We start from the raw sequence: 142584 nt of genomic DNA, 5'->3' as shown, positions 1-142584 counted from the left end.
GTCCCTTCTGGCTTGCAGAGTTTCTGTTGAAAGATCAGCTGTTAACCTTATGAGGATTCCCTTGTGTGTTATTTGTTGTTTTTCCTTGCTGCTTTAATATGTTTTCTTTGTATTTAATTTTTGATAGTTTGATTAATATGTGTCTTGGCATGTTTCTCCTTGGATTTATCCTGTATGGGACTCTCTGTGCCTCCTGGACTTGATTAACTATTTCCTTTCCCATATTAGGGAAGTTTTCAACTATAATCTCTTCAAATATTTTCTCAGTCCCTTTCTTTTTCTCTTCTTCTTCTGGAACCCCTATAATTCGAATGTTGGTGCATTTAATGTTGTTCCAGAAGTCTCTGAGACTGTCCTCAGTTCTTTTCATTCTTTTTTCTTTATTCTGCTCTGCAGTAGTTATTTCCACTATTTTATCTTCCAGGTCACTTATCCATTCTTCTGCCTCAGTTATTCTGCTATTGATCCCTTCTAGAGTATTTTTAAGTTCATTTATTGTGTTGTTCATCATTGCTTGTTTCCTCTTTAGTTCTTCTAGGTCCTTGTTAAATGTTTCTTGCATTTTCTCTATTCTATTTCCAAGATTTTGGATCATCTTTACTATCATTATTCTGAATTCTTTTTCAGGTAGACTGCCTATTTCCTCTTCATTTTTTAGGTCTGGTGTTTTTTACCTTGCTCCTTCATCTGCTGTGTGTTTCTCTGTCTTCTCATTTTGCTTATCTTACTGTGTTTGTGGTCTCCTTTTTGCAGGCTGAATGTTCTTAGTTCACATTGTTTTTGGTGTTTGCCCCCTGTGGCTAAGGTTGGTTCAGTGGGTTGTGTAGGCTTCCTGGTGGAGGGGACTAGTGCCTGTGTTCTGGTGGATGAGGCTGGATCTTGTCTTTCTGGTGGGCAGGTCCACGTCTGGTGGTGTGTTTTGGGGTGTCTGTGACCTTATTATGATTTTAGGCAGCCTCTCTGCTAATGGGTGGGGTTGTGTTCCTGTCTTGCTAGTTGTGTGGCATAGGGTGTCCAGCACTGTAGCTTGCTGGACGTTGAGTGAAGCTGGGTGTTGGTGTTGAGATGTAGATCTCTGGGAGATTTTCGCCATTTGATATTACGTGGAGCTGGGAGGTCTCTTGTGGCCCAGTGTCCTGAAGTTGGCTGTCCCTCATCAGAGGCACAGCACTGACTCCTGGCTGCAGCACCAAGAGCCTTTCCTCCACACGGTGGACCACTGGTTGATTATAAAAGGATGTAAGTCAGGAGCAGGCAGATGGAAGAGATGCAGAGAGCAGGTATGGGGAGAGGGTGTGGACCTTCCATGCCCTCTGCAGGAGCTACTCTCCTAGAACCTCCACGTGTTCACCAACTTGGAACTGAAAGGTTTTGACAAATGTATGCAATCATGTTATCACCTCCCCAGTCAAGATATATGACATTTCTATCACCCCAGAAAGCTCCCCCGTGCCCCTTCCAGTCAATCCTCCCTCTAAAGGCAACCATTGTTCTGATTCCTATCGCCATAGATTAGTTTTGCCCGTTCTTGAGCTTCATATAAATGGAATCCTACAGCAACACTATGTGTTTTACTTATCTTGTTCATTGTCTGTCTCTCTGACTAGAACTGTAGGAGTGGATTTTTGTTTGTCTTGTTCATGGCTGAATTCCCAGCTTCTAGAATAGTGCCTGGCACATACTTGGAACATATTTGTTGAATAAACGAATAAATGTATAAATAAAGCTATAGAGTTGCCCTTTCACTCACCCATTTACTCATTTTTTCTCGAATAAGAGTCAGAATGAAGTTAAGCAAGAGGGCCCCAGAGACAGCCTGCACCCTGGCTCCAGCACCTATCTGCTCTCTGAACTGAACAGAGAGAAGTTGCCTCAGCTTGTTCATTTGTGAAATGGGGATACGAATGTTCTTACCTCATAGGATAAGAATCTTACCCATAGGGTAGGGCCGTAGGAGTTGATATATATAAAATGATTTAGTAAGCTTTCATTAAATGTTAATGATTGTAATTAATTGATTAATCAACTGTTTGTTAACATACACGTAGAGATCATCCAAGTCATTCATTCATTATTTGTTCAACAAATATTTATCGATGACTTGACTGGTGACACACACTGGTATTATAACAGTGAATAAGTCTAAGTCCCTTCTTCATGGGGGCTGACATTTTGGTGAGAGAGTGTTTTAGTATTACGTATTAGTATAAGCTACTAGAAAAAATAAACCCAACAATACAGTTTCTTAAACAACTTAGAGGTTTTTTTTTTTTTTTCCACCTTGAGTAATACTCCAGAAATAAGTGGTTCAGCCCTGCTAGGGCAACTCTGCCATCCTTAGCATATGGCTTCTACCTCTGGGTCCATATGGCTGCTGCAGCTCCTACTATCTCATCTGCAACCCAGAAAACAGGAAGTGGGAAAGGGCAAGAGAAGTGTCTATTGTTTCCTTTTAAGGCATGACCCAGAAGGGTCCTATGTCACTTTTATTCACATCCCACTGACCAGAACTTACTCATGTGACCACACCTCATCACAAGGAGGTCTGGGAAATAGAATGTCTAGCTGAAACTTCTAAGAGCTTGGGAATTAGTGGTTTGGAGCACTGACTTCATATCCCCAGTTGAGCCAGACCCCTTGTGGGGTAGTTTGGGATATCTCAAAGCTAGGACTGCCAGATTTAGCAAATAAAAATACAGGATAACCAGTCAACTTGAATTTCAGATAAACTATATTTGGGACATATTTATACTAAAAAGTTATTCATTGTTTATTTGAAATATTGTATTTTATCCATCAATCCTGTTCAAAGCTCTTCCTTGGGTAGGGCCCAAACCAGTCTTCTCTGGCTCTCCCAGTCTATCCTAGCTCTGCATCCGAAGCCTATGGGACAGTTAAGCCAAGACTTAACTGTGCACCTAAGGGGTGCTAAACTCTGCAGAAGGATGCAGAAAACACAGCTGATGAGACACCTTCTCCTTGGGGCATAGCCGTCAGGACAGGCAGCTGCATCTTTCCCATGAAGATGCATTAAACAGAAGTCCATGGTTTGTGCCGTGGGACAGCTGATCCAAGGTAGCCTAGAGGTGCCCATCCCAGGAGTCTCATCACAGTGGGCTGAGGTCTACCTGAGAAGGCTTCTTGGAGGAGCTGAGCTTTGAACTTGGGGTTTTCACTTGGTGCCAAGGCAAGGCCCAACTCCTAGAAGTACCCTAGCCCTGGTTCAAATCCCAGGTCTGCTCCTTCCTAGCTGTGTGAACTTGGGCAGGTCCCCTCACCTCTCCAAACCTGGGTTTTCTTTTCTTTTTTTTTGCGGTACGCAGGCCTCTCACTGTTGTGGCCTCTCTCGTTGCAGAGCACAGGCTCCAGACGCGCAGGCTCAGCGGCCATGGCTCACGGGCCCAGCCGCTCCGCGGCATGTGGGATCCTCCCGGACCGGTGCACGAGCCCATGTCCCCTGCATCGGCAGGCGGACTCTCAACCAATGCGCTACCAGGGAAGCCCTAAACCTGGGTTTTCTTATCTGCAAAGTGGGGATCAAAAGAGAACCCACCTCAGAGCATGGCGATGAGGTTCAGGTGAGACAGTGTCCATGAAATGCTCCCGGTACACCCTTATCTTGCAAAATAAGATCTGGACTAATGTTCCTCATCTGGTTCTTGTAACTATTTTTGTTGAGGCTTTGAGGGAACAAAGGATTGGGATGGTTATGCAGGGGGCAGCAGGATTCTCACAGCAGGATGGGGGTGGGAGGGAGTGCAAAGGCATATATGTAAAAGGGGTGGGGTCGTCTTCCCGGCCGCCCAAGGGGATTTGGTACCCCAGGGCCGGGCTTGGTGTCATGGGTGACCTGGTTGGGGATGGATCAGGGCCAGCAGAACCCCGAAGGCCGGCAGCACTATCCATCCTCTTGTCCCCAAGCCCCTGCCCCTCGGTAGCCCCTTACTCAGTTCAGTGCGCCTCTGGTTCCCACGGCCCGCTGCGTCCTAGCCCACCATAGCCACGGCCACGGCCACGCTGTGGAATTTCCAATTTTCAGCTAATGTGCAGGTCATGACAGAGGCTCAGAGGCCCTGGTCGGACATAATGGCAGAAGAATTTTAAATGTCGCCCCAGTGAATGGCAATGAGGAAGGGCGGGGAGGAGACATTTTCCACCGGCCACGCGCAGAGCCCGGGAATACATTTGCTCTCCGAGTGTGTCGCATTAGATTTCCAGAGGTGCTGGGGCTCCAGGTACGTGTCATTAGTAACAGTTTGGGTGATAATGAATCCTTTTATTTCTTTTCCTCACAGCTCATGAATACATAACGAGGCCCCGCTCAGGCGCATCTGGCCTGGGCCCTGAGCCTCTGCCACCTAATCTCGTCCTGCTCCAATATCCAAGCAGCCCAGCTGGGGCCTGCCTTAAAGGAGCCATGTGCCCTTTCCTGCCTGGGGAGGCCCAGCCAGGCCGGCCGAGGGGCTGAGCCCTAGCTGAGAGTTTAGCACCACCGAATCCCAGGATGCGGAGGAGGGTGGCAAAGCCGGGCAAAGAAGGGACCCCAGATCCTGACTCAGTTGTGAGCGTCACGCAGTGCATCCAGCAGGCACTCAGCAATGCTGCTTAGTGCACAGTGCCTGCCTGGCTAGGGGTGAACTGTCTGAAGACCTTCTAGAAACCCCCTTGTTGAGCCTGGCCAGCTGTTCTATCAGGTGGGTTTGTGAGGTTGTGACCCCATTTTATAGCTAAAGAAACTGAGGCTTAGAAGGGTGGAGGGCTTCATCTTGGGCTTAGCAAGGCAGGCCAAAGCAGAGCCCAGCCCCTCCCCAGCTGGCCATAATTTGGGGAGGTTCCCAGGGAAGGACATTTTATCAAGTGATTCTTGGTTTTATAAAATGTTCCCTACCAAGAATTTGGTTTCTGTATTCATTGTAAATCTGTGTAGTTTTATCACTTAACTGAGCAAATGCTTCAAGGAAGAACAAAGGGTTAGTTTTGTTTTGTTTTGTTTTGTTTTTTTGCGGTACGCGGGCCTCTCACTGTTGTGGCCTCTCCCGTTGCGGAGCACAGGCTCCGGATGCGCAGGCTCAGCGGCCATGGCTCATGGGCCTAGCCGCTCCACGGCATGTGGGATCTTCCCAGACCGGGGCACGAACCCGTGTCCCCTGCATCGGCAGGCGGACTCTCAACCACTGAGCCACCAGGGAAGCCAAGTGTTAGTTTTTTAAAATTGTTTTCTGAGATGTCTACAACCTTCTTTTCCAAAAATCTCCCTCCTCCCTCCTCCCTCCTCCCCTCTTTGGCCCACCCTATTTCCTTCACTGCACCCTGTCAAGTCCTCACATGGTCTCTTACATCTCACATTATATTTGTTTACTGTCCCATGGGGATGTGAGCCCTGTAAGAGCAGGGACTTTGTTCTCAACTGGATCTTCAGGACCAAGGACAGTGCCCACCACACAGTAGGTGATCAGCCTACAGACACAGAACAACTAAGCAGGTTGCATCCCAGTCATGGTCACCCCAAGGCTGGGCTCTGGACTCCATTGGCTTCAGGAGGAAAGATCTCCATGGTGGCAGGCCTCCAGGTGAGTGTGTGGCCTCGCACCTGAGGCTCTCTGGGACTTTCAGGTGTGGTCAGACCTGGGTGGCCTGGACACTGTGGAGGGTGGAGAGGGAGCAGGCAATCATGTGTCCTGGGTGCGAGGGTGTGGAGGGGAGGTTCAGACGCTGCGATGACAATGCTTTGTGATGGCCTGGGTCTCAGCTCTCTGATGGTCCCTCCTCAGGCAGGAGGCACCCGCCCCCAGAGCCACAGGGATCTGATAATGTGAAGGTCACTCTGATGCTGGGACCCAGGCCAGGACATCCATCTATTGAGGGCTTGTTTTCTACCAGGCAAAAGTACAAACACATTAGAAACATTAAAAAACACTTAACAACTTAACTCTTCTGAGAGGCAAGTAGGTATTATCATGCACCCCATTTCCTCGTGTAAGGAAACAGAGGAAATGGGGTGCATGAGAAACTTAGGCAACTTGCCCGAGGACACACAGCAGTAAACGGCAGAGGTAGGATCTGAACCCAAACTGTCTGGATTCTGCATGCAGGTTCTTAGCTACAAGACTATTCTGCTCTTCTGATATGACGTTATAAAAAGGCAGATAGCATTATGAGGACCCTCTCTGCAAAGCCAGCCAACTCGTCTTTCTGGATCCACTGAATGCTGAGAAACTCTCTACAATTCCACTCCTAAATCTGAGCTGTGTTGGTGTGAAGTCCCCAGTGCTCTGTGATCTTGAGCAAGCCACTTTGCCTCTCTGTGCCTCAGCTTCCTCATCTGTAAAATGGGGGTGATACAGCACCACCTCATAGGGATTCTGGGGGGATCAATGTGCCAATATATGTAACACTTTTAGAACAGTGCCCGTGATGCTCAAGGAGTGTTAGGTTTTTCTAGACGAAGCTTGAGGGGGTGCAGGGGAGGCACTCTGGTTAGGGCTCCACCATGGCCTCGTCATGGTGATCACCTATCATGACCTCTTACCTCACCTTTCTTCCATGTTCCCATCTCTGCCTTCTGCCCCTGAACTTCCGCCCCGGCTAAGAAGCCTTCCCAGATTGAAGGACAGAGGGAGAATAAATGCCACCCCCTTGCCATCATCTGTACGCACTTGCCCATGGTCTGAGGTTTGTCTTGCTCAGACTTTGTGCCATAACTCTCAGGGGCATGCCTTAGGGCTGAGTCTCTGGTGGGCAGGCTCGGCCCAGGGAGGCTCAGGAAGGCAGGAAACCGAGTGTCAGAGCCTTGGTATCCAGCCCTGCTTCTTATGGTGCTGGAGCCCTTGACCTAAACCTCACCACCCCGGCTTTGCCATCTCCACCATGCACTTGTGGGGAGGCAGTGTGATCTGGGGAAACTATACCCTGGGAGGAAGGAGAAGCCCTCGATCCTAGCCCCAGCTCGGCCACTTACTAGCTTTGTGACCTTCTGGCCAATGACCCCTCTGATACTCAGTTTCCTCATTTATAAAATAGGCGCAATAATGCTACTTCCTGTGTAAATACTGCCTGTGCTCAAAACAGTGGTCGGCACTTGGAAGTTCTCAGTAAATGTCAAGCTATAATTATAAGGATTATTTTATTTCCTTCTCTTGGGATGTCTCTGTCCTGTGGCCCATTCATTCAGGGCCCTGCCTACACAGCCTTTGCTTGCCTGCCTTGCTGTGTTCACTCTTTAACCCATTTTGTGAGAGTTGCCCTGACGAGTCTTCTGAAGACACCTCTCTGATCATGGCAATGCCATGCCCAGGAATCTTCAGTGGCTCCCTATTGCCTCCGAGACAAAGACCAAAGCACTTACTCTGGCCTTCACAGCCCTTCACACACAGTCCTCAGCCTCCCTCACAGGGCCCCAGGCACACCCTCTACTCCCACAGGCACCCACCCCCCAGGTGGCCGGTCCTGCCTTGTTCGTTGGCTTTCCTCCTGCTGTATCCTCCTCCTGGAAGGCACTCCCCCTTCCAGCTTGAGTTTCACCTCCTGCAGTAAGCGGTCCCTTCACCTGACCTCCCTGAGCCTCTGTTTTCTCATCCGTCAAGTGGATGTCCACCGTGCCCATTTTGGTGGAGTGCCCATGGAAACTCCACCGTGGAGTTTCCATGACAACCGAATGTTCTAAAAGCACAGTAAGGACTTTGAAAATTGTCACTATGGGACATCTTCTCATGATCCCCCCCGGCCCCCTCTCCCGATTCCCTGGTACACAGCAGGGTGTGCCGAAGAGCACCCTGAGCAGCAGTGATGCCCCTCGGATGCCCTCTGGTGAGGACTGCCACCCACGCCCTGTGCTACCTCTCCCGGCCTTGCTGTTGACTTTGGCACACAGCCCTCACCTGAGCTGCCGTGACCAGCCTGGAATTTCAAGCTGAGTTTGATTTGACCTGTTCCGCGGGTCTGGCCCTTAAACCAAACCATATTCCTGCTGAGGCCCCAGTGCCCAGTGTTCCCTAGGGAGCTGGGGATGGAGCCTGGCTGGGCTACCGCCTGGGGCCGCCTTCACCAACCCCTGCCCAGCGCTGCCTCCTGAACTAATTCCATAATCCTACCTCCTGCCTGGCCCCGGCGGCTCAGGAAGGCTTCTCTGGCAGGCTCTGATCCCACCTTCCTGCTCAGCCTGGACTTGCGGCCCCTCGGCCCCTCGCCAGCCCACACTAGGGCCCTGCTGGGGCTCTGAAACTCATTTAGGCCCTGTGCTCTGCTGCCTTAGCACCCCGCCCTGGACCCCCAGCCAGGCCTTGTAACAGGATCCAGATGTTCCTTCCCCTGTCCCCAGGGTCCCTGGGATAATCCGTGACAGTCGGGGGGCCAGTGGGGGCAGGCACAGCTGCTGGGATAGAGGACAGAAACCGGGTATGAGGCCCAGGGCCCAGGGTCAGTGGAGGGATAAACATACACCCCAACCCAGGCACCCTCGGTCTACACAGCTCTACCCTCCTCCAGAAGGCATCCTCATCTCCCCGGCTGAGGGTGGAAGTACTGTGTGACCTTGGGTGGCTGGTGGACCTCTCTGTGCCTCATCTGCCTCACTTGTTTGACCAGCTCTGACCTCACAGCATCGCTCTGCATAGGTGAAGGGCTGATTTGGTGCAGGAGCCTGGTACATAGTAGGTACTCACCAAACAGTCTTGGGGAAGTCACCTCATCACTTGGAACTTCTTTCCTTGCCTTTCAGAGTTTCAGGGAGAACTGGCACAGAGCAGGGGTTCAGCAAATGGCAGGTGCTCCCCTCTCGCCTTCCAGGGTCTCTGGCCAGCACACATGTGGCAGGAGGAGGGGCCAGCCATCTCCTGGAGTCTGCCTTAGAGGCCTAGACTAGCTCGGGGAGCCCCTCATCCAATAGGGAATCCAGGTCAGGAAGACCCGGGTTCCAGTGCGAGGTCCACCCCCAGGTGAGTCCCTTCCCCTGAAGGCTTCAGTTTTCCCATCTGAAACATAAGTCCTTTTCCAAACATCTTCGAAACACAGTTGATGCTCCACGAATATCTGTTGAATGATACTCAGGATGCCCTCCATCCTTTTCTCTCTTCCACATTTCTGTGCCCACTGCTGCCCCCCCACAAATGGCTGAGGCACCCCTGGGCCTGACCACATTTCCCAGACTCGTACAGCCACCCCCGCTCAGCAGAGGAAGGACTGAGGGCCAGGTGATGGGCCGGGAGGACAGGCCCCGGAGGGACCTCCTGGCCTTCCCAGGCTCCCTATGGAAGACGCCGGGGGGACCGAGTGGGAGACCAAGCTTTGGGTCGAGGTTGGGGTCTCAGCAAGTCATTCAGCCGTTTTGTGCCACAGATTCTTCCTTGGAAATATAATAAGAGTCATTACCATGACCTGAGGCATCACAGGGGTCAGGCACCGAATCAGGGCCTTTATGAGTCTGTTCTCCTCCACCCTTCTCTGGATCAGGGATGCTCAAAGTTGTTGGCAGCAGCTGGGAACTGGTTACAAATGCAAATTTTCCAGCTGCATCCTAGACCCGCTGAATCTCCAGCTCTGGAGGTAGGGCCCAGCAGCCTGTGTTTTAACAAGCTCTCCTGACGATGCTTGCTGGGAACTCAAGCAGGAGAACCACAGATCCACATCCTCCTCCTCCTCTTCCTCGCCCCAGGCCCTTCTTGTCCACAGTTCCTCTGAGGCAACATTTAACAAGCCCACTCCTTCCCCAACAGGCCACAGGGAACTTCCCCTACTTCTCAGGGTCTCCAGCGTTACGAGCTGTGCTCTTCTCTGGTCCGGAATCAGCGGCTTTTTGCCACACACCTGTGAGGTCCCTGCAGGCAGATGCCCTGCTCCTACCCCAGTGCATCCCCAGCTGCACAGGTACTCCGGTCTCTGAGGTGGGTCCGCTGCCAGCCTACCTCTTTGTACGTGGACAAATACCTGGCAGCCATCCACAGACGACTCACCCTGTCCCCCCGCCCCATCACTGGGACCTAGTGAAATGAAGTGATTTAAAGCACTCACAGCCTGGGTTTGAACCCTGTCTCCTTCACTTACTAGCAGTGTGTCCTCAAATTAGTTTCCTAACCTCTCTGTGTCTCATTTTCTCATATTTAAGCAGAGATAAGAATACCTATTTCTAGGATGGTTGCAAGAATTAAAGATGATAATATGGGTAAAGCTTAGGACAACACCTATAATGTAGCATGTACAACATACGTGCTAGAAATTATGGTTCACTGGGTCTTGTCCACACCCCCCACCCCCAGGCTTACCTGCTTCTCCTTCCCTCCATGTACCAGGTCCACCAGCCAGACTGGGCTACTGTGACTCCCTGAACCTGCCGTTCTCTTCCATGCCTCCCTTTGTATATGCTGTGATCTCTGTCTGGAGTGTTTCTTTCTCTTCACCTGGAATACTCCTGCTTGCCCACTCTTCCTGTTCCTGGGACTGATGCTTCTCCATTCACAGCCTGATTGGCTTAGCTGCCTGCCCCACACCACCCCGCACCTCGCCCCCATCAACATACACTCTGATCCTTCCCTCCAAGCCCTCAGTTCCCAGGTGCTTAAATGCCTAATTTGATGTTTGGCTTTTCTCCTACCATGTTAAGTTCCTTGAAAGCAGAGTCTGGGTCTTATTTATCTCCATATTCTGGCTGGCTTTTAGTGGGTGTTTAATAAATGTTTATGGAGTAAAAATTAGGAGTGAATTTACAACGATGAATTAGAGTTATGGGGACTGACAAAGAAAGATCTTCAAGATATAGCAAGTGAAACTGGCGGAAAAATAACGAACGATATGATCCCGTGTAATCACCCACCACAAACTGCATATCTGTGTATATATTGAATGCCTAGAAAGGAATCTGGAAGAGTGAACACCAAAGTGACAACAGACATGGATTTGGACAGGGAGACTAATTTCAATGGTGGGTGAAGGGGTCTCTGTCACCTTGTCTTATTTGAACTATTACAGAGAGAATAAATTGAAGTGTTATCTGTGTCTTAAAAACAAATTAAATAGTTCTCCTCCTCCTGTAAAAGGTTGACATGGAACCCTTGCCTCACTCTGCTCTAGAGTCAAACTGGACATGCCAAGCCTTTTCTGCCACAGGGCATTTGCACTCGCTGTTCCTTCTGCCCAGAATGCCCTTCCCTAGCTTCTGGGTGGTTGCCTTTTCTGGATCATTCAGGTGCCTGTAAATATAGCATCCTCAGAGGCATCTAATTCAGCCTGTCATCCTCTGCCCTTTCACCTTGCATAGTACACCTGCAATTATTATTTTCAATCTTTATTTGTTCAGTTGCTTACTATCTGTCTCCACTTACTAGAACATAAGCCCTCTGAGGTCAGGAACTGTGACCATGTTGTCCCTGCTACACCCCAGTGCCCAACACAGCTCTGGGATACAGTAAGAGCTCATGTAATATTTGTTGAATGAATAAAATCCTGTTTAATTGTCTTTTTTGGGGGGGTCCAGTGTTCTTGAGCTTTTGGGGGTGTGTGTGCGTGTCTCTCTCTTTTGTGTGTGTGATATGTGTCTCTTTTTTCTTAGCTTCTTTAGTTCAAACCTTGACCATCTAATACATTCCCTGCCCTTGGAATTCTGGGGCTCTCACTAACTTAGGGCCCCTTAAAGAACTGCCCAACTGGGCTTCCCTGGTGGCGCAGTGGTTAAGAGTTCACCTGCCAATGCAGGGGACACGGGTTCGTGCCCCGGTCCGGGAGGATCCCACGTGCCGTGGAGCGGCTGGGCCTGTGAGCCATGGCCGCTGAGCCTGCGAGTCCGGAGCCTGTGCTCCGCAATGGGAGAGGCCACAATAGTGAGAGGACTGCGTACCGCAAAAAAAAAAAAAAGAACTGCCCAATGGTCCAAATAAGATTTTCAAGCAATGACGCGAGGAAATGCAAGCCTAATCCTGTGAAACCCCAAAGCTTCTCAGAAGAGATGGTTCAGAGACTGTTCTGATGAACACGTGGTTGGTGATGACAGCATATCTGCGCTTTCAAGACCAATGTGTCCTTTGTTTTCCTTAAGTGTCAAAATGTTTAGCTATTGACTCATACATCCACATGATTCAAAATTCGAAAGGACAAAGGCATCTCTCCCTGTCCCCCTTTCTACACGACGTCCCATGTAACCAGCTTCTCATGTAGCTGCCAGAGTTTTTATATATGTTCAAGCAAGCACATGTATACATGTTCTATTTTTCCTCTTTCATACACATACAAATGGTGATATACTATACACACAGTTCGCATTTTTTTAACCTAACTGGATCTCTTGGAGACCTTTCCGTGATTAATAACTAAAGGCTATCCACATATTTCCTCTCTGTTCCAATTTTAGTACATGTGCTGCTGAAGCGAGCACCATATGTTTCCTTATGGCAGCAGAGAGAGACAAATGCTTTCTTACATGCAGTGGTCCAGCTGATGTTTACCAGGCTCCTGCCTAGTGAGCCGAGCCTGGTGGTAAAGGTCAAGAAACCAGGGTTTGCGTCCCAGCTCTGCCACTGGCCCTTGAGTGAGCAGCTTAAGTGGAACCTCCGTGCAGATCTGCAAAGGGGACAATCCCAGCACCTGCCTCCTGAGTGGTGGCCAGGATTAAGTAAGGTCATGCGTGTCGGGGGTCTTAGTTCTTACACATAAGGTGCTCAATAAATGGGGGCTGCTTTGACAAGTATTATTAATTATAAAATAAGTATTAGTGTTCAGTCCCAATTGCTCAGCCAGGGGGTGAGGACTGTGCATACTGTGACATGAGTGTCCTGTTGAAACTGGAAGCCTCTGTGTATTACTTTTTTTAAAAAAATTATTTATTTATTTATTTATTTATGGCTGTGTTGGGTCTTCGTTTCTGTGCGAGGGCTTTCTCTAGTTGCGGCAAGCGGGGTCCACTCTTCATCGCGGTGCACGGGCCTTTCACTATCGCGGCCTCTCTTGTTGCGGAGCACAGGCTCCAGACGCGCAGGCTCAGTAGTTGTGGCTCACGGGCCTAGTTGCTCCGCGGCATGTGGGATCCTCCCAGACCAGGGTTCGAACCCGTGTCCCCTGCATTGGCAGGCAGATTCTCAACCACTGCGCCACCAGCGAAGCCCTATTACTATTTTTTTAATTGAAGTGTAGTTGATTTACAATGTTCTGTTAGTTTCTGGTGTACAGCAAAGTGATTCAGTTATACACACACACACACGTATATATTCGTTTTTCATATTCTTTTCCATTGTGGTTTATTACAAGGTATCGAATATAGTTTGCTGCGCTATACAGTAGGACATTGTTGTTTATCTATTTAATTTTTTTTTTTTTTTTTGCGGCACGCGGGCCTCTCACTGCTGTGGCCTCTCCCGTCGCGGAGCACAGGCTCTGGACGCGCAGGCTCAGTGGCCATGGTTCACAGGCCCAGCCGCTCCATGGCACGTGGGATCTTCCCGGACCGGGGCACGAACCCGTGTCCCCTGCATCGGCAGGCGGACTCTCAACCACTGCGCCACCAGGGAAGCCCTCTATTTAATATTTTATATATACTTGTGTGTATCTGCTAACCCCAAACTTCTAATTTATCCCTCCTCCACCCCCTTGCCCCTTTGGTAACCATAAATTTGTTTTCTAGGTCTGTGAGTCTGTTTCTGTTTTGTAAATAAGTTCATTTGCGTCATATTTTAGATTCCAAGTATAAGTGATATCACATGGTATTTGTCCTTCTCTGTCTGACTTACTTCACTTAGTATGATAATCTCTAGGTCCATCCATGCTGCTGCAAATGGCATTATTTTGTTCTTTTTTTGCAGCTGAGTACTATGGACTCCTCTGTTTGGAAGAAGCCATGCTGATGGCTCATGGGAGGTGGCCTTGGTGCATCTGGGCAAGAAGGAACCTGGGAGGCCATCCACACTCCACCCCTTGCATGCGAGAATGGGACGAAGAGCAGAGGCCACCAGCCCAGGAGCCCTCCTTGTGTATCAGGAGACAAAGGGCTGAGAGCTTTCCTTTGCAGCCTCACAGCCTTTTTTTTTTCTTAGTCACTGGACACATTTAGGCTTGAAGCTTTTTGGATTTTGTTAAATTCCTTTGCTCCATTTTCCTTTCCCATGTAGAGGCAACTTCTGCTTTCCTTGGAGAGTAGTCATTAACAAGAGGTGATAACCAAGAAGAGGGCATTTTTTCCCCTCTTTCTCCCATTTACTCATTGTCTGTCTTTTGTTTTATGAATTTCTAGTTATCAGAGTAATAGAGCGTCTTTTGGAGAGTAAAAAGTGAATCCCCATAATCCTGTCCTCAATGGCAATTTCTATGAACACTTTGATACTGTCCCTTCCGGTCTACCTTCTACGCACTTCAACATACTCGAGATCATACCAGAAAGCCAGTTTTCTATTCTAAATTATTTGGATCATTGTTGGAGCCTCACCTTTCCCCGTGTGGTTAAGAATGTCCTAAGTGTCCATTGTAATGGCTACAGAATAGCTTATTGAGTGGAAATACCATATGTCCCATAACTATCTTCCTATTGTTGGACCTTTGGGTTGTTCTCATTTTATTTCAGTTTTCTGAGCATTCACTTAAAAGAGCTTTGCCCCTGTCACAGGTTTTTTTCTCTGAGGCTTGGATTCCCAGGGGTGGAATCCCTTGGCCAATGATTATGAAGGAGTTTAAGGAACTTGATTCTCCCTGCCCCCATTATCCCCAATCAGTTTTATTTTAATATGTGGCTTAGCAATTCCTGCTTCCATAACAGACAGGGCTCTGACCTGAGTGCCATAAATTTCACATTTGTTTCCCCGAAAGCATCTCCGAAGTCCCTGAATCCAAAACCATTAGAACCTGGTGCAAACGACTTTCCAAGGCATCCATGATGGCCCTGCTCAACTGTCCAAGCAGCTGAGTTAAGGACAGAAAATTATGCCACGGGCAGCAGACCTGTGTTCCAATCATTCCCACCTACCACCCCATCCCTGTCACTTTGTAGCTGTGTGATCTTGCAAAAAAGCTTAGCCACTCTGAGCATCTGTTATCTTTATAATAGAGTTAATCCTCCACTCATCTGAGTATTGATTGGTGATTTCCTAAGGTCGCTACCATTCTAAGAGGAGTGAACATTCACTCATTCATTTACTCAATACATATTTAATTAATGCTGTGTCAGGCTCTGGATGTGATTCCTCATTCCCCACAGTTCCATCTAGACTCATGGGGTCAACAGAGGCACGAGCTGAGGTCAGACAGTCATCGGTGTGGTACTTGGGCAAGTCATTAAACTTCTCTGAGTATCCATTTTCTTACCTGTGAACTGGGAACAATAGTGGTACCTGTAAGGTGGTGGTGAGGATTAAATGATGTACTTCATGGACTTAGTAAGCAGCCAGCGAATGTTAGCTATAATAACAATTGTTAACCTGCTATTACATTGCGTAAGAGGGTTTCAAACAACTTATGAGATAGTCATCTTGCTCCATATTCAGGACGACCAATTGCCTTAACTCTGTTCCACTTGTGTGGCGGAAGAGGGAGGGGAGAGGCTGATATTGCCTGGATACCTACCAGAAGGTTCTCCAGGGTGTGTTCATGGGGCTTGTTTGCACCCTCCCACCGAGGGTCTGGCTACCACCCTGTCCATGACAGAATCAGATACAGGTGAATTGAGGATTAGAGGGCTTCGGTGGAGACCAGACAGATTGAATATTTGAACGAGGCAGTGCCTGCATGTTAGAATAATGTTATAATCAAGGGTGACAGTGTCATAACGTTAGGATGTTAAAATGACTCAATGTGTGGATATTATAATAACTGATAGAACGTTATACTAGAAGAACTTTGGCCTTGGAAGGGCTTATTGAAGAGGATCTGGTCTTTTGCTGAATCTGTAGATAGGCAAAGCCATAGCAAAAAGGCAGTATAACTTTTCAGGGGGCTTGGTAGTAGTAATTATAGACAGAATTGTGAGGGGGGAAATTCAGAAGTGAACTGGCACCATCTTTATGTTACAGCATGCACATGGGAAAAGAATGCAAAATTAGAATGCATTTTTAAAATTAGTTACTTATTTGGTTTCACTGGGTCTTAGTTGAGGCTCACCAGCTCCTTAGTTGCGGCACTCGGGCTCCTTAGTAGTGGCATGCGAAATCTTAGCTGCAACATGCATGTGGGATCTAGTTCTCTGACCAGGGATTGAACCCAGGCCCCCTGCATTGGGAGTGTGGAGTCTTATCCACTGCGCCACCAGAGAGGTCCCTAGAATGCATTTTTAAAGATTAAAAAATGTGACCATTTAAGGGGCTTCCCTGGTGGCACAGTGGTTGGGAGTCTACCTGCCGAAATGGGGGACGTGGGTTCGTGCCCCGGTCTGGGAGGATCCTACATGCTGTGGAGCGGCTGGGCCTGTGGGCCATGGCCACTGGGCCTGCACGTTGCGGAGCCTGTGCTCCACAGCAAGAGAGGCCACAGCAGTGAGAGGCCCGCGTACTGCAAAAAAAAAAAAAAAAAAAAAAAAGTGACCATTTAAACAAATGTTGGTTTGGGATGGGCTGTTTGGGGTTATTCGCCTTCTCCAAATGCCGTGGGCACAGCACCCATGGTCCCTCTTCTGTACCTTGGGAGGCTTGTGGAAATATGGGCAGACCATTGATTTCAGGTCAGCCCTTCATGCTACAGATGAAGATGAAGAGGCCTAGAGATACCCAGCGATCTGGTCAAGCCACATGGGAGGTTGTGTAGAACCACAAGTGGAACCTGACCTCCTCCTAACTATGCATCCCCTATCCCCCCACACCTACTGCCTCAGCTGCTTCCTGGGTCATGGTCTGACCAGAGTGCTGCAGGGGTGCTTGGTAACACTGCCTCCTATACTTGGCATCAGTGAATTCTGTCTTGGAATAAAGCTAATTGTGCCCATGTCATTCTCAACCCACTAGCTGTTTACATGCCTTTGTTTCCTGGGACAACTACAATGTTCATTGCAGCTCTATTTACAATCGCCAGGACATGGAAGCAACCTATGTGTCCATCGACAGATGAATGGATAAAGAAGATGTGGCACCTATATACAATGGAATATTACTCAGCCATAAAAAGAAACGAAATTGAGTTATTTGTAATGAGGTGGATGGACCTAGAGTCTGTCATACAGAGTGAAGTAAATAAGAAAGAGAAAAACAAATACCGTATGCTAACACATATATATGGAATCTAAAAAAAAAAGGATATTTGGTCATATCTTTTTACTGACAAAAATAAATAGTTGGGAAAATACAGTCATCTGGTCTACCTAGAACACTTGAATATGGCAGTTTTTAAGAGCCAGGTCTCCAGTTCTGCCACTTCCTAGCTGTGTGATCTTGGGCAAGTAACAAACCTCTCTGTGACTCAGTTTTTCCATTTTGTTAAATGGGGCTAAAAGTAGCCTCATAATATTCTTGTGCAGATTAAATGAGAAAATGACCCTTGCGCAGTGTCTGTAACAGAGAGCAGATACTTAATAAACATTATTCTGTTTATAGCGATAATTTAAAATAATAATCTTTCCTTTCTGCTTCCCCTCAGCTCCTACCACCCCTCCCTGGACTTTCACACATTCATCTTTCAATACCCTGGTGTCTGCTTCACGCATAGTAACTTGACTCACTCCCAAATTCCAACATGTTTCTAAGTGATAAACATTATGGGGCTTGGGGTTTCTTGATGAACTGGAAAGATTTTCTTTTAATATCTCAAAATCCCTTAGCAAGCTGGGAGCCACTGTATGAGGGGAGGAAGTTCACACCTGCTGAAAGCCTGCCACACGCTCTCAAAGTTAGTTCTCACAGCCTCCATGTAGAAGTATCATTACCTCCATCTTCTAGGTGAGAAAACAGACGCACAGAAACCAATTTCTTTGGCCAAGGTCAGAGAGCAAGAAACAGATGGAGGTTAGATTCTGAAACTCTGAATGCTTGACCCTAAAACCCATTCTGTTTCCACTAGGACAGCCCATTTTGCTTTCTGAGCTGGAGTATGACCCAGTTTTCATCTGGCCCTGGGGTCAGAAGGTAGGTGAGTGGGTGGAGCATATGGTAGGATGGAGTCAGAGGAAGAGGATATGGTCCAAGTTCACAAAGTTCCATGAAGTATCTTCCAGACAGACAGCTGGGAGACATGGCAATGGGTATGGAATTGCTTTGGCAATTTCCTGCATGGGTCTAGAATACCTGGTTACTTCCTCGGTAACACACTCTGTGTGTTCCTTGTGGGTGAGGTCCTCCACGCAGGGCAGTTGCAAGATGGGATGGAGCTGAAGCAAGCAAAAGTGCTTGGAAAACAAAAGCAAACATGCTAAGAAAAAGCCAGGGGCTCTAAGCCCGGCATCTTATCATCTGTGTTTCTCCTCAGGCTCCTTTTACATCTCAAAGAGAAGGGAGAAAGCTGACCATGCTGAATGGAGGACACTGGGGCCAGGCTCTTGACTAGCCCAGGATGGACTGCTGCTGAGCCAGAATTACCATCAAGGAGGGAAAGGCAGGATGCAGCTGGCAGAGAGAGTGAAGTGAGAATACACAACTGATAGGAACCAAGTCTTGAGGGCAGCGGCGGGGGGTTTGGGGGTGCTGAGGCCCCCACAGCAGACGATGGGTCAGGGCAGGAGGCTCAGAACCAAGACTGAGAACCAGGTGAAAGGTTGGAGGTCTGCTCTTAGGTGATTTGGATGCAGACCTAATGGTCCAAGAGGTCCATCCACCCAAAGCTCAGACCAAAGGGATGGGTTGTTCAAGATGGTGGCCTTACAGACACAGGGAAAAGACGGATTAGCATAGGAATGATCTTCATCAAAGTTACCCAGCTTGGGCATTGAACAGAGAGCCCCACCCAGGAACCAAGACCCACTGGCCGCCTCCTTCCTCCACCCCTGCTGAACCCCACAGTTCTTTATCTAACCCATGGGGGCTGGAGCAAGCCACAGGCAGCGGCTGCTCATCCTTTCGTCTTCAGCCATAAAGAGACAACAGAATGGAAAAATAATTAAAAAATAAGACTGGAGGTTGCGGAGGGGGGTGCATTGGTAGGGGAGAGCGGGAGGCTGGGGAAGCGATTTCCAGAGAAGAGAGGGATGGAGGGTCGGAGTGGCTGGCGTTGAGATAACCAACAGATGCGATTCTTCAGATAAGCGTAGCAATTTAGATAAATCTCAGGCTTTGGAGCGGGTCGCCTGCGTCCCCTCTCCTCTGTCTGCCTTTTTTCAATTTTATCTCGGATCCAAGGCAGGGGGAGGGGGAGGGCAGGGAACTCTGAGGGGTGAGGAGATGGGAGCTAGGGGGGCAGCGAGGGGGGCCAACTTCATCTTCGGGGACTTTGGCTTTTCTTTTTAATGTGTTTTTCCCAGAAGGTGGGAAATGCCAACACACACTCGGAGACCTAGAAGGCGGCCTATGTTTTTTAAAAAGCGGCGGACAAAAATCAAAATATTTGAAAATGTATTTCATGGTAATTATGTCATATTTCATGGGCTGGTGCCACTACTGAAAGAGAGGCTGAATGCCTTAATTTGTATAGAAATTGTAATCATTTGTTCATTTCAAGGTGAAAATTGCATTTTTTAATTTAAATTGTATCCTGCATGATAGTCTATTATCTAGTAAAATTGTCTCCATGTCTGAATGCCTTATATGCAGCTGCAATACTTGTTACAAATCCACTTATATTCATAAAAGCAGGTGGACATCTCAGGAAATGGAAGCCGTTGTGTGTGCGTGCATGTGGATGTGTGTGCGTGCGTGTGGATGCGTGTGGATGCCGTAGCGCCTCTTGCCCGTCTCACTTCTGCCCCCTCCCACCCCACCCCCCAACCTACGACTCTCATGTCAGCATTTCCAGATCTGCTTAACAAAGGATAATTAGTTGGAATAAATGAGGGAGCTATACAATGTGGAGGAACAAGCCCGGGACTGAGTCAGGGGGCCGGGCAGGGCTCTCTCTCCACCTAACTTTGCACCTCTGAGCAGGTTGCAGCCTTGATCCCCACTCTGGGCCTCAGTTTCCCCATCTGTAAAATCGGAAGCTTGACTTCCCCCGAGTGAAGTTTCTGTGCTCACATGGCAGCAGGGTGGTTAAGAGTCTGGTTGCCTTTGCCTGATTGTCTTTGTCACTAGCAAGCTGTGTGATCTGACACAAATTCTTTAACCTCTCTGAAACTCAGTTTCCTTATCTTTAAAATGGGATAGAAACAAAATCTACTTCATCTGGTTGTTATCAACAAACGATGGCTGGTGGACCAAATCCATCCATCACTTGTCTACACAGCCTGCCGGCTTAGAATGGCTTCTGCATTTTTTAATGGTTGAAAAATAAATAAAAAACAGAACAATATATTGTGACATAAGATTATATAGATTCAAATTTTTGTCTATAAATAAAGTTTTACTGAAACACGGACACGCTCCTGGGTTTATATATGGCTGCTGTCACCTTTTATCAGATTGAGTAGTTGAGACAAAGCCCACATGGTCTGCAAAGGCTAAAATATTTACTGTTGGACCTTTATAGGAAAAGTTTGCCAACCCTTGAAATAGCATAGGTAAAGTGCTCAGCCCAGTGTCTGGGATGTCAGAAGAATCAATTCTTGGTAGCAGTTACTACAGGGTGAGAGATTTAAGGAAGTTTGGGTGTCAGGAAGAAAATCAATCAACCAGTATTTACACAATAGTTACCAACAGTTTACCATCTGACTTATAGAACACAGAATTTCTCTTTGGGGCCAAAACCAGAACTGGGGCTTTGTTTTTTCAGAGGAATTTTACCCAGAGTTACCAAAAAAAAAAAAAAATTCTATAGCATTTAAAATAAAAAATGGAAGTGCCAGAAGGGGCTCTGGACCAGAAGTTAGATGCTCTTTTCCATTCACCTACTCTGGGCCTTAATTTTCCAGGTAACATGGATCCCTTCTAGCAAAGGTACAACTTCAAGTGCCCCATGCCATATGTAAAGGGTTAGCATGTTCCTGGGCATATAGGAGCTGCCCAGATGGTTAATTTCTTGCTCTCCTTTCACTGGGACATATTCCTTGGTCATTGGAGGACCCTGTTTAGAAGCACCTACTCCCATCTTTTAGCCCAGCTCCTTCCCTCCCTCCCTCCTTCCCTCCCACTTTCCCTTTTTTCCTCCCTCCTTCCCTTCCTTCTTTCCTTCCTTCCATCCTTCATCCAACAATTTCCAAGCATCTCTATGTCCCAGGCACTGTCTTGGAGGAGACTATATGTGATTCCTCTTAATTCCAGGCTCCCTTTGGCAAAGGAGAAAGACACCTGCACTCAAACCCAAGCTGAGTGTCCTTTGGTGAGTGACTTTGTCTCTGAGCCTTGTTTCCCCAACCAGAAAATGGAACTAATAATTTCCCTCTCCCTCACAGGATTATGGGGGAGAATTCAAGGAGATGGTGTGTGTCAAAATGCCTTGTCAACTGTAAAGAGTCATGCAATTGCTATTTAAGGATTTCCCTTTTCTAGGACTCAGGTTGGGGATGACTTGCCCAAGGCCACACAGCTAAAAAGTAACCTAGATGGGCTTTTCATCAATGCTTCAGTTATGGACTGAACGTTTTTGTGTCCCCCCAAATTCATATGCTGGAGTCCTAACTCCCAATGTGAAGGTATTTGGAGATGGGGTCTTTGGATAATTAGGGTTAGATGAGGTCATGAGGGTGGGGCCCCATGATGGGATTAGTGCCCTTCTAAGTAGAGCAAGAGACCAGAGCTCCAAGTGCACAGGGGACAGGCCATGTCAACACACAGTGAGGAGGCAGCCGTCTGCGAGCCAGGAAGAGAGTCCTCACCAGAACCTGACCATGCTGGCACCCTGACCTCAGACTCCCAACTTTCGGAACTGCGTGCAAGTAAATGTCTATTGTTAAAGCCCCAGTCTATAGTAATTTGTTATAACAGTCTGAGCAAACGAAGCCACCACCCAACACACTTCCTCCTTGGACATTAATTTATGAAGGGAAGAGAATGCCATCCTTCTGTTTGTAGCCTGGGGGAATTTCAGGTAGGAGAGAATTAGGGTTAGAGTTCCAGGGTCTCAGTTTCCCCATTGATTGTCAATATTGGCTGTGTGACAGAATCAACTGGGGAGCAAAAAAAAGAAAATCATAATAATAGCAGCAGTAGTAGTAGAAGTAGTAATAATGATGCCTGAGCTTTATTCCCAGAGGTTCTGATTTAATGGGTCCAGGGGGGGCCTAGACATTGGTATGCTTTATCGCCCTGCCCCACTCACTCATCCCTCTGTGATCCATGCAGAATAGTTGTTGGGTGGAGGCCCTTCCCCAAGCAGCAGCCGTCTGAATATGTGATGATCCTCATACTCTCTCATTGGCCCAGGGGAAGTGAACGGGTGCTGGGGTGGTGGGACCTGTTCACATGGCAAGTCCATCCATGCCTCATACACATCCGGAATTCTTGTAGGGCTCCCAATGTGCCTCTCTCTCTGTGCCAACTCCTGATAGTCCGAGAATGTTGAAATGATTCAACCAGAGTGGATCCTGGGGCTGGAGGGCTGGGGCCTCAAGCCTGCCTGCCTGGCTGGGGAGCATCTGCATCGTTGAAGAGGGGCTAATAGTGGACTGATGGGCAGTGGCGAGGAGTTTGCAGATGGGGCGCATTCTTGGCAATCTTACAAGCATGTTTAAGCATTAATGATGGTATTTACCAATTACTGCTAGCCTAGAATCTTCTAGAGGCTTTGCTTACGTCATCTCACTGAGGACCTACTACGTGCCAGTGTGTTGTCTCATCCCCTCCCTCTCCTCTTGGCTTCCGGCACCATCCTCCCCTGCTTGTCCTCTTGTCCCCAGCTTCTCCTTCACTGATTCTTTCCCTGAATTCTTCTTCTTCTTCTTTTTTTTTTTTTTTTGAACTCTAAAGGCTGGAGTAACTGCAGCCCAGTCCTTGGCTCTCTTTTCTTTTCTTTTCTACCTCACTCACTCCCTAAGTGGTCTCAGTCAAACTTTAATACCAACCAAACTTCCAAAGTCACCCATGGAGCACCATCCTCTCCTCCAGATACAGGATTGTCAGGCGGTGTTTTCTCCACCTGGGAATTCTGGGCTCTAGCGTGGCTGAACAGGCCTGTTGAATCTCTACTCCCTAATTTATTAAAATAAAAACCAAACTTGTTGCCAGAGTCTACAAGGCCTCCCATTACCTGGCCCCAGCCCATTTCACCTGATTGGCGGACTGAACAAATGAATGAATGAACTTTTTGGGAAGGGCCTGGACTGAGATTTAAGACATGGACTCATGCTCTGGTTACTCTGGAACTTTGGACAACCACCCTTGTCCTCTTTGGGCCTTTACTTTTAATATTTGTTGGAATAAATTCTCCTATGGAGTAGGTATTGTTACATCCATTTTATAGATGGAAAAAATCATCTTGGAGGGGTTAAGTCCCATGTCAAGGTCACCCAGTGGTAACTGAGAGGGCTAGGATTTGAACACAGGTCCATCTGGTTCCAAAGCCCACGCACAATGTTCACCATGCTTCTGCTCTGATTGCACCTCCCATCACAGACCCCTACCCTGGTCTCCAGGTTGGGACCAGAGACACATACAGCTGCTAATGGAACTTCTCCTCTCCCTCCCTTCCGGCTGGGAGCTGGGGCCCCTCATTCTGCATCATCCTCCATCCTCCAGGACCTGGCCACTCCCAGACCAGCTGCACAAGCGTGGAGAAGATACTTAATAAACCACAGCATACCGACTGAAAACGGACACGTAGCCCCATCCATCTGCCTTCTGGAAAGAACCAGATCAACTGCTACTCTGTCTGGTAAAGATGGAAAAATTCCATTAATTTAGTGAGTCTGGACACAGTGTGGAATGACTGAAGTCTCAGTCTCCCAGCCTCTGTGTGATGGAGTTAACCCCCTCCTGATCTCCTCTAATCCTGAATTTCTCAACTTTGGCACTATTGACATTTGGGTTAGATAATTCTTTGCTGCAGGGGCTGTTCTGTGCATTGTAGGAGGTTTAGCAGCCTCCCCGGTCTGCACTCACTAGGTGCCAGTAGCAGGCCACTCATCCAACTGTGGCAACTAAAATGATCTCCAGGCTGCTAAACGCCTCCTGGGCAGACACAAATTGCCCCTGGTTGAGAATCACTAATCCTAAGCATAGCCTTATCTGTTCTATCTTACAAGATGATAACCATTATCCTAAATGGTTATTTTCCATGCATCAGGCTTCTAATGCTTAATAGCTCATGTTGAGCACCTACTAAGTGCTAGGCATAGACAAACTCAATCCTCACAGCAGCCCTTTGGAATGGGTATTATTATTATCCCATTTCACAGATGACGAGACAGGCACAGAGAAATTAGGTGAGCCATTTGACCTCTGTTCCTGCAGACCACCCGCTTCAACTAGGCTGTCTGCTGGGCATGTGCCCATATTCATGTTCTCATTCACGCCTTGCAACTTTGCAAGTCACGGTGTCATGATGCTCAGATTCCGAGGAAGAAACTGAAGCTCATGTGGTGTCCATGAGCTCACCAAGTGTCCCATAGCCATTGCGATGGACAGAGCCGGGTCTGAACCCAAACTTTATGGTAAAGCCCATTATCTTCCCACCTCTCCCAGCTGCCTTTTAGAGACTTGTAGATATATTTTCAGCTTGATGGGCCCTTAGATATCATTCACTTACTCAACAAATATTTATTGATGCCCATTCCATGCCAGGTCCTGTGGTTAAGAATGTGGGCTCTTCCTCATCTATTAGAGACACTTGTTGAAATATCTAAGGATAAGATGAGGTGGTATCTGGGATTTGCTCCAAAGTATGGATGTGAAGGGGAAGTGGGTGAGGGAACAGATGAAATGAGCTTGGTGGTGAGCTGGTAATTATTGAAGCCAGGTGATGGCTACATCTTTCCTCTTGTAGAATTTCCCATCATACAATGCGTTTAGAAGTGTGGATACTGATTCCTTGTCTGTGTTCAAATCCCAGCTTCACTACCTCTGGTATGATCTTGGGTAATTTTCTCTGCCTCTCTAGACCTCAGTTTCCTCATCTGCAAAGTGAAGGGATAATAATTTGTAGCTTGCAAGGTTGTTGTGAGGATTGAATGAGATAATACCGAGTATATGCGATAGTTCCTGAACAGAGCAAGGACCTGGCTGAGAGCAGGGCTCCTCGGGGGTCATAGCAGCTTGTCTTTCTTCACTGCAAGGACCTCAGTGTCTGCAAGGGGATGGGGAGACCCAGCTTCATCACATAACTCCTCCTAGCAGTATCCTTGGTCCACCTCCAGTCCTGGTCAAGAGCGAAGCTCTACACCCTATGGTGGCCCTGGAGGGACTCTAACCCCAAGTTGCCCACAGAGCTAGGTGAGGACAAAACTCCTAATCCCCATGAAGGACTATGAGTCCATTCAAGTCCCCTCTTGGCCTCAGCTGTGACAAAGCCTCATCTGGAATTCCTAATGGCCAAACTGCCAGCAAGATCCTTGCAGAAGCCACAGTTGAAAGGCCGCTCCTGCCCATTCAGCCCTCTCCCCTCACTCCCTCTGTTCTCCTGGGAGGACAGCCCCGTTCCTTCATCATCAGCTGTCTGTGCTGGTTGAATTATTTCGATGTTCTCAGCCTCTCAGGAGTTGGCACAGGGTGTTGGGAGCTCTCCAGGAATCCTGGCCGGTTACAGGGCATGGATGGACGGACTCCATGAGCACTGTTTCCCTATCAGTGTCCATCTACTTCCCCTGGGTTGATGGGAAAGGATGGGGATCATCTCTTGCTCAGAAGGCTGCCACCTGGGGAAGGGCCTCCACCTAACAAATATCCCACGGGTGACCCTACATCTCCCAGACTGCCTTACAGCAGTGAGTTGGAGCCATGTGGCCAGTTCCAGGAGAGGAGACGATGGGTAGCTTCTGGGCTGAGGCGATTAAGAGCCAGTGTGCCTCAGCCCCACTTCCCTCCTCAGCTACAGTGACCTGGGGGCCCATGCATTCTAAATGGTGTAGGAACACGAAGGAGAAAACAAACCTTTATTGTGTAGGGCCACCAACCTATGGGGATTGTCTGCCTCTGCACAGAGCCATGTCTCTCCTGGCAGATATAACAGGGGCCGACTAAAGGATCAGCCCCACCTCCAGTGTCTGGAGACTGCAGGTAAGCCACGTGGGCAGTCGGCCTCGGCTTCCCCCAAAAAACTCGGCACAGCAAGGCTTAGGTGAGCTTCCCTGGTTGGCAATAGCCTGTGTGCACAGGTATTGTCATACCTATTTTCCAGAAGGAAGTAACATGATCTGTGACTCCACAGGGCAAGAAGCTCTGTGTTTGGAGCCCTCCTGGATTCTGTCCGAGCATCTCTTTTCTAGGCTGTTTTTAATCTGCATCTTTGAGCTCTCCTAAACCCTAATCGTGGGTGGAACCACTTTCAATGAGTTCTGTGAGTCTTCCAGCAAATTATGGAACCTAAGCATGGTCTTGACCCCCAAAGTCTGAAAAGAGTGAGAGTCAAAAGCAAGGGTGACCTTGTGGACTTTACCCCTAACTTCACAGTGTCTGTTCTTCTGTCATGGAGGAACTATAGTTGGATGTGACACTGTGTGAATGGACTTGGTGTGCTCTGGAGATGGGATTCATGGGCCAACCTGTCCTCCTGGGACAAAATCACCAAGGTGGAAAATGACCATGAGATCCCCCTAGGACAGCCTTGGGCTATCCAGCCGTGCTTGATGGCCTCACAGTTCCACTGCTGGGTGCTAGGCCAGGTCTGCAAGCGGGCTGGTGCTGCGATGTTCATTTAGCACTGTCTGTGGAGTTGTGGGGTGTGTGGAGCTGGAGCCCACCCGGGCGTGCACCCCTCAGGGGTTGGAGGGGTAACATCTGATGGAATGCTACATAGCACACAGAGCTGATGCTCCAGCACAATCACGTGGGTGAAGTTCAGTGTCCCCTGAGGACGGAAGAAACAGAAGACAATCCACAGCACAAAGATATTTATGTAAATTCATAACGCACACAAAGCTATTTTTCAAAAATCTGTTTAAGGATGTACATTCAACATGGAGGACACTAATGGATGAAGAAAATGATAAAATAAGACAATGAAAAGTAACATCTGATTGGAGATGATAGAGCTATAAACCATAGTTTATAAAATTACTCCTGCAACTTTGTGGCTTATTTGTCTTGGCCTCTTTGGGAGTCTTTGCATTGCACTGTCTCCCTTTCTTTTTTTTTTTTTTTGCGGTACGCGGGCCTCTCACTGTTCTGGCCTCTCTCGTTGCAGAGCACAGGCTCTGGACGCGCAGGCTCAGCGGCCATGGCTCACGGGCCCAGCCGCTCCGCGGCATGTGGGATCCTCCCAGACCGGGGCACGAATCCATGTCCCCTGCATCGGCAGGCAGACTCTCAACCACTGCGCCACCAGGGAAACCCTGTCCCCCTTTCTTGACTTTCATTTCAAGCACACATGGCAGCCAGCATGGATTTCAATGAAGTTCCTATGTCTTATGTTTCCTTGGTTTCCCACCTGCCTTCAGCACCCCATGAGCCTAGATACACTCTTGGGTAGACCTCAGGCCTCCTCCCAGAGAGTCAGGGGGTCTCAGTCCTGATTGCAACTCAGAATCACTTGGGACACTTCGAAAATTACCCACACCACCCCACCACAATGTTGATGTAATTGGCTGGGGTGGGGTCTGGTATTGGCCCTTTAAATGGCCTCCAGGTTGCATCCAGGGATGGGAACCACTCATCCCCGGGCTTCCCTCGGTCAGAGACCCACTCATTGCCAGTGAAGTTTTCTATGTGTCTCTTCCCAACTTCCCAACTGTTTCTGAACCACCTTGAACAGGACCTGCCATAGACCAGCCTCTCAAGAAGATGTTTCTTTGAGATGAACTGTTTTTAAGTTGTTCAAACAGATGGGACACATATGTCCTATTCAGTTCAGCCTGGCACTGCAGTCATAATTTTTTTCAGCCACCCCAGATTCAGCTTCTAATTCCCACTTGGATCCTGGTCCTCTTTCTTACAGAGAAAGAAATGTCTTCTCTTTTGTTTTAAAAGTTTTAAACAGCTGGAATCCACTGCCTTGTCAGTCCAGTGCTTCACTGGGAGGCCATGGGTTTGAAGTGGTAAACCCAGTGGTTCAGGGCAGGCTCTGGGATCATTTGGGCCTGGGCTTCACTCTGCTCCACCACTCCCTAGGGGTGAGACCCAGAGCAGCACCCCAACCTCTCATCATAAAACGGGCTGCCTCGAGAATGAAGAGCGATAGTATATGCAGAATGCTTAGTGCAGTATCTAGCACATATGAATTTGTCATTAGCACAATCCATAAAAGTATTGAGTCACTATGTTGTACACCTGAAACTAATACAATATTTTGAATCAACTATACTTCAATTTTTAAAAAGCTATATGAGCCCCCAACCCCCCAAAAAGCATCATTAAAAAACCACTATTTTTAGCAGCTTCTTTTGGTGATGTTAGGTACTTCCAAGCATTAAAACTGCCTGCAGAATTTGGGGTCCAAGAAGGCACAGAAGCCTGGGGTCCATGGGCAGAAAGTTTATGGACCAGTGGCCACAGGGACCCCATTCACCTGCAGGTGGAAAGCTCTAAAACCTTGTCTTTCTGGCCATAGGACCAGGAAAAAATGTTCCTGTGAGCCACAGAGTATGAAAGAAATCTCTAATTTTTTTCTTATTGTTTTAAAAAACTATGCCCTGAGGCCAACCCTTGCAGAGGAGCTGCACCACCATGAGGGCAGTGGTGGCAAGTGGATGCCTAAGAGTAGGGAAAACCTACCCCTCTGGACAGAGAAACCAGGCAAAGGGGCCTCATGTTGTGAAGAGTGCGGAAAAATCCCAGGGTTGTATTATTTTAAAATCTTTTGTGCTGTCTCCCTGAAGGTGGGTGAAGTCACATGCAACTCTGTGACATCATGGGAGGCTAAAACACTGAGAGAACCCTGTTTTTCTGGTTGGAAGGACCAGAAAAGGGGACCCCTGGGAGTCAGAATATATGGCGGAAATCTCCAAGAGGAGAGAAATGGGGACGGGGAAAACCTAATTCTGCATGTGAACTGACACAAGCACCTGTTTAGGCTGCGTGTGCATGGAACATAGATGAAAACACAAAACAACATGAAAACACAAAACAACAAGGACGTACTGTATAGCACAAGGAACTATATTCAATATCTTGTAATAACTTATAATGGAAAAGAATCTGAAAAAGAATATACCTATATCTAGATAGATAGATAGATACTTATAGATATATCTGAATCACTTTTCTGTACACCTGAAACTAACACAACTTGTAAATTAACAATACTTCAATTAAAAAATGGTTAAAATAACCTACAAAAAGATATGCTTTTCAATTTGTTCAAATCTTATTCTGTCTTCCAGTAAGACTTCAGTTTTCTTCACATAACTTCTGTGGCTTTCTTTTAAAAGTTATTCCTAAATCATTTAATAATTTTTTCATTATTGTGAATGGAATATGTTTTCCTACTTCTGCTTTTAGGCAATCACTGCTTAGAATAAAGAAAATCTATTGTCTGTTGTATAGTTATCTTATATGTAGCCACCTTAGCAAATTTTTTAAGTCTAGTTGATTTTTTATTAGACTCTTTGACTTTTTAGATTTTTCTATCAGCAGCCAAAATACAGTTTTATGTTTAATTTTCTCATCTTTATAGTAAGTCTTTTCTTAGTGCTTTCATTAGCATTTACTTAATAATAAAACGATAGTTCTGACCTAAAAAAAACACAAAATATAGCAAAGACTTTGAAGACTGAGTATGATATAAATCACTATTCAAGATCCAGACCAACCCCTGAATGGCACGTGAATAGGGCAGACCCAAGCAACATAGCAAAGGCTTTGAGCACTGGAGTGAGGTTGAAACCACCATTCATAGAAGACAAGACAGACATTGAGAGCTGAATTTAAATGGGTTGATTGTCTGCTAAATTAAAACAGCAAAACAAACAAACAAACAAAAACCCCTGTTCTCCAAAGGATTTTTAACAGGATCCAGAGACTCAGAATGTAATATTCAAAAAGTTCAAAATTACTTGACATATCAAGAATCAGAAAACTCTAAACCAGTTCTCAAGGGAAAAGACAAGAGATGCTAACTTCTAGATGACCCAGATATTGGAATTATTGAAGACTTTATATTTATTATCAAACCTCAGGAGGTAAAGTAAACATTCTTGAAATAAAGGGAAAGGTACAATAGAAATTCTAAACAGAGAAATAGAAAATACAAAAAACAACCAAATGGAAATTTTATAAAATACAATATCAGAAAAAAATTTAAAAAGTCACTGAGTGAATTTAATAGCAGAATAAAGATAACAGAGAAAACAGTCATTGAAGTTGGGAACAGATCAATAGAAATTATCTTATCCAAAGAGCAGAGGAAAATATTTTAAAAAATTAACAGAGCCTCAAAGACCTGTGGGACTATAAGAAAAGATCTAATATCTATCATTGGAATCCCTGAATGTGAGGAGTAAGAGATAATAGGAAAAATATGAAATAAAATATAATGGCTGAAAATTTCCCAAACTTAAGTGAAAAACATTCATTTACAGGTTCAAGAGGTTAGTGAGTCCCAAAGAGGATAAGCCCAAAGAAAACCATGCCCAAATACAACCTAATCAAACTTCTGCAAATAAAGATAAAGAAAAGTCATTAAAGCAGTCATAGAAAAACTGCATGTTATGTAAAAGAGAACAGCATTTTAAGGAACTGTGAATGTTCCATCAGAAAGCATAGAAACCAGAAGACATTGAGACAACATCTTTACAGAAAGAAAATAACCATCAACCCAGGATTCTATATCTAGCAAAAATATCCTTCAGATATGAAAATGAATTGAAGATATTAGATGAAGGAAAACTAAGAGAATTCTTAACCAGCAGATATGAGCTAAAAGAAAGACTAAAGGAAGTCCTGGCTGAAGGAAACTGATATAAGAGGGAAACTTGGAACTTCAGAAATAAAGGAAGAGCAGCAGACATGGTAGATATCTGGGTAAATATAACAGACCATTTTTTTCCTCTTAAGTTCTTTAAAATATATGCTTGTTTTATTTTTATTTTTTTATTTTTTTTGCGGTACACGGGCCTCTCACTGTTGTGGCCTCTCCCATTGCGGAGCACAGGCTCCGGACGCGCAGGCTCAGCGGCCATGGCTCACGGGCCTAGCCGCTCTGCGGCATATGGGATCTTCCCGGACCGGGGCACAAACCCGTGTCCCCTGCATCGGCAGGCGGACTCTCAACCACTGCACCACCAGGGAAGCCCATATGCTTGTTTTAAAAAAGTATTACATTATTTGGGAAGGTTCAATGTATGTACTTGTAACACATACAACTATAATATCAAGGGTTGTAGGCGTCTATGTTTTATAAGAAGTTGTGAAATATTAATGCTAAGTAGACTGTGAAGAAGTTAGGTATGTATATTATAATCCCTAGACCATTCACTAAGAACAAATATAAAGAGATAGAGGGACTTCCCTGGTGGTCCAGTGGTTGGGACTCTGTGCTTCCAATGCTGGGGTGAGGGTTTGATCCTTGGTTAGGGAACTAGGATCCCACATGCTGCACAGCACAGCCAAAATGTTTTTTAAAAATAATAAAATAAAATGAACATTTTGAACAAACACTTCGATGTGTGGGGAAAGGCCATTAAAAAAAAGAGAGAGAGAGCCAAAAAGCCAAGAGGTAAACGAAAATGAAACACTAAAATATATTTTAAAAATCCAAAATAAGGCAGGAAGAAAAGAACAGAGAAATTAAAAATGAGGTTACAAGAGGAAAAATAATGAAATAGCAGACCTAAATCCAACTACATCAATCATTACATTAAATGCATTTCAGGAGTTTATTCTTGAGTTGTTATTTATTATATCACACTGTCCTATTTAGGAAGATACCAGGGAGAACCTTCCTTTAGCAAGTTTCTTAGTTCTCATTGACATTGATGCTTGGGTAACTTACCAGGTTTCCCATGTTCCACTGGCTGTTAGGAAGCTACAGGAACCTCCCCACAATGTTAATAAGCACTCCTACAATAAAAGATTCTGTGGTCACATAAGTCTGTGAAACACAGGGCTAAAGAAATTAAATGCATTTCTTTATTCTGTCTCATTTAATCTTCGTAACTACCTTGGGAGTTGATATCATCATTATGCCAGTTTTATAAATGACAAGAAACCTGAGTCTTCAGAGAAGTTGAGACTACTTGCCCAAGGTTAGCTGGTTGTAACATTAGGATGGGAACATAGGATGTCTGACTTCAGAGTCTGCCCTCTTAAAAATGTAGAAAAATTATGTATATAAAGTCCCTGGCACGTAGGAAATGCTTATCCTTATGGCATGGGTAGTTCAAGGGCTGGCCTCAAGCCTGACTTCACAAAAGGAGGAAGTTCTATAGGGTCAGACAGGTGTGACCCAGCCCAAAGAATCAAGGAATTCAGCCATCCCTACCCCACCACTTACCTAAGTCCTTCTGCTTGGGGATGCTCGTGCCAACACCAGTCTTATCCAAAGTGGCTCCTGATGACCCACAAACCTCATATTGATCCCCTAATCCTCACCCTAATTTCTCCTAGATCCTACTTTCCTCTCTTTGAGCCTTTCTTCAAGAGATAAATTTGCAGGGCTGGGGAAGGGGGCTTCACGGACTTCAAATACATGGAGGTAACTGCTTATTGGTCACCTGTGTACCCATGGAAGTAGAGGAGGTAGAACCAAGCAGACAATTTTTTCTTTTTTTGCTAAATTTCTTGTATAATGGTTCCCAGTTCTTAACTCCCCTGTGATAGAATTCGACATCCATACCCTTTCTGTGTTTCAAATTGTGTGGAATGGACCTCTCCCTCCAACCCTTGACTTTGGGCTTGCCCATGAAACTTGCCGTGGCCAATGTGTTGTTAGTAGATCTGATAAGAAAGAAGCTTGAAGTGGGGCTTGAAACGGGACCCCCCACACTCACAATGCCCTTAGAACTCTGGTGATCTGTAATCATGGCCCAGTATCTTCCTTCTTCATGGTCCTCTCACAACGGTTATTGTCAGACTTAGAGCCTGAAGCCCAGCTGCCCATCTGTATTATTTTTCTATTGTTCCATAAAAATTACTAAAAACTTAATGGCTTAAGGCAACTCATTTATTATCTCATAGTTTCTGTAGGTGAGAAATTTGGGCACAGCATAGCTGGGTTCTCTGCTTAGGATCTCACCAGGCTGAAGTTAAGGTGTTGACAGGGGCTGTGATCTCATCTGAAGGCTTGATGGGAAAGAATCTGTTTTCAAGCCCATTCAGGGTGTTGGCAGAATTCAGTTCCTTGTGTAGGACTGAAGTCCCCACTTTTTTTTTTTTTTTTTTTTTGCGGTTCGCGGGCCTCTCACTGTTGTGGCCTCTCCCGCTGCGGAGCACAGACTCCGGACGCACAGGCTCAGCGGCTATGGCTCACGGGCCCAGCCGCTCCGCGGCACGTGGGATCCTCCCAGACCAGGGCACGAACCCGTGTCCCCTGCATCTGCAGGCAGACTCCCAACCACTGCGCCACCAGGGAAGCCCCCCACTTTCTTTTTGGCTGTCAGTCAAGGGTCACTCTCAGCTCCTAGAGGGTGACCTCATATCCTAGCAATAGCTCTCTCATGACATAGCATCTCATTTCTTTAAAGGCAGTAGGAAAACCTCATTTCAGTCTGCTGTGATGGAGTCTTATGTAATGTAGTGTAACCACATGAGTGGCTATCCCATCACCTTTGCCAGATAACATAACCATGTCATGATAGTGACCATCTCATCATCTTCACAGATCCCACCCACGGAAGGGGACTATATAGGGCATGTACAACAAGGGGCAGGAGTCTTGGTGGAGAACAGAGAGTTATGCCTACCACACCATCCAAGCCAAAATTAGCCAGACCATGGTCAATCTACCCACAGGTGAAGGTGAGAATGAATGCTTGTTGTAAGCCACTGGATTTTGAGGCAGCTCATTATGCAGCATTATTGTGGCAATGGCTAGCTGATACAATTCTTTTCAAGGAGCATTGCCCTCCTAGGTCATATTTCCATTCTGGGGTGGCAGCTGGCTATGACGGGCAGGACACTGGACCAGAGAGGTCTGGGTTTGAATCTCTGCTCCTCCCCCTCCTGGTTGGGGGCTTTGAGACAGTTACTTCACTTCTGTGGATTCATTTCCTTACCTGAATAGTGGGACCCACAGTGCCTACCTTATCTGGATGCTGGGAGGGTTAACTAGAACAATAGATGAAGATCACCTGGCACAAAGTAGGCGCCATAAATGTTAGTGTCTTATCTCTCTAAAGCTCAGAGCCAACATGCCCCTATTTTCAGAGGATGAATATGATATGGATTCTGGGAGGGGCCACTGCACTGCTGATACCTGTGCGTTGCCTGGGTGTTGTCTCATCACCAGATGAGGGGCTAACCTGCAGGGCTCTTTGACCTTGAAAGAACTCTCCATTTGAGCCAGATCGTAGAAGGCAGCCCTCCCTGGTTTCTGTGGGCTAGAGACCCTCGGCATCCACCCTCAGACAAGACCCCAGCTCTTTCTCTCCTGCACTTTAATTTTAAATTATTTTGAAATGTGGCATGGAAGCCTTCTTTTGGAGAGCTCAGTTTCTTCCACTAACAAACAGTGTGAGTTTGGGCAAGTGATCTAAACTTTTTGACACTTGGTTTCTTCCCCAAACATTAAGGGTGAGATCCCCACCTCACAAGGTTTTTATGCTGATGATATGACAAAAATTGTGTGCCTGGGCGCATCACAGAAGCTTCGTAGGCTGTGTAGCCATTCCCACAGAGCAGAGACTGTCTATGTCTGTCCTTTTAGTGCTACTCCCTGCCCCTCCCTACTTCCAGGAGAAGAGCACAGAGCAGGTGCTTAAGGAAGTGTTTGCTTTCATTTTCTCATCTTTAGCCTCATTTGAACCTCGTGTAAACCCTCTGTGGCAGGTAGAGGTGGTGGTCCTGAGGGTTGCTTCCAATAGTTCCGCTTCCTACCTCCCAGGCACAGGGTGGACTATGCTTCCCTGCTCCCTTTCAAGTTCATGTGGCCATAGGACTTGCTTCATCAATGGAGGGTGAGCAGAAGTGTCCTGTGTCACTTGGGTGGAAGCTTTAGGAGGCAGAACATGATTCAATACCTCTCTCTTTCCTTCTGGTACCAGCGATAAGTAACACTCAAGATAATGCCCATTCTCTATCAGGCTGACTCATCAGAGTCTTGAACGTGAATATGAACAAGAAAAAAAGTAAACCTTTGGTATTTTAAGCCACCGAGATTTGGGGTCGTTGGTTACTGCCTTCCAACCTGATATAATGGGACAGACTTTATCTCTGTTCAAAGGATGATGGGAAGTGGCTTGCCTACAGTCACACAGAGGGCACCTGGGACCAAGGGCAGGGCTTTACCTGAGAAAGCACATTTGACTCATTCCAGGGGAGAGAGTGGAGGTGACTGGAGGCTTGAACACACTCTCGCTGGTGCCTCTGGGAAGTGACTCTCTGCTCCCTGCCACAGCTGTTTACATGATCAGAGTAAGTCAATGACAACCTGGGGAGTGGACAGGACAGAGTTCTGGAAGCTGTATTCTTGGGAGGACTAGACATTCTAGACTTAACTTTGTAACAGACAGGATTATACTCAGAAGCCCCAGTCTCTGTTCTGTTTCCCTCCCCATCTCAGTGGCTCCATTTATCTCCTGTCTCAGGAGACTCTTTCCTTCACTAGTAAATTTTCTCGAGGAAAGACAGTGAAACTCACGCACCATAAGGTGTGCCTGACAAATGAGACCAGGAACAGAGATGGCTATGTTATGTAGCATTGCTGTGGCGGTAGCTGACTGATACACTTATCTGATTAATATCCATTCTTCTCTTTTCTCTTAGGTACAGAAACCTGACTTTATTCTGGATAGTAGTGTGCCTGGGCAGAGGACTATGTTTCCCAGCTTTCCTTGGAGTTATAAACAAAGGCTGTTGAGTGGGATCCATAGGAAAGCTCCCTAAGAGGTGGTCAGAGAACTCTCTGGGGGTCCCCAAGGGCAGGTCTGTGTCTGGAGCAACTTGGCATCCTACACTCAGCACTCAGCACATTGTGTTGCTTCCCTAGCACCGGTGATGGACAGCTCCAAGCCACTCTCTGGGCTGCTTCAAGACCAGCCTTTGGCTCAGTTTATTGTCTTGGTAACCTGGAAGATCCTGAGATATCATCTAGCCTGCTTTGTAAAAAGTATACTGAAATAAGGGGAAAAAATTGTCTCAGGACCCACAGAGAGTCATATGCAGAGGCCAGATAGAACTTGACTAGTTCTTGACTCTCTCCCATCTCTTCCTGATTTACTGAATGACAATTGCTTGGTTGGGGTGGTAGGTAGGGAGACAGACCTGGGGTGAAACGTAGTTGGGAGCCTTGGTTCTGACATAAACTGCCTGGATTCCATAGGTGGCTGGTACAGAGCTCATCACACTGCAGGGATTCTATGTGGAGAAGGAGGCTTGGCAGCCTTCCGATCGGTCTGAACTTGGGAAGAGAACTTGGCTGGATTGGATGGACTCAGGTCCTTCCTTCCCATCCACCTTACCGATGTTGCATGTACACTTTCTCCCCAAAACTCCTCCACCTCGCTGCTGCCCCATTCAGATTACCCACTGGAATGACACAGGTGCCCTGGTGTAGAGCCAGGGGAACACATGTGGAGTAGATGGTGCTGGTCCTGCCCAGAGGCCCTTTTACTGGGCCAACGCACCTGTCCTCTAACTGATGTGAATGTTGTTGCTAAGGGCTCACTTCCACACCTTTCTCTGGAGAACTGCCCTCAGCCCATAGGAGCCACTTTAACCAGAGGTGCTTAGCCACATGAGCCCTTTACCCACCATCCACATCCCCAGGGACAGCCAGCAGCCAATGAATGACTGACTTGCGCAACAACAGTCCCTTGGTCTTAAGGTGAGACTAACTCCATGCTGCGATTCACACTCCAGCGCTCCCTGCGGTATCAGGTTGGGGCTAGACGCCAAGTAAGACCTCCTTTTTGCCAGCTCCTTCCCCTGCCCTATCTGGTTTCCTTTACTCCCTTATGGATTCCTCTTGAGGGCTTTCCCTCAATAATTCACCTGCCCAGAATCTCCACATCAGGCCCTGTTTCTAAGGCAACAGGTAAGCTTCTGAGCTCTCTCCCACCTTCTAAATTTTATATACTGGGACATGACCACAGAGGGTTCTAAGTTTAGTGGCAGGAAAATTTGTCCTGGTGAAGAGAACTGAGGTTTCCCCAGAGAGATACTTGAGAATGGCATCCATTAATCAAATACTGATGAGGCTTTCGCTACGTATCCAGCACCTGCTTAGCACTGGGGGACCTGGTGGGGCGCAAGAGAAATGCAGTTCTTACTCCTCCACACCCGCTAAACTAGGTCAAAGCTCTTGACCGCCCCCAGCCTCTTTTAAGGGCAGCCGCACCATGACGATCAATTGAGTACACGGAATCTTGGAGATGCTTTTAATTTCTCTTTAATGTATATGTAACAGTTACGCCTGAGTTACAGAGGAAGCGCTTACAAGCAGGTAGTTAAAGCGAATGCCAGTTTCTCTTTCTAGTCTACTACTTCATATAGCTGAATAAATTATGGTGCGATTAAACACACACCTTCGCGCCCACACACGTCCACGCGGACACGCCACTCACACTCTCATGCACACACACTCACTCCCACATGGAGGAAAATGGCTGTGAGTCAAACACGGAAGCAACCAGTTACTAGGAAGAAGGAATGATCTAGAGTGCTATGCAGATAGTTCCCAGGTAGGGGATTGGCCTTGTTAGAGCTGGCAGAGAAAGCATTCGATACACAGGTGTCTCTGAGCATTTCAAGATGGCAGCTGAAGGACCCCCATTTGGCCTTGGTTCGGTGCCTCTGCAGGAGGGGAGAAGATCTGTCGACCTCAAAAAGCATCCAATAGTGAAGGGTGCATTCGGGAGCTTGAGGAGAATATCAACCTGAGGCCCCAGAGCGTGTCTTTTTGGGGCCATCACGGAGTTTCCCAAGTCCCAGGATCCAAATCTCAGAATTCTTCACCCGTTCCATCTCAAACAGCATAGAATTTCGGTGGAGTGATCGAAGTCTGGGACCCACGATGTTCTCAAGCCATTGTCAGATTGGAAATCTGACCTTCTCGTTTTTCTTCTGGGCAAACCTCTCTCGATTCTTCTCTCCTTCTCTCTCATTCCTCTAGCTCTCTTCTCCTTCATGTTCCTCTGGCAAAAAAATGGCAAATGTAAATCAAGGAAAACGTAAGAGTATAAAAGCATAGCTTGGTTCTTACATATCACTTCTTTTTTTTTTTTTTCCAATAGCAAGAGAGAAATACCAAATGAAAAACAAAGCAATAAAAATGAAAGAACCCAAGAGAGCCCGGAATGTATAATTTGAAACACACGATATGCAGATATATCCCTACAGATGGTCCCTGGCGCTAGCACGACACGCACTGTGGGGGATTTCATTCCTTTTTTAGTGTGTGTGTATATATATATATATATATATATATATATAAAGTCAACTTCCTATAAACGAACAGCACATCACCACATTTCCAACTAATGTACAATGAGTTCAGAAGAGGGGCCCCCATAGGTAGGACCAACAGCTACTTGTGATAAGTTGGGGGAAATATCTTTTATTTTGCTATGGAATCTATTTACAGGGATGGATGGGGATTGTTTCCGGGCTGGCCTAGCCACTGGGATTCCGGCCTTCTTCCTCAGCCTGTGGTCAACCCTCAAGAGTTTGAGGCCTTGTAACTCTCATCCAATATCATCTTTCTGGTGAAGTTGCAAGCTGCCACACAAGACTGAATTTTATAGACTGAGTTGGATAGACACATTAATACACTGGGTTTTAGGAAAACCTGTCAGGGTCAGGGTCTCTTTCTGAGGAGCGTGGAGCCCCTGGGGGAATAAGACCCATTTTCTACCAAGATGGTGGCTTGGGAGAACTCCAGAGACAGTGGACGTAATGAGAAATCATTTGGTTTATTCCCATTTCGCCATGGGGGGCAGATACTTGTCATTGGTCCTAGCGCTGGAATGTCACTTCCTGGGGGTGGGGCCGGGTGGTTTTGATGTCACCTGCCTGAGATCCCTGCTCCTGGGTAACCTAAGGAGGCTCAAAGGATTTCTGAGACAGGCCTCCAGGGGGAAAGATTGACCATTTAAGGAATGTGGATGAAGATTGTGGTTGATCTTAAGGAAGAACCGCTTCCTGGCTGTGACAGCTACAAAAGCATGGACTGGGTCACCAAAACACAATACGCCCTTCCTTTTTGTCCAGAGCATGAAGAACCCAAAGTCTCCTGCCGTGGACGCTCCCACTGAAACCTTGGCTGAACTTGATGGGCCACACATGTCTGGGTGTCCACGGCCACCAAAGAGTCTGTTCGTCCCCAATTAATAATAGGTTCCTCAAAACCAGAGATACAAGCCACCTTGGTCATGGTCCAGGACAGGCTTGATATTACTGAGTCTGAAGATGAGAAGCAGGTGAGCATTTGTCACAGAGGTGATGTCCATGCAGGAAAGTGTCCTAGTATCTTGCCAACCCAGCTCCCCAGTAGGGAGGAACTCAGGTTGATTCTCAAAGCAGCAGCCCTTTCCTCTGGGAGTGTCTTGTTGGCTGAGGGCAAGAGGCATGGGTTGAGCAAAGAGGTGGCCTCGGGTGCCCAGGCAGGGCCAAGCAATTTGGTCCGGTCTTCATGGATTCAGTGCTGTGTCTCCCACCTCAAGTGCCTTTGACCCAGCAACACTTGATACAGGTGATCTAAGTGTAGATTATAATGATGGTGATGGAGAAGATGAATATAATTTTGCTCAACAGGTGAAGGTGGTGAAAAGTTCAAGGGAGGCCACAGTCAGGGGCTGGAACCATTCCCCAAAGGTCTCAACTTGTAAAGAGAGGGGAGCTTGGGAGAGCAACTGGAGTGGCCAAGGAAGGCAACTTTGCCCTCTTCTCCAGAACCTTTGGTGTCCCCCTCTGCCCAGGGGTGGTGGCTCAAAGATTGGCCACATCTCTGCACCCAGCTGTGCTGGATCAGAAGACAGAGGCATCTTGGCTGAGAATGTGTCAACACTGAAAGATGCACCTCTGGGTGGGATAGGGACATGCCTCCCCCCAATGCCAAGGAGAATCTGTGGTCTTGTCTGTGGGGCAGCCAGTCCCTGATGATCCAAGAACCCTCCTCCAGAGCTCCAAGGGAAGCTCTCTGCACCCCCAGCAGCTTAAAGGGATTCCCGGACCGATGGAGGCCCAATTCCTAGAGGGTAGGGCATGCAGGGGATAGGCCTGGGTCTCTGAGGGAGGCTCTGTGAGAAATCGAAGCTCCATGGGCTGTGGACTTGGAGGCACAGAGCCGAAGCCTATGGCAACAAAGGTTTGCCGCCCACAAGCAGAGGGACCCCAGTTACAGAAACCCCTTCTGAGCCTGCCTGTTCACTTATGTGTCCTCAAGACTTGATCCCCTCCCCCTGCCATCTGATTCGGTGAATGAGAAAACTGGAGGTTCTGTGGGCTTTCCAGGCCCTAAGTGGGGTGGGCAAAGTTGGAACTGGGGCTTCCGTCTAAGAACCCAAAGCTGCTTCCGGATGCCTGGCTTGGGTCCTGGTACCCTGGGCTGGCCCACTGCCGACAAGCCCCACCCACATGGCCCCGCCCCCTGGCTAAGCCTGTTCCTGGTGGTCCCAGTCCCCCTGCCTGGGCTAGATTCCACCCTCCACCCAGCAGAGGTGTGTGGAGAGGGTCCTGAAGTCCTCAGAATTCCTGGGTGATTCCCTGGGAATGCCCCAGGGCTAGGGTCCTCCCTTCTGCTAAAGTCCCAGTGTTCAGAGCAGGAATGGCTGCGGTTCTGGCCCTGAGCCGGAGACCCACCCGGGAGGGCCAGCTCCCAGCACTCCCAGCCAAGAGCGGCCCTGTGAGCTCCACCTCCTCCTCTGGCCAGGGGACCAACTGGAGTTGGGTCCAAAGGGCTCCAGGACGTCATCCCAGACACCATCTTCCTTTGGGTGCTCAAGGTACTCTATTCAGGGTGAGCTGTGATCTCTGTGTCTGAAATGGCACAGAGGCCACGACAGGATTTGGCTGGGGGAAGACTGCAGGCTGACCAGAGACCCTCCTGGGGGGACAGTGAGGGGGTGGACTCCAAGGGCGTCCCTCCAGGTCCCTAATCACAGGCAAATGGTGCATGGGCTGCTCGTCTCCAGAGCGCTGGCCATGAGTAGGGAATGGGCTCCTTTCCTGGCCTCCTGGGACCCCAGGGCGATGAAGGGACTGAGGCTGGGAGGCTCAGGGATCAGTAAGGGTTAGGCTGGGACTTGGGCTGGGGCAAGTCGCCCCGGGGGCCCTAGTAGGCCTGGCCAGTTTCCACAGGCAGGAGTCCCAGCACAGCCGAGTGCTCCCCGAGCTTCATGCGACGCTGTGTGGAGAGGCTCACGTTTTTGGCCAGGTAATCAACAGCAGCTGGAAAAAAAAAAAGATAAACTCCTAGAAATTGAGGTTCTTTTTGCCTATTATGCAATCTGCCCCACATCCATTCACCCATCCATCCATCCATCCATATATCCATCTATCCATCCATCTATCCATTTATTCATTCATTAAATTATCCATCCATCCTTCTGTCCATCTATCCATCTCTTCTTCCATCCATCCAATCATATATTTATCCATCTACGCATTGTCCATCCATTTATCCATTCATCAGTTTTTCCATCCACTCCTTGTCTATCCATCTGTTCATCCATACATCCACCCATCCACCCATCCATCCATCTATTTCTTCATGAAGCTCTTTCTCTCACTTCCTCTCCAATCATTCAGCACATATTTGCTTAACACATTATTTACCCAGCTCTTTCGTGGATTCTGTAGGGAAGTACAGAGGGTATCACATTGTTTAGTGTCTCCACCTATCCCTGCTCTGGGGGACATCCAGTGAGTCCCATGGCATCCAGGTAGTAATGAGGGCAAGGTCCTTCTGCCTTTTTTGGACCCTAAGCCCAGCTCATGGATGAGGCAAAGCAAGACCTCGTACTCAAAAATCAAAGGAGATTTTGCCGGGGAGCTGAGGGGTCCACGCAGGAGGAGGAGCTAGGAGCCTGTAATGCAGGGAGTTGAGACCTTCAGCCTTGTCATTTCTGGTCACCCAGAGGAGAGGGATGAGAGCCTGAGGGTGTGTACTTGCGTGTGGTGAAGCGTGGGAACAAGAATCTCCGGGATGTAGTAATGGGCACGAACAATACTTGTACATGTACGCGTGCACCGATGTGGGTGAGTGGTGTGCACCTGCATGTGTAAAAAACAGTGGGAACACCTGTGCATGTACAGGTAACTGCACAGGTGAGCTCTACCTAAGCCAGGTCCATGTGTCCAGGTGAGTGCGTGTGTGTGCAGGTATGCCTACGTGTGTTCTGTCTTGACTGTCCTAATTGTGCCTGCCGGGGGCTGCAGCAGAAATCATCCTTGACCAAATGACTTGACTGGCATGTGACCAAGGCCTCTTGAAAGGCACAGAGATGCCAGTTCCCAAACCAGACTCTGGCTGTGGTCAATCCAACCCCCTGGACCCCTCGGATCCAGAGGCGAGAGGAAGATGGAGAGGGGACTACGGTAGGAATCACGAGGCCTGGCCCAACACCCTCTCTGTCACTTGCCCCCTGAGGGGCCCTGTAACACTCTACATGTCTCCCCAAAGTTGGGGGCTCCTGCCTAGGATGGGCGGGTAGAGCCAGGAGGTGATGGGCATGGCTGGAGGGCAACAGGGGAGGTGAGATGGGCTGTATCAATAACTGAGCTCCAGTGGGACTGCCCTGGCGGTCCAGTGGTTAAGACTCCACGTTTCCACTGCAGGGGGCTCAGGTTCAATCCCTGGCTGGGGAACTAAGGCCCCGCATGCCACCCGGCATGGCCAAAAAAAAAAAAAAAAAATTCTAAAAAATAATTGAGCTCCAGGAGGCTGTATTGCCTAAGGGCTCAAATGACCTACATGCAAACTCCGCTCCTGTCAACTCTCAGTGTGTGATTTGCGGCGTACCAACTCACCTTTCCAAGCCTCAGTTTCCTTGGAAGATAATAATAGCACCTAGGCTGAAGGGTAACTGGGATTAAATGAGATAATGTATATAAGGTGGTTAGCTAGCACTGTGCCTGGCACATAGTGAGTTGGGTAGATGTGGGCTCCCGGGATTGGGGCTTAGTAAGCAGACATGCCCTTTGATGGTGGCTAGAAGGAAAGGAACAGTGAACGGGGCAATTCAGAGGCCCAGTTACCTCCTGCTCACGTGGCTTTGGGCCAATCACTTTGCCTCTCTAGCCCTGTTTCCTTGTCTGTAAAATGGGGAGAACAAATTCCAGCCTCCTCAAGGGCTGTTACGAGAATCAAATGAGATAATGGGCTTTAAGATGCCAGGCACCGAGGGCTCAGGGCATGGCCTCCTAGATTCCTAAAGGATGTGCAAGAGCCCTGGGGTCTTTCTGGAGTGTCAGGACCCTGTGCCCCTCAGCTTCCCAGGCTCTAGGGACTGAACTGGGCCCCTTGGGTGCTGCCCCTGAGGTCATTCAGCCTCCAGGCTCCCAGCAGGTAGGACAGAGTAGTGGTGGCCTGCCTTGGATCTGGCCCTTACTCTGGGTGAGGGTGGAAAAATCTCCCATCTCTGGCCTCAGGGGGACCCGGCAGCTGTGGCCACACCATCTCAGCTCCTTGGAGCCAGTTTCATCTGGGCTCCAGGTCCTGCCCACGAGGAGGCCTCACTGTCAGGGTGATGATAGGAAGGGGAAGGGGGGAAGCTAACGTTTCCCCAGAGCTGGCTCTCTGCCAGTCCTGTTTTAAGCACTTTATGTGCATCGTCTCATTTAAAATTCTCACAACAACTCTGTGAGGCTGGTATTATTATTATCATCCCCATTTTGCATATGACAAAACTGAGGCCCTGCCCTGAGAGACTGCATAACTTGAAAGATCCCAGGGCTCCTAAATTATGGAATCATAATTCAAATGCAGGCAGTCTGATGCCAGCTGCTAATCAGCCCCCACCAACCCCACCCAGCAGCCTCCTACAGCATCACCCTGGCTCGTGTACAGCACTTCAGAGTGTATGGAACACTCTATACCCCAGAGCCTGCAATGGCCCCATTTTCTACTTCAGGAAATGCAAGTGACTTGTCTAAGGGCACCGCTCTTCCTGCAGGTGGGGCAGAAAGGTCTGGCTTTGAATAACAATGATGGATGGGAACCACTAGGTACTAGGCGGACAAAATCTCATCTGATTCTTTCAACAGTCCCATGCTTTAGATACGGTTGTTCCCATTTTACAAACATGGAAACCAAGGCTCAGAAAGATGGTTGGCCCGGAGGCACGCGCACGCACGTGAGCTGGAGGAGCCTGAACGTGTCCCGCCTGTGCCTCTGGCCACTCTGTCTCTTCCTCTTTAGCCTCTCCCTGTCACCAGCCACGGCCCTGCGCACAGTAGGTGCTTGTTGGCAAGATGAGCAAGGAAACACCAAGCCAAAATTAACTACGACCCAGCCTACTTCGAGGGCACCCGTCTTCCCGCAGAGTCTGCCTCTCCCTGGGGTCAGGCTGGGGTCCGGCGAGGGGCAGGGCTGTGACATTTCTCATTATGGCCTCTGTCAATGGCCCTTCCTGTCCTTCTGTCTCTCTGCGTCTCCCCTCCTTTGCCTCGCGCCTGAGCCTGGGCTCTAAATGTCTCAAATTAGATTAATCGGGAGTTGGCAGCAGAGGGGGCAGCGATGCCAACCGGTAAACAAATCTCAGCCGTCAGCGTCTCGTCAGCCCGCGGCCCCAAAGGAGGGCCCTTCTAGACACAAATTCTTATTAGACTTGTCAGACCTATTAAAATTCTTTTCACACTTCTGCGTTCTATCAGCCCCATCATTAGTACGGCCCTGGCCTCTGGGAACACCAGGGCCGTATTAATCTGCCATGTGCCCTGTCCCTGCCCCCCTGCCCCCACCCCCTTTAGGGACGGGGAGAGACGGATGGATGGACGATGGCAGGGAGCAGGAAAGGAAGGCGTGAAGGTGTCCCTGGGAAGATGAGAGGCCCGGGAAGAGGAGGTGGACTTTGCTGCTTAAGAGTTTGGCTCACGTGACTCCAGGCACACCTGAAAGTGATGCTTTCCGTGGCTAAAGGTGTGGCCGTGTGCACGTCGATACGTACCACCGGGTGATCTCAGGCAGCCAATCTCTCTGGGATCCCATTTCCTCATCTGCCCAATGGGAATAATCCTGCACCCTGCACAGGGTGGCCGTCAGGATGGAATGCCAGACCCATAGTAGATGCTCAAGAAACCATCATTTCTCCTTTCTTTATACACATATATCTTGTATAGTTCTACCCTGAAGTTATGTATAGACACACATTAGTGAATACCCACAGAGAAATAAATCTCTGTCCATGCATAGGTGCATGTGAAGTTGTGCACATGAATCACACCCAGGTGGGTCAAGGTGTGCATCATTACTCAGGATCTTATACAGGTTTGTGGTTTGGCCCAAAGAGAACTAGGTTTGATGTTAGATGACCTGGAGTCGTTCATTCACTTTCTGTGTGACCTTGGGGAAAGTTCCTAGTCTCTCTGAGCCATAGCTTTTGCATCTGTAACCTGAGGGCAAATAACCTGGGATTTTTGAGGATTACACGAAATGAGGAACATGCATTTCGCCCAGTGCCCAGTGGGCTAACCTCATGCATGGGACGGATGTGAGAAGATGACAGGTGGCCCTGGGCATACACAGCATGGATTGGAACATGAGGCTCTCGCACATGGGCTGTGGGAGCCCAGTCATAGGTGGGTTCGGCCACCCATGAACATGGGGCAGTGGTCAGTGGGAACACCGTGTGTCCCTGGGCTGTACCAGGATGTCAAAGGTGAGGGGGATGGTACCAGGGGAAAACATCAAGACAATGGAGTCTAATCCCTGGGCCCCCATTTCACAGATGGCAAAACTGAGGCTCAGAGAGGCAGGTGACTTGCCCACACCGTGGTGGTGGAGGGGCAGACTCTCCCTCAGGCTCCTCCCAGCCTGCCCCTGGAGCCTCTGTGGGGTGGGTGGAGGGGTATGGGGTCTGAGTTGGGAGGGCAGGAGAAGGTGGCCCAGGAGGCGCTCTGAGCTACCCTGGAGGAGCCAGGGGAGCAAGGGTGGAGCTAGAGGGGGAGTGAGTGGGAGGAGGGGGAGCCGGAGGGAGGAGGGATGAGGGAGGATGGGGGGGTGAGTGGGGACAGGGGAGGAAATCACTGGCCAGCTTTTCCCCAGCAAAGGGGAACAAAACTCCTTTCTCGCCTCCTGGGCCCTTTTCCTTTTGATCCCCCCTCCTTCGCGGCCCCCGTGCTGACTTTGGGGTTAATTTTATTTCCGAGTTGGGCAGGCGCCCCTGGAGTGGGGCACAGGGCTCCGGGTGTGACTAACGCCTGCCCCAGGCCAGGGCTGCCGCCGCCGCCGCCACTGGAGCTGCTCTAAACTCTTTATCAAGAGCATGTGTGTCCTGCTCCGTGCCCGGGAACACGGACTGGGGCAGGGGGTCACCCTGGCCCCTCTGGAAACACTCCCGTGCACATGTAGGCACCCTGCTCTCAGATATACAGGCACACGTGTGTTCTATGACCCCATGCACACACATTCACACAGACACAGTTATACACACAGACAGCATCATGTGTTCACACCCAGATGCACAACTGGACACCAGTACACACAGCCACACCTATGCACACACTCAAGCAGACCCACACCCGTATGTACACTCTGCACACACACATACTCCCCAATACACACACTTACACACTCCAGCGTATGTACATGCTGAACACACATGTACATACTGAACACACATGTAGGTACTGCCACACATATTCATATACTTACACACACTGCTACACACATATTTGTTATACATTCCACATAGTGATGTAGGTCAAACACAGGCACCTACATAGACACTGAGCCACATGTACACACTTCAACACACGTGCATATGTGTTGTAGCCACATATACTCACATGACCAAATGTGTGCAGGAGCGTTCACATACAAACCCACATGCAACCACATGCACACGATATGCTCATTTATACTTACACACGTGTGTCATACACACATATACCCACATGTGCTATTCATGTATATACATATAAACATACTCACCTATAGGCAAGATGTGTGCACTTACACGTGCATGCTGAAACACCCACCCACACACACCCCCCCACACACACAAACTGTAAGGTATCCATGACATATGTATTCGCACTCGCCCAGATACATGTATGTGAACATGCACATATACAGGGAAGGGGCTGCGAACACGGCTGGGAGGCGGAGGCCGGCACAGCTGGCCCTCATTTAGCCATGGAGGCCAAGGCTGCGTGAGGAGGGGTGGGTGGGTGTGGGTTTAGGAAGCAGAGGTCAGTGGGGCCGGGTCAGGGCTACACTGAGGGCAGAGAAGCCCAGAGAAGCCCTGGGGCTGGAAGGTCACACCCTCTTGTCACATGCCCTTCTGATTGGTTTGACACCAGCAGGTGATGCCTTTGCCGGGGGCGGGGCAGCCTGTGACCTCAGCTCCTGGGCTGCCTTGACCGGCCCTGCTGCTGCCCCGTCCTTCCGTCCATCCCCGTCCAGCTGGAGGCTGTGGCCCAGCCTGCCTTTTGCAGCCTTTGGTCTGAGGGTCTGCCGTCTCTGCCTCCAGGCCAGGTGCCAAGGGTGTGGCAGCTGGGATGGGCACCTGAGACCAGCTCACGGTTTGGGGAAACCAAGGCTGAGGATGGGGGCAGGGGAGAGAACTCAAAGATACTGCTTTGCCCTATAGCGGGGGTGGGGCGGGGAGAAAGGGGCAGGATCCCTCACTCCGCTTGTCTGACACGCCGCCACCAGCACACGTGGCTCTCGGAGCACTTGAAACGTGCCTGGGGCAACCGGAGAACTGAATGTTACCTTTTGATTTCATTTCATCCAACTTAAATTTAAAAACTGAAATTCACTTTAATTTAGTGGTTGGGAAACTTTTCAGTATATTTGGAACAACTTGGGTGTGTCAATCTACTTCCTCAGTTGTAAATTTGATACCACTTAAATGCAGATCAAGTATTTCCAATGCAAACAGCATCTGAATGAAAATAGGCTGGATTTCAAAGACAGTGTATGAAAAAAGGCATGTAAAAAAAACCTTATGACTAATTTTGTATGGATTACACATCAAAATGATCACCTCCTGGATATACTGGGTTACATAAAAAACGTTAGTAAAGATCATTCCACTTGTAAACTGTGGCTCCCGGGGAATTTTAATGACACTGGTGTTTCGCATTATGTTCCTATGGGGCAGCGCGGCTCTAAGGCGGTCGTAGTGTCGCATCTTAGGACAGCCGTGCCGCCTTCTTGGAGCTCCATTTCCTCACCTATGAAATGGGCACCAGCACCCCAGCACCACCTTGCTGTTCTCTACAAATAAGCGGGAGGTCCTTGGAGGCGGGCAGGGCAGGGAGAGGGAGGGGGACGCCCAGGGCGCCAGGCACTCACTCTGGCCATACTGGCCGTACTGGTAGCCAGCCACGGGGTCCACGCTGTAGCCGGGGGTGCTGTAGGTGGGCGGGCAGTAGGACTGGGAGGTGGGCAGGCTGTCTCCCGGCTTGATGGAGTCAGCCCGCTGGCTGCAGCTGGCCGCGATGGAGGTGGCAGAGTCCAGGCCGCCGTGCAGCGGAGAGATGGAGAAGTCGGCCTGGGGCTGCGGTGGTACCGCACTGGGGTTGCTCAGAATGCTCATCACCTGCGGGGGAGAGACCGTCAGTGCTGGCGCCACGGCAGGCGTGGGGGGCTCGGAGGAAGGACCTGGCAGACGCACGTGTGAGCAGGGGAGATGCCAGGCTGGCCTTGGACAGGCCTTTGCTGGAGTTGCTCCCTTGAGGTCCCTGCAGCCTTGAGATCCTCCATGTACCTGGCTTGCTTGCCTTTGTGGGTAAGATGGTTAGCGGTTTCTCTGGTCAGGTCCTGGCCCATGGAGCCTCCCTCCACTGAGAGCTTTTGGGGGCAGGGCCGGCGTAGTTCCCCTCGCTATTCCTGGGCCTGGCTCTGAGGGGCACCTTATTTCTGTCTGCTGAATGAATGAATGCATACGTGCATAAACGAATGACTGACTGAATGAATGAACCAGCTAATGATGTCTCTCCCATCAGACTGGGATGCCGCCATCTTCCAACACAAAGGTTAAAGACTCTGGATCTGTCCAGCTTTACTCCCCCATCCTGCGCTAGGCCTACTATGCGCTTGACTTTTGAGCTTCGGCCCCTACATGGCCAACGCTTTCAAAGAGCACTGATTCTGGAAGCTCCCGGATGTGTGACCATCACCCCCTTCCTGCTTGGCCTGGTTTAGCAAACAGGAACTCACCATCAGGGCTGGCAACCCCAGCTGACAGGGTGAGGCTTGTCTCTAGAAACTCAGCTTAAAAACCTGGTGTCGGTTCATTGGTGTGTTCACTTATTCATTCAACAAACATGCACTGAGGATGACTATGGCTCTAGGCCTCAGGCCGGGCCCTGGGACTTCAGAGGATGAAGAGCCATGGTCCCTGACCTGGACCGGAGGAGTCTCTGGGTCTGGTGGGGGTGGCAATTAGCAACAGATCATCAGGATACGGAGTGATGAGGGGCATCGTAGAGGCAGCAGAGGGGGCTGTGGAAGCCCAGAGGAGGGCACCCAGGCATCCTGGTGGCCCAGCTACTGGAGAGAGAGTGGGAAAGGCGGAGCAGGCAGCAGGTGCAGGCGGGGTGAGGTGCAGGTGGGGTGTCCTGGTCAATCCAGGAGAGATGAGGGGGAGGGGGATAGAGAGGCAGCCCTTGTGGACCTAACCTGCAGGGCCCGGGACCCTGATGACCTCCTGGTAATGCCACCCTTTATGGGGAGGGAGGCCCCAGGGCCGGGGTGGTCAGTCTTGCTGATAATCTGCTCAGCACGGAGCTGAAGGGCCACGCTGCAATCCATGCTGGGCACACGGTGTGCTCCCTGATGTCCCCCACCACCCACCCCCCTGGGGAGAAAGCAGGCTTTGGGCATTGGAGCAATGATCTTTTTGCCAACTAGACACCTTGTGAAAATTTTCACCTTCCCATTTTTGACCCATCCCCGCCACAGGCATGAGGCATGGGCGGGGTGGAGGGCATGGATGTGGAATCCTCAGGCCAGGGGCAGACACTTAGCTCCTCCACTTACTGGCTGTGCAGCCGCCAGGGGTCCCTTAACCCCTGTGACCGCCCCCATCCTTAGAGTGTGGCCGGGAGGTTGAGACAGGCTCTGTGTGTGGAAAGTGCTCAGGTATCAGCAGTCCCAGATCCTCTAATCCTCCTCTTCCCCTTCTCCTTACCTTTCCCTCCTCTTAGCAACAGACTCGTGTGACTCTCCCGGTGCAGAGGCCTGCAGAGATGTGTGGGGTGGAGCCATAAGGCCCATTTCTCGGATGGAGAAACTGAGGCCTGCGAAGGGCTGTGGTTTCCCCAGATCTCACAGCAGGTCTGCCAGGGAGCAGTCCAGGCCTGGCCCCACTCCCCTGATAATGGCAAGTCTGACTGTCCAAGATGGGTTTTAACCACGGTAGGGGCTCTCACTCCAGATGTTTGTTCCCTGGCAGCTGTTGGTGGGGGTGTGCAGTGGGGTCCCTCACCCCTGAGGGGCCTGGTTCCTCCGGAATGCCATGAGCACAGCCTCCCCCTGACTCTTCCCACAATGTACCCAGAACGTTCCCCTCAGCCCTGGGGGTCACCCCTCCTCTGGCCTTTCTTTCTCCACCCTCTCCCAGAGCCAAAGTCAAGGGCACCAGGCCTGCTGGGGCTGGACTTTGTCTCCACTGCAGCTGGTGGGGTTTAGGTGGGACTTCATGGGGTGTCAACCCAGTGAGATGGCAAAGACACACGGGGGTGGGTCTGGGAGAAGGAGACACCTGGGCTAGTTTGGGTGTTTTTAGGGAGCTGAATTCTCCCAAACTCACTCTTTGTTGAACATACTTCTGAGGCCTCTCTCATGGCAGGGTCTACCCAGGGGTGCTGGGGTGCTGGTGAGAGGGACCCGGTGAAGGGGGTGGTGTGTGAGGACGTCTGACACCGCTGAGCTGGGTTTGTTGCTCTCTGACTGTTGAGATGGGGTCCTGGGTCTGAGGAATTTGCTGGTGTGTGTGTTTGGTGGGCCTGGCGGGGGCGGGGTGGGTGGGTGGGCGCGGTACTCAGGAATCTCACACTGCCCTGGGGTTAGGAGACCCGATTTTTTTCCAGGTTGCCTGTCAGGTTCCCAATCTAGAACTCACCTTCCATCTAAATTAAGAAAATCACCATCATCTCATTCCCTACCCCGTATAAACACTAACCATGGTCTTCCTTTCAAGGAGGCCTGGGCCCGAGGAATAAACTTAGAGGCTCAGGGAAAACACACAGGCCCCCATGTCTCTTCCTTCAAAACAATTGTGGGGCTGGGGAGACTCTTGTGAGCGTTTGTCAGCTCTGGTGAGACCCCAGTTTAATCCTTATCTCCTGCACAGCACCCAGATGCCACGCCCAGGAAGGATGGGATGGAGGGGACAAAGCGGGCGTGGTTAGGGAGAGGAGATGGGTGCTTTGGGGGATGGGCTGGGAGCTGTGCATAGACCCAGTACTCATCCTGCAAGGCAGAGCCCCATAGACAATCGCCACCAAATCTGACGATATGGCTTGAATTATCCGTGGCTCCTCATACCTCCCAGATAAACAGGGCAAAGGCTTCTTGTGACTGGACCTCTACCTGCCTGTCCCAACTCCTCCCACCCATTCCTACCTTGCACTTTATGGCCCAGCTATCCCAAACCATATAGTGTTTCCTGAAGACATTCTTCATTCATTCACTTAGTCATTGATCAAACGTTTCACAGACTGCTACTATGTGCCAGGCTAGAGATAGGGCTGGACTCTGATCTCTTTGAGGGCAGGATGGAACTGTGTTTCATCCATCATCGCAGCCTCAGTGCCTACATTGTACCTGCTACATACTATAAGCTCAGAAAATCCTATTGAATTCATGCATATTCACTTAGCAAATATTTATTGAGCACCTAATATGTGCCAGACACTAAGCCAGGCACTGAGATACAGTAATGAACAGTAGCAGCTCCACGACCTCCTGGAACTGCCAGTCGAGTTAAGGAGGCTGACAACAAATAAATGAACAAATAATATAATTTATGATACTGATAAAGGCTATGGAAGAAAAATAGAGTATGTGGAGTAGTCAGGCAAGACCTCCCCAGAGAGGTGAGATTCAGCAAGACCAAAAAGAACCAGCCAAGGGAAGACAGAGCAGAGAGTTTTCCAGGCAGAAGAGTCAGCAAGTGCAAAGGCCCTGAGGTTGGAACACGTCTAGCAGGTTTGAAACATAGCAAGAAGGTCAACGATAAGACTGAAGATCCTCGGAGCTGCAAGACTTCCTGGAATGCTTTGTCAGAAGGAGCTCATGTGGTGCCCAGTGGATTGGGGGGCTTGGACCCTGGGTCATTAACAGATAGCTCAGAATCAACTCAGGCCCAGGGAGCTCTCTCTGTAATGGGATTTGTTCAATGGGATTTGCCCTGGAACATCAAATCAAATCCACATCTGGGATAGGTGTGAATGGGGGACGTGCAGCATCTGCCTGCTCTCTTCCAGAGTGCCTGGAGGCCTGGGGATCAAAGGGCTTCCCTTGCATCCAACCCCTGTCCCAGGGCATGACCACTTCCAAGCCGATGGGATTGGACCCATCTAAAGAGAGGTGGGAGAGGGGAGCACTGAATGACTTCTCCAGCAAATGGGCTATATTACCCCCATTCTGCAGATGGGGAAATCGAAGCACAGGAACGTGAAAAGGAGTGCCTGAGATCACACCGCCAGTAAGTGGCAGAGCTGGGATTTGAACCCGTGTCTCCTTGACCCCTAGCTGTGTTCCTTCCCCACAGCAAGCTGTGCTGGAGAGCACGAGAGAGAGAGGCCCTTGGCAACCCCACTGCACAGAGCCCCGCAGGCCTACGTGGCCCTCACCGGCCTGTGGCTGGCCCAAGGGCCCCCGGGAGTCCCTCTTTGCCCGCAGAAGCAGGAAGCGTTTGCCCAGAGTTAGGGGCCCAGCCGAGGTCTGGGGCCTGCAAACTTTTGAACTTGAGGAAGTCCTGGTCTGATGCGGTAATCCACCCCCCTCAAGTATGCTAAGGCCTCTTCCCCGGTGGGTTTTACTTTTTTCCCCGGTGACCTTGCTTTCACTAATGTATTACTTCTTGGTACGTTACCGTTACTAACTCAAAATCAATACCGACCTCCACATCTGTAAGGTTTTATCTGAAGGCAAATCTCTGGGCTGTCTGTCAGGCTGAGTGACAGCCATCCCTTCCTCTCCCCCTCTACCCACCATGCCCCCCCACCCAAGCCCCTTCCTCTCCCTCTGCTCTAAATCAGTCCCAGCCTCCACCAGACTAAATCAATAAGGGGCCGGCCTCACCCCGCCACCTTCTGCCGCCGGAGGAGAGGCTTCTAGGTTTTGGGGGGTGGGGGCTGTGGGAGCCAAGCACCAGCCCCCCTTCCACATCCTCTGCTCACCGCCCCCTCCCCCGGGACGTGCCGGCGCTCCCCTACTTTAAAAGAAGGGGATGGGAAAAATGTAATTAATTCCCTCCGTTCCTGAGCTGGCCCCGAGGGCCTGGGACAGAGGAGGCTGAGCTGTGCGATCTGCACTCTCTGTGATAACCGAACGTGGCTTTGGGAGCAAGGCTGCAATTAGAAGGGGTGACCACCGTCATCGGGGCTCCATGGCCAGGTTCAGGGTGGGTGAGTGGGCCCATGGCAGGATGCAGAGGGGGGAGGGAGGGGCAGGGGCCGAGACTGGTGAGGTCAGGACGGTGGACCTGGAGATGAGACTGGGGTTAGAATGAGGCCAAGGACCACGGGACCAGCGACCAGGCAGCAGGTGGGGAGCCCCGCCTCTGCAATGCCAGAAGGGGACCCTGAGGCCTCAGAGGGACAGCGGTTTCACCAAAGACACTCGGCCAGTGAGTGCTCTGAGGGGCTTCCCTGCAGCACTGGGGGCCAGGATATCTGCATGAGCATCCATGCTCTGCTGCTGACTAGCTGTGACCCTGGGCAATTTCTTTAACCTTCTGGACCTCAGTTTTCTCATCTGTATAATGGGAATGAGAGTAATTGTAGCTACCTATAGGGTTATTGGAAGGATTAAATGAGTAAGTGCTCATAGGATGCTTACGCAGTGCTGGGCATGTTATTTGTTCTCGGTAAATGTAAACTCTCCCCCTCCCCTTCCTCTCCCCCCACCTTCCACCTGGATTAGATGGGACATGGCTTGAGACAAGGCAGACCCAGGGACCTCCTCCCTGTCAGGGACCTCCTCCCTGTCAGGGACCCTGTCTTTTCTATCTCTTCTCCCCCGTGGGGCCTGGCACACAGTGGGTGCTTTCTGAAGGGAGCATCGCTCTGCCTGCACTCTGGAAAGGGAGCAAGGCGTGTGTCATGTGGACACGTCATACCCCTCCGGGAGATGGTCTGGGGAGGCCCAGTTCATGGCTTGCCTTGGTCCCCAGGGCCCCTGAATGCGCTTATTGGTAGAGAGTGGCGAATCTATGAAGTCTCCAGCTGAGAACTAGCGAGGCCCAGAATTCACACCCCTGCACAACACACACACCGCACAGAGCAGCCCACACTGCACCTCCACAGGGACACACACCTGCATCCCAGAAGGTGAGACAACTCAAAACACCTCTTCTCCGGATCACCACATGGCTTTTCATCAAAACTCCAATAAACTGTCATGATAAACTTCACGCACGCCCACCTACCCTTCTTAAACTCATCAACGCGCTTTTGTGCACACACCTGCACGTAGGCACATCTAAATACACACATGAAAGCTGGGAGGCACCTTGGATGTTGGCACATCTTCAGAGATGGGGAAACGGAGGCTCAAAAAGGGGCAATGGTTTGCACTCGGGCAGAGTTGTCCCCCCAAACTAGCAGCAGTGTAGCCAGTTCTGGGGCTCACGATGGCTACCCCTCCTGCCGGCAGGCTCCGGTTTGGCCCCAAAATGACCGGCTGGCTTGGCACACTAAGCGCTTTGATCTCCAAGCCTCAGGTCTGATTGCAGCCCTGCCTGGTCCACCCGCTTACTAACTCATCCCCCTGACTTCCACAAGAGCTGAGAGGGGCATGTCTGGGGGGCAGCCTGTCCCCATTGTCAGGGAGAGAAGGTAAGGGCACAGCTTGCCAGGAATGGAACACAATTTCCGTCTGCATTACATGAAATATGTCTCTTTGGACCACAGACTGTCCCAGGCTGAGGATGAGCCGGGGAAGCCCAGCTCATGACTTGCCCTGGTCTCTCAGGGTCTGGGGTCCGAAGTCCATCTCTGTGTCCAGATAAACCCCATAAGGGCAGGCTAAGAGCTGGGGAGAAGGCACAGGGTGGCTCCCTAGGGTTTGTCTGCTCGGAGACTGCTTCTCCATGTTGGTTGCCCAGTTCAATCACCTGGAGAGTCTTTTAAAATGTTGATGCCAGGACCCCACCCCTTAGAGCTGCTGATTAGTTGGTCTGAGGGTCTGGGAATCGAGATTTTTTAAAGCTCATTCCTCCAGTGATTCTAGTATGCTGCCAACTATGAGAACCACTTCTCTCAGATCATCACTATTATTGCTACACACACAATATGACTACACCTCCATACCCATGTGGGTGAAATCACGGGCATGCACACAGAATACACACAGACACTCATACCGGGATAAGCACAGCATATACAGACAAGCCAACATGGACACACAAAGAATGAGACACGTGAACAACTGTCCGCCCCTACGCCATCCACACACTTCACAGATGCACACGGGCAAACAGACCTACACACACCGCACACCGCAGACACACATCACACAAACGCACACCTGCCCATCCCGCCGCCTGTTCCTAGCTCCATGCTGGGATCAGTGCAAGCGAGAAATCACCCACCCAGATATCCGCCCACCACCGCTGCTCCCCCTCTCTCTCGCTCAATTCTCCGCTAAGAGGATCTGGGCCCCCTCCCCTCTCCCTGCCTCCTGTGGACAGCGGTAATGGGCTTCGGGTGCGGACTTTGAGCATCCAAACAAGATTTCCCTCAGGTCTCCCTGTCGCCGCCTCCCACTTCGCCTTCCATCTTTCTGCTTGTGGCCCTTGCCTGCCACACCCTCCACCAGCCACATCTCACACAGCAGCCCCCCCGTCAACCAGGAGAGCTGGTGCCCAAGCAAGCATCCCTCCCCTGCCCGACCCCAACCCCAGCCCCCTGACTCCTGTTCCCCTCACGCTTGTCCCCACCCAGTCTTCCAGGAAGATCATTCTCTTGCATGAGCACAGCACCTTACAGTTTCCAAAGCCATCTCCCTTTAAGCCTCAGATGAAGCGCTGTTACCCCATTTCTCAGATGAAGAAACTGAGGCTTAGGAGGGGCTCACCCAGAATCACCTTGGGGATGAGTGGCAGCACTGGGGCAAGAACCCTTGACCCCTGACTTTTAGTCCAGTACTCTTGCCCTGCACTGGCTGTGGTCTTCACTTACCATATGTGGCTCTGGGTCATTCTTAACTCTGTGTATGTGTGTGTTGTGTGTGTGTGTGTGTGTGTATTATACGGGAGCATATGGGGGATATTGCATGTGTGAGACTAGTGTGGGTGTGTACTCATGCAGGTGCACATGAAAGCATTGTGTGTATGTATATTTGAATTTTGTATGTGTGTTTGTGAGTCTGTGTGTGCCTGTGTGTCTTGTACGTGCACACATGTACACGAGAGTACGTGTGCAGGTGTGAGTTCTGTATGTGTGCTCCTGAGTTCGCGTGAGAGTATTGTGTGTGCATGTGTGTGAGTATCATTAGTGATTCTCATGTGTGAGTGTTGTTAATGGGTACAGCACGTATGTCTGGGCACATGTCCAGTCTGCCCCTCTAGCTGATCTCACCAAGGGCACACACTGGGGCCTGGGGACCTCAGAAGCTCAGAGGGCACTCGGGAACCAGCTGGTCACTGACTGTCATCTCTGGCCAGGAGGGCCCGCCCCACCCCCAGAGTCCACCAGCTTCTCTCCTCCCTCCACGTGGGAGTTCCACAGACCGGACCCCAAAAGACTCAGGAGTCAGGCTCTGTTTGATTGGAGAGGAAAGCAGGGAGGATAATTTCTGCAGAGGAAGGATTCAGCCAAGACTGTGGTAAGAACCTCCTGGTGTGTGAAAGGAGACACTCTGAGAGACGAAGCCAAAAAAGGGCATCACTGAGAGAAAACTTTCAGCCCTGCCGTGGTCCCCCTTTCTGCCCTGGGCACAGACTGACCTTGACCTTGGATTTGACCAAGAGCTGCTAGAGGCACATGTGCTGTCCCTGTGCCCATCACACAGCAGATGTCTAACAAATATTTATTGAGTGAGTGAATCCGTGAATGAATGAATTTACTTATCTTTTATCCCCAGCACAGGGCCTGGTACAGAGTTGGGTGGATGAAAATAAACGGAAGGTCCCTCCTCTCCCCTCAACTCAGTGGGTTTCAGAGCCCCCTCCTCACCCCAGGGGTCCTTGCCGGCTTAGCTAAAGGCTGTTTCGAAAATGGGGGGATGCACAGAATGACTTCCCACTCATTGTCCAAGAAGCTAAGATTCTCTCTCTCTCACACACACACACACACACACACACACAAATTTCCAGTGTTTGGTCTACAAGATGTCAACCTCCAAATATGTGGAAACATCTAGAAGCATCTAGAAACACTGGTGGGGCGGGGGCTGACTTTGGCTTCCCCCTCCCTAGGCGGATCCTGGGTTGGCCCAAGTCTGAAGGGGTCTGTGCCAGGATGGGTCCAAGGGCTCCTGGTCCCTGGCGGGTGCTGGAGCTGATGGGGTGCGGTGGGATTCAGAGACCATTTCTGATGGCGTGATAATGGCGGATGGGGATTAGCGCAACTCCGCTCTCAGAGCGGCGGTGGGGTTGGAGAAGGAAGGGGCCGATCGCCGGGAAAGATATGACTATTTAAAGATAATGATTGCATAAATTTAATTAGCACACTTTCACGCGGCAAATGGCCGTTTTGTAATTAATGTATCTGGCCTTACTAAGCATGAAAGATCCCATCTCCTCCCCCTCCCCTCCAGCTCCCCCTCCTCTGCGGCCCTAATGAAAGACAGAGAGCAAGTGACAGAAACAGTTTGTCAGTGGCTCCAGGTGTCAGGGGCCTAATTGGCTGAGCTGAAGGGAGGAGGGGGAGCCGGGAGGGCTGAGAGGGGGAGGGGGGCCTCCTTGACTTTGGCCGGGCCCAGGTTGGGAGAGGAGGAGGGGGACAGGGTGGCCTGGGCTCTCGGGCCCCCTGGCGTGGTGGGAGTGCTCCCCCTCGGTAATTACCAGAGACGAGGACGCAGATTGGCCATGGCAGGGAGTGAGTGGTGGCAGGGAGGCCTCGTTAGTACCTGGGCAGACAAGCTGGCACGTATCACAACGCGTTAGGGACTCACGGCCATGATGGCTCAGGCCCTGCTGGTCCTCTCCAAGGAGCAAAGTCCCTTAAGTGAAAAGAACGAGTGAAAAAAGGAACAAACCTCAGTGTCCTCTTGTATAAAAGAGCCCCTGGTTATCAAGAGGCTCACAAGGAAACCTGATCATAGCCTTCCATAATTAAGCACCTACTACGTGCCAAGCACCTACTATGGGCGGGTGGCACTGCCATTCACTCCTCACCACAGCTGTCAGAACAATGTGGATTTTCATCTTTCTAGAATTGGAATGCATTTCACCATCCATAGCACCTTGCAATGACACGAGCTGTGTGCAAAGGTTTTGTTGAGGTCTTCTGAGAAGATCAAGAAAGGGCCAGCATCAGATCATCTTAGGTTCAGTGAAATATGGGTATTGGCTGTTCCATGTTACAGATCAGGAAACTGAGGCTCAGGGGAGCTAGAAAAACTCACCCAAGTCTGTACAGTCAGGAAGTGGTGGACTGGGGTTTGAACTCAGAAGGTGTAACTCCAAAGTCGATTCTCTTTCCAGCATCTATCTCCGGGATCCCACTGCAGGGCCAGCCCGGCACCTTTCCTACACGCATAGTACCACCCCCTGCAGGCTGCCTAAGGTGCTTACCGGGCCCCAGAGGGAAGTCTCTTTGTTAGGTGGGTATAGCAGGCAATTGCAATAACGGCCCCCAAAGTTAGAGCTGCCTGGTTTTCTTGTAGGGTGAGCTGGTAATGGGCTTGAGAGGGTCCCAGCCGCCATGCCTGACCCTTATGCCGTGGCCGCCTTGGTGGCTGTGTCCTCTCCCACCTCTCTGACAATGACCCTCCACCAGCTTCACCAGCTGCCCTCTGCCAGCCTCGGCCGCCAGCCCCTGCCCCAGCCAGCCCAGCCCCTGACCAGTTTTCTTGGAGGAAGGTAGGGCAGGGAGGCCTTGAGCCAGCCTCGGCCGGGTGGAGCAGGGCCCAGCCAGCCCTTTCCCAGACCAAATTCAATTTCGAAGTTTAATGAGTTTGCAGAGGAGCCCGGTGAGCTCACTGACGCCACTCCTTGCCGGCTGGGTGGTTCCGGCCCGGCCACCGAGCGAGCAGCGGCCCGGGCTGGGAGAGCCCTGGGCTCCATCGAGAGTGGCGGGGGCACTGAGTGAGTGAAAAATGTCAGAGCAAATTGCTCTTGACAGCGTTAATATCTGCACCTCATAGCAATAATTACATGTAAATAAATAGCAAAATCACACTCAGCTGGAGGCAGCTTGGCGCAGACAGACGCTGCTAAGGACCAGCTGGGGACCTGGGATGCTCCGCTCCATCCTTTTCTTTCCTTCTTAGGGTCTCTGCTCCCCCCTCACCCTCAACCAGATTCTTGCTGCAGCACAGAGCAGGGACCTCAAGATCCCGGCCACCCGTAGTAGAAATGGAGGGGGAAAAGAAAACATGTGGGTCCCCCCTCCGTGTTCTCATCCAGCCTAGAGGAACAGCTGGACCAAGCATCCTCCCAGCCACTTTCTCTCCTCTTCCCCTGAGCATATTATTCCGTCTCCGGGTCTCTATAGATGGAGGCCTCTGAAATCCACATCTCTGCCCTGAGCTCTCTCCTGGGCAGCCCCCTGGCCTTGACCTCCATACATCTACCCTGATCCAATCCTCCTCCTGCACTCCCTGTATCTGTCTACGATTACATCAGCCTCTTGGTCACCCAAACTCCACACGTCCAGTCATCTTTGCCTCTCCCTCAGTCTCAACATCCATGATGTTGCACGGCGTCATGTACCAAGTCACAAGAGAACACGCCACAACTTCCTGGAGTGTCGACTTGCCCTGATGCTAATTAATTTTATTGTGATTGTCAACAAATATAGCTCCACAGGGGCAAAGCATGCAGAATGAGCCTGCATTTTAAAGCTAATACATAAAAATCTGTTACAACCCACCTCCAGGGCCTTGGGGGAACACACTTTGGACTTTGGAGAGAACTTTGAGAAGCCCAGTGTGCAACCAGAGTTGCCTCTCGCTGCCATGTTTGGAGGCTTCTGGGTTTGGTTTTGTTCTTTTGTCTGTAAAAGCAAGGACCACGTCTCATCCGTGTCTGGGTTCACAATACTTAGCAAAAAGCCTTCGGAGGTATTTGAGGGAGGAAAGAAAAGAAACAGAAGAGAAGCAAAAGTCTAGGAGGAAGGGGCGCAGGGAAGACAAAGGCATCAGAAGGTAGGAGATAGGGAGGAAGCTGTCGCCCAGGGAGTTGACACTCTCCAAATGAGCCCAGGGATGACAGGTAGCTGGATTGAACTTGGGGTTCCACTCTCTCCTCCCCAGAGGGACCCTGTTCTCTGGGGACCCAGCCTCCCTCCCACATCCTGCTTGCCCCTGTAGGGAGTTCCCAAGAGTTAGGGCTCCCCTGCCTGGGGAAAAGGAGCTCAGAGGGCCGGCCCTCCAGCTACTTCACCGCCCTGCCTGCCTCGCCTGCACAGGGAAGGCAACGCAGGCTCCATTCTTTGCGAAACAAATATCTTCTCCGGAGCAGCCCCTGCATCCCACACCATCTTGTTTAGCTCACCGACTAATCCACTTATCGAGGATAAAGCGCCTGTGAATCCCCATTTGATAAAGGCAGCCACAAAATTAGCAGAAACGTGCCCACGGCTCCGATGTACCAAACAACAAGAGTCTGGGGACGGTCATGGAGAGATGCTGTCTTCTTTGCAGGCCCCAGGCTGGGAGAGATGCGGGAGGGGACAGCAGCTTTCTGCTGGTGCTGCGGGCTGGGAAGGCGACGCCCTGGGTTACTTGAGAAGGGGGTTGGGCAAGGTGGGGTAGGAACCAGAATGGAGTGCCCACCCCATCCTCTACCGCATGCACCCCAATGCAGCCGGTTTCCCAGCTCCCAATACAAGCCAACTCCATGACCCTGTGCCGACTGCACTTCCAAAGGTAACCATCTGTAACCCCAGCTAACAGGCTTCGGTGCTCGCTCCGTGCCAAGCAGGGTCCTAAGCATTTCCCGTGTTAACCTATTTTCTCCTCACAACGACCCTGTGAAACAGGGACTGCTGTCATCCACATTTTATAGATGAAGACACTGAGGCCCAGAGAGGTCAAGTCATTTGCTCAAGATCACACAGCTGGTAACCACCCATCCCAACTGGAGAGTTATTATCTAAAGCTCTCCCATTCGACCATGACCAATTTGTACTCAACCTGCATCTCCAACTGTGGTCCCCAGCTCCGACAGAAGTCCCCAGGACCACCTGGCAGTACCCCCAACGACCCATGGTCCCCTCCCCTGCCACTATGTATAAGAGCCTTCAAATAGCTGAAGACTGTGTGCCCCCTACATGGTTTGATGACTGTCTAATTCACCTCCCGGGGTCACTGTCAGAGCCAAAGTTGTTCTTCTATGCCCTATGTCCACCTTTAGTGCTTCGGTTATCAGGGCTGTAGGGTCCTCCCAGCAGGCTCCCAGAGGTCTCTCTGCTTTGCCCCAAGGGGTTCCGGGCCCTTTGCTGACATAGCCTCCTAACCATGGCTGTAGGATTATGAATATCACACAGATGAGAAAACAGGGACTTGGATGAAAACCCAGCTCATCTGAGTTTATCTGGCTCCTCTGAGGGTGGCTTTGAGGAAGGGTCAAGGAAGAGGGAAAAGCAGGAGGGGATTCTGGAAGGTTCGGTCCCTAGGCTGCCCACACACCCACCGGCTCTGGCTTGGGGAAGAGGGGCAGGTCCCAGGCCTTGGGGGTGGGGACATTAATCACAGGGGAGCCCCTGTCAGGGTGGCATCTGGAACTAAAGGGAAACACTCATCAAAAGGCCAAGACTTTTCACCCTGGGCTCTGGGGGCTTGGAGACCAACCACTGCCACACCAGGAGGCCAGGGCTGGGAGGAGGGCATCTGGGGTTCAGGCCTGGGCTTGAGAAAAGGTCCCTGCCATGGACACCTGGACCGTAGGGGAGAGAAGGAGCATGGAGAGGAGCTGGGCTCTGGCAGGTTCCCATGTCCCACTGGTCCTTGGCAGGAACCCAAGGTAAAGTTCCTCCCCTCCCCAAGGCCACACAGCTAGGAGGAGGTGGGGCTGGCATTCAAACCTGAGTCTGACTGCAGAGCTGGGTATGTGTCTCCCTCACGCCTGCTGCACCTCCCCTCCTCCAGCTTTGGGGTCCTCCCTCCTGTCTCGGCTCCCTGTCCCCCTCCCATTTCTGTGAGTTCATCTCCCTCCAACTGTGCCTCTGACTCTCCATCGCTGCCGTCACCCCGGCCTCTCCGTTTCTGCCTTTTGCTTCCTGTCCCAGTCCCTGTCTGCACACTCTCTCTGGGTTGCTCCGTCTCCTTTTCTTTCTGTGTCTTTCTCCCCATTTCTGGCTCTTGGCCTCTGGGTGTCTCTCTGTCTCTTCTCTCGTCCTGCCTCTTTCTCTCTGCCTCCACCGCTCCTCCATCCCTCCCTCTCCCTGACCATTCTGCATATCTGTCTGGACTGACCTCCCTTCTCTCCACCAGCGTCTCACACGCTGATTCTCTCTATGGGTCTGTGGGTCTGTCTGTCCACTTTCATGCCCCTCTGCCCTCCACTCCTACATACCTCCAACAGGGCGTGCCTTCCAAATCAGCCCTGGAGCCTAGTGTGCCAGAATCGAGGCCACTCGGCCGGGAGGCCAGGCCAGCACCCTGGTCCAGCTGGTTGTCAGCCCAGCACTGGACTGCAGGCTGGAGGAACCCTCAGCTGACCTCCTTTGCTCCACTGCTTCTTCCTCTGAGGGCTTTCGGCGGCTTCCCTCCAAGGCCCCTTCCTTTCCCCTTCCTCCGCTGCCCAGGGTGGTCCACTCTGAGTCACTCAAGGAGCTTATGGGGCACCTGAGAGCTGGGACGGCATACCGAGGTCATTTTAGCCAGTGCTTCTCAAGCTTTCCTCAACATGGGAATCCCCTGGGAGCTTGTTCAAGTGCAGACCAGACCCGGAGAGGCAAGGGCTCTGTTCTGGCAGCCCGGGACAGAGGACAGAATTTAATCTCTGGCATTGGGCAGACCTGGGTTTTGGATTCCAACATTGTCCCTTGCTGCTGACCTTGAGCTTTGCCCCTCTGACAATTCCAGGCCCTCAGGGCTCAGTGAGGACCAAATAGCTAATGGGAGCAAAAGCACATCGTGGACTCCTCTGGTTCTGAACAAATCGGGGATTTGTTGTAATTATTATGAACAGTAAAGGTGCTAGAGAAGTAACTCCATTTCTTTGGGAGCCAAAGCAGGGTGGGACCCCAGTTGGGACAGCCGCTTCCTCCAGAGGCCTAGAGAGGGAGATTGGAGTTGGCTGGGGTGGGAGTCAGCATCCAGGGGGCTCAGGGAAGGATGCCTGGGCAGTTAGGAGTGGTGGTGGGGCATCATCTGTGATAGGGAAGGGAAGGCAGCCCCTGGGGGAGGCTCAGGAACATCAGCCCCCAGGCATCATGTCTCAATTTCAGCCTGGACCGTTCCCTTTGTGCAAGGGCTTGCCAGGGCTCTCGTGGGACCTTAATCTTCCGATGCCGCAGATCACACCCCGGTCTGGCAAGAGGGTCTCCCGCATGCTGAGCCTCCATGCTCTCTGCTGGCCCCCAACAAATGAGCAGGATGGAGGGATAGGAGCCAGGCAGGGATGGGTCTCCCTCTCCTTGCCTGGTGCTCCATCCTTGGAAAGGTTGCCCAGGGCTTGGTGTCGAAGCAGGGATTGCCCGTGCCACTTGGAGCAGAGGCAGAGATGACGGTAAATGCTGTCCACCGACCCTCTGGACGGATCCAGCCATTGCCACACCCACCGTGCCCGCGGAAAAGCCCGGCTAATCCCTGAGTCTTTCTAGGCAGTGAGAAGTGTGGAGGGCTACCGCAGGTGTCTCTATTATAAAAGGAGGCAGTGAGGGAACTACTTCAAGGGAGCCTTCCAGCCCGGAGGTTGCTGGAGAGGGGTCTCAGTTCAATTCAAACAGCCCTGCCCCGGAGTCACTTCCTAAAGAAAGGGGGTTGAGGGCCAAGGTGCTGATGCGATGTTGACAAGGTGAAGGCTCGCTAATCTGGTGCTTTGGATGTGCCAGACCTCACACCAGCGGCCTCGGATGGTGCCTTCTTTAAAATATAGATTCCCTCTCTCCCACAGCAGAGCTACTGTACTGACCTATCAGGGTGGAGCCTGGGTATTTCGATTTTTAACAGGCCTTCCAGATCATTCTGATGCACAGCTTTGGGAACCACTGACTCTAACTGAATCCCCTACCATTCTAAGAACCCACTCTGCAATAGTCTTGACAAAACCAGATCCTGCCTGCACCCCCAGAGATGGGGATTCTGCCTCCCCATGACCTCTGGTCCCTGCCGTCACCCGGATCATGCTGGCCCTCTCTCTGTCCCAAACAGATAGCGCCCTGGGGCTTTAGGCTGGGGTTGGGAAGGTTCCCTTTTGCTCTCTCTTTACATAATCTGACCTCTTGTCATCTCCTGAACCTCCAAGGTAGACCCCAGCTTGCCAAGCAAGGTGGTGGGGAAGCCAAGGTGGACCTCCAGCTGCTCAGTCCAGTCCAGCCTAGCCTGGCATCCCCGAGAAACATATTTCTCTTGTCAGGTGGGTGCGGGGGCCACAGATACTTCCCTACCTCCCCACACCCTCTTGTCTGGGGCATCCCCTCCTCTCTGGAGGCTTCTGGCGCCTGGTTTCCTTGCTTTCTTTTGCCAAACTAACCGGAAGGTCTTTGAAGGCAGGGACCTTGGGGCTGGGCATACGATGGAGGCTGCGTCCAATGCCGGCCCACCGCTGTTTATCAGACCCCTGCTATGAGCCAGGCTTTGTGCTGGGGCCACGCGCCCCCAGAAAAGCCTGGTTCTTGCTTTAGGGGGAGAGAGCAGTATCCAGAAAGTTAGAATTCAGAGGCCAAACTGCTACCCTGGGAAGGAGTGCGGCCACCCAGACTGGAGGACGGGAAGCTTCTCAGAGGAAGTGAAGAGGGCTTGGCTAAGGGATGAGAAGGGAGGGTGAGAACATCCCAGCAAGTGCATCCTTGGCTAAGAGGAGCGACTGAATGGAGGATGGGAATAAGGGAGGAAGCCCTCACTGGAGGCGCTACCAAGCAAGGAAGTGCCTGTCTGCGGAGCGCACTCGCTCCCCTGGCCCTCGGCCACCGGCCACCAGCCACCGTGCGCGCGTCCGGCCAGCGGAGGCAGAACCCGCAACCGCAAGCCCCGCGCGCCGGGCCCCGCGTTCCGGGCGGCGGCCAGGCTCGCTGCTGCTCCCCGGTCTCAGGCCCGGGCCGCAGGAATTAAGCAGGCCGCCGAGCCCGAGCGCGTCCTTATCTCGGGGAGACAGTTGTTGGGAATCACTCTGACTGAGTGGTTTTGTCTCCCCGCATTTTCCACTGTCAGGCGGCCTCGGGCCATGGATCAAAGGCGCGCGGCGGCGGCGGTGGAGGCGGCGGAGCGCGGGGAGGGGCGGCCGCGCGGATCCGGCCCGATCCCCCCACCTCGACACCCCCGCCCCGACTCGGCTCGGCCGGGCCCGGAACCGCGCCCAGTCCCTGCCTGGAGCCCACCATCAGCGGGCTGGAGAGGAGAGAAGGGGAGAAGCGGGAAGACAGAACGGGAGGGGCTGGCTGGAGGGGGCAGAGGGTGAGGGGGCGGGAGGGGCTGGACAGGGAGAAAGAAGAGGTGTTTGCGGGAGAAGCCGGGAGAAGAATGAGAGAGATTAGGGGGAAGAGAGTGGGGGAGGGGACTGGATTTGAGAGACGGAAGGATGGAGCAAAAGAGGGTCGGATGCAGATGGGGCTAAAAGGGGAAAAGGAGCAGGAGAGCTGGGGATTGGGGGGAGGAAATGCGAAAAGGAGAGAACAAGGAAGCGGAAGAAAATCAGTGCAGAAAAGACAGCAGCGGTTAATTTCCCATCAGCTAGGCCCAAGAGAAAGTTCTGGGCTGAGGGAGGGCACATGGAGAGGAGACTGGCTGGAGGAGGACAGGGGAGGGCGGTCTGGCCGCGCAGGGCTTGGGGTGGAGACTGTCCTCCCTCCAAAGAAAAGGAAAGGGAAGCAGAGAGTGGTGGTGACTGGACGGAATTACCCCACAGGAGCTGGGGTGGCACTCAGGCCTGACCTTCCAAAGGTCGCTCGCGATGCCTGGGGGACACTAGCCCAAGTCTCGGATACTCCCAGAAGCCCCAGGAGAGGAGCCTCCTCTGCCTGTTTCCTCCGCATCAGCTCCAACCCCACAGCAGAACTCCCAGGGGCAGCTCGAGAAATACCTGTCCCAAGCCCTTGAAGGTGTTGGAGAAATGTTCCCAGCTGGGGCGAGGGCCAGCAGAGAGAAGGGACTGGTGGGAGGGTCCGGAGAGAGGGGGGAGCCCTGGGGCTGAGGCTGGGGCAGGGCAGGAGGGTAGACAGGGAGGCAGGAAGGAGCAGGGGAACTCAAAGGTGCTGAGAAGAATTAGTTGGGGGCCTGGCCCTGCACCAGCTCACTGTGTGGCCTCGGGGGCCCCCATCTGCAAACAGCTACCCGGCATTGCGCCAGATGCCAACCTGCTCTGCAGCTATCAGCACGCTTACTCCTCAGACTGGTTCTATGAGGTGGGAACTATTTATTAGCCCCACCTTACGGAGGGGGAAACTGAGGCAGAGAAGAACCTGTTTGGAAGCACCCAGCTAGGAAGTGACAGTCCTGGGGATTGGGCACAGGCCCAGGGATTCCAGAGCTGGTATCCTGATGCCTCTCCTCTCCTGCCTCTTCGGGCACTGGGAATAGCTGAGATCAAAGAGTTTGGGGCCCTCAAAGATCTCACCAGCGAGTGGGAAACAGACCATTTTTGTGACATGTACTGGCTAAGAGCATGGTCACTGGGGCCAGGCAGTCTGAGTTCAAGTCCAGGCCCTGACACTTGTTAGTTCCTGACCTTGGACAAATTGTTTAAACTGCATGGTGCCACTGTCCACCACCTCATTTGTAAGACAGAAATAATTCCAGGCCCTCCCCTTCCAAAGGAGATGTTATGAAGATTAAATGGAATAGTCCTTATAACGGGCTGAGCACAGCACCTGGCCTGTGGTATAAGGGCTCAAAAAATTGAACCATTATTATTATTACTTAATATTTGTCTAGCAATACAGGTGCTTTTAATATACTGATAAAATGTGATAAATGCACAGGGAAAGCACAACTAACCCAGCATAAGGGGGTGCAGGAAGGCTTCCTGGAAGGGACCAGGTCTTTAAAAGTAAGTAAGAGTGAGTCTGAGATGATGACAGGATGGTGGAGGAGACCCAGGCCGAGGGAGCAGCAGGTGCCAAGGCTTGGAGGCAGGGGACAGTATGGCCCTCTGGGGACCCTCAAAGTCACCCCTGCCTCTCTTATCCGGGTACGTGCCTGGCCTCCCAGGTCCGGCTGCCGTGCCATCCCAGAGGCCTCCCTCCTGCTGGGGACCCCAGGGACGGGCCTCAGCAGTTCTGAGTCTGCCTGCTGTATTAAATGCTAATCTCTCTCATTTTCTTCCCCTCTATCTGCCGGGACTGTCTCGTTCAGAGCCCCCAGCCCCGTGCTAATCAGAAAGAAGGACAAATCCGCTATTTGCATTCTTTCCCACCAAGCCAGGCAGGTCTGGTTGGCTAAAGCCCCAGCCTGTTGGCAAGCTCACCAGGCCCAGGCTGGGGCCCCAGGAGGTGAAGAGGAAGGCTGGCCCCCACCCAGAGACCCAGAGGCTGTGACTCACGTGCTCATACAAAGAACCCACGGGAATCACGGACTCTGATCAGGAAGGCTCCTGACTAGAAGTTGGCCTCTCACTTTCATTGTACCGATAGGGAAACTCAGGCCCAGAGTGGAGAGGCATCTACCAAGGTCGCACAGTGCGTTAGAAGCAAAGTCTGGAGGAAACTCAGATTGCCTGACTTTCCAGCCAGTGACCAGGCCTGGCCTGGGCTGAGCCGGACCTCCAGTCCCAGAAAAGAATGGCTAATTCAATTTTTCCCTTTTCCATATGGTTTATTACAGGATATAATGTAGTTCCCTGTGCTCTACAGTAGGACCGTGTTGTTTATCCATTCTATATATAATAGTTTGTATCTGCTAATCTCAAACTCCCAGTCCATCTCTCCTCCCTCCCCTTGCCCCCGATTTCTAATTAGGGCAGGGAGAAGCAAAGAGGGAAAAACTGTCACTTATGAGGCTCTTTCTCTATGCCAGGCATAGTTTTAGGTATTTCACATGAATAGTCTCATTTATTTCTCAAAATCTTACAGGGTGACCAGTATTGGCCCCATCTGCCAGATGAGGAAACTGAGGCTCAGAGAGCTCATGTAACTTGCCTGGGGTCACACAGCAAGTAAGTATAGAAGACCTGGGATCCAAAACCTGGTCTGTATGATCCTTTCACTCAGCCCAGGATGTATCTGAATTAGACACTGTTTTAGCATTTGCCATATTATTTGCTGCTGTCCAGTCTGCACCAACCTCTTACCCCTTCCCTTATTTTCCCCTGAGCAAATGCTACCTTGCCCTTTGAGACTCCTCCGCCAGGAAGCCTTCTTGGACAATGCCCTCCCTTTTCCCAACTCCTCTGTTCTTCCTATCCTGTCTGACCAGAAATCCCTCTAAACTGTCAATCACTGATTCTCTCATTGCTCTTTGGTGGTGAGCGGGGGTAGTACTGTCTCCCCTAAAACATACTTGGTAAGTGCAGAGACAGCCAAGTGTTATTTCTTTTTTGCGCCTTTCTATACATTGTGTTAATAACAGGAGCTAGACAAATGACTTTGAAGGCAACTGAACATACTAACATTCAAACTAACTGATCAGCTGCTTCAAAAATCTCTTGGGTACGGACCACAGCTGTGTGTAGTCGAGCCTGCAATACTCCTGGGGGTTCACCAACACTTGCTGGAGGCCTACTATGGGCCAGACACTGAGTTCTGTGTGTCCCTAGAATGAATCACCGTGCACAGAGTACCAGGCCTCGCCTGTGGTCCTACTGAAGACCTTGGTCCCTGACATCAAATGGTGCGTGGAAACATCTAGGTCTCCTCTTTCCCACTTGTTTATACCAGGCCTTACTCTGCTCACGGGGAGGGGCAAAGATCAGCTCCTGCCCACGTCTTCTCAAGGTATAGGGTCTTGATTGCTATAGATGTATCAGTAGTGGACAAAAAAGAGGCCCAGAGCATCCCTTGAGGGCAGCCCTCAATCCACAGCCCTTGGCCAGACTCAGGGAGATGAGCTCAAAATGCCATCTTCCCAGAATCCCACTCAGTCCTCTAAGGAGAAAAAGCCAGGGTTGCCCTCAATGGTAAAAAGACCCCAAAGTTGGGGACTTCTCTGGCGGTTCAATAGTTAAGACTTCTCCTTCCAATGCAGAGGGTGCAGGTTCGATTCCTGGTTGGGGAGCTAAGACCTCGCATGCCTTGGGGCCAAAAAACCAAAACATAAAAAGCAGAAGCAATACTGAAATAAATTCAATAAAGACTTTAAAAATGGTCCACATCAAAAAATCTTAAGAAAAAAAAAGACCCCGAAGTCACCCAGAAGCCAGGCAATAAGCCAGGCCCCCCAATTCCTAGCAGGGCCTGCCCATAGGCATGACCCGCCTCCATCACCAGTATTCTGGAAAGTTCCTGATCCCGGTCTCGTCTTTCTGTCCACCACCCCCTCAGTCCCCTTCACCCAGGAAAAAGGGGTGAGAAAGGCAGAGACATAAACACGAGTCTGTTTTCACAGGAGACAAGGCTCTGCCCAGGCCTCTCCCTGTGGGCTGGAGCTGGGCCTCTGATTGATGTGAGCAGGTGGCTTTGTTTGGCCAGCCGCCAGGGGGGAAATAACTCAGCTTTTCCCACTGAGGTAGGTTAACCATGGACAAAGGAAGAGCTGGATATGAGAGCAGGGTCTTGGCAGGTCTGTCCGCCCAGGGGCTGGAAAGACTGAGGACGCCTGGGACCCCATGGCTGATTCTCTGAGCCTGTAGCTCATCCTCGTCCTGGGGTGGGCCTGGCCGGGAGTTATGGGGAAGGGGCACTGGGGGTGTGTGGAGGCCTGATGAGGTAAGTGGACGCTCCTCACGGCCTCCAACTGGTACCCTGATCAGGGCTGTGACTCAGGCTGGCAGATGTGTCTGGTTGACGTGGGGGAGGTCTGGGAGCTGGGCTGTTACTGGTGCAGTGAAAGCCAGTCCGGGAGGGCAGATACTGCAAAAGGGCATTTGGCTTCAAGTCCAGGAAACTCTGGCCGCAGGTTCTTGGTCCTTTCCACAAGCTGACCCCTGACCCCACAGCATCACCAGTGGTCACCATGAGCCATGGGTAGGTGGGTGAGGTGATGCAGTTAGCTTTCCCCTAATCCTGGGAAAAACCAGCGTCAGAGCCTGTCCTTCCAGCTGGAGCCGGTCACTCCTTCCATCCCAGCTCATCTTTCCCCGGGACCTGAGGGCGGAGGGAGGAAGGTGGCCTTTCCTGTGCTTTCTGCAGAGAGGGGTGCTACCTGCGCCCTGTCATCCTCTCTTCCCAAGACTGGAAACCAACTCAGGCATTTTCCAGGTGGGAAGGAAAGGGGGAAAGAGATAGAAGACATGAGCTGGCAGTAAAACAGAGTTGGGAGGCCAGTGCACAGACGGGGGAGGGTGGGTGGAGAATTTATTAAGCACCTACTATGTGCCAGGCACTGTACTCAAATCTCCCTTAGTCCTCACAGCACCCCCTGAGAGGTAGGGATTATCACTCCCTTTTACAGATGAGGAAAAGGAAGCCCAGAGAGGTTAGGCAAGCTGCCCCAGGGCCACACAGCAACTTAGGTAGCGGCAGAACCAGAACTCCAACTCAGGGCTGCTTGTTGGCAGAGGCCAGGCGGTTTCTCTTGCCCCAGGCTTCCCAGGAGAGACTTCCCGGGAAAGGACGAGCCTGGAAGAGACCCTGAGAAGGCCAAGGGAAGGAAGCTGGAGGCAAAGGGGCCGCTGGGAAGGGAGGAAAAGGAAGGGCTGGGCGGGGCCCGGAGGCGCGCTCACTCGGCTAGGGTTAAAGCCTCATGTTCCTACAACCCGCTAAGCCGGAGAAATGAATTCTGATCCTTCCAAAACCCAACCTTGGAAAATGTGTGAGAGAAGGGTCTCCTTTCAGGGGAGCAGGAAATCCTCCACACCTCCTCCCGACGCCCCAGTAATGCCAGGATGTCCCCAATCTGCTTTGAGGAATGGAGAGATTAAGAATAATAAAAAAATTGCAATAAAATATGTGTGAAGGAGGGGGTAATTGTGGACAAACGCAGCATTCAAATTCATTTTTCAGCTCTTTTACACACCATTTCAATCTTATTTTCTGCTTGTTAATGAGATCTTGTTGCCTGGGCTAGGCAAAACCTTCCAATATCAGGACGTAATTGCACATAATTTTCTCTCCTACCAGTGATTTGCATCAGTTTTTTAAAAATTCTGGGCTATTTAACACCCCACGATCCCCCTCCCCGTCTTCTTGCCGACAAATCTCTTACGCCCGCCTCCTTTCCTGTCCCTGGTCCAGCAAGACTCATTTTAAATGCTTATTATAAACGCAGTGTCGCCACTAAAGGGAAAAAAAACACACAGAGGAAGTGAGGGAAGAAAAAGGCAAAGGGAGTTTCCAGTGGCCGCCGCGTGAAGGGCCCTGGCTCAGTTCCCCAGCACGAGGGGTTTCTCGATCTTATCCCGCTGAGGGTGATGAGAAGGTGAGGTGCGTGGGTCAGGCACATCTGCCTTAGAATTGCATCGCCACCACTCACCTGCTCTGTGGCCTTCAGCAAGTTACTTAACCTCTCTGAGCCTGTCTTCCCAAGTTCTGTGGGGCCAGAGTAACTTCACAGACGCAAAGTGCTGACAGGGGATGTGGCATCCCATAGGTGATCAGCTGATGGGGTGTCTTTCCTTGCTGGATTGGCTCCCCTGGAGGCCTCAAAGGATGCCAGGAGGGCGGTGGTGGGACTCTACCATGGAGAGGCATTCTGGAGACCCCATTCATAAAGAATTGAAAAGCCCTGAGCTTTATTCCTACTGGTCTAGGGAGGAAGGGGAAGCTTGACTTTTAAAGGTGTAGACCATGAACCTGACCATGCCTTTAACTGCCACTGTGGCCTCAGACCTCAGTTTCCCTATATGGACCACAGGACCAATCTTACGGGGCAGATACAAGACAACAGCATAGTGGGCTCTGGAGCCAGACCATCTGAATCCTAGCTTTGCCACTTTCCAGAACCTACCACGGGGCCTGGCATGTGGTAGGGCTTAATTAATACTTGTTAGATGGGCGGATGGATGGATGACCCTGGACAAATCCATTTCCTCATCTGTAAACCAAGGTCACAAGGTAACCGCCAAGACTGGCTGAGTGAAAGCTGGTATGACATTTAGCCCATTCATGGCTGGCCCACGGTAAGCGTTCATTCTACGTAAGCCGTCACTGTAACTATTATAAGAGGCAAAGGACAAAGAGGCTTGGTGTACTGTGATCACGGCCGTGTGATTCACTTCACACTTAGAGAATATCTTTCATTAATTCCACAGGGGGGAAATTGTAAATATGTAAATCCCTTTACAGGTTCCTCCACGTTAAGCTCCAGAGAGGAACAAAGGGGACGAGGCGCAAGGGACATCATGAAGAGACAAGAGGAGGGGTGGTGGCAGGAGAGAAATGCCCCCTTCCCATGAAGCAGTGGCAGGAGCTGTGGGTGAGCTGTCTGGAGCCCTGGGTGCGGGTCCCAGCTCAGCTGCTAACCTGACAGTGTGATCTGGGCAATTTTCTCCCCCTCTCTGGGCCTCAGTTTCCACTGCCAACTCTGATAGTCCGCATCTAAGAAAGCCTGGGGGAGAAGGCAGCTCCAGCTTCGGGCTGCCCCTGGGAACACTTCTGCACAGGCCCTGTAGAAGACTCCAGCACAGGGCAGCCTGCCTGTGGCCTTCAGCTCAAATGACCCTGGAAACAGCAGAACCTTGCTCCTGATGCCTTGCTTGGGAGCTTTGACTGGTCAGTGCTGCAGCTATGAATGGCCTCTATGGCCTGTCTCCCCCATCCCATTGGGAACTCTCCAAGGCAGGGCTGTGCTTCCACCATCAGACTGGGGCGTCTAAGGACAAGGGATTTCCTGAGGACAGAGTCGTGTCCCTCCTCTCAGACTGAGAGCTCCTCGGGTTGGGGGCTGTGTCTCGCCCATCAGACCGGGGAACCTCTAAGGACCTGAGTGTCCCCTTTCTATCTCTGCCCACTGCCCTTAAAATTGTGCCCTGCTCGTGATTCCTACACGTGGGCTGGTATGAACTGATCCACCTGCAGGAATCAGGTCACTCGAAGTGATGTCACAAAAGGGTCCTTTTGTCCTAAGCTGTCCTGAGCTGGTTTCTAAGAGTTGTTTCCAAGCAAAGCCAGGGCTGTCCATGTGCTCAGTCCCTAATCCTACCAGGCTGGGTTCTGGGGGTGGCCGAGGGCCTGGGCCCCGAGGGAACCAAGCCTCAAGGTCATCTAAGCCTCTCATATGACTCAGCTCTGCCTGTTGGCTCCTAACCTGAGTTAGGCCTCAGTGTTCTCATCCATGACATGGGCTGAAGGAGCTTTCCCTTCTATTGAGCAGGAGGGACTGGCTTCCGAGATGATTTCTCCTCGCCGCCAGCCAGTCTCTCAAAAAGACAGCATGTGTGGGCATTTCTGAGAGGCAGGAGGGCAGTGTGAGTGGGTAAAATCTCAGGTTCTGGAAACGAAGGGTGAACCCAGGCTTTGACGCTCAAGTAGATTAGTATATAAGAAACACTGAGAACAGCGTCAGAACATCGCAGAGGCTCAGAAAGTTTAGCTGTCCTCATCCACGTTGTTATTAAACATGTTGCATGCCTTGCTGTTTTATTATGTTTATTGTCTGTCTGTCCTATTACACTGCCAGCTCCACTAGAGCGGGACCTTCATCCCTGTGTTCACTGATTTATCCCAAGTGCCGAGAACAGTGACTGGCCCATAGCCAGCACTCCATAACTCCATAACTATGTGTTGTATTAGAGCCAGAGGACAGGCCCAGAGCTGAGATGAGTAAATGGCTTTTCTGTGAGATTCTGCTGGGCAGACTCTCCGTGGAGGCTCTGAGGCTTGGAAGCACCCACTTCCCAGGCTGGGTCTGAGGCCAGGACCCGGGTCAACCCGCGGGGAGGAGGCAGGTCCTCTCCAGGCAGCGGCAAGCCGGTCGGTGAGACAAGCAGGTGCTCAGCAGAGCCCCAGCTGGGTCCCCGACTGCATCCCCTTGGGCTTCTCTAAGAACAAGGGCTGAGGCTATCTGGGCGACCATGGACCTGCGATCCTGGATGAGGGAGGGGTATGCTGGCCCCACAGCCCAAGTGGGGCCCATCCTCCCCCTGTTGCCCAGGTGAGCTATGGAGAAACCCCTCCTGCTGGAAAGACAGACATGGTAATGGACCTCTCTTGGTGGAGAACCCGCACGACCCCCAAGACCACAGAGATTGCTGACCACGTGTAACTGGCCTGTCAGATGGGGGAGGGAGTACAGGGAAATGCCAGGGACTTCTGCATAAGACCCTAAACACCCCCTCGCTGGCCCCTTCCTTCAGGAAGTGTTTGTAGCCTAACCCAGAGGTTCACACACACAGAAGCACACACAGCCTGACCCTGCCCTCATGTCCGCCCTGCACGCAGCCCTCTCCCTGCCCTCCAGCAGCTGTTCACCTCCTGGTCCCCTCGGCCCCTGTCAGACCCTCCATCTGTCTTCACACCTTTGGTGGGAACCTCCCGATGGGTCTCCGAAGTTCACGCAATCCGTCACGCCCCGCACAGCCTCTCTGCCCTGAGGAATGGGGCGGAAGCCTTGAGGGTCTCTCAGAGGAGGGGTGAGGGTCCAGCTCAAGTGGGGAGAAGGTGGGGTTTGGTCTGGATGCTCATGGTAGTGGGTCAGGCTCTCTTCCTTCTTCTGCTTCCCTCCCTGAGGTTCAATTCTGGGCTCAGACAGTGCGTGGAGCATCCTCTCTTTAATACCATAGCTGAATCATGCTCCAGAAGCCAGGGGCCCCTTAATTTGCTAGTTTCTCCTCTGTCTTGTGACAGAGGTGCTGCTCTGGGGATAAACCTCAGCCCACATGGAGATGGGTGTACACGGAAGAGCCGTGGTCAGGGAGACAGGTGCCCTGGACTCTCAGGCCTGGCCCAGCCGACGTGTCCTAGCCCTCCACCTGTAAAGTGAGCTGGAGGGCCCGCTTGATCTCAACACCCCTCTTCAGATTTCCCCCAATTTGTTTTGTACCATAAGGCCAGGCCTGGACCACATTCTCGAGTGTGGACACTGTGGGTCTCTGCAGCCATCCTTACCCAGCCAGCTCTGGATCCTGTCATGTCTCAACCTGGCTCTGGAAGGTTAGCTTGGCCAGTTAGTCCTCAGCACTAATGAGATGGAGGTGGTGGCCTTGAACTCCAAAGAGGCCAATTAGGTGCTACCGGAAAAACATTCTCATCTACAGGCTGCATCACCCTCACAATGTGGGGCCCACGAGGACTTGCTGCTTTACCCCTGGGAGCTCTGCCTTCAGCTGCTTGCATTCACCGGGCACTCAACTCTGCACTGGACCTGGCCTAAGTGCTTTACCTAGGTCATCTCATTCAATCCTCAGCAACCCTATGAGGTAGGGGCTAACATCATCCCATTTCACGGATGAGAAAACTGGGGTGTAGAGAGGGAAAGAGATCTTACCCATAAGTAAATGATGGAACTGAAATACAATTAGTCCTCAACGACACACATTAATTGAGGCAAATAGGAATGACCCCCAAACATGTAGAAATTTAACATTTGGGGGAATATTTTAGACCAACCGTAGCCAGTTTTTTCTATAAGGGCCAGATAGTAAATGTTTTAGGCTTTACAGGCCACGTGATCTCTTTTGAAACTATTCAACTCTGCTGTTGTAGCACAAAGGCAGCCATAAATAAATACGTAATGAACGGACATGGCTGTGTTCCAATAAAACTTTACTTACAAAAACAGGTAGCTGGGTGGAAGTAGCCTGGGGGGATGTAGCTGACCTTCTCTTTGGTCCTTTTCTTTAGGTAACACATTTCTCATACTAACTATATTGTCCTGGCAATGATGGGGCGGGGGTGGGTGGGGGCGGTGGGGGCGGGTTGCGGGGGGGTGGCGGTGAGAGAGCTAATGTTTATTTGGCCCCTATTCTGTGCCAGGCTCTGTGCTAAGTGCTTTGACCTGTTAGCACATTGAATGCAGAGAACACCCCTCTTAGGAGGTTAGCAGCTCTCTGTTTAATTACTCTTTTGTTTAATGGGAGATAAACTAAGGCTCAAAGACGCTTACTAGCCTAACACCCTGAGCAGTGGAGCTGGGATTCAAACCCCCTCCAAGCCTCACCTTTTCTACCACGTTACAGCTGTTCAGATAAGTTTGCATCCCATGTGTTCTCACCACAGACATGATACAGGTGTCTCATAAAATGGGAGACAAGGTAAAATGAGACTTGGATTCAATTCTTTCCCCCACGGATATCTGAGAGCCTGTTATAGCGACAAAAATGAGCTCAGCAGTTCTTCCAATTTACTAGGATTTCGAGCATCACTGAGTCCTGTTCCCCAAACCCACCAATAACCACATCAGCCTCAGCCTTGTCTTTCTGGTTTCATCTAAAGATGGTCCCACCACTTCTAATAGCACCACCAGGCAATGAGTGACTTAACCAGCAACCAATCACATGTGAGTAAATCGAGTTCCAAGACCCAATGAGAGTAGAGTTCCCGGGCTAGAACCATCCCTCCCCTCCCCACCCATTGCCACAGTTCTCTCCACCAGTAGTACGTGGTCCTTCCTTTCACTCATTGGTCACTCCTAGTGACCAAGGTGGGAGATGGAGCCCAGGATGGAATCCAGGAAAGACTCCCGATTCTAGAACAAAGCCCCAGCCAGTCAGCATCCCATAGGAAATGGTGCAAGGCTTCCATCAACGCGCTGAAAATGCCTGACTTTTATGGACTGAACAGCCATGAGGGGGGTGATGGGCCAGTTTAATAAGCTCTGGGTGGTGAGAAATATGGAAACCTTTTCTCTGCATCTGCCCGCTGGGTCACCCAGCTCTGTGGCTTGAAGAAGATAAACCCAGGGTGAAGGGTCACAGAATAGTGACAAGTGAAGGTGGAAGGAGCATCCCCGCCTCCCACTTAAACTCTCTCAAGGTGTCCAACAGCCATTCCTCCCCAAGGGAGAGTCAGCCTGTGTCCCCCAGAGCCCTCGCTGGCTGGACTGGCGATCATCTGGTGATGGGACCTTGGGCAGGGGGCGGGGACACCTACCTGAGGAGACAGGCCATTGCTGACAGGGTTCATGTGGTTGGAGGGCGCTGCCGGATTCATGAAGCTCTCAGAGTAGCTGGTGAAGCTGTGGCGAGCTCCGTAAGCAGAGCTGGTGTCCGCGGCTGCAGCGGCCGCAGCCAGGCCCCCCTGGTGCATGGTGGACGGCGGGAGGGGCTGGGGCCGGTGCACGGTGCTGCCCCCATCTGTGGAGAGACCCAGGAGAGGGCCTGAGCAAGTGGCCTCACCCCAGAGGGCGAGGGAGGGCAAGTACTTCCTGTTTGGAAGGCAAGACCTGAGCCTCCTCCTCCTCCCAGCCTCCGTCCATCGGATGGAGAGGGGAGGGGACCACCTTCTCTTGCTACTTGGGATGGGACGACTGGCTTCTGGGCAGGACACTACGGACTGACGAGTCTTGACTGACAACCTCTAGGCACCTACTATGTGCTGGCCTTGTTCTCAGTGGTTGGCACATAGTAGGTGCTCAATAAACGTTATCTGGACTGAAAGTCAGATCTCCTTGAGGACTGTGTCAATCTGACCAGGCCTGTCCCGATAGCACTTTGTGAGTGCCGACCACTCACCAGGTGCTTTTACAAATAGTGTCTAAGGGTATGAAGCAACAGTGATTCCCATTTTACAGATGAAGAAACTAAGGCTCAGTGGGCTCAGGGCCCTTGTGCAAGGTGACAAGGCTAGTGAGTTGGGGGGTCAGAGTTTGAACTGCTGTTCTGTTCCTAGCTGCTGGGCTGCTCTTCATCTCTGTCACAGCCCCTCCACGTAGCCTTCCGGCAGATGGGACCATCACCATTGGCAACAGTTCAATTTCTCATCCAAAATCACAGGGAGGCCTCTCCTCAGCTTCTAGAACTCTAGCCTGCCAGTCCTTTAAGAGGCCGCCACAGGGCTCCATGAGGCAGAAGTCAAGTAGCAGGATTCTTAATGTGTGCTGGGGGTGGAGGGTGGGAAGGGGAGGGCAGACTGGGGGCCGGGAGCCAGGGAGGGAGGGGAGTTACTCTTCTCTGCCCACCATCATCTCTTCTGCATTTTAATAAGACCCAGGAGATGCATGTGACTTTACAGTTTGAGAAGCTCTGTTCTAAACGTGTGCACGGAGGCGACCTTGTTTATCTTCACCTGGATGCAGAGCCAAGTAGTTCAAGGGCAGGACCCCATCTCTTTTGTCTTACTAGTCTGTCCACATGAAAGCAGACAAACAGCCATTAAAAAGAAACCAAATACCCTCTTATTGTTTCTTTGTTAAGGAAGGAAGGGGTGGGTGGGGGTGGAGGGGAATGAAAAGGTGTGGCTGAGATGCCAGGATGGGCCTGAGCACTCACCTTGGGAGATGGTGGTGGTGGGGTAGGTGGAGTCTGGCAGCTGGTAGGGGGGCAGCGTGGGCATGCCGGTGGGCGGGAAGCCTCCTGGCAGAAGGTGGTTGAATGCTGCCAGCTGGTTGGCTCCTGCCTGTTTACGCCAGCGGGCACGGCGGTTACTGAACCAGACCTGGGGGATGGAGAGCGGAGCATGGAGAGCGCTCAGCTTGGCTCCTGGCAGGGAGCTGAGGCACAGCTATACCCTCCATCCAGCCAGCATCCTCTTCCGTGGGAGGAGATCCCCACCGCCCTGCAACTCGGAACAGTTTGCAAAGTGATTTCACAGGTACAGTCCCATTCTGTCCTCCCGACCGCCCAGTGAGGAGGTCATTATCATGATCCCCATTTTACAGATGAGCAAACTGAGACCCAGAGAGAGTGGGGGACTTGTCCACGTGACAGGGTGGGTCGGGGAGGCACAGCCGGGTCTGAGTGATTCTCAGTCCAGTGCTCTTTCCCTGCAGCTGCTCCTGCCCCCAAAGATGTATGACCACCCTTGTTCATACACATGCTCACTCCTCACCTTCTCCAGGAAGCCCCCAAGGAGGAGAGGCCACATATCTGGAACCCACCTGAATTGAGACCCACCTGCCACACTCAGATGTGAAAGCTAGTTCTTTGTCCAGAGCCTGAGGCCCTGCTTGGCTTTCGCTGCATGGGCCCCCTTGATTAGGAAAGCCCACCTTCCACAGACACAGGGATTGATTAAACACCAGTGGGAAGACAACCTAACATCTTTGAGTTTCCCTTTCCTCCAAGATCTGTGCTAGCTGTTCGTACGTCTGTCCATACAGAGACCCATGAGGCCTGCCCTCCTAGTCCCATTTACAGAAGGGGAAACTGAGGCTCAAAGAGGTCAAATCACTTGCCCAAGGCCACACCGCTAGTCTGTAATAGATGTGAGGTTCAAACTTCAATCAGTCTGACTTCCTAGAACCTTCTTGTCTGGATTTGCAGCAAATTCCCTGGGACAAGCCAGAGAAATATTAATATAAGAATGAGTGTGCAAAACGGGGCTGCTGTGAGAGAATGCTTCTCCACCTCTGGACTTTGCACATGATGTTCCCTCCAACCTAAACACTCTTCCAGGACTGGCTCCTTGGCCTGTGGGGCTCAGCAGAAATGCCTCCCCCCCTGCTCCTATGAGGAATCCCTGCCTCAAAAGTAAGTCCAGGCAGGTCCCCATCCCCTTCTATCAGGAGGCCTCCAGCTGTGAGCTGCCTCATACAAACAATTATTGTCTTTATCTGTTTCTTTGTTTCCCCTTCAGGCCCTAAGCCTCACAGGCAGAGGCCAAGAATTACTGGCCCATGGCTCACAGCTCTATAGGAATACTTGTTGAATGAATGAATGAATGAATGAATGAACGAACAAATAAATGAACAGTGGAAGGCAGAGATGGCTCTGGTGTGCCTTTGCTGGTGCTTGGCCACAAGGCTCAGTGGGGAGTCCCCCCCTGGTGGGTGAAGACATGGATCCCCTGGCATGGATCACTTAAGTAAGACACCCAAACCCCTGGACGATGTCTGCTGACCTGAGGGCAGTCTCAGCAGGGATGGAGGGGTGTTTATGGCCCCTGGTATCGGTTGTCCTTTCTCTCAGGGGAGAAACGGTGTTCAGCTTACCAAGCTGGCTGAACAGAGCAGCTGGCTCTTACCCATTAAGGATTCACAGAAAAAGGAGACATGGCAGCCAAATCAAGATCAAAAACTGGCTCCCAAATAAAATGAAGGTCCTGGCTTTTCCCCCCCTCCTCAAGGCAGCGAGGGCTTCCCCAGGGGCGTCCTGGGTGGGACGGATGCCTGCCAGTCCGACTGAGGTAGTGTTACCTGCTCCCTGCTTCAGAGGGAGGGTGTGGGGAACGGCTTTGTTTTAAATCAGCATTTCCCAAAGGGTGGGGCTCCTACACTCCCGAGGTGGAGAGACATCCCCAAAGGTGAGTGACACAGATGATAAATAACCCTGAACCACTCCCATCTCTTCTGGGCCTGGGGCGTGTGGAAGAGAAAGTCTCACCTTGGCACTCAGCCTCCTTCGTGCCTTCCTAACACTTGCCAATCTCCCTGTTTAAAGCACAGAGAGGACGCCCTGGCAGGTGATGTTTTCCAGCAGAACTTTCCCATGTTGTCTTGTTTTCCCTTGTGTGAGTGTTTCCAGTTGCCTTCCTTTTTATGATGAGAGTGATATGCATGTTTATTTTAAAATACACCGATTTTATTTTAAAAAGTAAATGACAATACAGATAATATGCAAATGTGGCCAAAATCCTGAAGATGGTCAGAGAAAGACTTAAGTTTGGGACACCGTGCTCTAGTTTTGCTGCATGCAGCTGTTTCTTCGGCATGGGTCATCTGTTCCTCAAACAAAGAGGACTCAACCAAGTTGGAAGTGTTCTCCCCCTTTCCCTTCCTTTCCCTCCTCCTTCCCGCCCTCCTGACTTCCCTCCTTCCCATCTCAAACTGTTCCTGGGACTCCACTCTGTGTCAAGCAGGACAGTGAGGATAGAAGGTGAGCAGGACACAGTCCCAGCCCTCAAGCTGCCCTTGGCCTGGGCACACGACAGATAAGTCAGAGGACAGCTGCTCTCTGGTGCAGTCAGCTCAGATGAGGTGGCATGCAAGGTGCTATAAGGAGTCTGAGGAGGGGTTTCCAACTCCTCTCAGCATCCAGGAGGACTTCCTGGAGGAGAGGACACGTCTTTCACTTTTTTTCCCTCTCCTCGCTTCTTCCTCACTGTCCTGTCTCCCCAGGGCTGCCTCCACCACAGCAGGCACCTCCATCCTCACAAAGTGTGACATGATGGTTAAGAGCAGGGACTCTGGAGCCCAAATGCCTGGCTTTGAACCCTGCCTCTGACTCCTAGCTAAGATGGGCAAATCCCGTTATTCCTCTGGGCCTCACTTTCTTTGTTGCTAATAACCGCCTACCTTCTTGGTGGTTCTGGACCTCAAAGGAGTTAACACAGGCAAAGCGTTTACTTAGAACAGCATCTACAACTCTTATTCTGCTGGAAAGCATCCGATGGCTGAGCTGGAAAGGCTCTTAGACAGTAATGTACTGCAAGCTTCCTATTTACGTATGGGGAAATGGAGGCTCCAAGAGGGACAGTGGTGGCCCCAGTGTCCCACCCAGAATCCCTGCTCAGGGTTGAGTTCTTTAAAAGTAGAGGCTGCATTTTATCATTTACTTTTGGTCCTTCCCTCAACACCTAGCTCTGGTAGCAGGACACTGTAGGAAGCATCAGTTTACTGAGTTGAACATTTCACCTGGCCCTTCTTTCAATGTAGCACCGAGGAAAAGAACACGATGGACAGACTTGGGCTCGGGTCCCAGGACAGTCACTTATTACGTGTGTCTTTAGGAAGTTGCTTCTCTTAGTGAAATCTCAGGTTTCTCACCTACGAAATGGAGAGACTAATCGTCCCCACCTCCTAGGATTACAGTGAGAATGATGAAGATAATGCATGTAGGGCGCTGAGCATCGTGCCTGGCACCTAGAAATGCATCATAAATGTCACCTAGTGTAATGAAAAGATCTGGCCTAAGTTATTACTTAGCCAGTCCCTCTAGTGCCTCCAAAATGGAATTCTGTTCAGAATGCGCCCAGCCCACCCCCAAGCAAATAGCAGGGTTCTGATCTGGGGCCATATGTAAAGAGTTGCACACAGCCCTGGTCTCTTGGTGCTGGTCATCTGAAGGATGAGATGTTTTCATAGGCAGTTGTGGGAGACACCTGGGGTGGCCTCGGGACCTGTCAGACCTGCAGCCTCTGTTTCTAGAAGAAACACACAGGCTCAGGGATCTTGGAGCTCAGGACTAAATAGATTTGTTTACCTGCAAGGAAGATGTATGCAAAGATTGGCTTCGGGACCCCAGTTGTTTAGAAATGAAGATTCTTCCAGGGAAAGGAGTCATTGTTCCCTAGGCATGCGTCCCCCCGCCTCACGCCCCTTTCCTACCCTTCATGGTGGTTGGGCTTTCTGCGGGCTGAGATGGGGCGTCTCCACCAGCCATCGGGGGTACCATATAACACCATATAATGCCCTGCAGGCTTCACAGGGAGGCTCCCGACCCTCTGCTGGGGAGCAGGGCTGGAAGGGAGGCAGAGGGGGTGATACACTTGACTGATAGAACCCCGCCTGACATATATTTACCTGCTTCCCTGCTTATTTGGACATCAGCCCCATGACAGCAGGGATTTCTTGTCTGCTGAGTCCCCTGTGCTCAGAACAGTGTCTGGCACATAGTAGGTACCCAATATGACTGCCAGATGAATGAACCTGGAGTTTCAAGGGTGGCCAGAATTGAAACCACTAAGAATAGGTGGAGTTTAATAATAATGGCCCCTACTCAGGGCACTTCTGTGTGCCAAGCACTTCCTGACTCTGTGTCTGTGTGTTTAGGTGCAATCATTTAATCCTCAGAACAAAGTGGACCCTATTTTTGTCATCTCCATTTTGCAGATGAGGGAACTGAGGACCGAGGGAGTAAGTGATAGAGCTGGAATTCACACATGGGCGTCTGGCTCCGAGACCACTCTGACCCACTCCAGTATCCCGTCTCCCGGCACCATTGAAATGTGATGGCATAGGACTGCAAAATCCCCGAATCATAGACTCTTAGAATCAGACGCCAAGACCTTAAAAGTATACAGCCCTAAAATCAAAGCAGTGCTTAGAGGGCTTCAAGGTCCCTGCCCCCTTGTCCACAGCAGGAACCCTCTCCCCAGGGTCTCCGATCCACTGGACATTGCACTTTTCCGTGCACACTCCGGTTACAGGGATCTCATCACCTCACAAGACGGCTCTGATCGTCAATAAGTTAGGATCCTAGAACTTTAAGGAGCCTTAGTGCTCATTTAGTTTGATCCCTTTATTTATAGATGGGAGACTAAGTCTCAGGAAAGGAAGCTGACCTGTTGAAGGTGATACAGCTGAGCAGAGGCAGAAACCGATGGGAACCTGGTCTGTGGCTCCCGATCTTGTGTTTTAGTCCCTGCAGACCTTTATATGGGATTTAGGACATTGTCCTATCGGCCCTGGTCTCCCCCCAACTCTGAGGGGCCTCTCAGAGCAACCGTGTCCTCCAAGCCTTCTCTTCTCTGGGACAAATATTCTGTTATCCCTGTCTTGATTTTTGGGTCCACCTTTGTTCATTTTTAAAAAACTCAACATGTATTGATCCCTCCTCTGCTGGGATCAGGCCAAGTTCTCAGGCTAAGTGTTGTGGGGAGACCCCGCCCTGCCCTGGGGGAGCTCAGAGCCTGAGGGGGGAGACCCCGCCCCGCCCTGGGGGAGCTCAGAGCCTGCTAGAGTAGTCAGCACGCAGAGGACGGCGGCCTTGGTCCCCTCACCGTGAGTTTGCCTGGGCTCTGGCTGCCCCCACCCGTTCCCAGGCCCCCCTCCATCCTTGGACCTTGAGTGACACCTGTTTCTGAGTCCCCTGGGCCAATAAAAGCACTGCCCTGACAGCCAGGAAATTTTACAAGGAGCGGTCAGGCTTCCAGGTGGTGGGAAGCAGCCGTGGCCACCAGACGTGGGAATGAGAAAGCACTCAGGAATGTGCCCAGAACAGCTGCAGGAGGATCAGAGGCAGGGGAGGCAGGCTGGGGGCTGGGGGGCAGGCTCGGGTATCACCCCGGAGAGGAGGGGAAGGAATGAGATGAGCTGGCTGCTGCCGCCTGCCCCCTTCCCCTCAGGATCTCCCTCAGTGGCAGCCAAGGGTCCCCCACTCCAGGATGGGGGTGGGGAGGGCAGAGGGAGGTATGCTGGTCCCCGGACTGCTTAAATGCCAGTTTGCTTCTAGAACTTTATTGCTTTTCAAATCCCAGGCTCTGAGTCCATTTCTTCCTTCTGGATGGCTAGAACCTGGGCTTGGCATCCATCACGCTTGAGTTCCAGGCCCAGCTCAGCCTCTGCTGAGCTCTGTATCCCCCCCATGTCGCTTCTCTGAGCCTCAGTTTCTGTGCCTGCGGCTTGGGGAGTGGCCATCCCGACCTGAGAAGGTGGTCTGCGGTTCCACCAGGTCACATGGGGTAGCCCCCAGCACTGCAGCTGGCATAAGGTAGGTGCCCAACAAAGGCTGGTACCTCCTTGGGTAAGATAGAAGCGCCCCCAGTGAGCAGTTGGGGGCGGGACCTCTGTAGACCCACCTCCCCCATTCACGGAGAAGCCAGGCCAAGAACGGGCTCCCACAGGAGCTGTTCATCAGACCCCTCTCTTCCTCCTCTGCAACCTCCCCGACCCACCCAGCCTGAGCCCGTCCCAGCCGGGCCCCTAGAGACTCTGACTTAGAGAACTGTAGACCTCGTGGAATCTGAGAGCTCAGCTTGGGGAGCGGAGGCAAGTCCCCCCACCCCACTGCAGGCCTTGAACCCCAGACAGACTCTGCTCTTTCTATGCCCTCCCTTCCCCCGGCCCATTGATTAGGAGCCACGCACTTTGAGGGTGTGGAGGGCGTGTTCTAGGTCTGCCCACCCTCCCCCGCATGCTTCTAACTCACCAGGAACATGCTCCCAGTCACTTGCATGCTTCCCATAACAGGAAACTCATTACCCATCTTAGGAAGCTACGTCTGTTCTGGAATTTTTGTCCTGAGTACTTCCTCCCCTCCTCAGAGATTTGGAGATTTTTCTACTCCCTGAGCTCCCTCTCTTGTGGCTGAACCAATGTCCTTCCTCCCTCCCTCCCTCACCCTTTTCTCCTCTCCCTTTCTGTCTCTCCCTCCATTCCTCCTTCCCCCCTTCCCCCACGCCCCCCACGAAGTTCTTGTCGGCAGGAGGATGAAGGCAATCCAAGTCCTCACCGCAGCTCCTGGCTTCCCTGGGACTGCCTAGGGATTAGTTAATCAGTCAACATTCGCTGCCCATTTACTCTGTACCAAGTGCCAGGGCAACACTTGCCTACACGGTTCCTGGATCACTTGCTGCAGAACCTCCATCCCCACTCTGGGGGGTGCCCACTAAACCCTCTGACCCTGGCCACTCCCACCTTCCCAATCCTGGTCTCCGGATGATGCCCACAGCACAAAGCCCCAGGCGCCCCCTCACCTGCACCCGTGCCTCCGTCAGCTTGGTCCTCTGCGCCAGCTCCTCCCGGGTGTAGATGTCCGGGTAGTGAGTCCTCTCGAAGGCCTTTTCCAGCTCCTCCAGCTGCTCGGCTGTGAACGTGGTCCGACTGCGGCGCTGCTTACGTTTCAGAGGGAGGTCGGGTTCTGACTCCACGTCCGAGCCCTCATCCAGACGGTTGCCTACAGCCAGGTGAGAGGGAGGAAGAGGGTGGGGGCCCAGTGAGATGGAGGGGTGCTTTGTGCACACCGTCAGGCCACCATGGCACTGAGGCTCAGACCCCTCCTGAGCACAGGAAGGATGTTCCCCCCGGCGCTATTTATCAGCGTGAAGGCTGGGAAGCAACCTCTCTGCCCAACCTTAGGGGATTGGTTAAATGCCTTATGGCCCAGCCATTCCTTTAAAAAAATAACCCCTGTAGTTGGGCATTTAGGTTATTTCTACTGACACGGAAGGATGTCCATGACATAGCACTCAGGGGATGGTTTCATGATGAAACACACTTGTCAAAATTCTTAGAACTATATTCTTCAAAAGGGGGAAAATTTTACTGAATATTCACTGCACCTCAATAAACCTGACTTTAAGAAGAAGGCAATGTACAACCAGTGTGTGGAGATCAATCCCACTTTTGGAAAAAGCATGCATAATGTATTATGGAACACTACACTCAAAAGACTAACAAATGTTAACCTTCAGGGTGACAAAATTTTTGTTTTCTTTTTAAAACTTATTTATAGGGGGCTTTCCTGGTGGCGCAGTTGTTGAGAGTCCGCCTGCTGATACAGGGGACACGGGTTCGTGCCCCGGTCCGGGAAGATCCCACATGCCGCGGAGCGGCTGGGCCCGTGAGCCATGGTCGCTGAGCCTGTGCGTCCGGAGCCTGTGCTCCGCAACGGGAGAGGCCACAACAGTGAGAGGCCCACGTACCGCAAAAAAAAAAAAAAAACAACAAAAACCACTTATTTATAGTTTAGTATTTCTTAAATGATGATCATTTAAACAATGCCACTATTGCATTTTTGGAAAATATTGCAAAAATTAATGAAAGGAAGAAGCAGGAAGAAAGACAAGGATGCTGGAAGGGAGCAGATGCTTGTGCCCAGGGCTGGCAGTCAGGAAGCTTAGATTCCAGGCTTGGTTCTCTCCCAAATGCCCTGAACTGTGACCCTAGGAAGGCTACCTTCCCTCCTTGGGTCTCAGTTTCCCCATTTACAGTATGAAGCGTTTGGACTATGTGACTTCTACACCCAGGCCCTTCCTCGGATGTTCCAGGATCACTGAGTGATCTTACAGGCTGGAGGAGACCTCACCTGATGACCTTGGCCATAGCCATGACTCCCACCACATCATCCCCATTAATTTCCACCCTGGAGCCTAGGGGTAGGTGAAGGCCTTTGCTTCCTGTGCAGACAGAGCCCAGGAGCCTGGCCCTGGACGGGCTGTCAGGACAGGAATTTACTTCTGTTCCAGGTCCAGGTGATGGAGGCTGCAAGAAGGGCTTGATCAAGCTCCTCCGCAGTCGGGGCTGAAGACTCCCTGGGGGCCGAACTGACTCTCCACCCCCGTCAAGCTTGGGCCTCCTGCCCACCCCTGATCCATCAGAAGGAATGCTAGCAAAGAGCTCCCTAGCCAGGGCTCTGAAGCTGCACCCTCAGGAGCGTGGAGGAGGGGGCTGGTGAGAAGAGGAAACCAAGGAAGGGAAAAGAGAAAGCAGGCGGAGATGGTCTTCCTCCTCCCCACTCCTGCTTTCTCCCTTTTCTTGTTTCATTTCTCCCTCCCCTCCCTTTCCATCTCCATCTTTGGTATTTCTGGAAGTACATCTAGGTTTTGTCATTCATTCTTTCCCCAGAGCATTGACAGTGCACCTGCTATGTGTCATGCGCAGACTATGTAATCTGTGTTCTGGAAGCTCAACTGAGTCAAGCTGGAAGAGCTTCAGAGATCATGTGCTCACACTACAGATGGGAGAAACTGAGTCACAGGGAAGGAACATGACACACCCAAAGTCCCTCAGCAACTGTCCACACCCACACGCAGACCCTGCTCTCCTGTCCCCCACCCTGTTCTTACCCAGTGGCTTCAAATGTTGGTTATACAGATAGGTCTAGGCTCCTCCCACAAGGGACAGCTGTCCCCCCATCCCTGAAGAAAACAAAACACCTAATGCAACCTCTTAGATGTCAAGTGGAGGTGAAGGGAAAGGCATTCCAGGCAGGGGGAAGAGCATGTGCAAAGGCCTGGCGTGTCAAAGGGCATGATGCGTGATGCCATCATGGGGCTGCATCCCCCAGAGGCAATGCCCCTCTGCCCCAGATCCCCTTTCCCCCATCCTGCTGACACGGCCATTGGGAGGTCATCCCTGCTTTTCATTGGCCGCTGATTGTGACGCCACACAACAAGGGAACCAATGGCAAGGAGACCTGCCTTCATCGCTGCCTGCTCACCCCTAAAGGCAGAGACCTGCGGTCCCAGCCACCCCCCTGCCCTTTCCCAGCTGCCCAGCTCCCTGTCACTAAGAGGAGGCCAGAACAGTCACAGCTGGCATGCTGGGGTGCTTTCCCCAGCACGTCTGGGGCTCAGAGCCAAATACAGCTAATCCCAAGGATTCACTTCCTGAAACTCACTGCATAACTTCGATTTTCTGACATCGACAAGGAGAGAGCCCTTGGGGCCTCAGAAGGAGAAAGCTGAGATTGGCAGGCAGGAAGGGAGGCCAGCCTGTAGATGGGGAATGGGACACCGGGCTCTGTCCCCCAGTGGGGACCCTTGGGCTCAGACAGGAGCTGAGATGGGCAGCAGGGCTGTTGGGGGCAAAACCTATGGGCAGAGATCATACTCAGAGCTGTGAGGTCAGATTGGGGAGGAGATGGAGAGCCCCAGCTTGATGGAGAAGGCACAGCCCTGTCCTGGGAGAAACCCCAGCCTGATTAAGTCTCAGTTCAGTTTAGAGCAGCGCCGTCCAATAGAACTTTCTGTGATGATGGAAATGTTCTAGGTCTGTGCGGTTCAATACGGTAGTATCAGCCACGTGTAGACCGAGCACTTGAAATGTGTCTAGTGCAACTGAAGATCCGAGTTTTTAATTTTATTTCATTTTCCTTCAAATTTACTTAGCCGCACGGGGCTGGTGGCTACCCCACAGGACAGTGTGTCTTTAGCACCGCTGGTCTCTCTCTTTTTTTTTTTTTTGCGGTATGCGGGCCTCTCACTGTTGTGGCCTCTCCCGTTGCGGAGCACAGGCTCCGGATGCGCAGGCCCAGCGGCCATGGCTCACGGGCCCAGCCGCTCCGCGGCATATGGGATCCTCCCAGACCGGGGCACGAACCCGTATCCCCTGCATCGGCAGGCGGACTCTTAACCACTGCGCCACCAGGGAGGCCCTGGTCTCTCTTTTTAGCAAGGAGAGGACAGGCCTCAAGATCTTTCTGCATGCACTAGTCTCCAGGTAGAATTTGATGACATTGTTTGTTTTTAGGATATTTGTTTTTATGGCTCCCATCTGTTTATAGGACATGACAGGCATATTTCATTTACAAGAGAATTCGTTTCCTTGAATTCAGTTTTTAAAGATACTTCTGCACCAAGTAAAATATTAAGGAAATAATAGAATAGGCTGTAGGACTGTAACCAAAATCATAAGTGCAGTTAGCAAATGACTGACTGGAGAAAAGTTCTAGGTGCTTCTGTTACTAGACCTTGCCCAGCCTCAGTGCCCACTCAGGCCCCACGTGCATCGGATGCTCTTGCCACTCAAAGTACTTCTGGCTTTCTAGGTGCTTCATGGAATTCTGTGTTTACTTCTTCCTCATCTCCCTGTCCCTCCTGCCCCTTACTGAGCACAGATCTGGGATCTCCTCAAGCCCAGAGAGACACTCAGATGGAAACCCAGACTAGAAAAGGAAGAGCAGGGCCCACAAGTCTCTGTTGATTGCAAAGATCTGGAATGATCCACTAGGATGATGGTGGTTGCCATAACAACCTTCTGGATGCTGAGTGGGGACAGCAGGGCCGTGTCCCAGTAGCTGGGAGATCCAGAGAGATCTCAAGAGAGCTGGACTACAGTCTGTGACTTCAGGCCCCTGGAAAAGATCTCCCGCCTCCATCCTGGCCCATCCCAGGGGAAGAGACCCCCTATACTAGGTTGGAGCCATTCTTTGGTGTGCCATCCTCATGGCAGGTCTATGAAGCTGGCACTATTGGTTCTTTTACAAATAGGGAAACAAAGCACAGAAAGGTTCAGTAACTTGAGAGCGGCCACACAGCCAGTAAGCCCACGCTCATTCCTGGAGAGGGATAGGGCGGGAGGACAGGTGGAGAGGGAGTTTCGGGGGCCCCCTGGGGCAGCTCTGGTCTCGTCAAGAGTCCTTTCCTGGGAGGCCTGACACCTGGATTCTGAGCTCTGTCTCCACCCTTGCTGTGTGGCTTTGGACAAGTTGCATCCTCTCTCTGGACCTCCACTGTCTTGGAGGTAAAAATGAGGATAATGATACATCCCTGCATGCCTCACTGGACTGCTCTGAGGACAGAATGAAATGAAGACTATGGGAGTAATTTGGAACATGTAAAGGGCACATGAAGGATGATTATTATTATTGATGAGAATAATGATGATAATAACAGAAAAAAGGAGCATCAGCTCACTCCTACTCATCCAGCAGAACCCAGATGGTGGGTGTCCTCCCCCAGGAAGCCTTCCGGGCCCATACAGGCCAGGCTGGTTTCACTGCTCATCCTTGGAGCTCTCAAAGCTCATCAGGAGACATCAAACTTGCCTGTTGATGGGTCTCTTGGTCCCACTGGACTGGCAGAAGGGACACAAAGAGTCCTGATGCCACCCCATCACCTTCACTTTGGTTTCCCCTGTGCTGCCTCTCCCCCTCCCCACCCCTGGGAACCCTTTAGCCTCCGAGTTAAATTAATAGGATTAGGTGGACTTGGCCACAGAGAGGCCCTGCTGTCTGGGGCTGAGTCCTCCATGCATTGGAAGCTGGTTGCCTCTTGGTGAAGCCTGGGCAGCTGGCACAGGGTGGGGGACACATAGGGAGGGGGACATGGGCTCACATCCATTAAACAGAGGCTGGATTTGGGGTGACCAGTGGGGGAGCAGCCTCCTGGCCATCTGCAGCCCCTGCCTTCCTGCTCTGAAGCAGCTCTGGATAGAAAGGTCCCAGTGTGGGTGGGACAGAGCCTGGAGCTGGTTTGGATAGCCCCAGGAGAGGAATACGATGAGGGACCCTCTCTCTGGGTTCCCAGATCCTGTCTTGCTTAGGGATGTGAGGAGTCCACTACAGAGCAAGGAAGAAACAGCTCCTCCCTCGGGGCCCTCCCGATCTTACGGGGGAAGAACAGCCTCTGGCTTAGGAAGCTTCCAATCTGATGGAGGAGGCCTCACCCCTGTGATAGGAATTCCCCAGTCTGATGGAGGAAACACTACTTCCAGATGAACTGGGGCCAGGACAGGCATAAACAAGGAAGACAGCTCTGTGATTTGAGAGCAGCCTGAGGATAGAATAAGGGATGAGAGGGTGACAAGAGCAGTCTGGCTTGTCAAAGCTTTAATGTGGACAGGAGCAGGTCTGCTCAGGTCAGAGTCCAGCTCAGGCCAGGTTGATGGAAGTGGAGAGAAAATCGCTGGGGGGCAACTCTCCTGTTCTCTACCCCAGCCTCTGCCCCCTCCTTTGAAGCGTGCTGAATTTCACAGCCACTGACATGGGGGGCCTCAGTTACACCAGCAAGGCCCCACCATCACTGGCCCTGCCCACATGTCCAGACTCACCCCACCACTACCTGTCCAGCTCTCAGAGTCCTAAATGACCCAGCTGGGCTGTCTCACACCTCCCTGCCTTTGAACTCCAGCCTCCTCTGCTCGGAAGGCCTCACCCTTTCATCGGTGCACTCCTGTTCACCCTGCAGAACCCACCTGGTGGGTGTCCTGGGTCCATCCAGGCCAGGCTGGTTTCACTTCTCATCCTCGGAGCTCTCAGAGCTCATCGGGAGACATCAAACTGGCCTGTTTCTGGTCTCTTGGTCCCACTGGACAGGGAGATCCTTGAGTCCAGCAGAGACTGTGCCTGGCACACAGCAGGGGCCTAATAAAGCCTCCTTAAATGAATAGAGCTTGGCAGAATGCTCAGAAAGTTCCTTTCAATCTCTGACACGCTGCAGTAGTCACGACCCTATACTTGTGCATGCACTCTACAGTTTATAGTCCCTTTCATAGTTCCAACACTAATCTCTCCCAATGGAAGGTCAAGCAGGCAGGATTAGCCCCATTTTACAGATGGTCGGTGAAGTCTCAGGCCAGTGAGGCCAGGAAGAAAACCCAGGACTTGGGACTCCCAGCCCAGTGAAAGCCAACTTTGCTATAATTCCCAGGTGATGGAGAATTCCATTTCTGATCATGAAAACCAAGGTGGCTTCTTCTCCATCCCACCCTCCCAAACTTTCACTGTTCTCCCTTTTGCCAAAGAAAAGCATGGAAATGAGATGGTCACAATTTCTGGACCTACCCACCTCTCCGAAAGGCGGGAGGGAGCTGAGCCATCTCCAAACCAAGTCCTTGGCATCGAAGATCCGTGGAAGCCAGCAGTGGCCCTGAGGTTTGGGGTCCTTATCTCAGCCCCCCAACTCAGGGACACCCTCCCACCCCGCTCCTGAGCTCCCCCGTCCCCGCAGCCTCCCAGCCCAGCCTTTATTACAGTTTAACATAGGCCAGCTCACAGCCGCAGCAGAGAAATGAATCACATAATAGTTGATATGCGTTTTAATCAAGTAATTCGGGCACAGCCGAGAGCCAGCGAGTGTGGGCTGGGTGTCCCTGAATACCAAACAGGCCTGGGCGCAGGTCTTGGAAAATGGAAAAGTCATTTACAGCTCAGCTGGGGGCCCAGCGAGCAGGGGCTGTGGCGGGCGCCCTCCCAGCCCCTCCACAGGAACTGCTCAGCTGTAACCAGCGTGGTGTTCGTGCAGCTCAGTAGGGCCGGCGGGAGCTGGACCAGACAGCACCCAAGGCCTGGTGAAGGGGGTGGATGGAGAGGAGGGAATCAGACTCCTAGTTACACCTCCCTGGAAGCGACCCCTCCCACTCACCTTCTCTGCCCAAACTACTCTGGGGTACCCTTCTCAGCACCAGCACCCAGGCATCCAGGTCACAGACCTTAGGAGTCCTTAATAACCCCTTTGCTTTCCCATCACGCCTCACAGGCAGTCAGCCCAGCACCAGAAGCAGGTGATTCAGCATCCTGGTTAACTGTGAACCCACCCCGCCACTCCACCCTTGGCCTTGCCCCAGAACCTGTCCATCTCTCCCTGGACTCCAGCAGTTGTCTCCAGCCCCAGCAATCGTGGGCCTTTGCACAGGCTGTGCCCTCCGCCTGGAACACCCTTCCCATTCCCCTCTTGGCCTGCAGTTTGCTGCTGGCTGGAGCAGGGCATTGAAAAGCACTGCTGGGACTTCCCTGGCGGTCCAGTGGTTAAGACTCTGTGCTTCCACTGCAGCGGGCGCGGTCCGATCCTGGTCCTGGAACTAAGATCCTGCAAGCCGAGCGGCGCGACAAAAAAAAAAAAAACCATAGGCTCCTGACACAGTTTGCCTGGATTCTGACGTGTAAAATATGGATAATGATAGGAATCCCCTCCCCGCCAAGAACCACTTTCCTTGCTTTGCAGTTTTTCCATGGCACATAGCACAGTCAGATATGCTAAATATTCCATTTTATTGCCCGTCCCCAACCCCCTCCCCGCATCTTCCTGGCCCTCACTAGAGTGCAAGCTCCAAGCAGCTGGGCGTTTTTGTCTCTTTTGTTCACTGCTGAATCTCCAGTGCTTGGCATAAAGTGGACTCCCAAATATTTGTTGAATAACGGAAGGGATGAGTAAATGAGGGAGTATATTAAGGCCAGGAAAGAGTGCCAGGGACAAGCGAGTGCTCAGCAAGTGTGAGCTTCCATCAAGGCTCGTCATTTTCCCACTCAGTTTGGGACCATTCCTCCAGGAAGCCTTCTGGAGGACGGCACCCTCTCCATCTGGGTCTGGGGTGCCCACCTCTGTGCCCTCACGGGTGGGGCTCAGCCAAACTGTCCCCGTGGATTCATTTCAGTCCTGCTCTCCAAGAGGCCTCCCGAGGGGTGGGGAGGGATTGGTGAGGTAGGGGTCCAAATAGGTTCCGTCTGGCTCCAAATCCTATGCTATTTCTCAGCGACTGACGGAGACCCAACTTCACTCTGCCAATTCCAGGAGGAGAGGGAAGGGAGGAGAGTGTCTTTAGGACGCCTGGGTGGAACTCTTACTTTGTTCATAACCTAAACGTGAGAAAACTTTTCCTTCTCCCGGAAGTCCCCATCAAACCCCAGCAGGCTGCCTTTTTTTTTTTTTAAAACTCTGAACCTTTGGTAGCTGATTTGCATTACAAAATACGAGGCCCCCATGGGGTATTCTCTGATTGTGGCTTCTATGCTCACAGTATGGTCCTGTCCTCAGGCACTAGAGGGCACTCTTTATACACTCCTGCCAGGAAGGGGCCTATCTCGGAAGAAGGAAGTAGTACTGTTTGAAATGGTACTGTGTAGTTGCATCTCCAGAATTCAGAGCCATGTTTTCTCATGATGGATCCAGAGCTCTGTCTGCACCAAACTGTGAACCAAGCCCAAGTCACATGTGGGAGAGAAGAGTGGGTTGGTAGAGGGCTGGAACTGTCTGAACCAGCACTCCGTCAGGGAAGACTTCCTGGGGACAGAGAGTTCAAAACTAATGTTCGCCTGCTTAGGGCAAGAGGTTGAAGCTGAAGAGTGGTGATGAGTGCTGGGTAGACAGCAGAGCCCGCTCTGTCGGCTCCTGAAAGGGGGCTTGCCAGCGGGGCTCCGCCTCACAGAGCGTGGCCAAGCCTGTCACCGGCAGACCCTGGGAAGAGGCGAGCAGAACAGAAGCTGTGGGATCCGAGCACCTGAGCTTGAATTCTGGCTCTGCCCCCTGCCGCTAGAGACGCTGAATGTGTGATTGAACTCCAAGCCTCGTTCTCATCCTTTCTAAAATGGGGGCAGTGATGGGAGTCAAGGGGGAAAGGAAGAGAGAAAACTATGTCCGGAGGCTGAGCTCCAAGAATGGGGGTGATGGGCACCCCCCAGCCCTGGCTGAGCAGACCCCGTCTCTCTTCTCATTCAGGCAGAAGCCTGGCAGGCGGGGAGCCAGCGCTCTGGGCTCCGTCCCCGACCTGCTGTGTGACCCTGAACGTGTCACTTGTCCTCGTGGCATCTCCATTTCCCCATCCACCCACGGGAAGTAAGAACTGCCATCCGCCTGCCCCTCTGGGTGTTGGTGTGGCTGCACAGATGGAAACCTCGAGACATCACCAAGGGGCGCCTCTGATGCAGGGATCACAGCCTGCTGCCCTACTCACTGAGGAAAGTTACTTCGCTCCCCTGGGCCACAATTTCCTCATCTGTAAAAGGAGGAAAATCACATAGTGCTGACCTCACAGAGTCGTCATACGTGAAAATTAAATGAACTACTGCAAGACAAGGCTTACAACACTCTCACGTATACAGTAAGTGTTCAACATATGTTAGTTGTTGTTATTATTGCGATTACGACTGATGCCCGAATACAATGAGAACTTCATCTACCTCTGGAGCACATTTGCCTGGCACAAAACACGAAGGCAAGGAATGCAGGTATGCACGCATGCGTGAACAAATGAATGAATACCCCTTTGTCATTCCTTCCTTATTCTCCTACGGTGGAGGCTTTGCACAAACCCAGCCACACCCACAGACCCCGCATCCCATCCCCAGGGGGAGCCATCCCAGGAGCAAGTGGTGCCCATGGAGAGGAGAGGTGCAAGGGTCTCAAGTAAGCCATCCAGCTGGGGCACCAATGCTGGCGGGCACAAAGGGGCCAAGGCAGGCACTCAGAAAGCTGGGCTGGGAGAGGCCTGGGGTGAGGCCTCCAAATCAGTGAAGGAGAAATGGCAGCAGCTGGGGCCCCAGTGGCCAGACGAAGCCGCCCTGCGTGGCGGCAAGGAAGAGGCAGCCTGGCCACCCGTCAGAGGCCCACAAAGCCCCTGTGAAAGGACCACACGCCTGGGAAGTCAAGCCTGCCCAGACCCTCCTTCCTCCACCTCCCGACCTCCACTCCCCCTCCTCAAAGCTGGAGCCTGGAAGGCTGCAGCCACTGGAAAGTCGTCACAGAAGGTGGGATGGAAAATGGTTTCAGGACCCCGGCTCCATCCATCAACCCTCCTGCCTCCAGGCTCAGCTCTGAGGAAGGGCTTAAACCTGGGGCTCACTGAACCCCGAAGACTGGGCTCTGTGACCACACAAAGTCTCCTACAGCACGACCGGGCGGGAAGGCCACAGGAGAATAAACAGAAAAAGAGCTGCTGATGTGTTTTGAGCTATGTGCCTTTCCCGTGGTAAGTCACGTGGTCCCATGATAACTCTAAGAGGTGAGTGTTACTATGAGCCCCACGTTACAGATGAGGAAACTGAGGCTCAGAGGGACTAACTTAGTGGCAGACTGACAATTAAACTGGGCAGCTTGCCCCTGAGTCCCTGTCTTCACCATCAAGGTGACCCCTGTAAGCCTGGCATTCAGGGTCCTCCCTGCCCGGCCCCAAATGTGCCTCCCCTGAAGGTCACTGCCGGGCCTTTGTACCCCGCGGTGGCCTGGGATGGTGCCCTCACACTACTTCCTACTGTCTCTCACACTTCCCCCATCCTTCAAGTCTGGACTTGAAGTCCACCTAGTCCAGGAAGCCCTCCATGACTGCCACACCCTGAGCGCTCTCCTGGAATCCCTGTGGCATTTGCCCCCCGTGCCACCCTCTCAGCACATGGCCTCGACTCCTGCTGGGCGCTGACAATTAAGTTTGTGGGGTTTTTTGTTTGTTTGTTTTTAGTTTTTCGCCACACCTCACGGCATGCGGGATCTTGGTTCCCCGACCAGGGATCGAACCCGTGCCCCCTGAATTGGAAGCGTGTAGTCTTAACCACTGGACCACCAGGGAAGTCCCAATGTTTTAAGGCTTGTGTTCTGTTTACCTTATCATCCAGTTCGCAAAAGGTTTATTTGAACTTCTCGAGGATGGGAACTAGGTCTCCCCCATCAAGTTGGGGACACTCCAGAGTAGAGGCTTCACCTTCACAATAAGACTGGCAGCTTCTTAAAGTTGGAAACTATATTTCTTCTAACTGGGCATTATCCCAGGGTGGGGTGACTGGGCATAGCTCTTAGTTCCTTTCATTCTAGAATGTTCTTAATAACAGTCTCCATGGGAACTGCAGCTGTCAGTTAAACGAAGAAACCATGGACCTTGCCCTCCCAAACACAACAAGGAGAAGTGACTCAAGCTTCCTCAAAGTCATAGGTTCTCTCTCGGGACTCTGGGCTGATTCCTTTTCCCTCGGGAGCCATTTCTAGCGATCCAACTTCCATCCAGCCCCACCTCCATCTTTCTTTCTTTTTTTTTTTTTTTTTTTGTGGTATGCGGGCCTCCCACTGCTGTGGCCTCTCCCGTTGCGGAGCCCAGGCTCTGGACGCACAGGCTCAGCGGCCATGGCTCACGGGCCCAGCTGCTCCATGGCATGTGGGATCTTCCTGGACTGGAGCACGAACCCGTGTCCCCTGCAACGGCAGGCGGACTCTCAACCACTGCGCCACCAGGGAAGCCCTCCATCTTTCTTTAAATGGGCCTCCCAGAAAGCTCTGAAACCTAACATCACATTGCATATCAAGGTGCACCACAGACCCACACGGACAAAAGCCATAGCAGTTACTGTCCACCACCATGGAAACAAGCGGATTTCTCAGAACCCTACCGCCTTTGAAGAGAACCACTCATACAGGTGGGCAGTGCTGTGAGTGTGGGTTTGAAAGTGAAGCAGGATCACTGGAAAAACAAGTCAGACCTTTAACATCGCTTAATGGAGGCCAGCCTTCCTCCTTAAGAACAGAAAGCTTTACCTGGGAAGCCCACCTAACAGAACAGACTTCCCCTCTGTAGACCAACACCAAAGCCTTCAACTTGAGTTACTTCTTCACCTATTGCTGCCTCCGGGAACTCCAGATTAAAATACAGATAGTCACTGCAGACGTGACGCCCCCAGGCCTGCTACAGGCAGCTGGCACCCCGGCCAGAGGAGGGGACTATTACCTTGCCCAGAGGAGGGTCGCCAGGGAGCCTGTGGGCTGTTTGGAAAGACTAGGGGATTCCAGACTGGAACCCTGAAGTTTGCTCCTGACTTTGTCTCCAACTTGCTGTGTGACTTTGGCAAGTCTAAACCCCTCTCTGGGCCCCCTTTTCCCCATCCCTGAAAACCAGAGGTCCTCCTGGGTCTCTAAGAATGACCCTGAGAAGGGGGCTGGGCTGTATCTGATTTATTCATTACTTCACACTCCAGAACCCAGTATAGTCACTGGCATACGTAGGGCTTTGGATAAATGTCTGTTGCTGGATGAAAGAATGATGATGGATGGGGCTAGTGAGGAGCTCCAGAAGGGACTGGGATTCTAAGCTGGGAGTGCATTGTGGGCTACAAGACACCCCAAGATCATCTGATTCCTGTGGGGGTGAAGAAGGATGGATTTCATGACCCTCGTATTCTGCCCAGGGCCAACCCTGCTCGCCAGTAGTCCCCAACCCTTCTTCCTCTCTTGGCGGAAGGCGGTGGGGGAAGGCTTTTCCCCTCCCCGCCCCTCCCCCTCCCCTCCTAGCCCCTCCCCCCTCCCCTCACCTCTCCCCAGCCTGTCGTGGGCCCCTTGTGTCTATGGCTGGTCGCTGGGCAGCCCGGCCTTTCATGGTGCATTCTCCTGCTGCCCGCTCCCCAGCAAGCCCATCCTGTCGTGCCCCCATCAATCTATGGCAACCCAGCCTCTCCAGCTGGCCTGGCTGGGCTGTTCCCAGGCAGAGCAGGTCCACAGTGGAAGGTGGTGGAAAAATGTGGACAAATTTCTGATTTGCAACACTCTGGGAAAGAGTTTATTGCCATTGTTTGAGGACGAATGTATAAATAAAGCAAGGCGAAGATTGCAGGGGGAGGCTGATGAAAGGCAGAAAACGAGAAATTTTATGGCCATAAGGAGCGTACTCTAATGGTGATTTTTGAGGCACTGGACCATGGTAGTTACTTAGCCAAATGATCGCTGTGAAGCTGGGCAAGGCGGCTTATTTCTTAATTACTGTTACATATTATGTCAGGCGGACGCCCCAGCCCTGGAGAACTTGGTCTTGAAGCAGACACCAGCATGGAGCCAGGTCCCAGTGCTGGGATGCTGGTGGGTCCACGGCAGGCCATCGCCTGCACCCATCAAGGGCAGGGGGTTCCCAGGGCCCGATGACCTCTCCTCCTGTCCAGGCTCCTGCCCCCAGGTATGAATTCATCCACTCAACACATAGGTGTAGGTTCTGAGCCAGCTGTGGGTGATAGAGCAGAGGATGAAATGGACAAGATGTCCAGTTTGAAAAGATATTCGCAAAAGGCAGCTAGGGGCTCATCTGGGGACAGAAGGGGGAAGGAGGCAGGCTGTGTGACCGGAAGGGGGTGGAGAGAGAAGAGGGACGCTCTGGTGTGCTGTGTCACCTGGGCCAGGTACACTGCCTCTGTGAACCTCTGTTTCTTCACCTGTGAAAAGAAGGGCAGGACTAAATTCTCTCCTTTTGGCTCTAACGTAGTATGGTTCTGAAATTCTAAGATGCTGTGATTCTGTTGCTGTTGGAGTTGGTGAGGTTGCTTTTTCAAAGGTGATCAGCACTTGTCCTGTTAAATACTTTCATCTTCTTTGGTTTGTTTCTGTCACGTGATGCAGTAATAGAAGGGGGGGTGTGTGTTACAGTTTATTTAGGGTCTGCTAGGTGCCAGGAACTCAACACGCATTGTGTCCTTTCATGAAATCCTCACAAGCATCTCTTAGGGTCAGTGCTCTTTGGTAAACGCTCAGAAAGGTGTGGAGACCTGTCGGATGCTAAGTGGCAAAGCCTTCCTTCAGCCGAGGTGGGTTCCAGGCCAAAGCCAGCGAACGCATTTTAAGTCAATCAAGCTGCCTCCCCAGCATCTCCTACAGGAGTGGTTCTTAGGGCATCAGAATCCCTGGGAGGGCTTGTGGAAACACAGATTGCTGGGCCACCCACCCCCACTCCGGGGGTGAGCTTCTGATTCAGTAGGTGGAGCCTAAGAAGTTGGATTTCCAACAAGTACCCCAGCGATACTGCCTCTGCTGCTGGGGGCCACACTTTGAGAACCACTGTTCCATAGAGATTCAAAGACAAGTAGCAACAGCTAACAAACAAAAACCACGCTGCTCCAGGGAAAGGGAAAAGCATACAACTTTTCTTGCTATTATCAGAAGGGAGGTAGAGGGGCTGAGAGTGCCAAGCCCACAGCCCTTCACCACACCGAAACCCTAGAGCTTTTTCACAATGATGGGGGAGAAAACACTCACCCAGGCAGACCCAGCGGGGGGCCAGTTTGGCAGGTGAACTTTCTTCTCTGCGGTCCTTGCTCCTGCAGCTTGCCATGGTGGCTGGGTCATCAGACTCAGGACAGACCACCTGGGTGTCTGGAACCCTGACCAGGGCCCAGCCTGTCCCTGCCCTGCCCCAGTCTCTGGACCCACCTCTTTCCACTCCTATCTACCCTGGCTTCTGTCCTAAGCCCTCTTCCTCCTCCCACCATCTTTCCCTCCACGATCAGCAATCAGATGTGCACTGGTATTAACAGGGAAAACAGCTGCCACAGCATCAAAACAGTGACTTCAAAAGGCTGAAGTCAGGGACCACGCCTGACACATGCCTCCTCCCTGACCCATCTCCCAGCCTCCCAGCTTGAGTTATTTGAAGAGGTGATGTTTCCGCTCCAGAAGAACGAGAACCTTTATCTGTTCTGTTTACTGCTTTATTCCCACTGCCCAGAAGAGGGCCTGGCCCACGGGAAGAGCTCAACACAGATTTGCTGAATGAATGAATGAATGAGTGAATAAATGCACATTTATGGAATGAATGCACTGCCCCCCGCCCCCGTATGCTGAGATCTCGGCAATAACTTGCAACGTTCCGACAGATGCTGACGAAGGTTTGCTCTTCAGGCCAACGTGCTTATTGGCAAGTAGAATCATCCTGCACAATGATCTCATTAGAAATGTATTTATGCATTGCCAGACACCTGGCACCACGCTGAAAGCCCCAGCTAGCCAGCTGAACAGTTCCAAGAGGTCTGGAGGATTGACGCTCTGTAAACCAACACACGGGTACTCCACTGAATCCCCTCATCCACATCCAGATGTTTGGTCCACTCAGAGGCAGCCCAAATGCTAATGCGGTGTCTGAATGATGGTGGCAAAACAGCCTCCGCTGCCGCGGAACCCCTCAGGCACCCTGGACTGCGAGCACCTCCCTGCAAAGCATCAGACATCTTTGCAAGTGGGCTGTTGGAGGAGCCCGTTTTTAAAGGAGTTAAAATCCAATTTGATCCTGCTGCTTACGCCTTTTCTAGTTTGATGTGTTTTTGATAAAAAATTTTTTTGATCAATAAAAATAAAATCTGTCACTCGCACCCTGGGGCAATGATTGCTCTGGGCCCAGTTTGCTGAATCTTGATAGAATAAATAATGTTATTTTCCCCAAACGTGGCCAGCTATAGGTTAGTTACGTTAAACCAGCAGGGAGGGGGTGGAATCTGAAAACACGGTGGTTCTCAGAGGGCAAAATCATGCTTCGAGATGGTGAGGGACTGGGCTTCCCAGTTCTGGGGAACAAGTGGGGATAAAACTCCACGGGGATAAAACAGTGATAATAGGTGTTTGTGATGCTCTTACTGGTGCCAGGTGCTATGCCCGGCACGCATAACTGGCCTCATCCCACAACACTCAGAGCTGGCAGGCACTGAGATTGAACTGGTTCTAAGAATGAGGCTCAGAGGAGGGGCAATGACTTATCCAAGGTCACACGGCTCTATGTGGCTGTATCAGGACTTGAGCCCAGGTCCATCAGGAGTCTGAACCTATGGTCAGACCCCGTTGCGCCCCCATCTGCCTTTCACTAAGTGAGGGCAGTGACAAGGCCTTAGAAACTATAGAACATTCACAGTCCAATGCCCCTTTCTCTACACTCCTTTGCTTTCTTCCCCTCTCCTTGCAGTGGCATACTGTGCTTGCTCCAAATCACCCTGATAGGGTTGCTGAAAAGACCAGTGCCCTCTGGCATGGGGTGGCATTAGTGGGAAGGGATGCAGCCCTCGATAGGTGGATGAACATCATGGGAAGGTCTGGATCCTGTGCATTGTGAAATACACGTGGAAGGACCCACATCTACTGTTAGCCATGGTCCCACTGGCTGTGTGCACGTGTGCTTACAATTCATGGGACTTTTACTTTCTGTTATATATTTCTGAACAAAAAAGTTGATCTTACACTAAAAGAATCTGAAGTATCCTGCAAGAGGTCGAGGGAGGAGGTGAAGGAGTGGGGGATGGCTTGGCGACCTCAGAGGCTGAGTTAGACGTGTGATACCGGGAGTCTAGGGGACCTGGAGGCTAGATTCAGAGGGTCCATGGTGAAAGAGAGGGAGATAGTGGAGTGAGATTCTGAAAGTCAAGGGGATGATCCAGGTGCCTGGAGATTCGGAAGGTGTCAGTGACGGAGGCGTGGAGATGGGTAAGGCAGTGGATGAGGAAGGACAGAAATATACAAAGCCAGAGGGCCCAGTGTGGGTCCAGCTCAGATCATACATTCCCTCATTTCATCCTGACAACTACAGCAATAATGAATTTTATCATTCCCCCTTTTTTTTTTTAACCGCACCATGCAGCATGCAGGATCCCTGTTCGCTGACCAGGGATCGAACCCGTGACCTCTGCAGTGGAAACGCAGAGTCTTAACCACTGGACCACCAGGGAAGCCCTTTCATTCCCATTTTTAAATGAAGGAACAGATGATCATATCAAGCCTCTAAATCAGAGACACACGTCAGAGCCAAGATGCAAGATTCGAATCCAAGCCAGCCGAGCCTCCTGTGATGCTGAGAAGGGAAATGCATCCCCCAAACCCCAACTTTTACCCTCGCAGCCCTCCTCCCACACAGCCCATGGGGCCTCCCAGACCCAGCCTCCAGCTTTCATTCCCCCCACAGGCTGGGCCGCCTGCCCTCTAATTAGATTCCCCTGGAAATAAGAGTGCATTGTACCGTTCTGCTGAAGGCAAACTGATTTTACAATTTCTTTTCTTTCCTCCTCTTTAATAACTCACAATGTCTCAAGGAGGTTTTACTTAGGGCCTGCACACTGGAAAATTATTCTGTCTCTCGTGCACTCGTTCTTCTCTTGAGGAAAATTGAAAACTGGATTCTCCTCCATCACCGGCCCCCTCTCTTGGCCTATCTTGTGCCCAGAATATGCTAGTCCATTCCCAAATCCCTCCTTGGCCCTTCTCTACCTCGAAAGCAAGGCCCCCTGCCTTCCTGCCCCACAGCTTGGAAAGGCTGGCAGCCCCAGTGATTTTGGGAACAGTGAAAAGTCTTTCAAAAGTTGAGCGAGCAGGCAGGCGGGCAGGCAGGGGGAGGGGCGGGGCGGGGGGAGCAAAGCTGTTCGCTCCACTTTGAGATACTTTTGCCTCCAGAGAACTGGACCAGCTCCAGCACTTTTGAGGTGGGAGTTGGGTGAGGGCAGGGCCTTTATTGGTCCCATCGGGTTCCCGTTAAGTGTCAGAGAGTAAATTATAAACAAATGGGTCCCATTTCCATTTCTGAAAGCATCCCCGGCTCTGCCTTCGCCCTCCACATTTAAGGGTACATCCCTTTAAGTGGAGCCTGATGGGACCAGGAGCCAGGTGGATGGTGTCACACAGGCTTGGGCGGTCATCTGTACAGTCTGCAGCCCACACGGGCTGCTGGGCACCCACTCTTCAGTCACTGGAGCCAGACCAGCAATGACGTGTGACAGACGGACAGACCGACGCATTGACGGACGCCCGCGGGGGACTGTAGATCTGGGCTCTGAGTGGACAGGTTTCATAAATTAGGATTTGAGAGCTCTGGCCCAAGGGGAAGCAAGAGGGCGGAGTCGGGGAGCTGGCTGCAGAAAGAGGCCCGGGCTGGGGCTGCGCTGAGGGCGCAGCTGGCGTGACCACGGCCCCATGTGGGCTAAGAGGGTGGTGGAGCACAGCGGGTCCCCGGGGCCTGGGTACTCAGGACATGTGGGACGGAGTGTCTCTGGCACCCTAAGCAGGGCTACACCCCCTACGTCCCCCTACTTCCCAGCTCCTACCGCCCCTTGCTCCCATTATGGGGCTTGGAAATGGGAGAAAGACTCAGCTGCGCCCGTACACATAACTCATTTTACAATAACTGGGACCATGTGCCAGGCACCGAGGTCCAGGCACTTATTATCTCATTTAATCCTGGCAATATCCCCACCAGGTAGGCACTGTTATTCGCACTTTACAGAGGAGGACTCTGGAATGCAGAGAAACCATTCCCAGCGGTCATTCCCGCTCCCAGGAAGCGCTTTCCATGCGCCAGGCGCTGTTCAAAGCCTTTCTGCGGATTACTGAACTCACCTAACTATGGCAACATGTTGCAATGATTATTATTCCATTTACAGGTGAAGAAACCAAGGCTCAGCGAGGCAGAATGTGAGCTGATCTCAGGTCTGGTGCAGGCACCGACCTCCCTGTTTGGGAAGGGGAGGCTTCCCCAGATGAACTTGGTCTCTAAATGTTTGAAATCTTTTTGTTTCAAGAGAGTCCATTGGTTCAAGCTAGGAGCAACCTGAGAGATCACTGAGTCCCAACTCATTGGGACTCAACTTACAGTTGAAAAAACTGAGACCAGAGACGGGGTGTGACTTGCCTGAGGTCACACAGCAAGTCAGTAGGAGAGCCGGGACTGGTGTCAGGCCCCCCTCTAGTCTCAGAGACCTGCAGACACTCTCAGGGTATGCCAACGGGAGGAGGGGTGGTCGACAGCAGGCCTCCCGGACAGGGCTCTGGAGAGACTGCTGCCAGTATGGCCATTGTTTTAGTTAAGTCCTGGGGCCACTGACTCGGGATGCCGGCTCTGCGTTCTAACGGTGCCCTGAATTCCTCCTGGCCCTCCCCTGCAAACCCGGAAGCAATGCCATCGGCTGCCACCCCCAGTCTGAGGGTGCTCCAGGACTGAGAGGAGGGAAGGAAAGAAAGGAGAGTGAGGCCAAGTGCCAGGAACCGAGTGTTGTCAGCCAGGCCGGGGATGAGAGCATCATTCTTTTGTTCCCCAGGTGGAACTAGAGGCTGCCAGCAAGATATGGCTTTGGAGACCGAGAACTGGGAGTCTGAATCCTGGGTGAGCTCGGGCTGGTACTTAGCCTCTCTGAGCCCCAGCATATAAGAGGCAGGTGGGTGCTCAGGTAAAGTAAGTGTCTGAGGATGGGAAGGTAAAGGAAAGACCCACTGTCCGTCACCCCCATCCCTCCAAAGGCCCCCAAGGAAAACAGACACAGGCGCTTGCTACATCCTCATGGGCCCTGACATGTTGCAGGAAGAAACTTGAGGAAGACAGGCCTGGCTGGGGAAGGGACTCGGCTACAGCTGAGTCACTGCTTGCCGAAGGTTACCTAAGATGTGTCCAGACGAGAACCAGCCAGGGTCCTCCTCCTCCAGGGCCTCCAGACATACCCGCCTGTCCAAAACCAGGACAAAGGCAACCCTCCCCCTGGGAAAAGACGTGCCAACCCAGGAATCATCCAGGTCCAGAAAAAAAGCTTATGTAAATGCATGCAAAATACCTGGCACTGAGTGTGTGCTCCATGATTGGGAGCCATTATTATCTTAACAAGCATTTAATGAGCACCTACTAGGTACCACGTGCTTTCTCACACGCTCTCCCTTCTAAGCTACCTTCTGGCCTAAGAGGGTTCTGACGGTGTCTGGTTTTTGCAGGTGAGGAGGTTGAACCTGGGAGGGTGTGGCTCAGGCGTCCATGTGGCTGGAATGCCCACAGCTCTGATTCTGGGCCAGGGGTTTTCAACCTGGGCCGCTCATAAGAATCCCCTGGGGAGCTTTTAAAAATACTGCCCCCCTTCTGATGTAATGGTCTGGGGTGCAACTTGGGCACTGAGAGTTTTTAAAGCTCCCCCATTGACTCTCCAGTGCAGCTAAGGCTCCTGGGCTTTGCTCCAGAATGTCCCATCTCCTATTTAGCTCTTGAGGTGGCATGGTTAAGAGATGGATGGTTAAGAGATTTCAGAGGAAAGGGGAGAATCAGGACCATGTGTCCCATTGACCTTGGCTGGGGGAAGAGAAGAGCAAAGATTGGACCCTTCCCAAGCCCTGGTGCTGGCTGGGCTGGCTCAGGGGTCCCAGCTGAAGGTGACAGGTGGGCAGGAGCTCCTGGGCTGGGCTGGGGAGGTCATTCGTACCATCCCCCTGCCTCTACCATATTCTCAGAGTAAATCCCACCCCTGTCCCCCAGCTAATCTTCCTCCTTACCCCCAGGACCTCATGACTTGTAGAGACTGATGAGTGTGCATTTCCCTAAATCTAACCTCAGTCCCTCCAGTCGCATCCTCCAGAATTTATCTCCTGGAACCTGTCCTCCTTGCGCTCCGTTATTGTGTGAGGATCTAGGCTTCTTGGGAGAAGGACTTCCCTTTATTGGGCTGCTGCAAAGTCAAGGGTGTGCGTAGTCCCAAGCATCCTTCCTTCCCCTGCAAGTCTCTGAAGGATGTAGATGAAGTCCAGCCACAGAACAAACTTCTCCCTAGCCCTTCCCTTTCTGTAGGACTTTACACTTGACCAAGAACCTCAGACTGGGTATTATTATTCTCCTCCATGCTACAGATGGGAAACAGGCACAGGGAGGTAAAGCAGCTTGCCTGACAGCACACGCATCTAGCTCTGATCTGCAGCAAGAGGGAATAAAGTCAGACCAAAGGAAGAACTGCCCAACCTTAGTAGTCCCAAGCCCTAGAACCAGCTGTTAGGGGGGAAGCTGTAGGATGTCTCGGGGGCTTTTCTGGATGACCCCAAAGCACCCCTGGCCCCTAAGCCTACCACTGGAGCCAGGCTCCCAGGTACTCCCACCACCAAGCAGTCTGAATTTTCCCCCAGGTGAGTCGGAGGGGAAATTCAATCCTGTTTCTTTTTCTCTGAACTTGCCAAAAGCTTGTTTGCTCTGAGAGGCCCGTGAGGCCTTGGCTTCCTCGGTTTCAAATAATTGACTTTCAAAGCCTGTCTTCAGGTGGAACGCTGCCATGCACCACCTGGGCAAAGGGCTGAACTCCGAGGACTTTGCCAGGGAATGAATGGGGAGGTATCCGAGCTCCGAGATTGGCTGGATGCCTCCCAGAGTCATCTCAGGGCCCCACCAACCCCTTCCTCCACCCCAAAGCCTTGCTCACAGTCACCGGCTGCCATGGAGTTCACTCAGATTGGGAGCCAAGATGGGCAGGCAGGCTGCAAGCCCCGGCGCACCCTGGGGCATCTTACTAGGCAGCTATTAGAGGGAATGCGGCACTTGCAGGGGTGTTCACCTGTGCCCTTAGCCCTTCTGGGGCTGGACACCCAGCATCTTTTCTGGAGGGTGCATGAGGCTCCCCACAGGCTAGCATGCTCAGGGTACCCCTGGACTGAAATCAGGCCACTGTGTGGGGAACGGCTGGGGACAGGCCTGAGGTTTGGAGCTGCAGATTAAATGATTATTTTGAAACAGAATGAGTCAAATTAGCAGCCTCTGGATAAAGGAGGTGCAGGAAACTTCACCAGTTCTGCGGCGTTCCCCTCCCCAACCCCGAGCCTGCGAATGCCCGCATCTGTCTAGCTCCAGGCACAAAACACCTGGTCCCTTGGCTTTCTGTGTTGGCTGGAGACCTGGGAAGGGCACGTACCACAGGTGTGCTGTCAAGGCCACTGGGGCCGAGAGCTGGGCCAATCTCAACCCCTTTCAGTCTGTCCTGGAAGTAAAAATAATCAGCAGCCACGTTTATCAAGAGGTGTGTTGAGGCTCTCTGCTGAGCTGTGTGTATGCATCACATCATGTAAACCACTCAGCCATGATCTGTAATGAAACTCCACAGTGAGGGAAGTAAGGTTCAGAGAGATGAGGTCGTTTCCCCAAGGACACACAGCACAGGACAGTCAGGATTGGAATTCGAGGTCTAGCTGACTCTGGAGCCTGGGAGCTTAGCCACCACCTTACAATGCCATGTTTAGAATCACTGGAAGTAAAGGATGGTATCTCAGGCTGGGCCTCATCAGGAAGCTGGCATGGTTCCTGGGGAAGGTAATGCATTGTCCTGCTTCCCCACAGGATTTGGGGTTCACCTGTCATATGTCTAGGGGAACAGTATGTGTCTAGGGGAGCAGGTCCTAGAATAGTGAGCTCCTGGCCTCCCCTCCTCTGGGCCTTACCTTTCTCATCTGTAAAATGGGGGCAGAGAGCTAGATGATCCCAAAGCTCCAAGCCCCCCCAGCCCTGGACTGACACTCCATCACTTACTGTGTGGTTCTGAGCTACTGAGGTCACCCTTTGGGCCTCCATTTCCCCACAGGTAAAACAGGGTGACAAGGCTACTCCATAGAGGGTTGTAAAGATCACAGCCTTGGAAGAGCTTTGTAAACTGTAAAGTAATGGACAAAGGAGAGGGCTGTGATAACTTCGTAAATGGACTCCCACCATGGGAGTCCTCACCCTCAGCCCTGGGAGCAGCTCCTCTCCCCCACCCTCCCCCAAACAGGCTTTGACTTCCCTTTTCCAGGTCACTAGCTCCCCATTTGTTATGCCTCCTGCCCTCCTCTGGGTCTGGAATACTCTCAGCAGTTGGGAAGGAAAAACCCAGATGTGCTATAGGCTGTGTGGGGGCCAGGAGCGAGGTCACCACTGCCTCAGAGGAATGAGATCATCTTTCCAGGAAGATGGAATAGGTCCCGGTGCTGCCACTAATTAGCTGTATGACCTTGGGCAAGTCACTTAAAGTTTCTGGGGCCTTTGCCCCTCCATCTGTGAAAGTGAGAGGGTCAGACTAGATGCTTCCAGAGCTGATATATGAGATGGATCTGATGCAGGAGAAGCTTCTTTCAGCTCCAAATTGCAATCTTAGTGCAAAGATCTGGGGGAGCTGTGAGCGTCACCATCCTAGATGGGAAAGGGAATTGTGGCCCCAGGATCCCACGTTCTTAATACCAATGGATGAGATGTGGGTTGACATCTTTTTTTCTCTCTGCTCTCTTAATAAGAGGGAGAAGGGAAGGCTGTGGTATTAGTGAGCCAGCTTGGATGGGCTGGTACCAGCCGGCCTTAACTTCAAGGCCATGTTAAAGTCTCGTAACAGTTCCTGGCCTGTCAGGTGAATGTCAGCACTCCTTATCTTTCGCCATGGGGCCAGGCAATTCTTATCTGGAGTCTGTCCTCAGAACTCGGCAGTTGTGTTTTAGGATGGGACCAACTCCTCCGCACACCCCAGAATATTCCAGAGGACTTAGAATCAGAAAACCCAAATTCAAATTCCAGCTCAGCTACATTCTAGCAAGGGACTTGAAGGAACATTCTACTTCTCTGGTCCTCAGTCTTAACCATCTGTAAAATAGGAGCAGCAATGGCTCCTGGAGTTAACAGGTGAGAATGACAGGCACAGGGCCAAAAGCACATCAGCTCTCACTTGTCAGATCAACAGTGACAAAACAGCTGACAAAGCCCACGGCTCGTGAGGCATCACAGAGGAAGCAGCTTCTTGTACCAGTCTCCAGAAAATGATGTTTGACATTTTCTTGACACCCAAACTGTTTAAGCCTAGAACAGTGCATATTGCCCACTTCATCAAAATAAATATATGTATGGGTGTGCACATTCCCCTGCAGAGAAATATCTAGAAGATCTGACTCCCAAATTATTCACAGTATTTAACTCTGTAGGATAGAAAGAAAGAAAGAGGAGACAACTTTCTTTACTTTCTATATTCTTTTCGGGTGTTTGACTTTTGTATTCACATGAAGCATGTTGATTCTTTTATAATAAAGAACTAATAGGATGTTAGAAACAGCTTTCTTTTGTCTAATTCTAAGCAGAAGTCTGACCTGCAGCTGTAGCCTCTCTTACAGGGCAAGAGAATAAGTGAATGAATGAATGAACTAAAGAAAGAACAAAGAGGCCACTACAAACTCCACGACTTCATAAAGATTACCGAATTTTTTCACATCACTGAGTATCACTTAGCACGTCCTGCAAGAGTGCTGGGGCAGGGTCATCATCTTTAGGATTGTTTTGAGGACAAGATCACTGAAGCTCAGAGAGAATGAATGACTTGGCCAGGGCCCCGGTCACACGATTCAGAAGTGCTTACTTCAGGCTCTGGGAAGCCAAGGCTCCTGCCCCCCACGCCCGACTCAGTGTCCTCCCCAGCCTGACAGCAGCTCATGGAAGAGAGGCTGCCCCCCTGGCCCTTGAGTGCCCACCCTGTCCCTGGCAAAGCACCCACCCCTGTTGTCCAGCCCCAGAGCAGCCTCTGAGGACACCGGTGCAGGCCGAGACCAGGCTGTGCTCAACCAGGGACCAAAAAATAAATAACACCACTCTCTGGGCTCCGGGAGGCTGGCTTCTACTCCCTCCCTGGAAATGTCCTTTGATTTCAAAAACAGGCTGGAGTGTAAAACCAATAAAGCTTCCTGTGCCCATAAACAAACAGGCAGCTGCTTAACCCCCCCACCACCCCGCTCCCAGAGCCCTCCGCCTACCCCCGCCACTGGAAGGCGCGGGCAGAGGGCAGGGCTGAGCGCCATTGTCCTGGGTAATTAATTGCGGTAATAAGGAGCTGCACTGAACTTCAAAGGCTGGCCCGGCCACGGGAGAGGAGTCCTGGCTCCTGTGTGCAGCTGGAAGGCAGCTTGGGCTCCAGGCCCACCTCTGCACCTGCACCTTGAGGACCCACTGTGTGCAGGCTTGGCACCAGGCACTTGGCTTTTTCCAACACTGTACTTTGGGTGTCATTCACCCTATTTTACAGATGAGAAGACTGAGGCTCAGAAAGTTTTAGAAAGATGCACAGGAAATGTGAAAAAATAAAAACAAATTCACTTCCACCTCTTTCTTATTCTACCGTTTTTTAAAATTAATTTTTATTGGAGTATAGTTGCTTTACAACGTTGCATTAGTTTTTGCTGTACAGCAAAGTGAATCAGTTACACGTATACATATATCCCCTTTTTAAGACTTCCTTCCCATTTAGGTCACCACAGATCATTGAGTAGGGTTCGCTGTGCTAAACAGTAGGTTCTCATTAGTTATCTATTTTATCATGGTACTGTATATATGTCAATCCCAATCTCCCACTTTGTTCCTCCGCCCTTCCCCCCTTGGTAACCATAAGTTTGTTCTCTACATCTGTGGCTCTATTTCTGCTTTGCCCATAAGTTCATTTCCACCTCATGAAACTCAAAGCCTGAATCTCTCACGGTCCCTGTGCCCCACCCCAAGCACCTCTCACACTAAATGTGTGTGGGGGGGCATATCTGTATGTCTGTCTGTCCCCCATGCCAAACAAGGGGCCCCTGAGGGCACGGATGTTCCCATGTTGTTCACTGCTTCAGCCCAGCGCCTGGCATTTAGTTAGAGCTCAACAAAGACTAATTGATGGACTGACAACCGAGTGTCAACTACTTCAATCCTCAGTCATCCCCCACCCCCATTCTGTGCTCCTGCTTTATCACATTTTTCTTTTCATCTTTCCCTTCTAGCACTCTTGAGCCCCCATTGTGCTCCAGGCTCATGCAAGCTCCTTTCACCCGCATTATTTCACCGAATCCTTACAAAAACCCTATGAGGACAATATTTTTAGCTCCATTTTACAGGTGAGAAAACTGAGGGTCAGAGAGAATACCTTCTCATTTGGGGAGTCGGCTGCCCACTGCTTCTTCCCTAACTCTCTCCACCTCCCGATTATCCTCCCACCCCTCCACCCTCACCTCTCCATCCCCACACACCCCCTCCTCGGCCACGTGCTCACAGCCTGGGTCCCGCCCCACCTCTGAGCTCCCTTCTGTTTTTTCATTCAGGATTCCTGAGCCCAAGGAGCCGTGCTTGTTTATAGCCCTGCCTGCCCTGTTGCCTGGGTCCCAGCCCAGGTCAGCTCTCTGGGGCTAGTAGGGACTTTTGAACGTGCTAAATACAGGTTACAGGGGTCAGGGGGTCATGGCCCTTCCTTGGTGGAAGTTTGACTTGAACCATCCATGAAATAGTGACTCTTATCTTGGGGGGCGGGGAAGGGAGGAGAGGCAGATTTCTTAAATATGATGATACTTCAACTGCTTCCCCACCCCACCCCCACTATGCTTCACTCAACCCCACCCGCTTTGGTCTCTGGATAGATTCGGCATCTGGATTTCCCGTTTTCTTCCCTCTAATTCTGTCCTTAAGCCAGACAAAAATAAGGGGTCTGGGGGGACGAGCAGAGCAGAAGTGAAGGGAGGAGTTAACATTCGTTGGAGGCCCGCTTTGTTCTGAGCAGACTGGGATTTGAGGGGTTCTCACCTCCCTTTCACAGGCCGGGTGATGACTCGGCTGAAACCACCCAGGTGGCAAGTGGCAGAGCCTGGCCTGGACCGCAGTCTAAAGCTAAGGGCCAAATCACCAAATGGGAGTCAGGCCCACCCTGGGGGCCCCTCCCCGGGAAGAGGCTCCCCCCGAGGCTCTAGCCCCAAGCTCCACTTCCACGCACCTAGGACCCCCCTCAGCCACCCAGCACAAGGGCTCATGCCCAAGAAGCACACTCGAGATACAGCCTCACGAGCACACAGCTCTCCATGCTTTTCCAAGTCCCTCTGCGGTCCCTCTTCTCTTCCCACCCAGCCCTTTCTCAAAGCTGGGATGAGGCTGAGATAACCCTACTTGATGGTGACATATCTGAGCCTCAAGGCCAAAGAGACTTGTCCCCTGCACCCCAGGAAGTAGGGTGAGCGACCATCCCAATTTGCCTAGGACTGAGGGCTTCCTGGGAATATGGGACTCTCAGTGCTAAAACCAGGACAGTCCCAGGCAAACCAGGGCAGTCTGTCGCCCCACCAGGGAGGGAAGGCCCAATGCAGAGGCCAGGCTCCTAGCTCCCAGGCAACAGTGTTTTCCTTCCACCTGCTACTTGCCTAAGCCCCCTTCCCTTCCCCTGTCTATCCCTTTCTCCAGGGAAAAACCATCAGGGAGGATGACTGCAAACACCCTCACTGGCATTGCTACAAGGGAAGCTGTTCAGAAGGTAAAGGCAAATAATCCAGGTCCAATTCTCTAGCCTATGGTCATAAGGGATGCTCCCTTTTCAGGCCTCTCAGTACCCAAATTAAGACAGGTGTGGGATGGAGAGGGAGGGAGGAGGCGAGGGGGAGGGGGAGGAGAGGGAGGGGCGGGCCTCACCCTCAGCAGAGGCCTGGTTGCCCCTTTCCCCTCCAACTGCTCACGTGTCTCAGGAAAGTTCCAGATTTAGGAAGCATGTATTGAGCACTTACTCTGTCTACAGCATTGTACCGACCAGAGGGGATCAAAACAGAATAACACACAGTTAACCAGTCCTTGTCGTCCAAGAAAGTTCTAATCTGGCACAGGAGACAGAAGCATGGAACGAAACCCACTAGGACAGAGACTCTGCGGGACACACACACATACACATGCACACACACATACGCACAAAGGCACACACACTATTGCACACATGTACTCGCATATATACACACATGCATACACAGCCAGACCCATACACAAACACATACACACATACACAATCCCCATCCTAGTTAGAGGGAACCTGGAATTTTTCCCTTACAGTGGCTTATCTGAGTGATAATCAGGAAAGGATTCTCCCCAGGCCACTTCCAGCCCAGCACCCCCGCCAGGTCTTCTCCCACAGCCCTGTGTCCTGGGGCTCGGGCCTCTTCCAGACAACTGCCTTCTCAAAACACACTGATTCTCTCTGAGCTGAGCTATAGCCTCCTGTTCACAAGCCCGCTGCCGTCTCACTGGGACTAAGATTTGCTTTGGGCTTCAACACCTGTCCTGAGTGCAGCCCCTGAAAAACAGGGCAAGGCCTCAAGCATCAGTCAGGCCTGGAGCTCATCCCAGCTGGATTCTTCCTTCTCTCTTGCCTCACTTTCCCGTCCGCAACTTGGGGGAAATAATACCATCATCGATGTTAAAGCTCACCTGAGTGATGACACACATCCGTCCCCACTCCAGCCACCGGGGCAAAGTAAGTGCTCAATAAAAGTGGTTAGGATGATGGGGACAGACGGGAAGAGACCCCGGTCTCTCGCTCTTCTCCAGAAACACCCACCCTGGGGTCCCTCAAAGACTCCAGCAGGCTGTGCTGGGCAACATATGGCTGGGGGGAGGGGCTGGAAGGTTGGGGGAGGAGGGGCAGGTGGGGGCAGGGAAGAGGAGGAGGAAGGGTGTACTTAGGAAAAAAGAAAAACCCACACAAAACCGACAGAATTCCAGCCGATTATTTCTCCTGCTGCAGATGTACATTAATGCAGGAGAAGCGGGGACGGAGCTCTGGGCCGGGGAAAGAGAAACAGTTCCTTTTAACAAGCCGTTGTCTGGCTTGATCTTGTCACTCTAAAGAGGGCCATTGAGGGGTATTCATGCGTCGGCCCTGGGGGGACAAAAGGGCCCAGTATATATACTGACTGCTCAGTTGCCCGCGGGCCTTGGAGCCTTTGTCTAACCTTCTCTTAATAAACTTTTGGGAAGAGTTCATCAATCCGCTTCAATAGCTGATGTTCTCATTTTCAGAGAAAGAAGAAAAATAGCAGAAGGCTGGCGTGGCTTTTTTTTTTTTTTTTTTAAGGAGGCATTCTCAATAAGAAGGGGAATGGGCAAGAGAGAGAAAAGGAGAAAGCCCGCAGACACCCCACTTTAAAGGGGAAAAGAACACATCACAACTACAGCCACAAATCCTAGATGGGAGCCCAGACAAAACCGCTATTCATGGGGCCCCAGGTCTGCCTCCATCTGAGTGTCTCCGGAGCGCTGGCCCTGGGTCCCCTTGGTGGAGGCAAGAAAGGCTGAGTTTGTTGCTGGTAGGGCGTCGGGGTGAGAGAAGAAATTTCTTATAAGGAAAGTGTGGCTTAGAAGGGACAGCGGGTAGGAGCCTTCCGTCCGGTTTCTGTGTTAGATCTGGGGTCACTTGGTTTCCTTCCCATCAGGCAGTTTTTAAAAACTGGAGGTGGTGTTTTTTCAGTCAAGGGGGTGGCGGGGCGAGGTAGGTGGGCAGCTTTTTCTCCTCTAAGCAGTTTTTCCTCCTGCGGTTTTCAATCTCCAGCCCCAGCCCCCTGAAAAGCTCTGCTTTAGGTTGTAGGAAGTACCCCCCACGCTCCTCTCCAAAGGAGTAAGACCTAGAAATCCCCCCCCCACCATTCCACGCTGCATGGTGAGGTGGGGGGAGTGGGTTGAATTGGGGGTGGGCAAGAAAGAAAGGATATTCCTAATATTCCTACTGTGCCAGTCACTGTACTAGTTTTTTTTTTTTTTTTTTTTTTTTTTGCGGTACACGGGCCTCTCACTGCTGTGGCCTCTCCCGTTGCGGAGCACAGGCTCCGGACGTGCAGGCTCAGCAGCCATGGCTCACGGTCCTAGCCGCTCCGTGGCATGTGGGATCTTCCCGGACCGGGGCACGAACCCGTGTCCCCTGCATCGGCAGGCAGACTCTCAACCACTGCGCCACTAGGGAAGCCCACTGTACTAGTTTTGACTCTATATGTGTTAACTCAATTCTCACCACTATCCTGTTTTCTAACACACATTTTTTTCCTCACTTTTTCTCATTTTACTTGGGGAAACCAAGGCTCAGAGAAATGATCCCTGATCCCGAGTCCCATAACAGGAAGTTGAGGTCCAAACTCAAGTCTTATCAAATCCATGTTTTCAAGTTCTAAACTAAGCTGCCTCTTACATTTTAAGGTATTATTAATAGTCGTAATAGCCACAGAAGTCGTGCTTTTAAAATGTGCCGGACATTGTCATGAGACTTTATGGACACTGTTTTCCCAAGAGCCCAGTGATATGGGTCCTATTATGATAATACCCATAATACAGATGAGGTGACTGAGGCACAGAGGAGAAGGAACTGTCAGACAGCCAGATGGGCAAAGGCAGATTCGAACTCAAGTCTGTTCTGACCCTGGGGCTCTGCCTCGGTCCCTACGCTGCTCTGCTTTTGATGAAAGGCAAACGCAGGAGGAGGGAAGCAGATGAACAAACGAATCTGACTTCCACCCCAAGAAGCCTGGAAGTGGGTCTCCCAGGTCCTGGTTCAGCTTTACAGTGCAGGCTCCCAGACACACACACACACACACACACACACACGTACACACAAATCCTCCAAGTCTCCCCAGTGGCTCTAGTTCAATGTTTTACAGGCCTAATGAGTGTTGACAAGTTTAATGAGTTTGTTTTAAAGAGGGGAGGGGGGACCTGGTCAAACTGAGATTTCCGAGTCAAATGAATTAGTGGAGGCCGCCAGACTTCAGCTGACAGGCCTGGAAACCCTCCCGCCGACTGCAGCCTTGAGCCATGGACCCCGGCCCCCTCAATGGGAGCAGGGCCCCATGCCAGACACTGTGGGCTCCGGGGGCCTCGGAGCGGTCCACGGGTGCCTGGGTCCCAGTCAAAGCCCATGTCTTCATCCCGCAGCCCCCCTCCCTGCCAGCCCACCCCGGTGGGCCCCCCTTCTGCTGGACTCTCCTCCCGCACTCACTGCGTCCCCAACAAGAAATGTGATTCAAACCCAGTTTGGCACTTGTTTGCATATTGATTGCGTGGTAATTAAGTGGCTTCATCTGAGGAGGGGACGCGCCACCTGCATTTCTAAGCTTCCCAGTCATGGGCTGGGACAGGGCGCAGCCCTTGTGTCTGACCGTGCAAACCGGAATCCAGGGAGACCGGCTTCTGGCTGCTAGAGGGACTTTCGTCGTCCTTTAAAATAGTATTGTTTCATTTTTTGTGGTGTGGAGATGAATTGGGACGGAGCCTGCACAAACCTGACCAGCTGCAGATGAAAGAGCAGAGTTAAAATTAAATCATAATTATGCCAAAAAGAAAGGAATACATATGTGCTTCTGATGTCACTGTGTCATGATAGTCACGTGCAAAGCAAGATTAGTTCTCCCTTTGATTGGCCCCTCCTGAGCCACGGGGGGTGCTGACCTGAGTCCTGGACCCAAAGCCAGAGAGGCCGGGATCCAAACTCCTTCTGCCTCTTTTTCTAGATCTGATCTTGGGCAAGTGACTTTACCTCTCTGACCCTCAGTTCCCTCATCCGTAAAATGGGTTTAATAAAGCCTGTGATGTTCTCAGCATTGTGGGCCTAAAGGGGGCTATTGCCCCCAGCACACAGTGAGTCCTCCACCATCCCAAGTTTGTTTTCCAGAGCTGCATCCCAGCTAGAAATGACCATGATCTGTTCATCTTGAATTATCACAGCCTTGCAAATTAGTACAGGCTAACTTCCAGCCTATCCAATGTTTTTTTTTTTTCCCTCCACTAGCCCCAGTAGCCCCTGAAATTCTCAGGGGTCATCTGTCCCCCTCATTGCTCGCCAAGAAGAAGTGGGTGAGCGGAGATTCAGAAAGGAGAAAGGCTTTGCATCCCTGTGCCTTAGTTTTGCTTTATTATACTGTGTTTTGTCGTCCGTTAAAGAGAACAGAGTTGGAGCTGACACATCCCAGGCTGGGTCTCAGCGTCCAGCTGGGATTCCAGACCCACCCCGCCCCGCCCTCATCCAGCTCTCTCTCTCTCTCCCTCTCTCCCACATGTGATTATTTATTGGATATTTCCCTCTGGGAGGGGATGCCCCTCCCCTTCTTTAACTGTCCCCTAATCTCTGGTCTAAGGTGGTGAACTTGTGAGAAGTGTTCTCTCCAGTGAGAATTTCTTTACAGACTGTTTTCCCTTTCCAGCTGGGAGCATGGCGCTGGGCCGGGTCGGGGGGGTGGGGGGAGGGGAGCGGGGAGAGGAGGGAGGGGAGGGGGGATGGGTCAGTCCACGTCAAGTGGGCAGACGCTGTGAACCGCCTCTCTGGACAGCGGCTGTGGTGCCTCTGGTGATTTCTTCACTTCCTAGGTCTTGCCATTGTTCAGTGCTACAGCCAGCTGCGGGCGTTAATCTTTGGCGTATTTGCAGTCCCAGGAAAGAAAGGCCCTGCGTGCAACAGGGCTGGGCTGGGGGCCCAGGGAATGGGCAGAGGCTGAGACGCCGGAGTGAGGAGGGGGACACGCATGTGACCGCACACACGTCCATGCGCCAGGCCCCGGGACAGAAGGCAGCATCTACGCTCCCTGGCATGTGAACCTTTACGTTGTCGCTTAAACCCTTCCTGGGGAGCAGGGGAAAGAGTCTGGAACTCAAGGCGGCCCTGGTTTTCCTGCCTGGCTCAGCCACTTACTAGCTAGGCGATTTCAGGCAGGTGACTTGGGCTCCCTAAGCCTCGGTTGCTGTCTGTAAAATGGGGGCAAGTGCATTTAGACCACAGAGAAATGCACTGACCTGCGCCCGCACACGGTGGAAATGGTGTAGCCCCACGAGTACATAAACACCCAGGACCATCCACCTCACAGTGTCAACAGACGCACACCCATATCTACACAACCACACAGCCCTGAACACGTTCGCACTCGGTCCTTACACTTCATATCACAAGGACATACCCACACATACCAATAACCCAAGACAAAGCCCCCCACCCAATCTAACCAGGACCCACTCTGCCTCTGCCCTGACTCCCAAATTACGATCCATCAGCAACCATGTAAACACAGTACACTGTACACAGTACACAGTGTACACAGTACAAAATACACGCAAGAAAAAACACTCCCTTAACAGCAATCCCAACATCTACCTTCCAACACACTCCCAAGGCCACTGGGGAGTTCTCAGTTCATAATCCCAAATGCAAATCAGAAATGTGGGCACGGTACCCCATTAAAAAAAAATCATCAAGCCCTCTTCTTGCTGAATCTTCTGTTAATGACAAGCCCTTTGCTCTAGAGACAGGGGAAGCCACTCCCCAGGGACACAGGACCCTGTGAGTCAGTGGAGGGCATTCCAAAGTCAGATGCCTGCCAAAAGTTGGTGCATCATGGCAGGAAGAGTTTGTGGTGCCCGGATTCTATTTCTGTCTCTGCCATTTGCTGGCTGTGTGACTCTAGGGAATTGAGCAAACCTCTCTGAGCTCTGCTTTCAACTGCAAAATTGGGATAACAAATACCCATGGGGCAGGGCTGGGGGTTAGGTGAGATGAGACACCTGACACAGTGTCAAGAGGTGGACGGGCTGAGAGCACAGGCATCCAATCTTCCAATGAGACATCCCTGCCTGTTTGTGCCCAAAGAGCTGAGCACCTCCTCGTGCCTCAATTTCTGTATCTATAAATGGGCATCTTAATAATCCCTCTTTCAAGGTGCTCTTGGGAGGATTTCATGCATTCGTTCCTGTAAAGGGCTTAACCCAATAACTGACCCACAGTCAGCTCTCAGTGGGCTATTCTCCTAAGTAGATACTCAATAAATGGCTGCCTCTTTCCTGCCATCCAAGTCTCAGGTCAAATATCACCTCCTCCAGGCAGGCCTCCCTGATAACCCACCTACCATCACTTCCCTGGTCAGCCACTTTCTATTAGCACTCTGCTTTATCTTCTTCAAACCCTTGTCCACCTTCTGAAAGTATTTCCTTACTTGAGGACATGCTCATTGCCTCCCTTCCCCCAGGTGCCAGCCCCGGGAAACCAGGGCCTTGTGCGTTCCCTGCTGTACTCCCAGCCCATGGAACAATGTCTGGCACATAGTGGGTGCTCAGTACATCACTGTGGGAATAAAGTGGTAGTCCCAGCTCCACGCTCCTGGGGCACTGGTGGTGGAGGAGGGGAAGGAGGATGGTGGAGGTTGCAGGTGGAGGGACCCTCCTTCTCCTCCCCACCCCCCCTAGGGAATGTGATTCCAGGCTGCTGGCCCAGCCTTTCTGCTGCCTGCTGCCAAGGGGCTGGTGAGCCTTGATGGGTTTACCTGGGTGTTAATCCCCCGACAATCCCCCCTGGCCTGACCTGAGAGCCAGCCTCCATTCTTGTCCTGGGTCTAATTAAGTGCCTGAAATGCCACTTCCCCCTTTCAAGCCAGGCTGCTTTTCTCTGAGGTGAGTCAGGTAAAGCCCAGCCTGCTGCTTTGAAGCCGAGGAGGCCGGAAGCCCAGGCAGGTGCATGAAGGGGAGGGGGAGGCACGGAGGGGCCTGGGGGGAGGGGGTACTTCTGCCTGCCCCATCTCAGAGAGGACAGACACCTGCAAATCTCCTAACTCGGATGCTTAACCTTTTGAGGACCCTGAGCCCTAAGAGACCCAGAAAAACTAAGGATTCCTCCCTAGGGAAATGCATACATACATACACATACCCACGACTGAGAATTCAATTCTGGGGCTTCATGGTCACCCCTGAAGCCTCTGTAGTGCCTGGGTTAAGCTGACATGACGCCACTTTCCTTTAAATATATATCTGTATCTAGATGGATGGAGAGATGGATACTGATATAATCTAGATATATATATGAGACAGCTATACCCCCGATCTCAACAAGATTCTCTGGGGAAGGAGAGGATTCTTAGTTTTTATTTTATATATTTTTTCTGATTTGAAATTTTACAAGTATATATTACGTTTATATCTTTCAAATTCATATGAAAAAATATATGCATATATATTTTAGAGCCCCTGATAAAACAATGTGTGTTTGGCTTGGGAAACTCTCGGCAAACTTTATGGATCCCCTATCGCACACAAATTACTTTCAGGTCTTTTATCTCATTTTAGTTACATGCTCCCTATGTGCCAGACATCTTTTCTGTGTTTTAACTCCTTCACTCCTTCTGTAATTTTTAGTGTCCATTGGATGGATGGGAAAACTAAAGCTCAAAGATGTGAAGTAACTTGCTCAGGGGACACAGCAGGGAGGCAGCACCTGGGTCTCACTGATTCCGTGTCCAGTGTTCCTTTTGTGGCTCAGCAGCAGCTGCCTTTGGATGTAAGGGCTGAGGGCCCAGAGGTGAGATGAAAGTGCATGTCTGAAGGCCATCCCTATGGTGTGGGCAGGAGTTGGGGACAGCAGGACAGGCAGGGGGCTCTCCCTGTCAGCCCCATGGTTCCTGGCATGGTGCCCTGGAAGATTACACCCTCAATAGGGGCAGGTGACACTAATAAAAGGTGAGGGACCCAGATACTTTGGAAGATGTTCCATTCATGGTGCCTGGTCTAACAGTGTGGAGATTGGGTCCCTGTTCTGACTCTGTTCTCGATTTGCTGTGCAATAAGGAACAAGTCTCTTCCCTTCTCTGGGCCTCAATTTCTCCATCTATAAACAGAGTGTTGCACTAGACCAGTGGCTCTCAGGTGGGGTGGCCATCAGAGTGACCTGGGCAGCTTACCCAAAAGCCACTTCCCTCAGATGTCCCAAATCGAGAAAGTGCCCAGGTGCGTAGGCTTGGCAAAAACTCCTGGGTGACTCTGGGGCACAGCCTTCTGCCCTCCTGACTCAAGGGTCTTTCCATGTCCCCCACCCTGCATTGAATCCTCCTTCCAGGACCAAGCCAAGATGATGCTGCAACCCAGCCACACTACCAGTACCCCAATCAAGCACAGAGAGGGTAACTGCCTCCCCCTGGCCCAGCAGCAAGTTGGTCAGCGACTCAAGAGGTAAACCCCACTGTCTGGAGACCAGCCCAGCTCTGCCTGTTCTCCCAGAGAGACCTCCCAGCCAGGAGAGAAAGTTCTCTAATCAGGGGAATGGAAGAGGAGGGGAACCATTTGTCACCAGATAAGCAATATCAGCTTATCTCTGAAGACCAATAACCACAGCCCCGGGGCTCTAATTCCAGGCATAAACAGAGCTTGTCCCTCCTCCCCTCCAGAGTAGCTCAGGACAGTAGCCTCAGCTCCTCCCTAGGACAAAGCCCTGTCTCACCAGAGTTTCCTCTATCAATGGGAAACAACGCTGCTTTTGACTTCTTCCCCTCCAACACAGTCATGCCCAGAGCATCAGAGCCTGAAGGATCCTCATGGGCCGCATCACCCCTGAAGCTCTTGTTTGGAACCCCAAGGCTCCATGGACCACAGTTTGAAAACCACTAGGCTGATTGCATCTTGCTGTTGTTCAGACAACAGAGCAAAGACCAGAGAAATTGTGTCCAGAGTTACACAGCAGTTAAGTGTTGAAGCCAGGGCCTCTTCATGGGAGGATCTGAATTCTAACCCTAGTCAAGATACTGTGGTTACTTTTCCTTGGGGCTTTATTTGCTCTTGCTGCTAAAAGGACTCTTCTCAGGAAGATGAATAGACCCTCAGAGGACCAAATCTTCAGCATTTGTCGAGTCTCAAGATCCCACTGGGTGCTCATGGGTGGCAGTGGGGGGTACTGACTTAAGCTATAGTTGCCCTGGGGCCTGAGGATCTAGGGTTCCTGAAGGATGGGAGGGTGCTGGGGGCTGCATTGTTCAGCAAGAAGCACAGCTGGATCTGTGCCCTTTGGGCTTCTTAGGGTAAAGGCATCAGGGTCCTGCAGACCCTATTAGGGAAGAACGCCCCCCTCCCTTCTTCCTTAGGTTAATTTCTCTGTGCCTCAGTTTTCCCCTCTGAAATGGAACTTGAAAGCGTGCATCATATTACACACAAAGAATGACGTACTGTAGAGATGGGAAAGGGTTGTATTCGCCCTCACCCCGAGCCTTCGAATTCCTAGAAACAAGACTTCCACCAGCTTATTTTTCTCCTTTACCAGTGCAACTGCCAGCAGACTGGGATTACTTCTCCCTCCTTTGGGCTCACTCAGGCCACGCCCTCTGGACCTCAGCTTTTCAATCTGTGAAATGACCCGATGACCTCTAAGGTTTATACAACTGTCTTACCCTTTGGGATCTCAGCATAGAGAGGAATCCCAAGGTCCCTTTAATTGACCTAGTCAGCCATAGGCTCAGTATACCTGGGCATCAGGTGGAAAAATCTGGAAACAGCTGCTTCTCTCCCTTCCTCTCCATCTCAGGCTGGGGCCGCCTGCCCTCTTCTAAAATCTCTCCACTCATCCTCTGCTCTCCATCCCCTCTGCATCTCTCTCTCTCTCTCTCATTAACCTTCTAACTGGTCTCTCCACACCTTCCAGTACATTCTCTGCTCAGTCCATCGCTTCCCTGCCTTGGCTTCCCACTGCCCTTGGAATAAGTCCTAACTCCTTTACTCAGCCTTGAGGAGTCCACAGCTGAGGCTCTGGTGGTATCATACCCAGAACAGCTCACAGAAAGAAGGGTTTCATAAATACTTCTGAGATGAACGGATGAACAGCCTTTGAAGCGTTTCCAAGTCATTTAGGTCAGGGCCTGGACCTAGCCTATTTGGGAATGGGGAAGCTATGACTGGGGACGGGATGTGTTTGGGGGCCTGTGTCACATACCCGCACCTGCCTCCTTTACACCCGGAGGATGCTTCCACCGTGTCCTCAATCAGCACATGGTGCCCACCTTCCCAACCTGCCTGCCAAAGCTGCCCAGCCTTTATCTAGGAGTGAGGGTGGGGCAGAACTCATTAGGTGAGCAAAGTCCCTCTACACACCTAGCAAGTCTGTTGGGCTCTGTTTCTGCCTTCTTCCCTTGGCCTCTGTTGAATGAGGAGCTGCCCACAGGGCCCGCTGATTTCCTTTCGTTAAGGAAGAACACTATTCACTGGCATGGGCTGAGCACCTGCCCTCACCCCCTGCTGCCCCACCCCAGTCCAGATATGGTGTCACTTATAGATTTCCATCCCCTATTTATTATTTCTGAAGCCATAGTAGTGTGGGTTCTAGATTGAGAGAGGCCTCGGAGAAGAGGAGGTGGAAGGGATTGCGGAGGAATATTTATTCAGTCTCCCAATCGGTCCTGTGTTTTATGTAATTAGATTGTTGACCCTTCCCAATGCACTGTGAAGTTGTCACCCATGGGACAGTTTTGCAGATGGGAACACTGAGGCTCTCAGGGGACCTCATTCAAAGTTACCCCGATCTTTCGGGCTCCAGGACTTCCCCTTCTCCTTCATTCTTACCCCTCCCCACCTCCCACTCAGGAGCCTCCTCTAGAGCATCTCACAGGGGTGGCCTCTGCCCACCAGACCTCACTGATCACAGGCCCGCAGGTGGACGCAGCTGGGGGTGACTCTTGGAGGCCTCTGGACCCGACTCCGCGGGTTCAGGAGGAGGAAGGCAAGGTCTGAGAGCCAGAGGCGCGTGCCCTAGCCACGCAGCACTTTGCGACAGACACCTTTCTCGCTTCCTCCACCAGCCCCTCCCAAGAAAGCCAGCGACTCCAGGCTCTTTTTCGACACTCCCATCTCCGGGGGCCGCCGGGGGCAGCTGACCCAGTAGAGGTTCAGCAGCCCACCGGGGTCTGGCTTCCCCTGGCCCAGGGCTCGGTTTTGTTGTGGGGTTTTGTGCATCCTGTTTTGTTCGGTCTCCCCGCCCCTTCCCGCGCGGGGCCAGCCCCCACCCCACCCCCTCCCCGTCCCTGTCCCCTCCCCCTCCCCCTCCCGGGCTCCCAGCGTGCCCGCTCTTGACTTCATCCACTAAGTCAATAGCCCGGGCGCGGGCGGCCGCTCCCCCCGCTCCCCCGCCCCGCGCCGCCCCCCGGTTTTCTTCTCGGGATAATGGGGGCTCTTTGTGGCCTAATCAGCCTCCTGAGGGGCCGGGAGGCCGGGAGCGCTTCCCCCGCGGCCGTCGGTGAAAATGAAAGCGGGATTAGGCCGGGGCCTCGGCCCACACCATAGTAAAGCGCCACCAGGCATTCGCCCCTTCAAAGCCCCTTTCGGGGGTTTGGTTACTTTATTTCTAAAGTTGTTTGTATTTCTAAAGTGGCCATTGAGGCGCGAGCGGGGACAGTGCCGGGAGGGCGTTGAGAGAAGGGGGCGGCCCCGGCGGAGGAGAAACTCTCGGAGCCTCCCTCTCTCCCTCTTCGGACCCGCTGGCCAGTTTCCAAAGAGCCTCTCCAGGCCCTGATTTCCTCCCGCCCTGGGAGGTGCGGAGAGGCTCTTATCCCCACTAATCAGATCGGGAAACTGAGGCTCCGGCACTGACGCAAGGCTCCAAACTAGAAGATGGGCTCCCGGGATTCAAACCCACCACGCAGCCAGAAGGGGAAAGGGGGTTTTGTTTTTGTTTTTTGGGTTTTTTAAGGGGGAGACGCCAAGGGGCATTGATCGCGTTAATGGCCCACGGCGCACAGCTCTGAGCGCACCAGCTAAACCTCTTGTTGTCGCCTGCCTGTACAGGCCGTCGAAAGGAACGTCCAACCCGAACACGATTCGACCCCCTGAGGGAGGGAAGTTTAGCCCCACTTATTAAAGAAAGTCCCAGAGCCTCTTTTCTTAGGGTTCACTCTCAACACCTCCAGTAAATCCCAGAAATGCCGGCGCAATAATTCAGAATCTTCTCCCTCCGCCAAAGATGGGAGGGAGAGAGAAGAGATTTTGAATTTTGGCATTTGCAGGCAGCTGGAGAGGAAGGGGTACAGAGGGGGTGGGTGGGGGGCAACAAGCAGCAGCAGAAGAGGGTTTCTCCTAGCTGCGCCCCTTCTCCCACACGCGTACATTGGAATTTCTTTTTTTCTGTCGTACTTTTTAACCCTCCGAAGGGTGGACCCGAGCTCAAAATGTCCAGACGTGGAGGTAGACTGTAAAGATGAGGATCGCAAGGGCGGAGCGGGGCGGGGCAGGGGTGGGACTTAGTGCAAATTCGCGGGTCAGGTTCTGGTCCTGCGGCTGGACCAGCGTTGTCAGTTGTATCCGTGGTTACAACTCCGGGTTACAAGAGAGCTCCGGGGGATAGAGGCGCTTCTGCAGCCTTTCACTGGGAACGGGACAGTTCCAGAAGGTTCCTTAAGACGCCCCCTGACCCCTCCCAACCCCAAAGTTGTCGCTCTACAGAGAAACTCGAGCTTCAGTCTGATGCTCTTGTCTACACAGCCCAGATAAATTCGGTGCGGACTTCCTGGACAAGTTTCCAGGGAACAGGAAGGTTTGATCCCATCTCCACGCAAAAGTATAAACAACACACCAGGCAAACACACGTCCACCCCACAAAACCTCGGCGGAATGTTGCCTTCTCTTCACCTTCCTCAGTCACCTAGAGACCCGCGGTCTGAAGTCGAACCCGAAGCCATAACATCCTCTTCACCTGTCACCCCGCGCGACCGTGGAGAGGGGCCCGAGGAAAGGTGGCCGCCCACTCGTCTGGGGCTCTGTCGGGTCTGGGTCCCACGGAAAGGACCCCAGAAAAGTTCAGGGGGCGGTTTTCCAAGCTACTTCTCGTGCGGACGCCCCACCCACTTTTCTGTCCGATCCCGGGGCCTCTTTGATCTTTGGTCAGACAAAGAGCGCAGCGAAGGCCAGAGGCTCCGGAGCCCCGCGGCCGGGCTGCTCCTCCCTCCTCCCCCCGCTGGAACCCGCGGCGCTTCGAGGCCCTGGTTGACGCCTGAGATTCCCGGGATCAGGTTGGAGGCTGCCTGCCAAACTCGGCAAGGGCCCCCAAACACATCCTGCTGTTGTGCTCACCCGGAGAGTTACCCAAACACACACACTCGGACACTTCATTTTCCCCTTCCCCAACATTCACAAACACCCAGACACACGCAGGTAGCCTAGCAAGGAGGCAGGCGCACAAGGAGGCATAATGGGTCGACACTCACACAAACACATGCACTGAAGCACAGTCTGTTTATTTTCTGTCTCCACCACCTGGCTCAGAACTCCACGAAGGCAGGGACCTTCTTGATGTCTCAGGTATTCCTGGGCACTTAACACAATGCCCGGTACATAGTAGGTGCTCAACAATATTTTTACAGAATGAATGAAGAAATTGACCCCCTGAGAAAATGTCTTTCTTTTTTTCTTCTTTTTTCCTCCATTCTTTTCTCTCTCCATCTCTTTCTTTCAGACATACAAAAGGGGAGCACAGCATCTGTGCTTATCTCTGCATATAACAACCTCATAAAGGACCCCTCCGACAACCAAATGGGGATGGGAGGGTGGGATCCACTGCCTCTGTTTTGGAAAGAAGAAGGAAGCAGCAAGGGCCAGACAGAGGTCAGGCTCTCAGCCTCACCTCTTCCCCCAGCCCACCCCACCCCACCCCACCCACCCACCATCCATCTCCCCCTCCTGGGCTCGGGTTCCTGCTCCTGGACTCAGGCGCTCCCTCAAGGATACCAGAGTAACCAGAAAACATGTGTATGTGAAGTTCTTAATGGGGTGCGGCCTCTAGAAGCCCACACACCCCTTTGTACGGCTGTAAAATTCCTCCTGTATGAACCTCTGTGCATAGCCAATTTCTTAGGTTTTACCCCATTCTCAAAGGGGTTCAGGTTCCCCCCAAAGGATAAGGATCTTTGTCTTAGTGCAATTCTCTGGTTTTTCATGGAAGGAAACTGAGACCCAGAGGGGCTAAGAGAGTTGTTCAAGATTGCATTGTTAGTGAGTTGGGGGCAGGACGGATGGTATACTTCCTGGGCCCAGCGCAGTGCACTTTGCCCCTCCCGGATTCGTCCTGTTGGGCTCAGCTGGAGATTGGGGGAGCAGGCCATCAGAGGCAGGGATGGAACACTTGGCCAGGAACTGGATCCAGAGCAGCGTGAAGCCGTCAGCTCCTGCAGTGTTGTAACCTCACTCTTACCCTCGGTCTGCAGCGTTCCGAAGCTGGGGAGTGGGGATGGTGGCCTGCGCGCCACCCCTTCCCCAAACTGGGAACTTAGAAGGGGCGGCTGCTAAAAACCGGAAGGCGGTGAGCCTCACTCTCCCGGCAGCGAAACCCGGACTGGGGTATTTATTTAGCGGCGCTCTGAATAAGGGTTCTCCGCCCCTCTCGCCGCTAGTCCCGACGGGGCCAGGCTCACAGGCCGGCCCCTTTCCAGCACCCCGGTCGGAGCGCGGACCCCGGGCCCCCGCCTCGAGGTCGGCCTCCCGCCCGTCCCGCCGGCCCGACTGGCTCTCCTCTAATTAAGCGGCGGAATCGCAGCGAGCCGCCCGGCCGCGCTGTAATATGATGAACTGCCTTTGTGACGGTGTCACCGAAAGCGCTTCTGATAAGGGGAAGCAGCGGAGGATCAAAAGCACGACAGCGGCTCGCCCGCCTCCCGCCGCCGCCCGGCTCTGCGCGCTCGCCCTCTCCGCCCGCGCTCTCCCGCGGGCCGTCTCTAGGTCCCGAGGTCTCTCCTGATCTCCCCGTCCCAGGCCAGCCTTTCGGTGCCTCTGCGTCTCTTTGTCTTTCTTCCGGCTGCTCTGCGCCTCCCTCGGCCCCGGCGCGTTTCTCAGCGTCCTCAGACGCTCTAGGCAAGGTTCTCCCGTCCCGCACTGGGTCTTTCTCTGAATTTTCTCGTGCACGCGCGCTCTCTCTCCTGAAGCTCTCCTTTCTGACTCTCTCTCGTCCCTCCGCTGTGGCTCTGGGTCTCCCAGGCCTCTGCCCATCCCTGCCTTGCCCTCGACTCGGGCTCGGGCCCAGCACACCTCCAGAGCCCGGGCAACCGAATCTTGGAAAGGTTCACGAGCTGACCCGCAGTCTCAGAAAGTCGAACCAATTCATTCTCAGCAGGCCCGCAGGGCTCCCCGGCCCTGGCAACCCGCGCTCATTCAGCTGCCAAATAGAGGGCTGGGCACGAGGGGCCCAAGGCGCCCTGGCCTGCCCTCGAGGCCTCTTTGGAGCGAGACTTGGGGTGCACACAACTTCCCCTCATCCCTCTAGAGGCTGCTGCGGCTCGCGATGCTTTTCCTCTCCCCCGGGGCTGAAGTTCCAAGTGCAGCCCACCCCTCTTTGGCATCCTCTTCCCTATACCCCTTCCTTTGGCCCTCACCTCCCCTTTGCCCTCGACCCCTTCTCTTCCTTCTTCAGGCCCCTCCCCTTTGCTTGCTCCTAGCTCCCCCTGCGCTCTCTCCAGACTCCCTCCCTGCCTCGCCTCTCCCTTCCCCCCACTTTGTTTGAAGTTCTGGAGAGATCTATCTACTAATGGGGAAGTTTCCCCCTTAGGTCACCGTTCTGCCTTGATTCGATTTGGGAAGGCAAGTTCCCTCCCTCCCCCGCCCGACCCCAGCCGGGGCCAATCGCTCCAGAGCAGGTCAGAAAGCGCTGACCCCATTTCCACCTTTCCTCTTTCAGCCAGAGTTGGGGGGAAGGGGGAAAGGAAAAGAAAGGCCAACGACAGCAAAAACTGGGGGGGGTGTCCCAACTTTCCAGTTCCTCTCATTCCCATCCCCAACTGGGTTTCCTAATTACCTCATTAGTCTGGAGTGGGAGAGGGAGACGAGCTATTTTTCTGGAATTCCTGGAATGTGCCCCCCCCTTAGTCATGGCCTTCAAGGCCCCAAAGCCCCTGGAGAACCTCCCCTTTGGGGTGTCTCTTCTGTGTTCTTCTTGGTAGCAGGAAGGCTCCCCCTCACCTGGCACTGTCTATTATGTGGTGTGAGTTCTATCTGGCTTTAGACTATGCGCTTCCAGGACAGAGCCAGGGGTCTTGGACATTTCATGTTTATATCCTTAGGTGCCCATTAGGAATGAAGCCTCATCAACTTTGCTGATGATGGTAAATAGAAACTCCAAAGAAGCAACCTAGAAGGAAATCTCATTTGCTCAGTCCTCTTTCCCTATATTAAAAAATGTTTGTATAGATTATTTATATAAAATGTAGTGTGTGACAACTATCATTTTCAGAAAGACATTCTTTAAAAAAAAAAAGCCCCAATAATCACCATACAGCTTTAAGGCTACTGTTATATGTGCTTTTAAATCCTTCCATGTAAATTCCACTGAAAAATTTGGAAAGCTGTGACAGGGGAGGGGGCCGCGGGGGTAGGAGGGGGGAGGTTAATCCGGGTTTAATGCCGCGATGCCGTCTTAGGACCAGGGTTAGCCTGATTGCGTTATCTCTTCCCAACATTTGAGACGCCCATATTTCACCCAGCCAAATAGCTCGGAGAGCAGCGCAGATGGCTGCCGTGGTCGCGCCTCAGGAAAATGTGTTATTAATATCTAAATAACTTCCCAATACTGTCTGGTAAATCTCCCCTCCACCATTCCAAATGATGAATTCGTTTGAAGTCTTCCCCCAGCCTCATCTTTTCAATGTCCCTCTCTCTTCTCTCTTCTTAGCCAGGCTTATTTCAAACTGGTAAATATCTAATTCCTTTAACGGCTGTGCCGTGCACACGAGTCTTTTAGACGCCTGGAAACAGCCGGTGTGTGGCAGTGCGTGCCCGGAGGTGAACAGAAAACCCGCATGCCCTCGCAGCGGGGGACCCCACCCCGTTTCGAAATGCGTTTGGGAGACTGGGGTTGCGCGGGAACCTCAATCTGGGAGCTGAGCCCTTCCTTTGCGCGCCCCGGACACTCTCTCCTGGTCCCCCGCGGAGTCCCAAAGGCATCCCCCCTCCCTAACGCGCAGCTCTTCCGCGGCTCCGGTCTCCGAGACCCCGCCCGCAGCCCTCCGAAGGCGTCCCTCGCTCTCTGGGGCGGATAATTACCCTCCGCTCGCCTGTTCTCCCTTGTTTAAAGTTTGTTTTCTAAATGTCTTCTATTAGATTATGTTCGTTCATTCCCCCTCCAACCTTATCTCCTTCTGTCTCTTCTCTCCTTGCCCGTCACACTCGATTTAGGCACGAGTTTATCTGGCAAACAGTTTGCCGACTTTGTTTATTTACCGCGGGTTCTGGGGCTGCGAGCGCGCGCGCGCCAGTGTTCGCCTTTGTAATAGTTATCTCATTGTTGTTCTTCGTTAGTCCCAGCTCCCTCCACCCTCTCTCTCTTCTTCGGTTGGAGGGATGGAGGAAAGAAAGGGGGAGTCTTGTCAGCCCAGTGTGGGTTCGCCCCCTCGCCCGGAGCCCCCTCCCCCGGGATATCTGCCTCAGACCCCCGCACCCCTCCTCTCCGCTCACCCCATCCCCCCACCACCCCGGCGCGGCGAAGCCCTCACCCCCTCCCTCTCCCCCTCTGGTCTCACTGAATATCCACCGCCGAGCTCTGCCTAAAGCCGGGGAATTGCCTGACACCCTCCCATCTTCCTCCGAGCCCCCATTATGCGAAGCTGATCCCACTCTGAACAGCCTCAAATCCCGCCTGGACTCTGTTTGATTAGATTGCCAACCCGGGGTAATCCTTTGATTTGGTGGAGTGTCAATTACCTTTCTGTAAACACACATTTACAGAGGAGGGAACTTGTTGGTATAAATCAATGCAGATTGTTTCTTGATAAATGGACTATCTTCGACCCCTCCCTCGCTCCCTCTTCCAAGGCCTCTCTCCCTGGAGGCCCCTCCCCTCCCCTCTCCCGTTCTCGCCCAGCCAGTAAACAATGCCCCTTCCAGGTGTGAAGCCGAAAAAACGGTGTGGGCTGAGGGGAACCGTGCCCCCCTTCCCCTATTCATTCGCTCCCCCGGAGCCTAATTAAATTTGGCAGGTCCTTGTACACACAATCAAAACAGCTTCCTCCAGTGTAGCAAACGACCGAAAACCGCATTAGCAGCTATCGCAGCTCTGCCAAATTAAATTGTTTCCCACCTCCTTTTACAAGTGTCTAAAACCGACACTTCGGGCTCTCCCCTCCTTTCCGATCCTTCTCCGTCATTTCTCACTCCACACCTGTAAGTTTGCTGCTTTAAAAACAAATTAAGGAAAAATGCAAAGAAATACAAATCTGCCTTTCACGCACGCACACCCTTGGCCTCCACCTCAGATGGTCTTTCAGAGCGGGAAGTCAGCATATTCCCGGATGGACTTTGACGTCGCCACTCCACCCCTCCCGAAAATGCACACTCTTCTTTTTAATCTTGTGAATTTCCACCTTATTTCATATTCATTGTGACCTGGCTGGGCTTCTACCCTAGACACCAACGTGGTCTGATCTGGTCAGTTTCAGCCTAAACTTGAGCCTTGTCAGATGCAAGAGGCATTGGTGCTCTTACTCTTTATTACTGTTGTTGCTGCTTTTCTAAATTATTGCTTATTTCTTCACACTCACTCCCTCAGCTCCCACGGAGGAATGGCTCGACTCTTTGCAAACCCCTATCAAATTTCCCACAAGAGTCTCCCTGGACTCAGGTTGGGAAGATCTTTTTCTTTCCCCATCCCTCCTCAAATCCTTTACCAGTCAGAGTCCCTGCCTGTCTCTCCCCTGATCCTCGGAGAAGGGGTGAGGAGGAGAGAGTCCAAGTGGATGAGGGCAAGGAACCTTTCCAGGTGTGCAGAGCATGGCCGGAGCCCCTATCCAAAGCGGTCTGAGAATTCTCACAACCAACAATCCTAATAACTCAGTCTTAACAAGGATAAGAGCAAAAAAAAAAAAAATATGAACAGCCTCATGAATATCAGCCCAAGGGGAGCAGGAGTGAGCTGTTCAGAGATGAAAGTGCACAGAAATAAAAGCTCAATTTAATCTGCTTTAAAACCCTTCAACTTAACGTTTGTGCTTCAAACTCTGAGAGTGAGGACTGATTGCGGATAAATAGTTTCTTACCATGCCTGGAAGCTATTACACCCCTCTCCAACACAGTTTCCTATTCAGCAGTCCCAGTTTTCATTACCAGCTCTAATAAGTCTTAACATTATTAAATGCCAAGCGGACGATAGGAAAAAACGGACTCAGGGAGGGATCTCTCTTTAGCGCTTAAAGAGGAGAGCTCTTAAACCCCTTCTTCGTCGGCTCCCCGCCTTGAGAGAGGCAACCCCCGGAGAAGGCATTTGTCAAGAGCAAGAAGCCAAAACAAAGTTTGTGGGTGTGCACCCCTCCCCCTGCTCTGCCCAAGGGTATCTCTGCCTCTCCCCATCTGGCCCACTCGGGTGGAGGTCTTTTCACCTTTAACTTGGCCATGAAACTGACATCCAGGGCCTGGGAGAGAGATGAGCGTTTCCAACTGGGTGGTTCACCGGGATGCCAGCCACTGGCCAAGGTACTCAAATCCGGAGCTGATATCATTTGTCCACAGATGGAAAGGCAGCCCTCTCTCATCCCCCCTGTCATACTGCCCATCACACCCATCTACAATCATACTACATATCCACACAGAATCCACGGCTCCGATCCAAAGGCCCGTGGGCAAACCACCACACCGAGAGACATGCGCTTACACCGCCATCCAGCTCCCAATCACAGGGCCCAACATGCCCACTGTCACTCAAAAACCACGGGGCTTTCTGGACATCAGACCCACCGCTTTCATTTCATTTCTGCAACTCCTCTCCGGACTCAGCGCCAGTACTTTCAGCCTTCCCATCTGGAACCTCCAGCCTCCTCCTTAAACCCTTGGAGACTTGGAAATTCCTGGTTCTACTGCAGGGAAAACCTCTATCCAGCGAAGTTGCCTTTCTGCTGGTTTTATAAGCCCAGATCAGCACCGGAAACTCCTGGACTCCTTTGAGCCAAAGGGATTTCCAAACCGAACTGGCTACCCTTTTCCTTTCCTTTCCTTCCCTTCCTATCCCTTCCCTTCCCTTTCCTTCTTCCTCAGAAAAAATGTATCTATTGTGCTTCCTTACAGACTGGATTGGAAGCACATTGGGGTATCCCTGCCCCACACACACATAAACACACACAGTCTCTCCAAATAAAACCAAACTTCCTTCGCTTCTCCTGGGGTACCTCTCAGAAGCTGTGTCTGCTGCGCTGTATTTCGCAGGGAAAGATTATTCAAGTTCTCTCCCCACCCCAAGAAAAAGTTCAACTAAGTCCCTTTCCAATCTGAACTGAAATAAGGAGGGGGTCTCCCCCCACACACACACCCCACCAGGGATCCCCGGGCTCTAGGCTGCCTCTGCCGAGCCAGGGGCTTACTTGGAAGCCCCAGGCCGCCTCCCGCTGCAGCCCCGAGGCCCTCCGGCAGGCCCGCACAGCGGGGTGCCAGGCACAGCTTGTTCACTTTCTTCCCTGCCCTTTTGTCCCCGGTGGGACTGGGCTCCACTTGGGGCCCTGAATGTCAATAGCCGCTTCTTCCCCAGCTCCAGACTGCTCCCACACTGGGCTGCACGTACCCCCCCACACACACCCCCGCCACCATCCTTCCCCCTCAGACCAGGCCTGTGAGGGCTGGGCCTCGCTGCGAGTTGTCTTTGGAAGCGGGCTTTGTCTGTGAAGTTCATCTTCAAGGTTGGGAGAGACTACTGAAAGCTGGAGGGAGACCTAGGCTAGGAGTTCCAGGGAGGCGAGGAGAGGAGAACCCCCTGGAAGGAAACTCAAATGAAACTGCGCTCTTTTACAAGTTTCAGGGTTCAGAACACTCCCCCACTTTTTCCAAATCCACCATTTTTTTTTTTTTTGCAGGTTATAGTGGCCACTGCCTGTCCTGTCTGCCTGCTGCCTGCCTGCGTGTGTGTTTGGAGGCTTAGCTTCTTTTCCCGTCCGTCTACGTGACTTTGGGTCTTCCGTTTTTCTTTCTTTACCCGCGTCCCCCCTTGAAGCACACTTACCAAGTCTCAAAGAGACCTGCGAGGGGAGTGGTAATGAGGAAGGACCTTCCCTTCTCTTGAAACTTACTCCGTCAATAAACAAAAGCACAATCCCCTTTCCTGGGCGCGCAGGCGCCTGAAAGATAAATGCCTTCCCTAGTTCATCTCCAGAAAAAGCGGGGCTCAGACTCCAGACCCGTTCCGCAACCACGCTAACAGCGGGGAGAGGGCGTGTGGAGCCTGAATCTCTCTCCCGCACTGGGATCCTCCGACCCTGGGCATCTGAGAACTCGGCCTCAACTCCTGGCCCCGCCTGCGCGTGCCCAAGAGGAAAGCACCTCAAAAGTGCACCCTTCTGCCCCCTCCCCCGCTACCTCCGCGCCGTCTCGGTTCAGCCCTGGCGTCACAGGACGGAGAATTAAGGCGGCGGCCCACGCGGCCCTCGCTAATTTTTATTGATTGCAGCGGTCAGTCAACTGTCAGGCGGGGTTTCAAGGGACCGTTTAGAGAGCGTGTGCGGGTCTGCTTAACAAATTCATTTAGGAAGCCGCGGGGCCGGTTCCTCTCTCCTCGCCCCCCCCGCCCCCTTGCCCAAGTTCCCTATAAATAATAGATCGACACCGACACCGGGACTAGCAGCCAAAACGCCAGCCCCGGAGGACACGCGGCCCGGAGTCTTCAGCGGGGTGCGCAGTCCGCGGCGCCCGGAGCCCTAACCCGCCGCCGGGTTCCCCGGGGACGCAGAGGCCGTCAGGACCCCGCTCTGCCGCGCAACTGAGTCGCGGGCTCCGCACCCAACCCGGCCTGGGGGCGCACCGAGGGGGCGCTCTCAGCACACACCGAGAGGCTCCCGGCTGCTCCGGGGGCTGCGAGTCCTCCCGCTAAAGATCTGTCCGCCAGTCCGGGTGGCGGCGGCGCCACCACTGGCCCGCACCCTGGTGAGCGGGGAGACGCGGGCTCGGGCGTCGCCGGCCCCGGGACGGCTCCCTACCTTTGTCGCCCAAGATGCCGTCGATGCTGTGCTTGGCTTTCTTCTCGCCGTCGTCCTCCTTCTTGTCTGCTTCGTCTTCCTCCTCCTTCTTCCCGAACTTGATTCTGAGCACGCGGCTAATCGAACTCACTAAACCTCAGAAATTCAAAGGCAAAAGAGCGAGTATAAGTCGTTGGGGCCGCGGAGCGGGGCCGCCTGGGGCCCTGGGAGAAGTAGCGGAGCCCATTTCCCCCCTAAATACACTCAGGAGGACTCACACCCATTCCCCGCCCCGCCGTTGGGCATTTACACCTACTGGGAGGCACAAGTACAGTCACTCACGTAGAGACGCACACCTGGGGCACTCACACGGTGGCAAGGCGGTGGCAGAGGAACCCACCTAGTGCATTCCTATCACATCCTTGCACACACTTGTGTTTTCCACTGGCACGTACCCTAGATGCACTCACACCCACACCCACCTCCCCAGGACCTCCCTGGAGGCCCTCCAGCCCCCCGATGCTGTAGTCCCCACACTCAGGTGTGCATCCCAGCCCTGCACACTTGAATGCTCAGGTACACACACAGACACCTGGGGCCACTTTCTCCCACACAGGCAGCAAGATTCAGGGCCTCCACATTTGGGACCCACTGGTGGCTGGTGGCAGCAACAGAATAGAAATGGTGACTTGGAGAAAGAGATCCAGGGAGATCACAATCTACCTTCCTAGGATGGACTCATGTCTCTAGGCCACTTCTCTGAGAAGGCGCCAAGGGAGCTTCCCTTACCACCCAACTTTATAGGATAACTTTTTCCCCATTTCCCTCCCCCTTCTCTCCCTCCCTCCCACCCTTCCTTCCTTTCCTTCCATCCTTTCTTCCTCCTCTCTCCCTCTCTCCCTCCCTCCCTTACTTCCTCTCTCCCGTCCTTCTCCCTTTCTTTCTTCCTTCTCCTCCTCTCTCCCTCTTTCCTAACTTCTTTTCTTTCCTTCTTCCCTCTCCCCATCTTCCTTTCAGTTCTGATTCCCTCCTGTGCCCTCACCCTCTTTGCGTTCTGGTTCTTTTCCTTCTCACTTTTCTCTGAGTTCCCTGTCATCCAGCATCTCCCCTCCTCTCCCACCTCCAGCCCCACACGACCTGAGCCCTGGCCAGACTCTGGGCAAGTTCTGCTGGCTCAGCTGCCTTCTCACCTGAGGGCACGGTGCTGCGGTCACAGTGCCCATCCTTCAGCAGCCGGTCTCGGATCTCCCAGCTGAACATGCCTGGGTTTTCCCTCTTGTATTCCTCTATCTTTTTCTCCACATCCGGAGTCGCCACCTGCTTCAGAGGTGGAGGTGGGAGAGTAGGAGTGGAAAGATGGGGTAGGGGGAGGGAGATACTTTTAATATCAACCTCCCAAGAGCCCCAGGCCAGGCTGGTGGCTCTGGTCACCATGCCTCCATTCTGAGATTGGCTTTACCCTTTCAAGAAACCTGTTACTGGCTCCCAGGAAGGCGACCGGGACTGGGGGATGTGGAATAGGGTAGTGATAGGTAATAAAATAGAAACCTAATTAGGACTGGGGTCCCCCCTCACTATTCCAGGCAAGACTGGGGAAAGATTTCCCCTGGTCTGGGATGGTGACAGGGGGTCTGGGAAGATGTAGGGACAGCACAGGAATGACTCATTGGCCTCAGGCAATCTGGACATCAGTTATCCCCATCCCTGAGAAATTCAAATAATGGAGGATGTCTGGGGGTGGAGACCCTCTTCCACTGTCCTTCGCGTAGAAAGCATATAGACTCCCTCCCCGGTGCTACTGGATGACACAGGGTAGAGAGAGGGGCTACAGCCAGGATACCCCAACCACGGGAAGGCTGGCTGCCAGCTCTGCAGCAAAGACACTCACTCTGGGTTTGCTGCCGCCAATGGCCCCAGGCCGGATGGACCCGGTCTCCTGGTAGCGGCAGAGAATCTTGGAGACGCAGCCATGGGAGACACGCAGCTGGCGGGAGATGACACAGGGCCGGATGCCATGGTGGGCCATCTCTACTATCTTGTGGCGGATGTGGTTAGGAAGGGGTCGCCCGTTGATGAAGACCCCACCAAGCTGATTGACCCGGCCTTGGCCAAGTGGGGTGGACACTGGAGAAGGAAGGGGGAGATGAGGAAAAAGAGAGGCACAGGGTGAGGATGGGAAGGAGACACTGAGTTCACAGCCCCTTTGACTCCAGTTTTGTTTGAGCTCCAAGACCCCTGAAAGCAGATCTCAGTTCCCCACATTTGAAGCTGTGGCAGTTCGGAGGTCAGGAAAAAAACTGTCACGAAGCCAAGGGAAGGTCTGGCAGAGATGGAGAGAGGGGTCAGGGTTGGCTGCAAGAGTCCCCATAGATGCTGTGTGTCTCCAGTCCTGCCACACTATGGGGAAGGCGGACACACCTGGGGGATCTGATGCCTCTGAGAAGGAGAGGGAGAGAGACAGAGGTGAAAGGGCAGAGCCTAGAGACTGGCGGAGCCTGGGGACTCTGGGACCAATGGTCCTCTGGACCCACAGCTTGGACGGCAGGTCCACTTGCCTTTTATAGAGGCCGATAATGGGTGAGATGTGGCCCATCTGGTCAGTTCCATGCTCTAAGTGGTCAAGTCTGATCCATTTTATTGGGGCCCAGAAGGGGTTGGTTGATTACTAGTAGTTACAGCCCTGGCTTGGGCAGCAGAATTGTCATACCCATAACTGAACAGCCAAGGCACAGCAGAGGGACCAGCAACAGAATGCCGTTGGCTGCTGCTTCTGGGGGCACCTGGCTATCCCTTGAGGGACTCTCCCTCCTTCCAACCCCTCTCAGAGCTCGAATTTCGTTTTGGGATGATTTGGGGACATGCCCCATTGTCGGCAAGCTTCTAATCAAATACTCATTTGGCCTCAAAAACCCATGAACTGTCTCTGCAGGTTCAGAGAGGCTGGTGCACAGATGGGCCAGAGTCCCTGGGTGTGGGTGACTTTGGGAACCAGGAAGACAGACGCGCCTGATGTGTGCTAGGGAGGGGAGAACGCCTGGGAAGCTTTAATGCAAAGTCCATACAATTTCCTCCCAGAAGGTTGGAGGACACCCGGTGCACTAATCCGGCCTCGATCCCCCCAATTTGGGGACTCGGCGGCTGCGGAGATCTGGCAGATTAGAACGATTTCACAGCCGCCCGAGTGGAGGGAGCTGACAGTATAATTGGAAGGGAGGAGGCGAGAAGAGGCTCCGTTGCTGAGCTGTTCCTACCGCCTCCTCTCTGGCTCTGCCGGTCTCCACACCCCTCTTCGTAAAACTAGGTGTCTGAAGCCACCCTCGGATTTAATCAGAAATCGTGCGTCGCCAAGTCAGAGTCACTCGGTCTCCGTGGCGGGATATGCCATTAGCGCTGGAGAGCTCTCCAGCGCACAACTTTATATTCAAGAGCCTCTTTAGCGACCGGCACTCGGCTCTCCTCAGTATTCTCCGTCATGTTGGGCAAATATTGTCCTAATCCGCTGCGCGTCCTCGGCCGCCTGTTTTACTTGCATTCGCTACAGGAGAGTGCTACGGCAAATCCCCGGGCTTGTGCGCTCTCCCGCCTGCGTGGTTGCTCGCGCGCACTTGATCACGGAGCCACTCTCCTCGCCTCTAATTCAGGGACCCGCGCCGTCTAGCTGCTGGAGGGACGCCCCCTCCCCAGATCTCAGGCTGCCTGTCCATCCGTACCCTCCTTGCCTTCTCTCTCCTTCTTCACGTACAAGGGGCTCATATAATTATAAGAAGAGTAATTAAAAAATAAAAGTCGCACCTCTCTCTAACCACTTCTGACATCCCGGGCTACCTACCCCCAGAAGCCAAGTGATCCCTCAGTTGGCAGGTTGAAGGCCTTCTATTAGTTTAAAAAGAAAACAAAACAAAAACGCAGGAAAGGTGCGCTCCCAGCCCTTGCTGGAGCCCGGAGCCGGTTCACCCCGGATGCCGGATATTTAGGGAGGTCACATTACAAAACGGACACTTTTCCCTTGTCTGGACAATTCCCTGCCCTCTCGCCGTCTTGAGGTCTCCCCCGAGAGATTTCCAGAGTTCGGAAGCCCGAGTGGAAACTTTCTGGGGAAAATCGTTACTATTTATTGTTTCAAGTTAGTTTCCAGACCCAAAAGCAGAGTCCTAGTTTAGGTATAAAATATCACACATTGTTGGTATTTCGAAATAGAAGGGGCTGGAAGACCATCCCAGAGGTGAAAAGAACAATTCAAAACAAGAGTCGAAAGCACGTAGCTGGAGAACGCAGAGAGTCGAGAAAGTATTAGGTGGAAAAGTATCTAAAAATAGTGGACAGAGTTGAAACTCACTAGGACTTGAAATTGACTAGGAGTCGAAATCTACTCGGAGTTCAGCCCCGCGGGTAAAGGCCAGAGTCCTGGACCCGTGAAGCTGAGGCCTCCGGTGGGTGAAACCCCACGCGTAAACGGACAAGTGTCGGTCCCAGAAACTTCCTGGGTCCGGCGCCCGGACTTGGATCCAGAAGGGAAGGGGACTCCCCTGCTGCCGCTGGCGCCGCCACCACCCCGTGAAGATCGCCACCTCTCTAAGGACCTCGAGGTCCTGGCGGAGGAGGGAAGCGAGGCAAGTCCAGACGCTCTTACCTTCCAGAGGAAATCCCGTGCGGGGATAGTTCTGCCCGGGAGCCGGCCGCATCATCCTCGGTACAGTGCCGGGAAGGGCCGCCATTCTTGCGCACGCCGGGGACGAATCCAGAGTCGGCGAAAATCGCTTCCCGTCCGCTCCCTTTACCCCTGCTGCGATCTCTTTCTTTCCTTCTTTTTTTTTTTTTTTTTTTAAACCTCTTCCCCCTCCCCTCCGCAAACACTCCCTACCCCCATCCCCCCACCCCCGGCTGCGGTCGCTCGCGTCCAGAAGCTGGGGAGGGGGGTGAGGTAGGGGCGGAGGTTGGGGGGGTGGGGGGGGGGAGGGAAGGTGGCGACAACGAAGTTCAAACAAACAAACACACCAACCCCAAGGCCTCCTCTGCCCGCTCCGCTGGGCCAGAAGTTGTACGGGCGGATGCGCCGGGCAGGAGCCGGAGACGAGGCCGCTCTGCGGAGCGGGGCTGGGGGGGACGCGGCCGGAGTCAGGGCCCCCAGCCTCGGACTGGCGAGCGACGCGCTCTCGCGCTCCGGGCCAAAGTTTCTGAGCCGAGAGGCTGCGGAGTGGATTTCTTTTTCGTATTTATTTATATATTTATTCCCTCGCTCTCGCTCCCCTCCCTCCCTGTCCTCTCCCACTCCTCTCCACGCCTTCTTTCGCAGACCACACTCGCTACTCCCTTAAACACCAGCTTTCACACCCCCGCCCCCCAGAAGACTTGGGGTGGGAAGAAGGTGCCTCTCGGGTTTCTGGGCTTGAGGGGAGGCGATAAGGGGTGACGAGGTTGGGAGGAGAAGAGGGAAAGCGAGGGGGCGAGCGATCCGCCGGGTAAGTTGTGCAAAAGTGCTCACTGGAGTACGAGGAGGAGGAGGGGAGGCAGCGAATGAGATCTGATAGGTTCGGACTTTTCTTTTATTCATGAGGAGGGAAGGGGGCCAGGGCGGAAGGCAGCCGAGGACCAATAACGAAAAGAAATCTTCAACGAATATTTTTTTCCTCTTTTCTGATCCCCGGCTCACCTCGCTTTTTGGGGAGAATTTGAACTGCCGGTTAAAACAGAGGGAGCAACGGCGGGGCGTGGGGGCTGGGGGAGGGAGGGAGGGAGGGGGCCAACTCAGTCCCAGTGTCTTCCTTTGACGAATGGGCCGGGTCCGCGGAGTCCCCATCCCCCGGTCGCCCACGGCCCCGCTCTGCCGTCCGGCTGCATGGGAATGCCCGCCTCCCGCTGGTGGCTCCCTTGGATTCTCGCGTCTTCTCGAGCCTCCCAGAATCAGAGTCCGCTGTGTTTCACGTCTTCACCCTCATCTCACTCACAACAATCTGAAATTTCCGCCGGTGGGGCCCACCGGGCATCGGCCTACGTGGCTTCATGGGAGGGGTTTATGACTTTCTCTGGGAAATAGCCTCTGAGCCCCGGTGTCCCATTCTTGCCTGGCCCCCTGCAGTCTGAGAAGCCCAGAATGATGGCCGGGCCTAGTGCTTAGAAGGAGGACCGCGGAGTGTTAGGGACCCATTTCTTTATTTCCTGCCCTCCCCTCACCCATCCCCAGCGGGGATTAAACCCGTGGTCCTCTTCAGGCCCCCAGCCCACATCCAGAACCCCTCTCCAGCAAGTAGTCCAGTGCCCTGAGGCGGAACAGCAAGTGGGTGCCCAGGATCTGGGGGTCCAGAGGGGTGGGAAGTTGGGGGGACGGGGCGGTCAGGATTTGGTACCACCCTGAGCTCCCCAATTCGGAGCTCCTCCAGTGTTGGATTGCGGGGGAGGGGGCCCCAGTTAATCGGTGGGGAGTGGGAGTGGGGTGATGGGAGGTCCTGCAGTTTTCCGCTCTCCCCCTCGCTCTCCCCGTGCCAGAGTGACCAGACGTCCCTGCCTGGGGATACTGAGTCCTGGGGGCGAAACGCCCTCCCAGCGGGGCAGGACGCCATGACTGCAGGTCTTTTGTCTCCCCCGGGAAAGAGTGTCTCCGGCCCAGCGCTGGAGGCAAAAATACAATAAAATAAACCCAGCCCTCAAACTCGCCCCCAACCCCGCAGCCTGCCCCCTGCCCGCCCTCTCCCGGTGCTGGGGTCAGCCTCTTCTTGGCCTGGGAGCGCTCCTCAGGCTGGCCCCCGCGTGCCCCTCTCCCCTCCCATTTTCCTCACCTGTGACCTTTGCCCCTCTCAGCATGTGACAAACTCCCTCCTCTCCCCTCTATCCCAGTACCAGGGGCTTCTCCGGCTGGGGGTGGGGATGGAGGGGTGGGGGAGGCCTT

The 142584-nt window shown here is 52.1% G+C and overlaps 1 protein-coding gene across 2 annotated transcripts; it reads right to left on the bottom strand.

The window, feature by feature from the left end:
- Positions 1-41421: 41421 nt before the first annotated feature.
- On the bottom strand, positions 41422-140416 carry PAX7 (paired box 7). Of its 2 annotated transcripts, none has more exons than XM_060080274.1 (9): positions 140332-140416; positions 137590-137825; positions 136892-137021; positions 135723-135857; positions 86304-86503; positions 79220-79385; positions 77883-78085; positions 48613-48859; positions 41422-41537 (listed from the first exon to the last, which is right to left on the bottom strand). In XM_060080274.1, the coding sequence occupies exons 1-9, from the start codon at positions 140414-140416 to the stop codon at positions 41422-41424; spliced, it is 1518 nt and encodes a 505-aa protein (XP_059936257.1). The 2 variants fall into 2 exon arrangements, with proteins under 2 accessions (XP_059936257.1, XP_059936259.1); XM_060080276.1 differs by having other exon boundaries at positions 135723-135851.
- Between the last annotated feature and the right edge of the window lie 2168 nt (positions 140417-142584).

The sequence above is a fragment of the Mesoplodon densirostris genome, chromosome 2, assembly GCF_025265405.1.
Source record: "Mesoplodon densirostris isolate mMesDen1 chromosome 2, mMesDen1 primary haplotype, whole genome shotgun sequence".
Taxonomy (NCBI): domain Eukaryota; kingdom Metazoa; phylum Chordata; class Mammalia; order Artiodactyla; family Ziphiidae; genus Mesoplodon; species Mesoplodon densirostris.
This window is presented reverse-complemented; position numbering and strand designations above follow the sequence as displayed.

Excerpts from the sequence above, each read along its gene's own strand:
- PAX7 (XM_060080274.1), bottom strand. The coding sequence starts at position 140,416 with ATGGCGGCCCTTCCCGGCACTGTACCGAGGATGATGCGGCCGGCTCCC. Across the intron at positions 79,386-86,303 it reads TGACGGAGGCACGGGTGCAG|GTCTGGTTCAGTAACCGCCG; the intron begins GTGAGGGGGCGC and ends TCCATCCCCCAG. Across the intron at positions 41,538-48,612 it reads GTACGGCCAGTATGGCCAGA|CTGCTGTTGATTACCTGGCC; the intron begins GTGAGTGCCTGG and ends TTTTTTTTCCAG.